Here is a 144,179-nt window from a genome sequence, read left to right as displayed (position 1 = left end):
GCTGCTGTGGAGACCAGTGTGTGACGACAGGGGCATGTGTGGCATTTAGGAGGACATGTTCATTTCACGACCTGATCCCAGGCCCATACACTGTTATTCTGTGTTTATTAAAACAAGTTATATCAGAAAAGCCTGCCCACCAAAGAGAATGGGCAGGAAAATTTCGGTGTGAAAGGGGATAAACCTAGCATGTTGAGAATAGAAAAGTTCCATTCTTGATTTGAAATATCATCTCCGCTCATTTCTACTATTCCTGAGCCACCACGTTTTTAGCGAAAACTGTCACAATTTGTTGTAGAAGAAACAAAAAGCATAGTAGAGAGTCAATTTGTAAATGTCACTTTTCCTCTCTCTCAGCATATAATTATCAAATTATATGAGTCCTCGTCTCACCTCTCTGTATCCCATATCTTTTCTCTGTATGCAGCTAAATATGTACACTTTGTTATTTCAAACTCTGTGAATTCCTTGAACATTTACCCTGTTACCATGCAAGCAAAGAACCGGCTACTCACATAATGATTAAGAAGAAAGAATTAATATATTGGGGGCGAGATGGCAGAGAAGTAGGAGACGCTGTTTCAGTCGGTCCCCTAAAGTGAGCTGGTTATCTACCAGAACACTCTGAACACCCATGAAATCAGCCTGAGGTGTAGGATTATAAACTCCTGGGTCTCAATGGGGGCAAAAGACGCCAGTGGTGAGTTAAAACAGCAGAGTTTGAATGATCGGACTGATATCTGAGGATAAACAGAAGGGGGAAGGAGCCACCGGAAGCAACCCATTGGAAAATAATACCCCCATACACGAGTGCCCCATTGGAAAGTAATACCCCAATAGGAGAGTGCCCTGTGATTGGGGACCAGCATTAACTTGGGAGTCTGGTTAAAAGCACTCCCAAAGAGAAAAGATCTTTAGGGGAAACTGGTGGAATCAGGCGCTTACGGGCACGGGCTTAAGCCCACGGACCCAGGATGGCCACTGCCAGCACTGTGCCAGGGAGCGTGCAGCGAAGCCTCCAGGCTGTGAATCCAGAGCCAGTGTGTGAGAGAATCTGGGTGCACGCCAGCCAGCACTCTCTAGAACCACAGCCTCTTGCACTCTGCACACACGCTACATGACCAGGGTCTGAGCCATGCTCCACACCCTTCCCTGAGAGAGGTCCCTGTGGGCACTAGCCAGTGCTCTCTAGGACCTGCCTAGATTCTGAACACTCGCTGCCCTGGCAGATGGGAAATCCTCAGTGCACTCTCCCTGTTTGTGATCTCTCCCAGGGTCTGGACCTGCCCAGACAGCAGCCCGGCAAAGGCAGCCACTGGACCAAAAGTGGGTTCCCTGGACCAATGTTGCTCATGGTATTAGTAGCACTGGGGTACAGAGGCAAGCAGAAGCTCCTGGGAGCCCTGAGATGGTGGCTGGGAACTTGCTCTGCCGATGAGAGGTGGCAGAGGGGGAGTCTATGTGCTCTGGACCACCCAGAGGGGAGCATACTGATGCTTCACTCTGAGATGGAGGTCTGGGTGCAGTTTTCTTTCCTCTAAACCTACCAAGAACTGCCAAAAGCCACCAGGAGAAAAACAACCACAACCACAACAACTGCAGAGCACAAAAGCCTGTAAAACCGGTTTCCTCAGAGCCCAGCCCCTTGATAGGGGGCAGGCAGACTCAACCCAAGTAAGACTGCCTAAAAAACAATGCTGCACACCCCTCCTCCAGAAAGCCAGCCAAAAACAAACAAACAAACAAACAAGCAAGCAAACAAAAAAAACCAAAAAACAAAAAACAACCTAGAGGACAACCAACACAGGGACTCCATAAAAGGGTAAAACCCCAATATCATGGGAAAAAAACAGTGAGTCCAGGTGAAGACTTTCTGCCCTGGGATGCCATAAACTGAACGTCTGCATGGTCTTCCCTGACAGGGGCCCAGAAAAGGAAAGAAGCATAGAGACACTCCCCTCCCTCCCGAAGAAGGAACAGTGCAGGTCTACACCGCAGGAGTCTAGAAAATTTGGAGTTTTGAAACTCAGTCACCCGCCTGAGATAAAAACAATAGGTCCCAGGCTGGGGGAACAGAGTTCTCATGGAAACCGGGGAGACAAGGGTGATTTTCTACTTTTCTGTGAGGGCTATCTGAAGAGTGAGGTTCCGGAACTATCAGCTCTGGGGCTATAGAGAGCAGGGCACTGCCATATTCATCCCACCCATTTGTTACTAAAAGCCTGCCAGGACCAAAGCAGCACCACATAGTAGAATCCAGAGCCACTTGCACTGACTCCTGCCTCCCTGTGCACCAGAGGTACATTTCCACTAGGGTTAGTGTACATGAGAATCAGTGCGACCAGGTCCTCCCTGAAACCAGAAGCAGGAACAACTGTCTCCTATGAAGTTTTCTGATCATACAGGGATGCAGACCTTCAGGTCTTAGGGAAAACAGTATATACCGGCATCGTTGCTTTTCTGTTTTTATTTTTATTCTTTCTGCATTATATTTCTTTTAATGTTCTTATGTTCTCAATTATTCTTTTATTCTTTTGTAACTTTTATTCTTACATATACATCACACATATTTTAAATACTGTTTCCTTTCATTATATTTTATTTCCTTTTTGTTTTTCTTTCTTCCATACACTGGGATCTAGAGTCTTCTAACAAGCAGAACAAAACATACCCAGGACCTTGTTTCACATTTCATTTTGTTTTGTTTCTTGTTTCTTGTTTCTTATTTGGTTTTGTATTTGTTTTCTTTTTTCTGCTATGCTTTGTTTTGCTTTGTCTCCTGTTGTCATTATGTTACTACTTTCTTCTCTCTTTCTTGTATTCATTTCTGGACATAATGACAAGAAGGGCCAATTCACCTGTAAAAGGACTGGATGTAGTACTCACTCCAAAAGAAAGAAGAGGTAGTAGCAGGGCCATTTTAAGCCAGACAGATATAAGGAAGATTTCCGAACTAGAACTTAACACAATGATTATATAGATACTAGCTACACTTGAAAAAAAAATCATAGAAGACACTAGAGCATCCCTTACAGAAGAAATTAAAGACCTAAAATCTGTAGGCAGGTGGAAATTAAACGTGCTGTTTTGGAGATGTAGTCCCGATGGAGGCTATCAAACCAGGATGAATGACACAGAAGAGTGAGTCAGAGACATTAAAAAAAAATTATGGGAAAGGAATAAGGAAGACGAAAAGAAGAGCAATAGAAAACTAGTGGATCATGAGCAGAGACGTAGAGAACTCACTGATTCCATAAAGAGAAACAGTATCCAGGTAATAGGGGTCCAAGAGATGAGAACCAGGAGAGAGGGGCAAATTATTTGAGCCAATTAGAGCTGAGAACTTACCTCGCCTCAGGCATTCAAGTCCAGGAAGCACAGAGAAGCCCTCTCAAAATCAAGAAAAATAGGTCAACACCTCGACATATAATAGCAAAGCTTGCAAATTTCACATACAAAGAGAAAATCCTGAAAACAGCTCAGGACAGGAGGTCTTTAAACTACAAGGGTAGAAACATAGGCTGGCAGCAGAGCGGTCCACAGAGATCTAGCAGGCCAAAAAGGACTGGTATGATATATTCAGTGTGGTAAATAGGAAAAGTATGCAACCAAGAACACTTTATCCAACAGGACTCTCATTCAGAATAGAAGGAGAGATAAAGCGTTTCCAAGAAAGAAAAAAAAACACGAAAGGAATTTGTGAACACTAAACCCATTCTGCAAGAAATATTAAAGGGGATTAGGTGAAGGGGTAGCCCAAAAGGAACAGAGGAAGAAAGGGACAGAGGAAATCAACAGAAACAGTGACTTTACATAATCTTCAATAACTAATCTGAAAGTAAATGGACTCCATATCCAATCAAAAGATACAGGGTATCGGATTGGATGAAAAAAAAAAAAAGACCCTTCGGTATGCTATGGACAAGAGAATCACTTTACACCCAAAGATACCTCCAGAAGGAAAGTGAGAGGGTGGAGAACCATTTAATATAATAATGGACATCTAAAGAAAGGTGGATTGACAATCCTTATATCCCACAAACTAGATTTTAGGCAAAGACAGTAATAAGAGATGAAGAAGGACAACTTATTAAATCAAAAGGGTCTATCTCAAAGAATATCTAATAATTATAAATGTTTGCTCCTAACGGGAACAGCCAATTATACAAACAAATTAAAAACAAACTTAAGGAAATACATAGAAAATATACAATAATAGACTTAATCGCCCCACTCCCAGCAATGAACAGATCATCCAAACAGAAGATCAACAAGGAAACAAGGACTTTGAATGACACACTGGACCAGGACTTCACAGATATATACAGAACACTCCATCCTAAAACAACAGAACGTTCATTCTTCTCGAGTGCAAAGGGAACTTTCTCCAGAATGGACCACATACTGGGAGACAAATCAGGTCTCAACTGATACCGCAAGTTTGAGATTAATCCTTGCGTATTTTCAGACCGCAGTACTTGGAAAGTAGAACTCAGTCACAAGAGGAAATGTGGAAGGAACCTGAACACTAGGAAGTTAAAGAACATCCTGATGAAGAATGATTGGGTCAATCAGGAAATTAAAGAAGAACTTACACAATTCATGGAAACTAAGGAGAATGAAAACACTTCAGCCCAAAACCTGTAGGATACTGCAAAGTCTGTCCTAAGAGGGAAATGCATAGCCTCTCATAAAATTAGAAAAATTCCAAATGCACAAGCTGAGCTTACACCTAAACGTGCTGCAGAAAAAATAACTTTTTAAAAAAGATTTTAGTTATTCATTTGCCAGAGAGAGAGAGAGAGATCACAAGTAGGCAGAGAGGCAGGCAGAGAGAGAGGTGGAAGCGAGCTCTCCCCTGAGCAGAGAGCCCGATGTGGGGCTCGATCCCAGGACCCTGAGATCATGACCTGAGCTGAAGGCAGAGGCTTAACCCACTGAACCACCCAGGTGCCCCATGTATCATTGGTTTTTGATAGAGTGGTCAACGATTCATTAGTTGCATATACCACCCAGTGCTCATCACAACATGTGCCGCTCTGAATACCCATGAAAATATACCTATTCTACTGAGGCTGTTTCAAAAAAGAGAAAAAGAGGAAAAGTCCAAACTCATTCTATGAGGCCAGCACTACCTGGATCCCTAAACCAAAGACCTCACCAAAAGGGAAAATTACACAACACTATCCCTGATGCACATGGATGCCAAAATTCTCACCAAGTTCCTAGCCAGTAGGCTCCAACAGTACATCAAAAAGCATTATTCACCACGACCAAGTGAGATTTATTCCTGGGATGCAAAGGGGTTGTTTAATATTCGCAAATCAGTCAAAACAATAGATCACATTAACAGAAGAAAGTACAAGAATCCTATGATCCTCTCACAGTGCAGAAAATAGAATTTGACAAAACACACTATCCTTGCATGATTAATACCCTACAAGGTGTATGGATAGAGAGAACATAACTCAATTATCATAAAACTCATTTACAAAAGCCCACAGCAAATCTCATTGTCAATGGGGAAAACCTGAGAACTTTTTTTTTTTACTTTCTTTAAATTTATTTCTCATTTCCTTTCAGTGTTCCAGAGGTCATTGTTTATGCACCACAGCTAGTGCTCCATGCAATACGTGCCCTCCATAATAACCCCCACCAGGTGCACTCAACCTCCCACCGCCCCACCCCTCCAAAACCCTCGGCTTGTTTCTTAGGGTCCACAGCCTCTCATGGTTCATCTACCCCTCCAATTTCCCCCAACTCCCTTCTCCTCTCCATCTCCCCATGTCCTCTGTGTTATTCCTTATGCTCCACATATAAGCAGAACCATGTGATAATTGACTCTCTCTGTTTGACTTATTTCACTCAGCTTAATCTCCTCCAGTCCCGTCCATGTAGATACAAAAGTTGGGTATTCGTCCTGAGAACTTTTCCTTAAGGTCAGGAACACGAGAGGGATGCCTATCCCCGCCACTATTGCTCAACATAATACTAGAAGTCCTAGCCTCAGCAATCAGACAACACAAAGAAATGAAACGCATTCAAATCCACAGAGAAGAAGTCAGACTCTCTTTCTTCACAGATGACATGATACTTTATGTGAAAAACCCAAAAGCCGCCACCCCAAAATTGCTAGAACTCACAGCAATCCATCATTGTGGCAGGATACAAGATCAATGCACAGAAATCAGTGGCATTTCTATACACTAACAATGTGACTGAAGAAAGAGAAATTCAGGAATCAACCCCATTTGCAGTTGCACCAAAAACCGGAAGACAGCTAGGAATAAACCTAACCAAAGAGGTCAAGGCTGTGTATTCTAGAAACTACAGAACACTTTGAAAGGAAGCAAGAAAGACACAAAGAGATGGAAAAACATCCCCTGTGTATGCACTGAAAGAACAAACACTGTGAAAATGGCTATGCTGCCCAGAACAATCTACACTTTCAGTGGAATCCCTATCAAAATACCATTGACATTTTTCACAGAGCTAGAACAAACAATCCTAAAATTTGTATGGAATGAGATAAGACCCCAAATAGCTATGGGAATGTTGCAATAGAAAACCAAAGCTGGGGACATCACGTTGCCTGCCTTCGAGCTGTATTACAAAGCTGTGATCATCAAGCAACGTGTTACTGGGACAAGAACAGACATGTATCATGGAACAGAAGAGAGAGTCCAGAAGTGAACCCTCAACCCTGTGGTCAACCAAAGTTCAACAAAGCAGGAAAGAACACCCAATGCAAAAAAAGAGAGTCTCTTTCATAAAAGGTGCTGGGAAAATTGGACAGCCACATGAAGACAGGATCAATCTCTTACACCACACGCAAAGATAAACTCAGAATAGTTGAAAGACCTCAGTGCGAGACAGGAATCCATCCAAACCCTAAGGGAGAACGCAGGCAGTAGCCTCTTCCACCTCGGCGACAGCAACTTCGTGCAAGACACGTCTAGAAAGGCAAGGGAAGCAAAACCAAAAATGAACTATTGGGAATTCATCAAGATAAAAGCTTCAGTACAGCAAGGGAAATAGTCAACAAAACTAACAGGCAATGTGTGGAAGGGGAGAAGATACTTGCAGATGACATAACAGATAAAGGTTTGGTATCCTATAAAGATCTATGAAGAACGTATCAAACTCAACACTCAAAAAACAAGTAATCCAGCCAAGAAAGGGGCAGAACACATGAGCAGACACATCTCCAAAGAAGACGTACAAATGGCTAACAGAGACATAAGAAAATGCGCAGCATCAGTAGCCGTCAGGGAAATACAAATCAAAGCCACAATGAGATACCACCTTCCTCCAGTGAGGAGGGCAAAAAGTAGCAGGACAGGAACCAAAAAGGTTAATGAGGATCTGGATAAAGGGGAACCCTCTTACACTGTTGGTGGGAATGCAGGCTGGTACAGCCACTCTGGAAAACAGGATGGAGGTTCCTCGGGAAGTTAAGCACGGACATCCCATACAACCAGGCAGTTGCACTACTGGGTATTTACCCCAAAGATGTAGGGAAGAGAAGGGGCACAGGTACCCCAGTGTTCATGCAGCAACGTCTCCAAAAACCAAACTGTGGAAGGAACTGAGATGTCCTTCAACGGATGAATGGATAAAGAAGATATGGTTCGCATATACAATGGAATAGTATTCAGCCATTGGGCTAAGTGAAGTATGTTGAGGAGAGAGAGACAATTATCGTGTGGTTTCATTCATATGTAGAATATAAAAAATAGTGCAGAGGATTCATAGGTGAAGTGACAGAAAGCTGAATGGAAAGAAACTGGAGAGGGAGACAAACCATGAGAGTCTCTTGGGTCCAGGAAACAAACTGAGGGTTGTGGAGAGGAAGGTGTGTGGCGGGATGGGGTAACCGGGTGATGGGCATAAGGAGGGCGTGTTGACGGGATGGTCCCTGACTGTAATACACAACTAATGAATTGAATGCCAAACCAAATCTAATGGGGCACTATATTTTGGTTAATGGAATTTAAATTTTTAAAAAAGAGTAAGCAGCATGTACATATACAGGGGAGCGACACCCAGCAATCAAGAGTAGTGAAATCTTGCCATTTGCAATGATGTGGTTGGAACTCGAGGGTACTATACTAAGGGAATAACTCAGTCAGACAAAGAAAAACATCATACGATTTCACTCATATGTGGAATTTAAAAAACAAGACAGATGAGCCTAGAGGAAGGGAGGGAAACTTTAAATAAGATGAACTCAAAAAGAGAGTCAAACCGCAAGAGACCCTTAACTATAGGAAACAAACTGAGGGTTGCTGGAGAGGAAGTTGGTGGGGGGACAGAGTACCTTGGTGTTGGGTATTAAGGAGGGCATTGATGGAATGGCCACTGGGTGTTCTATGCAACTGATGAATCATGAAACTCTACCTCTGAAACTAACATGCTCTATGTTCATACACTGATTTAAAAAAAATACAGTGATCTAGGAAAAGAAAAGAATGGAGTAATGGATAGAAAACAGTTTCAAATCTAACAGACATGCATCCAGCTACATGTTTAATGACTTTGTATATGAAAAGTTTTAACACAGCAACTAAAGACAGAGGCTACCAAATTGGAATTAAAAAACAGAAGGCCCAGCTGTATGTTTTCTGTAAGAAAATCACTTTAGTTTTGAAAATCCACAGACGTTAAAAGCATAGGTATGGAAAATGTGAAGTCACCTGTCTAAACAAATAAAGTGTTACCTCGAGTAGCCACATTCCTTTCAGACAAAGCCAACTTCAGAACTAGGAAAATGATCAGTGATAAATAGAGGCATTACCTAAAGCAGAGGAGATCCATTCTCTAATAAAACATAACTAATGCCGGGGTGCCTGAGTGGCTTAGTCAGTGAAGTGTAAGACTCTTGGTTTTGGGTTGGCACATGATCTCAGGGTTCGTGTGATCCAACCTCCCATGGAGTTCTGTGCTCAGCAGGGGTTCATTTTAATATGATATTCCCTCTCTCCCTCACCCTCTATCCCTTCTCTCACTCTCTCTCTCTCTCATCTCCATCGCCCCCCCATCTCAAATGAGCAAACCTTCATATAAATAATAAATCAGCAATCCTTCACCTACATGCATGTGACAACACGACATCAAAATCTGTGACACAAAAACAGTTGAAGATGGGTACGAAAAATGGACAAATCCACTCTCTTGGTGGATAGACATTCATACATACAAATCCACCATTATGGCATGAAACCCTGCTCTTTCAGTAATTGATACATTCATGATGCATAAAATCAATCCAGGCAAACTCAACACTACCTCTGATCCACTGATCTGAATGGCAGTTATGAAATATCATATCTAGTAACAGCAAAAAACACACAGTTTTTTGAAGCTCGCACAGAGCATTCACCAAAATAACCTTGTTCTGTGCACGTGTGGGGGTGGGGGGGAGATTCATGAAGTTTGAGACAGCAGGACTCTTACAAACTGTGTTCTCAGGCCCCCCAGAATATGAAAATAAAAAGCTAAAACAGAAAGATAATGGGAGGCAGGAGAAAAGGTGGCAGAGGAAAAGGGGACCCTAATTCAACTGGTCCCCTGAATTGAGCTGGATATCTACCAGACCATTCTGAACACCCACAAAATCAGCCCGAGATACATCTGGATCTCTACAAACAGAATACATGTCTGGCGGTTGGTCTCAAGGTATGAAGTGGGAGCCATGATTCTGTGGGCAGATATCAGAAGATGTATGGAAGCGGGGGGGGTGGGGGGCTCTGCGAACCTGCACTACTGGATGCACAGAAGCCTCCAGCATTGTGGACTGGGCACAGACTCACAGAGCAATAGTGTCAGGGAAGCGACTTTGGGGCAGCCCCCTGACTGAAACCTGGGGCTGCAGGGGCACACAGATGAGTTGCGGGTGGTTTGAGGTTTTGGAGCACAAAGATCACAGATGTGTCTGGGCCTGGAAGTGAGGGCTGGGAGTACTGCTGTGGGTGCACAGGCCAGGAAGCTGTGGTTCTTAGCAACACAGACAGAAACGGGGGCAGTGTGGCCTGGAGAGTTCAGTGAAGAGCAGACTGTAATCTCTCTGTTCTGAAGATGAGGAAGGGTGCTATATCATACTCAAAGGGTCTGTCCAGCAAGAAGATCTAATTTTAAATATCTATGCCCCTAACACGGGAGCAGCCAATTATATAAACCAATTAATAACAAAATCAAAGAAACACGTTGACAATAATACAACAATAGTAGGGGACTTTAACACCCCCCTCACTGAAATGGACAGATCATCCAAGCAAAAGATCCACAAGGAAATAAAGGCCTTAGGTCACACACTGGACCAGAGGGACATCACAGATACATTCAGAACATACCATTCCAAAGCAACAGAGTACACATTCTTCTCTAGAGCACATGGAACATTCTCCAGAATAAATCCCATCCTAGGTCACAAATCAGGTCTCACCCAGTACCAAAAGATTGGGATCATTCCCTGCATATTTTCAGACCACAGTGCTCTGAAGCTAGAACTCAATCACAAGAGGAAATTTGGAAAGAATCCAAATATATGGAGGCTAAAAAGCGTCCTACTGAAGAATGAATGGGTCAACCAGGAAGTTAAAGAAGAATTGAAAAAAATTCATGGAAACAAATGATAATGAAAACACAACTGTTCAAGATTGGTGGGACACAGCAAAGGCAGTCGTGAGAGGAAAATATATAGTGATACAAGCCTTTCTCAAGAAACAAGAAAGGTCTCAAATACACAATCTAACCGTACACCTAAGGAGCTGGAGAATGAACAGCAAAGAAAGCCTAAACCCAGCAGGAGAAGAGAAATAATAAAGATCAGAGCAGAAACCAATGAAATAGAAATCAAGAAAACAGTAGAACAAATCGATGAAACTCGGAGCTGGTTCTTTGAAAGAATTCATGAGATTGATAAACCCCTGGCCAGACTTATCAAAAAGAAAAGAGAAAGGACCCAAATAAATAAAATCATGAGTGAAAGAGGAGAGATCACAACCAATACCAAAGAAATACAAACAATTATAAGAACATATTATGAGCAACAATACGCCAGCAAATTTGACAGTCTGGAAGAAATGGTTGCATTCCTAGAGATAGAGACTACCAAAACTGAACCAGGAAGAAATAGACAACCTGAACAGACCCATAACCAGTAAGGAGATTGAAGCAGTCTTCAAAAATCTCCCAACAAGCAAGAGCCTGGGGCCAGACAGTTTCCCAGGGGGATTCTACCAAGCATTTAAAGAAGAATTAATTCCTATTCTCCTGAAAGTGTTCCAAAAAAAAAAGAAATGGAAGGAAAACTGCCAAACTCATTTTATGAGGTCAGCATTACCTTGATCCCAAAAGCAGATGAAGACTCCATCAAAAAAGAGAATTACAGACCAATATCCCTAATGAACACAGATGTGAAAATTCTCACCAAAATACTAGCCAATAGGATCCAACAATACCTTAAAAGGATTATTCACCACGACCAAGTGGGATTGATTCCAAGGCTGCAAGGTTGGTTTCACATTCACAAATCAAGCGATGTGATACAATGCATTAATAAAAGAAAGAGCAAGAACCATGTGATACTCTCAATAGATACTGAAAAGGCATTTGACAAAGTACAGCATCCTTTCTAGATCAAAACTCTTCAAAGTGCAGGGATAGAGGGTACATACCTCAATATCATCAAAGCCATCTTCGAAAAAGTCACAGTGAATATCATTCTCAATGGAGAAAAACTAAGAGCTTTTCCACTAAGGTCAGGAACACGGCAGGGATGTCCATTATCACCACTGCTCTTCAACATAGTACTAGAAGTCCTAGCCTCAGCAATCAGACAACAAAAAGAAATTAAAGGCACCCAAATCAGCAAAGAAGTCAAACTAGCACTCTTTGCAGATGATAAGACACTTTATGCGGAAAACCCAGAAGGCTCCACTCCAAATCTGCTAGAACTTGTACAGGAGTTCAGTAGTGTCAGGATATAAAATCGATGCACAGAAATCAGTTGCATTTCTATACACCAACAGTAAGACAGAAGAAAGAGAAATTAAGGAGTCAATCCCATTTACAACTGCACCCAAAACCATAACATACCTAGGAATAAACCTAACCAGATAGGAAAGGAACCTGTACTCAGAAAACGATAAAGTACTCATGAAGGAAATTGAGGGAGACAGAACGAAATGGAAAAATGTTCCATGCTTGTGGATTGCAAGAACAAATATGGTGAAAATGTTTATGCTACCTAAAGCAATCTACACGTCTAATGCAATCCCTATCAAAATACCATCAACTTTTTAAAAGGAAATGGAACTAATAATCCTAAAATTTATATGGAACCAGAGAAGACCTCGAATAGCCAGAGGAATGTTGAAAAAGAAAGCCAAAGTTGATGGCATCACAATTCCAGACTTCAAGCTCTATTACAAAGCTGTCATCATCAAGACAGTATGGTACTGGCACAAAAACAAACACATAGATCAATGGAACAGAACAGAGTGCCCAGAAATGGATCCTGAACTCTATGGTCAACTCATCTTTGACAAAGCAGGAAAGAATGTCCAATGGAAAAAAGACAGTCTCTTCAACAAACGGTGTTGGGCAAATTGGACAGCCACATGCAGAAAAATGAAACTGGACCATCTCCTTACACCACACACAAAAATAGACTCCAAATGGACGAAAGACCTCAATGTGAGAAAGGGATCCATTAAAACCCTTGAGGAGAACATAGACAGCAATCTCTTTGACCTCAGAGGCAGCAACTTCTTCCTAGAAACATTGCCAAAGACAAGGGAAGCAAGGGCGAAAATGAACTATTGAGACTTCATCAAGATCAAAAGCTTTTGCACAGCAAAGGAGACAGTGTAACAAAACCAAAAGACAACTGACAGAATGGGAGAAGACATTTGCAAATGACATATCAGATAAAGGACCCGTACCCAAAATCTATGAAGAACTTACCAAACTCAACACCCAAAGAATGAATAATCCAATCAAGAAATGGGCAGAGGACATGAACAGACATTTCTGCAAAGAAGACATCCAGATGGCCAACAGACACATGAAAAAGTGCTCCACATCACTCGGCATCAGGGAAATACAAATCAAAACCACAATAAGATACCACCTCACACCAGTCAGAATGGCTAAAATTAACAAGTCAGGAAACGACAGATGCTGTTGAGGATGCAGAGAAAGGGGAACCCTCCTACACTGTTGGTGGGAATGCAAGCTGAGGCAGCCACTCTGGAAAACAGCATGGAGGTTCTTCAAAAAGTTGAAAACAGAGCTATCCTACAACCTAGCTATTGCATTGCTGGGTATTTCCCCTAAAGATACAAATGTAGTGATCTGAAGGGGCACTTGCACCCAAATGTTTATAGCAGCAATGTCCACAATGGCAAAACTATGGAAAGAACCTAGATGTCCATCAACAGATGAATGGATAAAGAATATGTGGCATATAGTATTCCATTGTGTATATATACATATATATGTGTGTGTATATATACATATATACATATATGTGTATATATACATATATATACATACAATGGAATACTATGCAGCCATCAAAGGAAATAAAATCTTGCCCTTTGCAATGACATGGATGGAACTAGAGGGTATTATGCTGAGCTAAATAAGTCAATCAAAGAAAGACAATTATCATATTATCTCTCTGATATGAGGAATTTGAGTGGCAGTGTGTGGGGCTTGGGGGGTAGGGAAGGAAAAAATGAAACAAGATGAGATTGGGTGGGAGACAAACTATAAGAGACTCTTAATCTCACAAAATAAACTGAGTGTTGCCGGGGGGAGTGGGGTAGGGAGAGGATGGTGGGCTTATGGACATTGGGGAGGGTATGTGCTATGGTGAGTGCTGTGAAGTGTGCAAGCCTGACGATTCACAGAACTGTACCCTTGGGGCTAATAATACATTCTATGTTAATAAAAAATAAAAAACTAAAAAAAATTAAAATTTAGTTAACTTGAAAAAAAAAATAAAGACTATGAATAGTTTTGAGATAATTCTCAGTGTGCTTTCCCAAAGTTAGTATTAATTTATAACCTCACAAATATTGATGAGTACCTGTTTTAATATTGAGAATTGAGAATATAGATTATAAATAGTATTTTATTGTGGTTCTATTGCATATTTCTCTATCAATGAGTTTTGTAATTTTTTATATATTTTTGAAATTAATTTTTTTCAATCCATAATTATCTATTCCTGTTCTTCTTTATTAGAGTAATAATGATTTTTAGAGCCTTTTATTATGTCTTAAGGATAGTTACCTCTTGTCAAAATTATTTTTACCCAACTAAGTATTTATTTTTATGTTATATCTTGTGCTTGTTTTTTATGATGGGCAGAAATTTTAACCTTAGAATTTTACTTTATTACATCATTTCTTCCTTTGTGATCTCTTGTACTGCCTTTTTCTTAGAAAATTCCTTTTTACCTTTATACCATTTAAAAAGACACATATGTTTTCATCTAGTATTTTAGAGTTTCATTATTTACACAAAAATATTTAATAAACCCTTTAGTATGGTGTAAGTTACTTGCTTATTTGTTCTTCGATAGATACAGTTCCAAAAGTCTTTCCCGAATAAATCATCCATCTCTTTTGCATTTGTTTATGATGCTTCTTCACAATATACCTATTTCTTCTGTGTGCTAAATTTTAAAAGTAAAATACGGAGCTGATTTATACTCGAATTTAACGAAAGAAAAAGAATTTAATTGAAATAAAATCAACTAACTTTACTCATTGTTTTGTTACTGTATCAGATATTATTTCCTACAAGACCCCCTAAGATCATAAAAAACATTAAGAAACTGGAGGTCATGTATTTGTTTAAATTACATGTTTCACTCTCAGCTCTGTTTTTCCCTGCTGTGAAGGATGAGAAAAGTTAAGTCCCTCACACTCTCTTCCCTGCCCACACCCAACACTCTGCCACAGTGTTATTGTTTTTATAATGCCAAGGTCTGTGATAATCACATTTACCCTGCCACCTCCCTTCCCTTGGATGTTTAGACCTAGTTCTGGGTTTATTTGGAAGCATTGCTTACCTCTGGTCCTGTTTCTTTGCCTTTTCTCTCTTTGAGTTCCCTGTCTAAATTTATCTCTGTGCAAAACTTTTATTTCTCATAGCAGCACTGGGAAGCTTGTAAGTGTGAAATCAGGCTTGTTCAAAGACACTCTGCCCATGGCAAATCAGTGCAGGAGTTGAAGATTCTCATCTATACTCACCAGACTCCAGAGACCATGCTCAGGAGAGCAACGGGAGCCATGAGCTTTTAGATTTGGGGGTGGGGGGAAGAAGTACAGTACTCTCTCTTCTGGAACCTTCTAGGGAGGCCAGAGGAGCCTGGATAGGATTGCAGCTAACTCTGATCTGGCGGGTGAGATTTGGGGCTGGGCAGCCTTTCTGTGGTGCCTCTGAAAGGGCTGAGGAGGGAATTAATGAAACAGACTGCTGGTCGTCGTGGCACAGATTTATCTGGAGTCTGACGACTATGGACAGAAAGTAGAACAGTGAGTGTGCTCGCTCTGGGGGCACATATACAAAGATTTGAATGGTACAGAAATTAACATGCCCCCTGTGCAAGGGTGATACACAAATTTGTGAAGCACTCCATATTAAAAGGGGGAAAAAGACAGTAGAACAGTGAGGAAGCCCAAAGCGTCTGTTTCCCTTCTATTAGAAACAAAATTCCCCAACCAGGAACCTAAACAAAAAGAGATAATTTTCGTTTTGCTTGGGAAGGGGGGGGGGAATGAAATCCCAGAGGGGCAGTCTGGCCTACAATGGCAGCTCATTCATGCTGCAAACCCCAGAGCCCTTCTTGGTTTCCATTCTGCCCTTCTCAAGATGGCAGCCAGAGGACCACCAAGAAGGAGAAACTCAAGGAACTAAGAACTTGTGACTTCCACCTACATCTCTGGCCACAACAGAGTCCTGGCCACTCCTAACAGCCTCAAATGCTGGGATATATTATTTTGTGAGTCTGTCAAAAGACAAGAGCTTTGTCTCATGATAATCTCATGTTTCTTCATTGCTTTTCAAGCTATGGTAGTAACTGCTACACTTATTCATTTACAGATATTTGTAGGAAGTTCCAAATGTGGGTCAGGCACAGCACTCACTGTCGTGGGCACGGTGGTGAAGTGACAAGGGTCTGTTCACATGCGTCACTTGGGGTGCTCACTATGTGCAAAACTTTTATTTCTCATAGCAGCACTGGGAAGTTAAGTATTATTATCCCCATCTTGTGGACAAGTAAACAGAGGCTGTGAGAGGTTAATAATCAATTCAAGTGTCCATAATTATGTAACAGAGTCAGAATCTGAACCTATGTTGGTCTCCTCCAAAGATTCGGCTCTTAATAGCTTTTCTACACTAGTCCTTTCCATCCCTGGCACATCCAGTACCTGGGACCTAGCCCTCAGATTCTGATTTAATTGGTTGAGGGGGAAGCCCAGGTATCGGTGAGCTTGTATTATCTTATTTAATCCCCACAACAACTGGAGATGGAGGTATTTTTCTCTCTATTTAAAATTAGGTAAACTACGATCCAGAGAGGTAGACTCACTTGCCCAAGGTCACACAGCGAGTCCACGATGGAGCTGGGAAGTGTGTCCACAACTCTACCATCTCCAAAGGGCTGTCCTTGGCTCCAGAAAAAGGTGACTTCCATTAAGTTGTGGGGTACACTGGCCAACTCCTCTGCTCTAGCCAGCCCAGAAGATTCCCTGGGAATGTGTGTGCCTGAGGGGCAGGGCATCACGTGGAAGCTGGGTGATAATCAGGCCAGGTTATGCCAGGATGTGCGGAGGAAGCCCAGCCTGCTGAAGGCAGGGGTGTGGCTAGGCCAGGGTGGGGGCCGGACACAGGGATGCACTTTTTCCCCAGCACAACAAGCTGTGGGCTTCCTCCTCCCTCGCTGAGCCCTGCCTGATATGTCCGGCCCTGAACAGGTCACTAACCAGGGACTGGAGGGCTGGCAGGCAGGCAGGGGCCTGGGGCCAATTCCCAGAGGAAGTCACATGGCAGGGGTCACAGGACTAACCCAGGAATGGTGAAGGGAGGGAGATATTTCAAGCTTGAGAGGAAGGGCCCCGCCCACGAATGAATCACCCAGGACAGATTATCCTGAGGAAGACCTTGGGGTGGAATTGTGATAAGCACCATCCTCCCAAGGTGACCGGGAGCCCGCGGTCAGCTGGCCAGTGATCAGCCAGGCCACGTGGGATGGGAGCACTCAGATGTATCTAAGAAGCCCATGATGCATTGTCGAAGTGACTTCTCAGAGACCTTACACATAAGAATGAGCATCTCCACTTTTCAGGATGAGAAAACGAAGTTCTGGAGCTAAGTCATTCACTCAAGGTCACGTGGCTGAGGTGGGGTTTGAAATGGGAGCCTGGCTTTCTCTTGCGGCCCCCTGGCTTCCCCAAAGCAGGAAGCTGAGACCACAATAGCCCTCCTTCTCCACTTGCTCCCTGTGAGGACCCACAGGTTCACAGACAAAATGACCAGGTTCTACTTGTAATGGCAAGCCTGGCCTCAGGTCTCATGCTTGCTTCTGGATGAGGCACTAGACTCGTCCAAACTCCTCAAGGTATGAATGGGAACAATGGATCTCAGAGGAGGCAAAGGACTTACCCAGAATTCCAGGGTAAGACAGAGGCCGACTCTGATTCCTGCCTCCCAGCCCATGGGTCTGTGCACTGCACTAGTATTTGGATCCTCAACAGCCTCTGCTCCAATGAAGCCAGACATGGCTGGTACCCAGGGAGCTGCTTAGAAGCAGAAAAGCGACTCCCACCACTGCCAGGAAGTCCTGCTTGATCTGGAGGGGACGTGGGCATCTGTATTTGTAACCAAGTCATTCTGATAGACTAAGAAGTTTGAGAAACACTGGCATAGATGATCTTCAAGATTCCTTCTGGTCCTGAAGGCTGGGTTCCAGTATATGTCATTACCACTAACATCACCATCATCATCAAATACCAACATATGTGAGTGTGTGATATATACGTGACACTCTTCTAGATGCTTTACATATATGACTGTGTGTAACTCAGAGGTAGCATTATTATCATCCCCATTTTACAGAGGAGGAAACTGAGACTGAGGGAGGTTAATCATTTTCCTAAGATAGCACAGCCAATGGCTGAGCCAGGACTCAAGGCTGGGTCTGCTGCTCCAGTGGCCTCAGCAGCCTTTCATATGTGACTTTCCCCCAAGCTGGCCATGTTTGGGGGCCCTCTAGTACCTGCTTTGGGGCTCAGTCTCCCCATTTATGGGATGGACAGTCTCCTTGCACCCTTCATGCCCTGCCCAAATTTGCAAACAGCCCTTTGTGTTTGCTGCCCAGCCGGGCAGTTAACAGGACTTTGGCAGCAAGAGGAGTGAGATGTTGCTTTTCCAGCCCTGATGCCCATGTTCCAACTCCTCCCAGTCAGGATGCTTTGGCCCTAATCATCTTGGCCCTGCTGTGTTGCACACTGAATCACTGACCTGGAGTAAGCAGAAACTCATGCATAGCAATGGGAGGGCTGGGATGGAGATAAAACCAGCAGAGAGCACCCCCACCTGTTGTTGGCGGGGGTGGGGAGATGCAGGGGGAAGACAGATAGGGAACCGATAGTTAATTTTTATTAAGCACTCACTGTGGGCCAGACAGCTTGTTGCCAGACAAGAACCTGAACCTCTCAACACCTCAGCTTTGTCTTCTGGAAAATGAGGTGGTGATGAGGAGTCCGTGAGACCCATTCTATGACTCGGTTATCCAACTCTCATTCACTGAGGACTGATTGTGTGGCATCTGTCATTCTAGGAAATGCAGCAGCAAGGTGACAAGTATCCGTCCCTCACAGGGCTAACAGCACAGCCGGGAAAACAGACTTGTAAAAGTAAGTCAGCAAAGAAACACATCATGTAAAGTGGGACCAAGTAGCAATAAATGTTAGGAAGTAAAAGAAAGCCAGGGTAAGGTGTGTGCAGAGTGCCGTGAAGGGACAGGATGGATGGTCAGGGACTGCTTGAATGAAGTAAGGAAGCATTGATAAAACTAACTGGGAGGAGTGTTTCCAGGGAGAAAAGAGATAAAGAGTCCATCTGGGAGCCTGGCACACAGTAGGTGCTTAATAAATGCTGAATGCCATCATAGCTCAGAAGGAGGGACCATTTCCTTATTTTACTAGGTGGGAGGTCTCCATGTTGCTGCTGCTTCTTAGCTGTAGAAGGCTAGGGAACCTGCAGTCTCCCCCTTCTCATCCCACTTGCCTCCACCCCAGGACAGAGGGCCCAGAGGTTGACAGCACCAAGCAGGAGGGGGAGGAAGAGCTTCTGTGGAAAGGCTGCACAACGCCAACCAGCCTGACACATAGTAGGAGCTTTCCTGAGTGGAGACTGCGGTGCCAGTCACACAGGGGCTTGACACTGAACAGCCACAAGATAAAAGAGGCTCCCTCTCTTGTGAAAACCTCCACAGGACTAAGTCACTGCTCTGCTCAGACACAGGGGATATTGGCGGCTTCCCACACCTACAGAATGAAGTCTACAGGCTCTCAATTCCTCTCTCAATTCCTGATCAGCTTTAGCAGCCTTCTTTCCAGCTCCTCCCCATCTCCTCCCAACTCATGGCTCTCTACAGGCTGGATACCCTGAGTACTGTGAACATCACTTGAGCGTGACATCTGTGAACCCTCTTCTGGAAGTTCTCATGTGATGTCAGAGAGGCCAACCAACACAAGTTGTATCAAGGTGATACAGTGAGCTGGCTTCTGTGACAGGGTCCAGCATGGGGACCCATGGAGATTAATATCCTTGGTGGAGGAGTCTTCCAGGGATGGCTTCTGGAGGAGGGGAACTGCGTCTCGAAGTGTGTTTTTTGTCATTCAGTTCTCAGTGGAGAGGTCTTTTCTGGCCACACTGGCTGAGGGACCCCACCAAGCCACTCTCTTTCATGTTCCTTATTAAGACTGCCCTGTGATGGTGAGTGGACCACGGACTGGCCCCTGACCTCTTGGAGATCCCCTTTCAGCATGGGGAGGCAGACGAGGAGGAGATAGGGCACAGAAAGAAAAGCAGGGTCCCCGCAGTAGCTGGTGCTGTGAAGGGAATAGATGGGGGAAGGAGAGAAGGTGGCTGGAGGTGAGGCTACTTTAGACTGAGTGGCCTGGGAAGGTGTCTCGGAGGGGTGACATTTCTCAAAGCCACACAGGGTCGTGACAAAGTGGAGAGGAGAACCTCATTCTCTTGGCTTCCTTAGAAGAGCTTCTGCTCCATGTCCCGTGGTCCCAGAGCTCCCCTCTGCTGAAAAACTCACACTTTTCCAACAGCCTTCCCCAGACACCCATCACCAGGGACCTGGCTCATGGGAATCTCTGCTCCTCCCAGTCACTCCCAGCAGCTCTAAATACTTGAGTTATAGAAACTTTCTCTCTGGCTTGTGTTGCTACAGTTTTCTTATAAATACAAATGAAGAAACAAAAGAAGCAAATACACATGGGAAGATTCTATGACCCGAACCCCATGAATCCTACAACAAAGACTGTCTTAAGCACCGACATCCTATCCTGATCGGTGGTGGCGCCAAGTGGTGGCTGGGATCCTTCCATTAATTTAATGCTATAGTAGCGTACACAGCATTGTAAACACCTTACATGGGGCATCTCAAACCTCACAACAACCCTAGGAGGTAGAAACTGTTATAATCCCCAGTTACAGATGAGGGAACTGAAGCAAAGAGAATTTAAGTAACTTTCCCAAGGTCACAGAGATAACAGAACGGAGCCAGAATTTGAACCACCCTAGAGCCTTCATTTACAACAGGGTCTGGTAACTAGCAGTGCTCAGGGCATATCCCTAACAATGCTAACAAAGCCTCTCCTTCTGTATCCAGCAGGGGGAGCCAAAGGCCAGGGTCCTTGGCGCCCCGGCCACAGGCATGCTTGGCATGATGGCTGCACCTGCTAAAGAGACACCCTTCTCCCTTGATCCAGGCAGAAAGGGACAAATGGTAAGAAAGCCTCTTGCTTAGCATAGCTCTGTTAAAGAGCTTTCTACAGTAGATCCCACTGAGTCATGAAGCAGTTAGTTAGCTGGTTCAGGGTCTTGCAATGAATCTCATACAGCTCCTGCTGGGGGAGTTCTCAGTCAAGTGATTTTCAGCCCCAAAGCCCAACAACTCTTAAAAAAAAAAAAAAGAACTGACCTGGATTTTGCAGCTATTAAGTGGCAGAGTAGGTATTCAGACCCAAGTCTTTTTGACCCCAAGGTCTATGCTCTTTTTATCGAGCCACAGTGGTCCTCGGTCAATGCTGGCTGCTGGGGATACAGAGAGGCAGGAGAGAGGGTCCTGTCTGCAGGGTCCTGTCTCAAGTTCTAATGGAAAAGGGAGGCACGTGAGCTCAGATATCCTTCCAGGATCAGCTAAAGGGCCATGGAGCACAAAGGGGAAAAAATGCATTATGATGTTCTCTCCTCAAAGGAGGGAGTCATGTCCGCTGTGTTTACTGCTGGATCCCATATCGAGCACACTTTAATGTTCAGTGAATGTTTGATGGATGGATGGATGGATGAAAGAGGAAGAGACCCAGTGCCTTGGACAGAGGCAAGGTTAATCAGGGAAGGCTTTTCAGATGAGCTCCCATTTGGGAGGACCTTGAAGGATGAGAGGCATTGGCCAGGTGAAAATGAGGGGAAAGGCATCCCAGACATATGAAAAGGAATAGCAGAATGGAGTAACAGTCTCAAGTTTGTTTGTTTTTTATTAGCACTCACAGTACACACACACAGTTGGAGACTTATTATATACAATATCCTATTATTTTCTAGTCTATTTTCATTTTGCAAATATTAGTGGAAACCCACTAATTTTTTGTGATATGGGTGCAGGGGATTTGGGGAAAGTGGAGACTGGAAAGCCAGACCATAAAGATCTCTGGATACTTGAGTTGATGAGTTAGGATCCTTTTCAGTCCTTGCTTCCCCTGTGAGGTCTGACCCTGCAAACTCTTTTCTCCTTCTCTAGCTCTTTGAGAAATTTCCTGCCCGCTCTACCTTCTTCCTCCCCAGTTGGTCTTTTCAATCATGCTGAGCTGGGGCTCTGTGCTGGCTGTCCCCACTTGGCCTTCTCTACCTCTCCAACATCTCACCCAGGCCTTGTGGAGACCGTCACTCTCGAAAGCCCACACCCGCCTGCCTGAGAGCCTGGCACATTTATCAGTGGCCCTTTCGGTGACCACAGACACATCAGCCTCAGACCTGCTTCTCCCTGTCTCATTTCTGTGTTGCCCTCACCAGCCACAGTGCCTCCAGGATGGAATCTTGTTCTTGGGGATGTCGTGCTGTCTATTCTTCTTTCAAACCAGATCTCCCATCCGTCCACTTTTCTCCTTGCCACCCGGCACCACCCTTGTGTGTGCTGGCCTTCCTGCCCCACCTATCTAGCGACAACCCCTGCCTCCGCGTGTTGCCCTCTTCTCTCAATTCCCCATAACAGCTGCCATGAGCCTTCTGAAGCATGAATCTGATTGTGTGACACCCTGCTTCCCTTTATGATAAAGTCCAAACTCATTAATATGCCCTGTGTCCCCAGACTCCCTGTTGGGTCTTATCTCTGCAGCCCTCCCTAACCCCATTCCCTCTGATGCTCCATTCACCAGGCTCCTCAGACTTTCAGGGGCCCTGCTTCCTCGGGCTTTGAAAGCTCTGCCTGGTGAACCCCAACTCATTCCTTCTGGGTCCCAGATTAGGAACATCTTCTCCAGGAAGTCTTCCATGACCCACCCATTTGGGAGCCCTCTTTTCTGTGTTCCCACAGCCCTCTGTGCATCTCCCTCCTTGATGCCTAATACCTTCTTCACTATCCCAGTGGCCCCTGCCTCTCTTTTCCACTAGACAGGAAGCACAACTGAAGGATTAAGAGCAGATGCTGAAGTCAGAACTCCATAGGTTCAAATCCCAATTCTGCCATGCAACAGCTGTGGGAGTTTGGCATTTTATTTAATCCCTCCATGATTCGCCTTCTCCATTCTATAAGATGATGATAATTATGCTGATGATAATATTAACAAAAAGAATGGCACCTACCTCAGAGTATTGTTAAAGGATTAAATGAGTCAAGATGCTGATGACAGGGTCTGGCACATAGGAAGTTCCACCTGTGTGATGGATCATCAAATCAGTCCACAGACTAGGTGCTCCAGGAGGGCAGACACGGGATTTACTTGACCCACTGTTACATCCCAGCACTTTGCCCCGATGTCCCAGTCATGAGTGTCCCCCAACATCTGTAACACAAATGAAACTTTGGTCTAAGAGGAGGACAATGCATACAGGAAAGAGAGGACACATTTGAGTGATGCCTTGAAGAAAAACTGCTCAGAGCTCATCTGAGAGTGGAAGAGGAGGAGGAGGAATACAGGAGGAAGAGCATGGCTAGGACACACTTTGTGACTGTTCCTCCCAGTCCCTTGGCTGCTCCATTCTCCCTCCCCCACTGTCATTCATTGCTACCTCCATCGATGAGAAGGATCCCACCAGCCTAGGGGTCACTGTTCATTCCTCTCTTTCCCTCCCCCTTCTCAGTTGGGCCCTTCCAAGTCCTATCAGAGCTGCTTGTGACCCAGGCCCAGCATCCCCCTTCTCCCTGCACCTCACTTCCACTTTAGTTGTTACAATTACTAGGTAACAGTCACCACCCCTAAAAATAGTGGCATAAAGCAATCATTTCATTATATTCACAAGTTATGGGGCTTGGAAATTTACACAGGGCACACTGGGATGAACGCAGAAGTCCCTGTCCACAGTGCCTCAGCAGGGGGACTCAAAATAAGGGGATTCCAAGTGTTGGAATCATCTGGAGGTTCCTTCACCCACATATCTGATGCCTGGGCCGGGATAATCCCAGTGCTGAACTGGGACTGTGAACTGGGCTTCCTCACATCATGGCAGCCTCCAGACTCCTTCCAGGGTAGCTCAGGGCTCCAGCAGGAATGTTCCAGCCAACAAGGCGGAAGCTGCGTTGTCTCTTATGACCTAGCCGGAAAGCCTTGCAGCATCACTCCCGCCACACAAAAGCCCACCTGGATTCAAGCAGGGAGAGCACAGAAAGCCCACCTCTCAATGGGAGGCACGTGGAATAATTGTGTGGCTGTGTTTTAAAACCACCAATGTCTCATGCCTGGACCCATGGGGTAGTCTCCTTTCTGGTCTTCCTGGCTCCACTTTGCCCAGCCTTACCCTTCACCCCCCAGCAGCCTGGAGTCTCCACAGGGAGCTTTTGAACACACACATCAGATAAGTCACCTTTCCTCCTATCCCTCCAATGTCTTCCCGCTGAACTTCCCCTGTGAAATCTAAGCTCCCTGACATGCTTACGCAGCTCTGTGGGATCTGTGAGCCCCCATCTCCTCCCATCTACCCTACGAGCCTTCTTTCTCGTTCTTGAGAACAGCCCCACATCCCCTCCTGGGGTTCATGTGCACCTCCAAGCTTCTACATGGTTGTCCTCCCTCTTGAAATGCTGGGACCCTAGATCCTGTGTCCTTCAGGTCTCAACTCAAATGCCACCTATTCAGATCTCAGATAAATCCCCGGGAGTCCAATGTGTGTCTCTTTCATCCCTCTGCCTTATTATCTTCACCTCTCCCTGTGATGTCTGAAATTGTTTTTGTGGACCTCTGTCTGTCTCCCTAACTGTCTCCAAGAGAGAAGGTCCTGTGTCCTTCTTTCCTTGTATACCTGGTGCCCACCATGATGCCTGGCACAGACACTTGTGTGATGCGAATGAAGGCATGAACAGCGGTTTTCAGGGAAGATTTAGAAAAGCAATTCTAAAGGACAGGCAAGCCCTGCGAGGTGGTGGTTAAAGTGTGTTGTGGGGGGCTGTTTCCAATCTGGCTCTCCCACTTACTAGCTGGTGACTTTGGGGAAACACCTTCGCGTCTCTGAGTCTCAATTTCTTCAGCTGAAACGTGAGCCCAAGGGCTCCGCTAGCTCACTGGACTGGGGTTTACGTCATAGGACGGGGATCTGCATCTCTGGTCGGCTAGCAAGCTCAGAGCACCCGGTTTGCGGAACTAGTTGAAGCTACAACACCCGCCGCGCCCACCAGGTGTCGCCGCGAGCGCGCGCTGAGGGGCCGGCCGCGCCAGGCGCCCTCGGGCGGCTCGGGAGGCCCGGGGGGCCTACGTCTGGGTCCAGTGCGGGACATCGTGGCCTCAGCCCGACTCCGACTGTCCGCTAGGAGCGGCATTCCAAAAGAAGCTGCCCTACCAGGGCACACACCTGCCGCACCTCCTAGAATAGACAGGGGTGAGGAAGGAATATGCTGAGCCAGTTATCCCAGTCCGCGGAAGGGGGCGCCCTCCTCTGAAGCTGGACAAGGAAGCCTGGGGAAAGGGGGAACCCGGGTGCCACCTAACACCACCCAGCTCTGAGCGCCCGGCCGGGCGGGGAGGACGACGAGGCAAGCCAGGGCGCGGGGATTCTCGACTGAGCCTTGATCCTCTCAATCCCACGGGCAGTCGCAGTGCGCCAGCTCGACCGCAACTTGCGAGTTAGCGACCCGTGGGGGTCGAGAGGACTCCCACTGCCCCCTGCCCGGCTCCGCGCCCCGGAGCCGGGAGGGGGCGCCGCGGGAGCGCGTGGGGCAAGGCGTGAGCGCGCGCTTAGAGCTGGCGGCCCCGTCCCGCGGTCGCGGGGGTGCGGGGCGGGCGCTCCCGGGAGGCGGGAGGGGGAGGGGAGGGGGCGGGGGAGGGACGGGGGAAAGGAGGGAGGGAGGGGCGGGGGCGGGCGGCAGCAGCGCCCCCGCACTCCCCGCGCCTCACACACTTGCACCCGCCACTCGCGCGCAGCCCGGCGTCGCCCCGCGCCGCGCTCGCTCCTCCCTCCCTCCTCCCGCTCCGTGGCTCCCGCGCTCCCGGCCAGGCTCAGGCGCCGAGCGAGCGGACGGGCGCACGGACAGACGGCACCCGGGACGCCTCGGCCCGCGCCTCCCGGGCGGGCTATGTTGATAGCCCCGCCGGGGCCGGCCCGCGGGATCAGCACAGCCCGGCCCGCGGCCCCGGCGGCCAGCGGGGACTATGAACCGGAAAGCGCGGCGCTGCCTGGGCCACCTCTTTCTCAGCCTGGGCATGGTCTACCTCCGGATCGGGTAAGGGCCGCTCGCATCCCCTGCACGCGTGTCCCGGCAAAGTTGGCCTGGCCCCGGGAGGGGGTCGGCCGCTGGCCACCAACTTCTTAGGCCCCTCAGAGAGACTGGGTGGGCGCACAAAGACACCACCCCCCCTCCCGCAGGCGGGCGCCCTAGGGGCGCGCACAGCTCTGGAGATTGGGCAGAGGTCCGGCCCTCCTGAAGATGTCTGAGTCCGGTAACCTTCAGAAGCAGAGACAACCAGTACGACGGTGCAGCCTGGGGGACTCCGAACTAGCTGCTGCAAAGGCTAGCCTCTCCTAAGGTCACTTCTGACCCGGGCATAGGAACAGCAGGTTCCCCCAGGACCACCGGAGCCAGGAGTCAGGACGACAGCCGCTCCCAAAGACCTCAGACCCCAGAGCCCGAGAGGACCTCTGTATACAGAGGCGCGGACACAGCCTCTCCTGGAGACAGGGCAGTCCCCGGGTAGCAGGCGGGGCCGGTCCTTGCAACGGGGAACAGGTACCTAGAGGGAGGGGCCTTCTCTGGCACAAACACAAACCGCTGCTCAGATCCCTGACACCACCCGGTTTCCAAGAACCCTCAATACTCCCAGAGCCCTTTCCCAGGCCAAGGGGACAGCGCCTCCCATCCCCAACGAACACACACAAAGGTGGGACGAGAGATGGCCCTATACACCCAGAGAGGCAACCTCCAAGAGCGAGTGCCAGAGAGAGGCGGGCCACCCCGACCCCTAAAACCGGGCACCGGAGTCCTCTGGCGCGCGGAGCAGCCCTCCCTGCTGCACTCCAGCATTTCCACGGAGGTGGGGCCCCGGGCGGCGCTCTGGCTAGAAAGTGGGAGGGGGTGGCTCAGGACGCGTCTTGGAGCCGCATTTACAGGGCCAGTCACCCTTTGTACTTAGGAGATAATGCGTGTGAAGCACGGAGGGGTAGGGGTGGGGGGCTTTAGGGTTTGATAGAGGTTCTGGCGCTAAAGGGCCACCTTGGCTGGTTTCCCAAAACCTGCTTTCCCACCGCCGGGGCTTGGGGGGAACCTCCCCACTGCCCGGCTTTGGGGAGGTGGCCGGCTGCGGGGGCTGCAGCGAGAGTGTGTGTGTGTGTGTCTGTGTGTGGCAGAGCCTTTGTGTTTTGCAACTACCACTCCTCCCCTTTTCCCATCCCGCGTCTCGGTAGCGGGCGTTTCGCAAGTTGAACGGCCGCGGCTGCAAGCAGGTGCGCGCAGAGCGGACAAGGCGGCAGCCGGCCGCGACCGCGGACCGAGAGGCGACAGCAGGCGGAGAGGCAGCTGCGGGGCTCGCGCGCTGTCTGCCTGCGGGTGTGTTTTAAGTGTTCTTGATTCGTCCGCGTCTGGGTGGCTTTTTTCTCCCTGCTTTAATCTTCATCTTGGCCCGCGCCCCGCCACCCCGCGCGCGTCCAGCATCCAGGAAGCTGGTCGGGCTGATTGGCGCTGGCCGCTTGAGGCTTTATCTTCTTTTTAATTAGAATCGGGGCGGAGGGACCAGGGAAGGGGGAGAGAAAGGGATAACAACAGAAAATAACCTCCCCTGGCAGCCCCGCCCGCGGGACCTCCCACCGGCGCGCAGAGACCTCGTTGGCCCTGCGCCCCCCCCCCCGCCCCCGCTGCCCTGTAGGGAGGGAGGGAGCTACTCTTTGGGGCAGGGAGAGATCCAAGTCAGGGAAAGGAATTGCAGAGTGAATTTGGCCCTGAGCCCTGCTGCTTCCTGAGCCTCGGCTTATCCATCTGTAAAATGGGCGTGAGGGGTAAAGTCCTAAGGTCCTCAAGAAGCCTTCTGGCTCCCCAGATGTGCCTAGTTCCTCCCCGCCAAGGGCTGATGGCAGGGCATCTGTGGTATTCTTATTTAATGTGGCTCATTCCAGCGACTCAAGCACTGTCCTCCTGTAATAATCAAATCCCATAACAAAAACCACAACAGCAGCATATTAATTGAGTACATACTAGGTGCCTGGCACCTTTTGAACACTTTCCATGTTTTAACACATTTAATGTTCACAGCAACACTGTGAAATGAGGACTAAAAATCAATATCCTCCTTTTAGAGATGGAAAAGCTGAAGTACAGAGAGGGGGTGCAACTTGCCCAAGGCCGCACAGCTAGGCGGCCAAGGAAGCTTCGATGGCACTCTAGGCCTGAACTTTTAGCTGCTAGATAACTGTTCCTATGAATATTTTACTCTAATACATCATTATAGTCTGTTGGGGTGGGAATTCCCTGGCCGTCAGCTAGGGCTTGACAGGTTCTCACTGACTTGTGGCCCAAACATTTCTGCTTGACGATTTTCCATGCTACCTCTTCCTCAAACATTTCAAACATTCTAGCTCTAGCCGTGTTAGACTCTCTTTCAGTGGCTGAGATGAATGAATGAGAGCTCTAGCAAGGCTTCTGTTTCAGATCGGTGACCCACTAGACTCCAGATCTCAACCTCTGTGAGCCTCAATTTTCTGATATGTGAAAGGGTGAATCCTGCCCACCAGGCTGTTTAGAAAGGTCACATGTATCCCATGTTTGCAGCAACACTTACGCTCCTGCCTTGGCATGGTAGGGATGCTGCAAAAGTTCACTGATGCATTTGGGGCGTATTTGGGCAGGCACACCTGCTGTGTCATGGGTACTTACCTTGAGCAATATTTTGGAAACTCCATAGTTCACCCATTCATCATCCATTCATTCAGAAGCCATTTTGTGAACCGACAGACATCATCCCTGCCCCCAAAGAGCTCATAGTCTAATGAGAAGGACAAGTGATAAACAAAGTGGGCACACAGAACCAACCATGGCAGAAGACCATAAGTAATCCAGAGAATGACATAAACAAAACAGAGAGTGTGATGCCAAGTTATGAGGGGTGAGAGGGTGAGGCAGATTCCTGTAGCTGGGGTGGTCAAAGAAGGTGTCCCTTGAAGTCCCAGGATTGATGGCAAGAAGCCAAGCCTGTGAAGCTCAGGGGGAGGAGAGAGATTCCAGGGAAGGGGACCAGTAAGGACAAAGGGCAGGAGGCAGGAAGAGGACTGGTGTAAGGCAGGATTGAGGGAAATAGGGTAGGGACCGGTCAGTAATGTGCTTGGAGAGGAGTTGGGGGTCACCTCGTCTCCTGCACTCTGGGTACACAGATCCTCGATTTAAGAAATTCCAGTTCCAGAACAACTTCCTGTAGCTGAGTCCCAGGATGGAAAGTGTGAGGCACTTTGCCCAGGGCTGGCTGTGACCTTCGATAAATGGAAGCTCTCTCTTATTATTATGTCCAGAATAAGGCGTCGGGGGTGAGGTCTTCTCTTTAAAAGCTCCAGACATGTGGACCATCTTTGTGCAAAGGAAGGGCTACCTGCATCATCAGGGTCGTCACTGGAGCTTGTCTGGGGTTATCTTGATATTAGGAAATGGCCCCACCCCCCGCCAGATACCCAGGAGTCACACTGACGCCTGTCTTTCCCTCATCCCCTTCCCCATTCCTCCGCTCAGCTCCACCCTTCAATCAGCCCATCAGCAAGTTTGGTCAGCTCCACCTGCTGCCACCCCAGCTACTGCCAAGGCCAAGCCACCACCCCCTCTTCCCTGTCCCTTCTCCATGCTCCTGCTCTGGCGCCCCACATCCCCACATTCCTCTCCGCTGTGAGGCTGGAGGGATGGGATCCCGTCAGTTTCCTGCATACAGACTTTCAGTGCTCCCCGATGCACCTGAGAAAATTCTAGCCCTTTCTACCAGATTGTCTCTTCAGACTCTCTCCGTCCCTGAGCCCTGCACCAGATTCTGTGGGATCTTTCTGCTTGCTGCCCCTGCCACCCCCTACCAAGAAATTGGCATTTGCTCTTCCCTCTGCCCAGATTACTCTGCCCCAGACCTTCCTATGACTGGTTCTTGGCCATTCAGACCATGCTGCACTGCACCTCCCCAGGAAGGCCATCCTTGACCACCCCAGCTAAAGTGTCCCCTCTCTCTTCCCTCCCAAGCCCACCCTCCTCATTTACGGCCTCCTCATTTACTTTCCTCATAGTGCCTACCATGGCCTGAAATGGTCTGTTTTATTCATTTGTGAAATGGGTGTGGTCTCCCTCCAGAACTCCTAGAGGGTAGGCCCTTGCCTCTCTCCCAGCATAGTGCTTGGCACCTGCGAGATACCCAATATCTACCTGCACAGAAGATGAATAAAGAAGACAAGAACCGTATGAAGAGTCATAGGCATCCTTTAGACTGATCATGCCTGGAGTGTGGTACACATGCTCCATGGGCACACAGAAAGAAAACACCAGACCTCGCATTTACAATTACTTTTTGAAGATATAGATCATACACACTGGAGAGTATATATAACATGTACAAGCAGTTGCAGTTTTTTTTAACGTGTCCCCACAACCTTTCAGGGCCACCGCTGCAGGAAACTTTGTGATTATCGTCCCCTTGCTTGCCTTTGCAGTTTGATCACACAGACATGATTCCTAAACAATAGTGGGGTTTAGTTTGCATAATTTTAAATTTCATCTCAGTTGAACCCTACCATAAATCTGAAGGCAACTTGCTTTGTGCACAATGTCATATTTGCAGCATATGTCGTCTTTTTTGTGTGTATCGGAAAAGGAAATCAGGCCTCACTCATATTGACTATACATTCTATGCAAGTAGCGATATGGATTACAAAATGAGTAATTGTGGGTTTGGGGTGCAGTATGAAAAATTTGGGAGACCCATGCTGGGAGCAATGGGGGGGGCAGGGTAGTATGGTCAGTATGGGTGTGGGAGGAGTGGGGACAACAGCCTCAGATACCCCAGGTGGGCGTGAAGGCCGTGCCCCCACCTTGCTGGCCTAACACTCCATTTCTCTGTGTCCCCTTGCTCCAGTGGCTTCTCCTCGGTGGTAGCTCTGGGCGCGAGCATCATCTGTAACAAGATCCCGGGCCTAGCTCCCAGACAGCGGGCAATCTGCCAGAGCCGACCCGACGCCATCATCGTCATAGGAGAAGGCTCACAAATGGGTCTCGACGAGTGTCAGTTTCAGTTCCGCAATGGCCGCTGGAACTGCTCAGCACTAGGGGAGCGCACCGTCTTCGGAAAGGAGCTCAAAGTGGGTATGTGCTCACCCAGACAACTTACGCAAGGTCTTAGAGGCTGCGGGAGACCAGAATAGCCTCAGGATCCCTCTGCGAACCTCTCACCTGCACCATGCTGCAATGCTCCCAAGTATGGGATCTGCAGGTGTCATGACTTGAATCAGGTCTCCTGGGGAGGGTCAGCTCTTTAATTCGACTCCAGACCACTCCAACCACCTATGGCAAAGTTGAAAACCAGGAACCAGTGGCCTAAAGGCTAATCGGCTGATAAAGCACTGATGTTTCTTAAATTGAAGTCCAATTTTTAAAAAATAACTTTTCTACCTCAAAGTATGAATTTCTGGCTTTTTTTTAAAACGTGGCAGATCTACTGATAACTTACGTATATGTGCCTACACAGTTATCAGGGGGTCAGGCTGAGAATGAAGATTCCTTTAAATGGAACCCCTGCCACAGTCCTCACCACTCCCTATTATCATACAGTCCCCTTTCATGACTCACCAGGCTACTGTGGACATTTGAATTTGCAAACCCTGTTCTGTGGGAATTGTGTGTTGCTCAAGCATGCATACATGGACGTGCGTCTGTGTGTGTACACACACACAGATACACGCACCAAGACATGTGTCAAGTCACACTTTTGGTTTTCAAAGCAGTTATGAGGAAAACCTGGTGGAAAGGCGGTTGGTCGTTGGGAGGCCTCCATATTTGTGGAAAAGGCCATGTTTTGTGTTCTGCTTGTGTGTGTCTGTACTATGGGGCTGGGAAGTCCACAGGCTTGCTGCCAAGCTGTGAACTTCCCTGGAAATAAGTCCGCCTCAGGTCTCTTTGGGCTGGAGTGGTTCACCGGGCCTACTGGATGGCGCTAAAGGCACCTCCCCCTCCCACCCGCCACCCCCCGAGTTCTCTCTCTCCCCCTCGGCCCCAGCATCAGTAAGTTCAGTGGATATTGAAAAGATTCACCCTAAATCCAGCCGTTTCTCTGTGTCCTTACTTCCTTCCCTTCCGGTCACACAGCTGGCACCTGTGGACTCCCCAGCACCACAACCACCCCCACCCCCCCACCCCACATCCTGGCATCCCGCTGCCCCCTGGCTATTCTGGAGAACTTCCTGCAGGCAGGGTCCTCCTTTGTACATGAAAATGAGATCGTGTCATTTTCCCTGCTTAAAACTCCATGGAGTGAGTCTTCCTCTCATTTTAAAGCACTGCTGACCTCTGCCCCCTTCTGCTCCCATCTTCCCCCTCCCCCCACCCACCCAGGCACACCACACTGTGTCCAGCCCTGGGTCCCCAGCACCACACATTCCTTCTGCCTCAGATCCTTTCTCACAACCAGCACCCCAGAATGCCCCTCGTTCTCTGTGCGGATCTCTCTCTCACGGCCTCTGGGCCTCCCTTGATCACTGGGGTCTAAAGTCCCCTCACACCACGAAGCTTCAGCTCATCGGCCCTGTGACTCGACTCGCTCCTCACCCCTTGGGAATGCCAGCTCCATGAGAGCTGGGCTTCCCGTCGCACTCACCACTGGGTGTTTCGTTCCTCCTTCTTGGTCCTCTCAGTCCTGAGCAGGTCTTGTTTGGTCACCATCTTCTGTAGGCACCTGCTTATTCACTCCTGAGGGGGACAGACCCCAGCTTCATGGTGAGGTTGGCAGGGAGCACTGTGGCCTCCTCTTCTAGAACTTCTCTTCACACTGTGCCCCCTTTCCAACATCTTCATGGTTAGAATTTTGCCTTGTCCCACCTGCCCTTCCTTCTCCCTCTTCCAGCCTCAGGGCTGACTTTTCAGGTGGAGAACGGGGGCCCAGAGAGAGGGCGGGGCTGTCCTGGCTTACACCAGGAGGTGGCATCCATACTGGAAGTCCAGTTTAGGTCCCTGAAATCCCTGTCTTGGGACCCTTCTGTGGGCACCCATGGTTTTTCTGCCTTCTCTTGCTCACATTCCTCAGTTCCCTGTCCCTGGGACCCAGGCCTGGGCTCTGGCCTTATTTTAAACTTGTGTGTTGCTGACATATGAGATGTTCCAGATGAGGAAACAGGCTCAGAAGGGTCTTGCCCAAGGTCATTGAAAGTGAGTGACAGGGTGTCCCGGGACTGGAATAATGGCACCCTAGAACAGCCTGCAGTCTTGGAAGAACCAGCTCATAGCCTGGCATTATCACCATGCATTTTGGGGGTACAAGGGGGAGCTATGGTGCCAGGAGCCCTTCTGTCCAGCAGCCCTCCCAGCTGACCAGAGTTGTAGAATTGAAGATGTCCATTGCACGTTGAGTGGCCTCAGGGAACCAAGGCAAAGAGACGAGCCTAAGAAAACCCAGGGCGTAGCAGTGGTAGGGCAACAGGCCCACAGGCCTGGAAGTGACTGGGAGCCAGGCCCAAGAGGCAAGTGGCATCAGTCTGACCAGTTTGAACTCAAACTAGGTGGTGGGAGCCATTGGAGAATTGGAGCAAAGGCGTAGCTGCCAAAGTAAGGTCATACTGTATGAAATAGCCTCTACTCAATGATTTTTGACCTGCAAAAATGGCAACATCACATGATCCAGCTTAATAGTCAGTCATTCTGGAAGGCTCATTAAAGAGTCGCTATAATTCATTCATTTGTTTAACTCATACATTCACCAAATATTTACTGAGTGCCCACCATGGCTGGAGGCTGCTGTTCCAGCCTGTTTGGTCACAGAAGGCCTCTGGATTCATGAGGGAGGTGAGCCATGGGCATGTCTGGGAAAGGGCATGCTGGGCAAAGAGGATAGATGTGCAGAGGCCCCCAGGCAGGAACATATTTGGCTGTTTGAGGACCAGTGAGAGGGCAGGTATAGCTGGAGTACAGTGATCAGGGGGAAGAGGAAGTCTCAGAGGTCAGAGAAGAAGCCAGGAGCTGGACAGGGTGACATCTGTCAGGCCAAGTCAGAGATTTGGGTTTTCCTCCAGTGAATAGAGAGCAAGGGAATGACAGGATCTGACTTTGGATCTAGCAGCCTTGCTCTAGCTGCTGGGAATAGAATGAACTATGGAGGGGTCAGGGTGGGAGTTAGGAGTCTGGTCCAGTTTTCCTGGCAAGAGGTGACACTGTGCCCTGAGTGAAGTTCTGCTTTGACAGTGATGCTGAGGATGGGGGTAGGATTGATGACCTGAAGGCCAGTTAGGAAGGAGTTACCCTGGCCTGGAACCTGAAAGGTGGTGGCGGTGGAGCAGAAGACGAGGAGGTCCACATAAGACCCCCAGGGGTCTGAGAAGACACTTCTCCTCTGAGCCTTGGTTTCCTCATGTGTAAACATACCCTGCTTGAGGACACCAAGAAGCAAGCCTCAGATTTTGGCTCCTGGGCTCTTCCTCAGTGCCTTCAGGGCTCTTACCCTCACGGGATTGCCTTTTCCTGGCAATGACCAGCCAACAAGCCTGCCTTTTGGTGAGGCATCAAGAGTAAGGTCTTTGACTTTGGGAAGAGGTCTGGCCATCAAGGCCGCACTCTGGATGGCAAGAAACATGGCCTCCCCCTGCAACCCCACAGTTCTACTTACACCTCATTGGCCAGAATTCAGTCACACAACCACATCTAGCTGCAAGGGAAGCTGGGAAATGTAGTCTTTTATTCAGAGTAGCTCTTAGACCAGCTCAGGGTCTGTGACTGAGGAGGAAGAAGGGGAAAATTGACACGGGGAGGGGTCGGGGGCTGCCCCTTGGCATAGTTATTCATCTCATGCTGAGACGGAAGCCTCACCTTCTAACACTTCCTCAGCCTCCACTCTGGTCTCTGGTCTCTGGCTCTGTGTTTCATGGCTCTGTCTCCCCTCATGAATGTTCTAAATTTTACTGTACCCAGCAAAGCCCTCTTGCATTGCCAGAAATGGAAACCCAGTTCAAGCCCTCTCATCAGGCCAAGAGGGGAATTTATGTCTGCTTAAGTCATTGCAAAGTCAGGGATGGTTCTGACCCTTGGAATGGTTTCTACCAACCCCAAAGCAGCCTCTTGGGGCAGCCAGATGGCTCTGAAAATGCCAGAACCACAACTTCCAGGATCTAAATTTGGGGGGAAAAAAAAAAAAAGCATTAGCCTTTCTTTGGGGACACCTACAGAAGTCCTAAGGTCCATCCCACCTGGATCAGCTAACAGGACTTGACTTTGGGTCATGTGTCCCATCACATGCCCAAGGGCAGCAGTGCTTTTGTTGGCCAGACCTGGGAGCCCCACCTAGACCACCTCTCAGGGGAGAGGGCCTGCTCATGAGTCCATTAGCCAGCTCAGGCTTCTGTAACAAAGAACCACAGACTGGGCAGCTTAGACAAAGATGCTCCTTTTCTCACAGTTCTGGAGGCCAGAAGTCCAAGATCAAGGTGTCGGCAGGTTTGATTTCTTCTGAGGTCTCTCTCCTTGGCCTGCAGATGGCCATCTTTTCCCTGTGTCACATGGTCTTTCCCCTGTGCATGCCCTTGATGTCTCTGTGTCCTAATCTCCTCTGTGACAAGTGAGCTAGACAGTGGAGATGGCCTTTGATCTGGGTCTTAAAGGGTAGGAAGAATTTCACCAGTGAATAGGGTCCCTGGCTGAGGGAACTGTGGGGCAACGACATGGAAGTTGGATTGCTAAAAGGATCTTGAACAGGGGTCTGCAGCCTCTGGAGGTAGGGGGGTCAGTAGTCTCAGATGAGATTGTGGGCCAGCTCTTCATGGGTCTTAAATGCCAAGGATTATTAAAATTCTGTATGCGGCCCCACATCAGCTTTATCGCCTACTACCTAGTGTGGCCCTTGACAGCTTGAGAAGGCATTAACCCCCTTCAGCCTTTTCCTTTTCTTAAATAACACAATGAACCCCCCTCCTTGAATCTGCCACACAACACTACAACTAGAACAAGAATGGGTAATTTACACCCCCTCTTCTGACCATCCCCTGTGCACCCCCTGCCTCTCCCTCCTGAGCCATGCTTTCTCCATCCTGAATCTTGGGTTTCCCATTCCTTGCTTGTTTATGTCTGTTTTATCATATTGATATAGTTCCCAGAAAGAAATTATTTGGTTTTAGTTGTATTTAATCTTATAAAGAAAAGACATCACTCTATATCCAATCTTTTGGACTTACTTTTGTCCCTCAATAGCAATAAAACCCATCCACAGTGTTCCTTCGGCTGTTGTGGATCCCTTTTGGCTGTGGTAGTAGACTCTGGTCTATGCTCCCATGCTTTTGGTTGTGGGTCATCTGGGCCACCTCTAAGCATTGGCTTGTCACATTGCCACCACGGGCCCCTTTGTGCACGTTTCCTGGTGCTAGTGTATGCACGTTGCCCTTGGGTGTATACGGAGGAATGGAATGGATGGTCACAAGGTATGAACGTCAACCCGATTTCCACAGTGACTGTGCCAAGTGCCACTCCTGCCAGCCAGTGGTGTTGATCCACAGCTTCTCCAACACTTGGCATTATCCAAGACTTCATTTTTGCCTAAGGAACAGGCATAAAATGCTTTCCCACTGCTGTCTTGATTTGCATTCCCCTGAGAAGTAATTCGGGTGAACCCTCTTCCTGTATTTATTGGCTGTACACGTTTTACTCTTCTGTGAGTTGCCTGTTCATGCTTTTTGCCCATTTTTCCATCCAGTTGTGTGTTCTTTCCTTGGGTTTGGCCATCGTGATTGTAGTATTGAGTCATAACGTAGGGGAGCGAGGCTGGATTGGGCAGCACCCCAGGGGTGGTGGCTCATGTGGGGCTTCACTCTCCTTTCTTTTGTCTTTTCATTGAGGATCCATGGGGCCAGGCCCCTGACAGCCCTGCCTCATGCATAGCCTCATCTGTCCCCATGAAAGGAGGTCTGTCTACCTCCATCTTGGGCTCTGAGCAAGGCGGAGGTTGACCAAAGTCACATGGCTGTCTTGTGGCAGAGCTGAGATGGGCAGTTAATTCCCTTATTCTGGAAGATTCTTCTATTTTTGTGAGCCTGCTTGACTTCATATTCTCCAAGCTGACAAGTTTTTGAGAACCTCGTCTTGTGGCTGGGCCATGTGGCAGCCAAGTGAGCACTGGCATCAAAGTTACACAGCTGGGTTTCCATCCCAACCCCACCCCAGGACTCTGAGAGAGTACCTCACTTTCCTATCTCAGTCTGCCCATCTGCAGAATGGGGGAGTTGCATGACCCACCTTGCCAGGTGCCAGCCTTGTGCGAGATTTAAGATCCCGGCACCTGTAGATTAGGGCCATCAGAAAGCACCGCTCTGCCCCTCCCAAGAGACTCACATGATGTCTTTACAGCACTTACCACTCTCAGAAGTGACATTGCTTACCTTTGCAAGGATGTGTCCAATATCAGTCATCTCCCTGACCATGGGGGTGTCCATGGAACCCAGGCCTGTCAATCGTCTTCTCCTGGAGCACCCCCAGGGCCTGGCACACAGTAGGTGCTCAGGAAACTCATGAAGTGATGAACCACCCTGAAGCTGCTCTCTACCCTGTGTGCCAGCAGTAGCTCTGAGCCCCTGAGGATAAGGCCTGGGTTCTTCTTTCTCTTCTGCCTCCCAGGTCTAGGTTGTAGCTCCCTCATGGGAATCACTCTGTTTCCTCCATTGTGAGTGAATGCTTTTCATTCTGATCCCAATCCAAAACTGAACATGCATTCCTGGTCTGTTGGGCAGAATGGTAGGGTCTACCCCTTCCTTCCCCTCCCTCTTCCCTCCCTCCACCAGCTTCTCTGAAGAAACATAGGAGGGTTGGTTGGATGATAAATTGGGGAGCTCAGAATGCTGTGCTCCCTGCTCAAGGTCAGCTACAATGGCCATCCACATATTAAAGGCTCTGAGAAGTCTTACAGACAGAAGAGCAGCTTGATCAAGCTTCCCCTGGAGGGTCCATTCATTTCTGACCTTGGACTAATAGACCATCTGGTGGAGCTGCTCTTCAGAGGCCCCAACACACCCACTCTGGGAATTCTCACAGACTGACCAGGCTCCTAATATGGGTTTGGACCTAACCAGGAATTGACCTAGGTGTATTCACTCACCAAGTCCTCTGTCTTTCCCCAATGGCTAGCTTCTGACATTGGCATGTGCAGTGAAACCTATCCGAGTCAGCATTACCCTTGAAAGTCCCTTGAATCAGCCACAAAATTTCAGAATACCTGGTTTTCTACCATAAAACATTCATATGAATGTATAATATATGGGTAGTAATGCCCACTATAGAAGAGTATGCATCTAAAATATAAGTATATACATTAGAGTTCTTTTGTTTTTTGATTCCACATATAAGTGAGATCATATAATATTTGTCTTTCTCTGTCTGGCTTAGTTCACTGAGCATAATGTCCTCAAAGTCTGTCTGTGTCATCACAAATGGCAAGAGTTCCTTCTTTTTTTATGGTTGGATAATATCCCATTATCTATCTATCTATCTATCTATCCATCCATCTCACATTTTCTTTATCCATTAATACACTTCATGTACAACATATCCATTGATGTCCACTTAAGTTGTTTCCACTTCTTGGGTTTTTTTAAATAATGGTACAGTGAACACAAGTGTGCAGGTATCTTTCCAAGAGAGCTATTTCATTTTGGGGGGTATATATCTGGAAGTGGGATTGCTGGGTCATGTGGTCATTCTGTTTTTAACTTTTTGAGGAAACTCCATACTCTCCTCCATAGTGGCTATGCAAATTTACATTCCCATGCATATAGTATTTTCATTTATTTTCCCCTAGGTGCTTTTGGTTGAATTCATATAATTTAAATTCTCCTGGGGTCACACACCACAAATGCTCCCTGCCCCACTGTTTGTCTACCTATTCATTCACTTACCTGTCCCGCAGATATTCTCTAGAATCTTCTGCGTGGTAGACTGATGAATCGGCCACAGGCTCCTCCCTCAGGGTGCTCATGGTTTGGTGGGGACAGACAGCGAGGCCAGGGCTGGAAATGGGCTCCGGAATCTGATAAGAGAGGAGAGGGCACTGGGCAGAGGACCAGGTGGACTGTAGGTGGGCTGGTCCACAACTGAGGGAGGGAAGTCTGTGGCAGAGGAGAAGCAGTCAAGACAGGCTTGCAGGTGTGACCCAGCACGGAGCCAGTGTATCCAGAGTGACCCAGGTTCCCTGGACTCTAGGGTGTACAGTACGGAGGGCAGAAAGGGGCTTCAGAGAGAGTAGGACATGAATCAGTCCAGCAGGGCTTTGCCTGGGAGGGGAGGTGTTGGAAGAATTTCTTTCCCCTGTGTCAGGAGAGAGACAGGATGTGGGAAGATAATCACATTCTTAGCACATAGAGAAATTTGCAATGTCCCCAGCATCATTGTCAACAAAGAAATGGTGATTTCCCGATGTGTGCTCCTGGGGACGGCTGCATTCTTTTCCAGATACTCACGACCTCCTGTTTGGTACTCCCCCGCCAGAATTTTTCCAGGGATGGGCACCAGTGACCTAGGATTCAGGCCCCGGGAGGGGAGTACCACCCTCCTGTGTCTGCAAACCAGGTGACTCGGAAGCATTTCTGGGCTTCTGCTCCGGTGGCATTTGTCACCACTTCTTGAGAACAGTCACTTGAGTAGCTCTCCCTCTCTCCCTGGAGTGACCTGCTGGGCCTCGGATCCCTCCTCTGGGAATCCACCCCTCACACGAATGGCTCTGTCTTTTTTTGCCCGTTTTGGGCAGTGAAAGAGACTAGAGCACATGTCTGGTGAGCTAATGGCTGCGTGGAGGGACAGATTCGAAGGCCTTTCCAGTGAAGGAAAGAGACAGAAGCAAGGGGCGGGCCAGCTCCACTTTCTCGGAGCCATTTCTTAACAATACGCCATCTTGCCCCAGCGAAAGACCTATTCTTTCCTTATTCTTGCTTAGAAGCAGTGAACAAAGGACTTTTTGTCTCGTTTGCATTTTTTTTTTGCAAGCCTCAGTTCATCCTGGGTTTTAGCCCTCCTGACGCTATTCTTTGAGATGAGTCTTTTGTTCTAATGTTCTCTTTCCAGCTCTCATATGGTGGACAGGCAGACACACACACACACTCACATGCTTACACACTTTTACACGCACTGTCATTCATTCATCGACTGTGGACGCTTCTCAGAGAAACAGTCCTGCTCTCCACAACCTACTGGGAAGGGACAGAATTCAATTTAGCACAAAGTGAGGAAAGCGAAGGCCCTGGGCCACAATCAGAGGGAGGGACGATCAGGAAGTTCCTTCAGGGAGGGGACACTGCAGCCGCGTCCTGAAGAATTGGGTTAACCAAGCACGCATCTTGTCAAAGCTACTGTTTATTGATCCCTTACCTGGTGTGGACCGAGTCTGTCATGTGCTTTCATTTTTTTCACCATCCAAACAACCTTAGAAGGTCCCCGTATTCCTAATTTACAAAGGAGGAAACGAAGGCCTTTGAGAGGTCAATTAACTCACTCAAGGTCCTGCCACTCGAACCCAGATTTATTGACGTCTGGAGCCCTGCTTCTAAGCCCCGGCTACATTTGCCCCTCACCAGGCAGATGGGAAGAAGGGCATGTCCCGGCTGAGGGAACAGCACACACAAAGGCACAAAAGCAGGAGGGGCAGACGTTGACACTTCGTGGATGGTCGGAGGTGTGTGCCTCAGTGGGAGGAGAGACCCTTGGTTGGATCTGACGCAGTTGGATCCAACTACACACGCCCCTCTCCCAGTTTCCAGCTCTACTGACCTATTATCTTAACCAGCATCAGCCCAGACAGGTACTCCCTACACCCCCGATTCTTCAATTGTTCATCAAGAGGCTCTGTGCTTCCTCTGGCTGGAGACAGCCAGCTGTGTGGCATTCCAAGCCCAGAAGGGCTGTGAGCCGCCATGCCATGGGACTGGCAAAAGCAACCTTTTTCCATCTGTATATTTTCCAAATCATCATATATTTCAGCTCGTGTCATGGCAGATTGCTCACTCTCTGACCCACTGGCTTTAAATAGCAAAAGAAAAAAAAAATACAATGCACTTTGTGGTTTCCAGTAAGATACCGTAAATACACCCAGATAATATTCCGGTGCAAGCCATTTGCAGCGATTGCACAGGGCGGTGGAATGGAATCTTTTGGGCAGACTGGCTCATCAGTTTATTTCCTCTGTACCCGCCGGGATCATTATGGAGCTGGGCTGTGTGGAGGGCATTAGCCAGACTCCCCGTTTTCCCTCAGTGTTAACACAGTGCTTTACTGACCACCTTCTCTTTACCCAGAGGCTGCATTGACCCTTCACGGCAATTTGCCAGTGTCCTCCTGGTGGTTCCTATTTCACAGATGGGCAAGCTGAGACTCAAGGAGGCAGAGTCCTTGCTCAGGGTCACCCAGCTGAATAAAGAGTAGAGAGGAGGGACAGACAAGCCCCATCTTATCCAAGCTTTGAGCTGAAGGCAGCCACTGGGGCTTCCGGATGGAAAACTGACCTGCACCGAGAGTTAAGGAGGATGGGGTGGAGGTGGGGGGAGAGTTAAGGAGGATGGGGTGAAGGCGGGGACCCCATGCAGGAGCCAGGAGAGCCTGGGTCTAGTCCCCCTGGTCTCACTGAGTCACTGGTGACCTTGGGCGAGACTCCTGGTCTCCATGAATCTATCATTCTAGGAGGAACCCATGGGCATTCTCTCTGTGGCTCTAGGAGTCTATTCTCTGATTCTGGGGACATGGAGAGTCTCTGTGCAGGGCAGGATGGTGGACCTAGCTTCAGCTCCCCTGTGTTCCTGTTTTACCTACTTCTGCCATTGGCTAGACCACGCCAGGGTCATCACATGGGCCTGGAGCCCTCTGACCCACAGAGAGAGCTGCATGACTGGCCCCTCCGAGCCACCCCAGTTGCCCCCTGCTCCCAGCACTGCTCTGTTGTATGTTCTTCAGAGTCCTCAGCTGCCACTGAGTGATGTGATTTTGTTGTCTGTCCCCCTACGAAGGTGAGGCTGTGTCTGAATCTCTCCTCTCGGTGTCCCCAGGCCCCAGTGCTTGGCAGCTAATAGGTGCTCAAGAAATATCTGTGGAGCGAAGGAACATGGCACATGACTTGGTCAAGCAGATTTGATGGAGGTTCTTCCTTGGCTCATGGGTAGAAGGGACAGATGGATGGTCCGAGCAGAGAGGGGTAGATATGTTCTTAGAGGGCACGTGGTCAGCAATGGCCAAGCCCAGTGTGTGCTGCTCACTGGCTTTGTGCAGAAGACCCGGGAAAGAGCCGGGGCTGGGGTCAGTAGGACTGAGTGGGTATCATGGCCTTGGGGCAGGAGAGTGGGTTGGACTCTGCAGCCCAGCCAACTGGGTTTAAATCCTTGCAGGTTGCATCACCTCTCTGGGCCTTAGATTCCCCATTTGTAAAATGATGACCATAATGGTCCACATCTCATTGGACAGTTGCCAGGATCGAGTTGATCTATAATGAGTGCTTAGGGAAGAGCCTTGAAATTAGTAAGCATTTTTTTTTACTTTGCTATGGTTATTATGAACGGTGCCATTGGGCATAGTTTCTGCAGCAATAAAACAGATATCCTAGACACACTCTTGCAGATGACATCCTAGACACACTCTTGCAGATGCCACAAACAAAGTGGCATTAGGGAAATTACCCAGCTGAAGGAGCTTCCTCGGTCAGCTGAGACAGGGGCTGTGCTGGGAGTCCCGGGCATGGTCAGGGTCTAGAGCAGTCCCCTGCAATGGCTCGAGACAGCAGGTGACCTCCAAGTTTGCATCCTGGCTCTGCCTGGGTAAATCCCTTTTCTGAGCCTCAGTTTCCCCATTGATAAAATAAGGTGTTGTTACTCATTTGGGATAGGTGCAGGAGGCACGAATGGATAGGCTGTTACATAGCCTCTCACCCTGGGAGTGAGGTTTTAAGATTTGGGGATCCTTGGGGCACCTGGGTGGCTCAGTCAGTTAAGTGTCTGCCTTTGGCTCAGGTCATGATCCCGGGGTCCTGGAATCGAGCCCCACATCGGGCTCCCTGATCAGTGGGGAGTCTGCTTCTCCCTCTCCCTCTGCCCCCCGCCAACTCATTCTCGTTCTCTCTCTCTAGTGCTCTCTCTCTCAAATAAATTTTTTTTTTAAATCTTGAAAAAAAATTTAAGGGTCCTTTTCTACATTCTTCCTGCCATCAAAACCTGTTCTTAGCTTAGCAAGCCATCTGATTTCAATGGTCTTATAAATTATTTGTTGATACGTTTTAACTGATAACAAATGGCATTTTGATAAACATCCATGCCTTAAGCCAAAGTAATCTCTGTTACCCATGGGCTTTGAGATGCTTCAAGAAGCCAGGAAGGGAGGTGGGTGGGACTGAGAAAGGACACTTGGGCCTGGAGTCCCGGTTCTGGCCAGTTTGTAGGTGTGGGGCCTCAGTGAATCACATCTACCTCTCAGTCTCAGTCTCCTCCTCCGTAACACTGTGGGGAATCGTGTCTACCAATGGGGCTTTTGGGAAATACCACACAGAGAGCCAAGTGTGGGTCTGGCCCATAGTAGGTGCTCAGCGCCCTTCTCCCCCCACTGCAAAACTCCACAATCCCCCCACCCCAGTCTCTGGCTAATTCCATGCAGATATTCTGGGGAAATAGGCTGTCAGACCCTCTCTGAACTTCACCTGGGGTAGTTTTCCTAAGGACTAGGTGAACATAGTTTTCTGAAGTGCCTAGCAGGGTGCCTGGCAAATAAGCCCTAAAAAAAGGTCACGTGATTGTCGGCCACTGTTTGGAGTCTTCATCCATCCATCCATCAATCCACCCACTCATGCACCCATTCATGCAAAGAATGTACCACGTACCTACTATGTGTCATTCTTGGGACCCAATGGGGAATATGACAGAGTGCTTGTCTTTAAGGAAATTATATTCCAGTGGGACAGTGGGAGTGGGAATGGTGTATGAGGAACAAATGATCAACACATAAATCTAAGATGGCAGGAAGGGCCATGGAGAAAACTAGATTGGGGTGGAGGGAGTTTCTGTACCTCCCTCCCAACGGTGTGCCTGTAAGTTCATCAGTTATCATCACTGTAACACTCACTAGCGTTTAAATACTAGCTATGTGCCAGATGGTATATATTTCCTCCTGCAGAAATAGGTGATACTAACAGACGTGGACATGGAGGGGCAGAGAGGTTAAGTGACTTACCCAAGGTCATCCAGCTTCTGGCAGGGTTGCAGCTGGAATGCAGGCCTGCTCATTCATTCATCTCTCACATCTTGTGGTGGGGGCTAAAAAAAGGGGGGGGGTGAGCCACACATTGTCCTTGTCCCCTTGGGAACCCAGAGCACGGCTGAGCAGAGAGACAGACTAGGCCGGATCAGCCCCAAGCACTTGCCTCTGTGTGAGGCTGTCCTGACCTCCAGAGCATCACAGAGCAAAATGGGGCTCAGAAGTAATAATAACAAAAATAACCACAATGTCTGGCATTTCCTGAACACTTGCTACATGCAAGGCTCTGTGCTCAGCACCTCCCCCTTGTTCTATGATTCAGTCTACTTACATAGCCCATGATGCACAGATGCTGTCATTATGCCCATTTCACAGAGGAAGCAACAGAGGCTTCAGGAAATTAACAGACCTGATGTGAGTTATGCAGCCTGCCTGATGCCCAGGCCAGTATCTTCAGTGTTCAGGTGGGTGGTGGGAAGAAAGGGAGGTGGGACTGGGCAGTGCCAGTCTGATGTTGGCGGGTAAACCCAATGTCAAGGTCAATGGCAGGGGTTCACAGTGACCCTATAGCATCCAGAGGCATTGGACTTGAGCAGCCAATACCTGGGTTCCTGAGAACTCCGAAGCCACAGAGTTGGCTTCTCTGGGGCAGTGGATGCTGAGGTGAGGGCCGGCTTGGCAGGGAGGGGAAGGCCTTGGCCCATGATGGGACTTCACTCTGGCGTGGGGGTTCCACCTTGAACTCGGGAGTTAAATGTGTCAAGGTACAACTCCCCTTCCCCAACCTTAAGAGAGGTGCCTGGGAACAGAAGTCATGTTTAGGTAGCTGTCCGTCCGTCACCATCTGCATCGCTGTGTGCTGTTCAGGGGGCTCAGAGAGACCAGGGGACCATCAAGCACAGGGGTTAGAGCAGCCCTGCACAAAATTACCAGGAAGGGTGCTGGTCCTGCCCCTCCTCACCATACTCCTGGCCCCACCCCCAGGGAGGAGTCTGGAAGAAGGACAAGGCTCAGATGACAAGCCTGACTCCCCGCCCCCTCCTCAATTTGCATATCCATTCTTGGTCTGATAAAGCGGACCCAGTCTCCTTTCAGCTTCAGGAGCCCGCCAGCTGTGCCCGCTGCACCTCAAGTCATTTAATCCCTGCAGATCGTTCTTGATCTCTATGAGGTGTCTAGAGGCCGTGTCTGCAGCCCACCTCTGCTGCCTACTGGATGGGTGACCTGAACAAGCTGGACTTTTCTCTTGGCCCCTGTTCCTCCAACCATAAATGAAGATCAAGGTAGCCTGCACTCTTTACCTCCCCAGTCTCTCACGGAGAACAGTCACTACCATCATCAACAGAAATTGTAATACATCTAGTATTGGGGGCTCCTTCTTCATACCAGGCTGTGTTAATGCTTTACCTTTGTTAGTTTTTCTCAGCCTCTCAGCTACCCTAAGAAAGTGGGTGGTTGCCATCCCTATTTTATGGCGGAGGAGCTGGAGCACAGAGAGTTTAGGTGACTCACCTGAGGTCACACAGCTGGCAAGTGATGGAACAGGGAAGACCCCAGGCCCCTCATCCTGTTCTCTGTATATGCTCCATCTGATGATTCTTTTCTTTGATGTCACTGACGGTCTAATCGCACTGTTGGCTGTCTCCAGTATATTATTTTCTTGTGTGTCTGATAGTCTGTGCTGGGATCTGGTGCCTGGGGGCTTTGTCTTTGCTTCTCCAGTGGTCTTAGGGAATCACCAGCCTGGGGCCCGTCTTCGCCCTTAACTGGCAGCCTCTGAGCATGCAGAGGGACAATTCGGAGCCAAATCTCAAAGGCAAGGGCAAGACTCCCAGGTCCCAGGAGGTTCTGGTTTCCTCATCCCTCACCCTCACACCTCCTGTTCTGGCTATGTCAGACCTGCTTGCTTGTTGTCTAGCTTTGCTGGGTGCATGTATGTGTTGGGGAAGGGGTTGATTTTTCCAATCTACCCTCTTTCTGGGAGTCTGTCCATCAAGTACTAGCTCCTTTCCAATGTCCTGCCCTGGTGGGACTCAGGGCCCAATCACTGGTCCTTGAGGCCTTAATTTGTCAGCTCCCTTTTCTACAGAGCCCAGCAACACGAGATGGTCACCTTCTGTTCCTGCTTGCCCTACTGGTGGTCAGTTCTTTCTCCTACACATGGCCCCCACGGGTTCCCTTTCCTTCCCGGGAAGCTCTACCATGCATTGGAAGATCTTACGCAGCATTTCTTAATTTCACATAACCATTGTCAGGTATCCAGCCTGCCCAGAGGTTGAGTCTGTGCATGTGTCCGCTGTCGATGCCACTTTGTGCCCAGCCCTCTGCGGGGCACTTGTGACACACATATGGTTTCTAATACTGATATGATCGATGATGTGTTTAGAGCCAGGAATCTGGGAGGTGCTCAAATCATGTTCTTCTCCATGCCCCAGAGGTTGAGATGCAGTTAAAAAGAGAGTGCCCAGGGTAGGGGTGTCTGTTGACCCAGGCACTGGGCTAAGATTGTCACACACACTACTGGAACTTCACAACAACTCCTCTCAGGTGGACACTGGCATCGCTTGCATTTCCCAAGCAGGGAGACTGAGGCTCAGAGAGGAGGACGAACTTGCCTAAGGCACAGTCAGGAAGTGGTGGACCTGAGATTGGAAGCTCTGTGTGAACCGAGGTACCAGGGATGGGCTGGCGTGGAACATCAGAGCCAAGGGCTCTGGTGTAGTAAACCCATCCCACAGGTGGACAGGCATCTGTGTCTGTAGAGTGCGAGGGTGGTGGCTGGGGATGGGGTGCAGAGGCAGGTTGTTTGTGTCTTCGCAGCCTGGGTGAGGGAGGCCTGGAGGTGGATGAGGGTTGGATGGGGAAATCATCTACCTGAGGCCGGAAGCAGCTTGGAGGCTGCCTCACCCACTCGTCACCCATTCCCCCCACCCCACCCCTGCTGAGGTCATCTACATCACAACACCCTGGAACCCTTCTCCCTGCCCCTTCCTGAATGGTGGACCCTGCTTCATCTGTGTGGAGCCTCTTCCTCCAGGGAGCCCTCCCTAACCTCCACTCTACCCCACTGCAAGAGCTAACTTGCTGAGCACTCACCTGGGGCTTCCCATGCCTGGGTTCATCTCCGTCCTGACACTGCTCTTGAACCCATTTTGCAGATGGAGAGACTGAGGCTCAGAGAGGTTAAGAGACAGGGGGGCAGCACTGCTGCGCCCAGCTACTCAGGACCCTTCCACTACCACTTAAAACCGTGGCATCCTCCTGCAGAGCTTTTGTAAATCCCTACTGACCACTCCCAGCCTCCTGGCAGGGCCATCTCCAGACAGCCAGGAAAACCTGTGGGAAAGCACAGCCTCAGTGCTTCCCAGACCCCCTCCCCACATTGAACCTTCCTGTCCAGGTTCCTTCCTGCCCCTTTCCACCCTGACTGTGGGCAGTCCCTCTCCCCTTCCCCAGCCCTTGCCTTCTGTATCAGACTGATGCCCGAGGACACAGACGTGAATGGGGGCCAGCCTTCCCTGGAGAGGTTCACAGTCTAGTGAGTAGACCGTGGTGAAGAGGAGGGGCTGGACCTATAAATGTCAGGTGACCCACAGCAATAATAATAGGGACCATGAGCCTAAGACCTGCTGTGTCAGGCAGGTGCTGTGAGCCAGGCATGGAGCTGACAGCTTGACATGGACAAATTCTTAATGCTCTCCGTCATTGCTCTGAGAAAGTACACTCGCTCTGTCTCCATTTTACAGCTGAGGAGACTGAGGCACAGGGAAGGGTCATGGCTGGCTGAAAGACACAGAGCCAGGGATTCCCGTTCCTGGGATTTAAGCCCAGGCCTCTGTGCATACTGTAGGTGTTTAAGACATGCTGCTATGGTGTGTCGCCAGATACTATGAGTGTACGCGGGTGCACAGTTTACACAGCTACGTCAAGGGTGGTGGGGAGTGGGTGGTCATTGACAGAGGGGTCCCCTAATCCGATCTTCCAAAGGCTGGACAACTGGCCAGTGTGCCTTTCTCGTGCATTGCCCAGTTGACACCCAGGGGCATAGTGATGGGACTGGGTGGGTGTGTGCATGGGGGAGTGGGGTGTCATCAGGCAGGGCCATCAGCCCATGATGGAGATTTCTGGAAGGTCAGGAATGGTGCTCAGTGAGCCCAGCTCCCCTTCTTACCCAAGTCTGGCCTTCTCCCGGGGTGCCTTGGACTTGACCCCCGTCTTCCTACTCTTCCCCTCACAGGGAGCCGGGAGGCTGCCTTCACATACGCCATCATTGCCGCTGGCGTGGCCCATGCCATCACAGCTGCCTGTACCCAAGGCAACCTGAGTGACTGTGGCTGCGACAAGGAGAAGCAAGGCCAGTACCACCGGGACGAGGGCTGGAAGTGGGGTGGCTGCTCTGCCGACATCCGCTACGGCATCGGCTTCGCCAAGGTCTTTGTGGATGCCCGGGAGATCAAGCAGAATGCCCGGACTCTCATGAACTTACACAATAACGAGGCAGGCCGAAAGGTAGGCAGCCAGGGAGGGGAGCCGGGCAGCTCTTGCAGACGTGCGGGAAAACAGCTGACCCCTAATGGCTGGTATTGGGTCTCTGGTGGCGAACCACAGGGCTCTGCCCTCAGCCTCGTTCTGCTTGATGCTGTTGTCCATTTGCTGCTGGTCAGGACCTGTGTACGGCATAAAGCATGTCGGTTACTGGTGGGACTGAATAAGCGAATCTCTGTTAAAATCAATTGGATGTAACTCGGCAGGATGGAACGAGGGAGGGACGGATGCGAAGTCCTTGGGTCCACAAAAACCAGCTATACAAAACTCTGACGATACGGACGGGTTGAGGTGAGTTCTTCCAGGGCCGCTAAAATGTCCTTGGTCACCTTAACCAAGATCTGGAGCTTAAAATAAGGGAGGCAACTGTTCCATCTTTATTTTCTCCTCAGATCCTCCTGGATTCTGGGCTCTTTATAGAAGAGAGTCAGGGATGTTTCAGGGTATTTCTAGCAGAGGTGGCTGGAATAGAAAGGGGGCTGGACACCCTGTCCCATGAGGAGCTGGCTGTCCCAAGGCAAGAGAGTACAAGGGTCTGCAGGCCCAGAGTATGGATTGAGGGCCCCTGGGGACTGAGGTCACAGAGAGGCAGGTCCTGCCAGTGTTAGGACAAGTCAGGGCCATGGAGAAACAGATTGAAATATCAAGAAAGTGAGCTCCCCGTCCCAAGAAGTATTCAAGCACAGGTATCTTGACCAGGTGACTCGGGGCACCCAGGCTGGTGCTGCCTGGTGTGGGCAGTGTTCCAGGACAGAGGCCTGAGGTTGGGACCAGGTTCTGGGAGTGCCTGTGAAGGCCAAGGTACTCGGAGCCCACCCTGGAGCTCCCAGGCCCCAGAGGTGCTGGGAGAGGAAAGTCTCTGGGGACTGGTTGGAGCTCCATAGCGAAGTGCCTGAGAACCAGGGCAGACAGGGAGGGGGGCTCCATGCCACCCGGGTGGGGGATGGGCCACTGCAGGGACAGGACATGTGTGAGCACCACCATAGGCCACGGGGGCCAGGCAGGAGCAGGAGTGATGAGAGTGAGGGAGACCATGCATAAGACTATGGTGAACCAGGGAACCCAGGCCCCTTTTACCAGACTCCAGCTTGGTTCCCACCTGCTGGGGCCCTGCAGGAATGCCGGTCCTCCGTGGCCGGACTCAGACTTGACGTGTAATTGCTTCGTTTTTAAGTGTTGGCATTAAGAACTGGTAGTCACCAGCAGACTCTTAAAAGCTACAGAAAAGATGAAAAGAAAAATCGCCAGAGGCTCAGACACCTCCTTCTCCCAGCCGAGTGTAGGCCTCGAGCTGCTCATTTCTGGGGACAGGTGATGACGTGGCCCAAGTCTTGTTCTGCAAGAGCACGTCCTTGGAATGGGCTGCCTTCTGGCTCCAGATGTGTATCAGCTCACTTAGTCCTTAAGGTGTCCCTGTGAACGGCCTTGTCCTTGTCCCTGTTTCACAGGTGAAGACCTGGAGGCACAGAGTCTTGAAGTAACACGCAGAGGTTCCCATGGCTAAGGGGCCAAGCCAGAATCCGAACCCAGCACGTCTGGCTCTCCAACTGGCCTTCTAGGCTCGCCACGTGCTGCCGCAGCCCCCTGGGTTCCCACTCTGGCTCTGTCACTCCTTCCTTCACGGCAAGGAAGCAGAGCTGGCCAGAGTGTCCTTGGGGCTGAGGTGGAGAGCTCTTACTCCAGGGCCTGGCACATATTTAGTCCTCTGCCAGGTTGGGTGGGATTACAGATTGTGCAAACGTGTGCCACGTTCGAGGGAGTGTGTCTGACAAGTGGTGTTGGGGGTAGCCCGCACACCTGCAGGGAAGCAGCCCCCCTCGCATGCAGAGGAAGGAGACAGGCCTGCTGGCCCTTCCTGCCGTCTTCAAGTCCCCCACCCTCCTCCACCTCTCCGGCCTCCCGCCACATCCTGTGTGTCAGAGCCGCCCAGGCTGCGGTGGTTAGTCACCCATGCAGAGCTGCTCACCTGGCCCGCCCCAGGATGGTGTCCTGGAGTAAAGTGTGAGGTCCTGCCTATTCAGTCCCATGGCCGGGAGCGCCTGCCTGGGGCCAGCACACCCCTCCAGGGTTCTCAGTTATTCATTCTTTCCTGTTTCTGTGGTCACATCACTCCTTAGGGCTGAGGTCACAGCTCCCAGGCTCCCTCCTGCCCTAGCAGCTCTTACTCCCCGAAGGCAGATGGAAGGAAGGCAAGTGGCTTCCCTCTCCCTGTGCCTACCTGGTTGGGCCCCTGGGAGAACTAAAGGAGAGAGTTCTTAGCCTGGGTTAAGAAAGGCTCTGTGACGTCACAGGGGAGAGGGGTCTAGAAGCCACACCACTACAACAGGGGTGATGGCCATGATTGCTGTTCCAGGCAGCTCTGGGGTGATGCCGATGCTGGGAGCTGTCAGAGTTCATGAAACCAACCTCAGTGGGCTTCCTGGAGGTGGGGGCCCCCAAAATGAGTGGGGTTGGGTGAGGCAGAAAAGAGAGGTGAAGATAACCCAAGTCTGGTGTGGGGATCTAGGGGCCAAAGGCCCAGAGGTGGGGACTTAGGGCCAGTTCAGGGCCCCAGGGAGGCTAGTCTGTGGGTCCCTGAAGGGGTCACAGCAGCCGAGGAGCCTCAAGGTCACTTGCCAAGCTAAGGAGTGAGGGCCTTGCATTCTGCCCTCAGATTTTTCCTGTGGCTGCTTTCTTCTTGCTGTTCAAGTTTCAGCTCAGATGTCCTCTCCCCAGAGAAACTTCCCTTTCGATTCCTTCCTAGCCTTTTCTCAGAGGTTGCCTTGTTCTGGGGCTTTCTCCTCTCCCTAGACCATAAGCCTGATGTGGACAGAGACCCTGTGTGTCTTGTGCATGGCTACACACCAGAGCCTGGCATACAAAGGCATTCCACATATATACGCAGTGAATAGTTGCGTACCTGATGGTCACTGGTGAGCCATGGAAGGTTCTGGAGCAGAGGAGGAGCAGAAGTCCTAGGCACTGACTCCGGGGGAGGCAGAGTGAGGCCTTGGACAGGATGAGGAACAGGGTCTGGGAAGAGAGCGAGCTGGGTCCAATTTGATGTTTTTGAGCAGGTGTAACTGTCCCAGCTCAGGGAAACAGAGCTGAAGGGATGCTCACCATACCTACTAACTCTGGTTTGGGAGAACACTTGAGCTGCCTTTCTGGAACAGCCGTTCACCCAGGCACTAAGTATTTTCCAGAGCACGGAGGTGGAATTCGGAACTTCCCAGCATACATAGGGAAAGGCCTGAACTACTACCAGTCCGGCCCATTTGTGGGGTACAAACGGAGGCCACCCAGGGCAGTGGCCATACCACTTAGGCAGAGCACAATGGGAAGGCAAATTCCCAGCCTAGCCCTGCAGGTGCCAGACCCACACCCTGCTCCAGGGCACCCTGGAGGCCCAGGCACATATCCAAGGGGTCAGAAGCAAGGACAGCCACTTAGCTGGGGGTTAGGAAGGCTCAGTGTGTCTACCAGCTCTCGGTCCCCTCCCTATCTGAGGCCTCCACTGAGCCATCCAATCCCCAGGTGCTGGGCAGGGCCAGGTAAGGGCACCAGGGGGAGATGGCCACAGGGTCCCGGCGGTGTGCAATCTATTAATTCAAAGGCACGGGGTCTCACCACGGGGCCTTCCCTGGAATAGGCTTCCACGGGCCCCACACACAGCAGAGGTAGGGAGCCGACAGGAGAAAGGGGCCAGCCCACAGCCGCTCCTGGCTGAGCATCTTGGAAAGGATCGCAGATATGTTTATCACTGGCTCCCTTGCTCCTACTGTGAGAAGACAAGACTCAACCCGACTGCGGGCTCTGGGCTTGTTGGCAGCAGTGAGAGAGAAAAGGAGGAGGAAGTCGGGGAAAGGGTACATGTCCTAAGGGGCAGAGGCGGTGGCAGGCCCCATGAGGGGGGACCCGGGGCAGTCCACTGCCTCACCTGACAGATGAGGGAGGGTAAAGGCTATGGGGCTATGGGAAATCTAAGGGGAGGCCCTTACAGATTTCCAGCTTGGGTGTGAGCCCGGGAGGAGCCAGGCGCTCCCCCCTGCAGATGTGGGCCCTGAGCCTAGGGAGGTGGCAGCAGTGCTGCAGGCCAGCAGGGCTTTTCCTCCCCGCATCATCTCCTGCAGCTGTGTGGTCCGCAAGGTCAAGTGAGAGTGGCCAGGTGAGAAGATCAGGGGGGTGGGGGGTGGTTCCTGACAGCTCTTTCGGGAAGGTGATATTAGAATTGCAGTCTCTGTCTACTGGCATTTTAGGGCCATAATATTTCTGGGTTGAAATCCCAGACTGTTCAGGTTGGGGTTGTAGAATATTAGGTCCACATCCTCACAGGTGGAGTTGGGAATCATAGGATCTTTGGCCGGGAGGGAGAGAGGTGTTGGGAGAATGGGGCTGAAATGTTTGGGTGGTGGAATTTGTGGCTTTGCGTGAATTCTTTCCAGCCTTTTGGGGAGATGAGCTAGTCTGGAGACCTCTAGGAAGAAGAAGGGGCTCCTGACCAGGGCTTTGAAGGCTAAGTAGGAGTCCTATTCACAAGGCAGGTGGGAAGGAGGAGGATAGTTTAGGCAGTGCGGGCAGTTGGTGGAGTGCTCGGTGTGTCTGGGAGAGAGGGGTAATAGGTGATGAGACTGTACAGGGAGATAGGACCAAATGCAGGGCCTTGAATGCCAGTTCAAGGAGTGAGACCTTCTCCTTCCCCCTGCAGGAGGTTCCCGAAGGGGCTTTGGTCGGGGAGTGTCTGGGCAGATTTCTGACCCTCTCCCGGACACAGTGGAGAACAGAGTGAAGGGGGCAGGGCACCAAGATCTGCCCAAACCCAGCGGGGGGCCTCAGGGGAGTGGGGAGGGACAGCCATTTAGGAAGCAGAATAGACAAGACGCATTTTGAGTTGTGTTTGGGACATATGGGTGGGTGCCACTTCTCACTGGGGTCAGGACCTGGAGCAGGGGGAGGCCAGTCTCAGGGGAAATTGATTAGGGTTCCTTTGGGACTAGGAGACCCTGTGGGCTGCAAACGGGGGCAGCCAGGGGCATCCTGGATGCCTGTACCTTAATTCTGGAGAGAGGTCTTGGCTGGAACCACTTCCAGGCAGCCACCAGCAGGAGGCAGTAACAGAAGCCCTGGAGTTTGGTAGGCTTGCCCAGAGGGAGCATTCAAGTGGGAAAGCAGGAGAGCTGGGCACAGCCCTGGGGAAATGAGCACTGGGCAAGTGGACTATGGGGAGCAAAAGAGCAGTCATGGAGGTGGAAGCAGAGCCAGGGGTGGGCCTTTCTAGATGCATTCCCCTGCATGAGTAGAATGCCCCCCGTGGGGGTACAGAGAAGCCCAGCCTCTGCCGGATTCCAACTCTGGAACCCCAGCCAGGGGGCTAGAGGCCCCGCCTCTCAGAGCCTCCACAACAATATTGCACCTGGCAGGGCAGGCTGTCGGAGGTCTTGCTGTGCAAAGGGAAGCTTGCCGCAGTTCTGGGGGCCTTGAGGGAGGGAGGGGCCCCCGGCAATCCCTTCCTGGGAGCCTGGTGACTGAGCCCCAGAGAGGCAGCCCTGGGGACTGGGCCGAGCTGGGACGGGGCTGGCCCTGCTGGAATGTGCTGCTTGCTCCAAGGGAGGTGAGCTCAGGGGGATGGAATTCCACTGGAGTGAGAAGTCACCTTCCAGTCCCTGCCCAGCCTCTTGCTCATGGGAGGGAGGGAGGGGGTCGGTCTTGTCCCTTCCTGCCCTGCCCCGTCTGGTCTGGGTGCTCCTGGGAGCTGGATTCCCACCCTGCCCTGACTGCAGGCGGGCCTATGAGTCAGGGGACACTGGGGACTTGGCCCCTGGAAGCTGGGGCGGGTCCCAGATAAGGTTTACTCAGCTATGCTCCTCTCCACCATCCAGAGGGCCACTTGCATATTTGACCAGATAGAGTGGTCCGCGGTGGCACGCTGAGAGCCAGAGGAGCCAAGTCCTGCCTGGTCTGAAGCCAGCTGACCAGGTGAGGCTGTGAGGAGACCTCCTTGGGCCTCCCTGGCCTCCATTTCTGCCCCAGATCCAAGTGCAGATGTGGGTTTTCACCTTCCCAGATGGAAAGGTTTCAAGCCAAAATTGAGGGCCATTGGCCAATGGTGGCCTTAGACAAATCTTGACCTCCTGGAATTTGGTTTCTAGCTCTGACATGTGGGGAAGGGGAAGACACAGGGTTCTTAGGACCAGTGGACACCAACTCTGTCTGAAACTACACACTCCTGGAGTTTGCCAGTCTTATTCCTGCCCCAGGGCCTTTGCACATGCTCTTTCTGTTGTCTGGAATGCTCTTCCCTCAATCTTTGCATAACTAGCTCCTTCTTTTCCTTTCAGGTCTCTGCTCAGATGTCCCCTTCTCAGGGACCCCCTCTCCCTGACTTTCCTCCCCTACATCTGCCTCAGCTCTCTTTGTACACTCCCCTGCTTTATTTTCTATGTCACACCACCATATGAGATGATCTTATTTACACAGCTCATTATGTGTTTATTGCCTGTCTTCTTCCACTGCAGTGTCAGTCCCTGGGTAGGGATGATGTAGGTTCACAGGTGCATTCCCTGTGCCTAAAACAGTGCCTGGCATATAGTAAGAGCTCAGAAATATTTGTTGAGGAAATGAGTAAAATGACAAGTATCTGCTCTTACCTTGGGGAATTTCCCAGGAGTAAGATTGCCAGATACAGGACTCCCAGTTAAATTTGAATTCAAGATGACAAATTATTTTTTAGCATGAGTATGTCCCAAATATTATGTGGGACATACTTACACTAAAAAGCTCTTTGTTGTTTACCTCAAATTCAAATCTTTCTGGGTTTCTTGTATTTTTAAATTAAATTTCAGATGTTGACATATTATAAATACACATGTAGGGGTCAGAACTCAGAAAGATCCAGTGTCCCTTTGCCTGGCTTTCCCAACAGCTTGCAAAACTACAGTACAATATCACAGCCAGAATACTGATGTTGGTACAGTCATGACACACAACATTTTTGCCGCGGAAATTCCTGTGCTACCCTTTTTGAGCTATATCTACTTCCCTCCCTCCATAATGCTGTCCTCATCCCTAGCAATCTCTCTTCTGTTCTCTGTTCCTGCAATTTTATCATTTCAAGAATGTCGTATAAGTGGAATCCTCCGGTATCTAACCTGTCGGGATCGGCTTTTTTCACTCAGCATTATTCCCTCCACATCTATGCAAGGTGTTGTGTTTACCCACGGTACATTCCTTTCTATTACTGATTCCATGGTGTGCCTGTGCCCCAGTCTCTTTATAACCATTCACCTATCAAAAGACGTCTGGGTGGCTTCCAGTTCAGGTCTATTACAAACAAAACCACATTGAACATCTGGGCATCAGTTTTGGGGGAACACGAGGTTCCCTTTCTCTGAGATAAACGCACCAGAGTGCAACTGAGGGGATGTACGGTAGTCGTATGTTGAGCTTTGTAAGAAAGTGCATTCCCACCAGCAATGCACGAGGGATCCAGTTTCCCCGCATCTTCACCAGCACTGAGTGTTGTCACTGGTTTTTGCTTTTGCCGTTCTGGTAGATGTGTGCAATATCACACTGCGGTCTTCATGAACATTTCCCTAATGGCCGATGATGCGGAATGGCCTTCCATGGGCTTATTTGCTGTCTGTAGATCCTCTTCGGTGGGATGGCTGTCCATGTCTTCTGCCCATTTTCTAATGGCAGTGTTTATGTCTCTATTGTGGGATTTGATTTGGAGATTTCTTTATATATTCTAGATGCTAGGCTTTTGTCAGACACATAGTTTGCAATTTTTTTTTTTTTCTTCAGCGTATAGCTTATCTATCCGTCCTCATCCCAGGGTCTTTTCCAGGCAAGTTTGTCTTAAGGTTTGATCAGGCCCAGCTGATCAGTTTTCCCTTTTCTGGGTGCTGCTTTTGGTAGTGGCCAAGAACTTGCTGACTCCTGGCCCCCAAAGGTTTTCCACTATGTTTTTTTCTAAAAGCTTTTATAGATTTCCATCTTCCATCAAAGTCTGTGATTAGTTTTTTAATAACTAGTTATTTTTAAATCAACAAAGGTTTATTTCTTTTTTTTAACTTGTGTTTTAAGATTTTATTTATTTATTTATTTGCAAGAACATAAGCAGGGGGAGGTGCAGAGGGAGAGGGAGGGAAGCAGGCTCTGTGCCAAACACAGGGCTCAATCCCAGGACCCTGAGATCATGACCTGAACCGAAATCAGGAGTCGGCTGCTCAACTGACTGAGCCACCCAGGTGCCACATCAAATTTATTTATTTTTAATTGCAGTAAAATATATCTAACACTTAACATCATAATTATTCTGAGATGTACATTTTGTGGTATAAATATGTTGTCTTGTTGCTCCGCCATCCCCACTCCGCCCATCTCCAGAACTTTCTCATCTTCATAAAAACTGAAACTCTGTCCCCATGAAACACTAACTCCCTGTTCCTCCTCCCCTGCACCCACCATCCTGCTTTCTGTCTCTATGCATTTGACTGCGTGCGTGGAATCATGCAGTATTTGTCCTTTTGTGCCTGACTTATTTCACTGAGCAAAGCGTCCTCAAGGTTCTCTGGTCCCTTTTGAGTTAACTTCGGTTTAAGGTGTGGGTTTGAGGTCAAGGCTCACTTTTTTGGCTGTATCGATGCACTCAGCCTCGCCACCTGGCAACCCTACCTACTGCTCTCTGGAGGACGGTGGCTTCAGGACAGTGGAAGAGAATTCTAGAACCATTTTAGAACTGAAACTCTTCCTTGGGCCCATTTAATAGAAGACAGACAGATGTAGAGAGCCCTTGCCAAGACCATACACATGCCAGGAGAGTGGAGGGTGTAAGAGGTGTCCCTGGGGTCTGGCTTCCAGCTCTGTCTCACTCCTGGTCCCGGCTACCAGCCCAGCAGGGAGCTGGGCTGGCTGAGGTCTGATGTGGGAGCTGGGTGGTCCATTGGGGACAACTCCCTGGGATGACCAGTCTAGGGTATACAGGCCCAGAGGAAGGAACCAGAATAGGTCTGGAGTAGAAGCTGCTAAGGATGAGTGAGAGGAACACCAGCCCAGGCCCTGGGTGGAGGATACCCCTGAAGCCTGAGTTTTTTCCAGTTTTCTCTGATGACACAGTAAGGGCAGGTCCCAGCTGGACCTAGTCACTGATGCCTTGGTGATAGCTGTGGTGGTGCCGGGGAAGGGAGGGAAGGAGATCAGGAGGCTACAGGGTGGGAAGCAGGGCCAGAGCCCATACAGGGTGAACATCTCTGGGTCCCCAGCTCCACAGAGCCTGGTGCTCAGTAGCCCCCTTTGTTCCAGGTGAGCTGCAGAGACCACCTCCGAACCCTGACCTGGGAATAGACACAGGGAGCCCAGGCTATGTCCAGAGGAAGTGGCTGGACACTCTGGCCTGGGTGATTTCCCACCCCCACCCCCCACAATCATGAAAGATGGGCTAGGGGTGATGGTGATAGGGTAGCAGGCAAGACCAGGACTCATGAAAATGGTGGAGGAATAAGGGAAGATGTCAGTTTCAGCTCTGATGAGAAAGAACTAGCTACCAAAAAAAAAGAGAGGTTAGAAGGGCAGGTGTGTGTTTGCGGGGAGAATAAAGGCATAATGCTAATATCAGCTCTTGAAATGCATGTACTCATTTACTCCCGCAACAGTTTTATGAGGTTGGCATTCTCTGTTGTTGTCTCCATTTGACAAAGGGAGAAACGGAGAAACAGAGAGGTTAAGAAACTTGCCCAGGGCCACACAGCTGGCAGGAGCTCCCCCTCAGATTTGAACCAAGCCGTGTGGCTCCAGACTCCATTCCTGACCACTGAACTGTCTCACCAGCCTCTGGGGTTCTTGGGCTTGGGTGCATTTATCCTCACACCCAGTTCTGACACCCCGTGATTCTAAGATTCTCAGATCCCCTGTTTTGGGGAAACTTGCAGTCCTCGCTTAGCCCCTAAAGGACCCCAGTGTCTGGTAGTTTGGGAGCTGTGGATGACTCAGGCACTGTGTATCCTCTCCCACTCTGGGCACCGGGTCCTGGGCCAGTCCTGGGCCACCATCCTCTGCCCGGGAGAGGATACTTCCGACCGGGAGGGAAGTTGGCTGTGTGAAGAGAATTCTTCACATTGTTCCTCCGCAGTGGGAAGGAGATCTGGGCTGTCATAGTGGGGGGCTCAGGGTGCCACTGGACGAGACGTCCAGACCTGGCCTTGCCCAGGAATGCCCACACCTGCTCAGAGACCTGGGGTTCCTTCTGTTTTAACAGGGTTTCTGGGCTTGCTCAGCCTGTGAAGGCAGCCTGGATTGGTACATCGTCTCCCTCTGCCAAATCCCCCTCACCCCCCACAGACAGTTGTGGGGGTCACTTTGGCATCTCCCAGAGCCCAGCATGGCGCCTGGCATACAGTAAGTGCTCTCAGTGACACGGGGTACTTAAAACTGTGCTGTCCGCTACAGTTGCCAAAGGCCAGGTGAGGCTATTTCTATTGAAACTAATTACAAACAAATAAAAAGAGACACTCAGTCCTGCAGTCTGCACTTTGAGGGCTGGGACCCGTGTGGGGCTCGTGGCTTCCATGTAGACGGTTCGTCATTGTAGGGAGGTGCGTTGGACGGCACCTGCCAGCTTAGGGTGGCAGTGGGCACAGACGCTGGCGTTGTTATTAAGGGGACTCAGGAAGGTCTTGGCAGCAGTGGCAGCGAATCCTTTCACCTCCTGGCCCCTAGCCAGCCCAAGGGGTTCTCAAATAGTGGCCATCTGATTTCTCTTGGAAGGAATTCCCGGTGTGGCTGCTGGCCCTTCAGCCAGGGGGCTCATTTGAAACCGACCTGAGGTGAGAAGGGGGCCCTGACAGGCCTCCCAAGTGAGGTGAAGTCACGGGGGCTCGATTTCACCATGGTGAGACCTAGTCAAAAGGCGCCCACCAGGGACAATTGCTGCCTTTGTCCTCAGGAGGGGGAACTGGGACTCCTGGGTGTTATCAAATCTGCTGGGATGAGAGGTGGGGGAGCCAAGTGGTGGTGGGGGGAAGACGGGGAGGGGAAGGGCAGGAATGGTCCTAGAGGGAGAGAAGAGGAGGGGGGCTAGGGATGTGGGGGAGCATGCAGGTCACTTTCCCTAGTCCTGAACACTTGCATGTCCTTTGAGGAGAAATCCAGGTGCTAGTGTGTCCTGCAAAGGGGCTCCTTGCCTGACAGAGGGACTTCTTTAAATCTTGGCCTTGCGGGGTGTCTTTGAGATGCAGGTAGTAAACACTGCTCACAGAACTCTACCCTTTTCACTGGCCTAACAACCCTGGGGAATGGGGTTGGGGAAAGAATCCTTGTGAACTCCATTCCACAGATGGACAGCTGAGCTCCAGGCAGCAACCTGAACAGCTAAGGCTCCTGGGTCATCCCAGGGGTCGGAATGAGTGACCTCATCTCAGGCCCTCCCCGGGAAGTGGGGGGTGGGGCCAGGCTCTGGGCCAGGAGGGTGCAGGCTGTTGGAGAACAGCACTCAGCTGCTCTGTGCACCTCTCTCAAGGCCTAACATGTGCTGGCTCATTCATACAAGTGACCTTGTAGGGTAGGACCTATGTGATCACTCCCATTTTACAGATGAGGAAAATTGAAGCACAGAATGGTTATGTGGTACACTGAGTTTGCTCAGGTGGGAAGCATTAGAGTCAGGATTCCCTCCCAGCCCTCTGCTTTTGTAGCTTGCATTCCATGAAGCCTCTGCTCAGCCCACAATAGTGCATATTGTGTGTGTGTGTATAGTATGTATATATATGTATGTATGTGTGGTGATATATATATGTATGAAATATGTGTGCTGAGCAGGGAGCCCGACTCAGGGCTCAATCACAGGACCCTGAGATCAAGACCTGAGTGGAAGGCAGATGCTTAACTGATTGAGCCACCCAGGTGTCCTTAACAATAACATTTGTAACATACTTTGTAATTCACAAAACCTTTCTTTAACACATTGATGGCCAAGGCTCAGAACGCGCCTCCAAGGGAGGGGTGAAATTGTGCCCATTTTGCAGATGAGGCAACTGAGAGTCTGGCTGGGTACCACTCAGTCTGCTGTGAGGGTGGGGCGTTGTTCTTTACTGGGCTTTGAGGGTCCTGGGCGGGGGGGGGGGGCTCCTAGCCACACTGTGCTCTTGACTCATGAAGGGATTTTGGCCTTTTGTTCTGAGCTGAGAGATGGGAGTGACATGCTGTGGAAAGAGCTGCAGGAAACCCCCAGCTCTGTAACTTGTTTGTGGCATGACCTTGGGCAGTCCTCCTCCTCTGAGCCTTGGTTTCTTTGTCAGGAGAAAGGCAATGATTGGTACTTTCCAGACCCATTGTGCAGACTGAAGGTTCTCATGCCTACAGAGTGCTGGGTCCCGTGCTCTCCTGCATGATGAGGACTGGGAAAACAGTAGCTACTATTATGAACATTGTTATTATTAGTAGCCATAGTGGTCATTTTAAAGCTACAGTAAGGTTTTAATCCCTATATTCTATTCCTAAGGATCTTTCTAACTGTCAAGCTCTGTTTTTCCCACATGCCAGACAAGTAGCATGCTAAAAGGACTGGGGAGAAGGAGATGTCTGGGAGATCATCAGGATTTGTCACTTTACCAAACAGAAAAGGTCGCAAGGGGACCAAGCCATTGCCATGCCACACTGGTCCTGGGCTCTCCAAGAGAGGGGCGGTCCGTCTGGGTCTGTCAGTCATGTCTAAGCAGCCACCTCCAGAGAGGGCCCTGCTCCTGTCCTTTCTGGACCCATGACACAGGTACCCAAGGTCTTGCCACATTCTGGGACCTGCAGAGTTGCCCAATCCTGTCTCCTGCCCAGACTTCCCGTCCCAGCTGCAGCCTCACACATCCAGCTGCCTCCCACTCCCCACTCCAGGATGTCTGCGGGAAGCCCCACCTGTCCCAAACCTCCCTGCTCATCTGGCTCCCATAAATAGGCTCCTGCTTTCTTACCCCCCAGCTCAGGAAACAGCCGCTCCATCCTTCCAATTGCCCAGGCCAAAACGCTTGGCTTTGTCCTTGACTCTTTCTTTCACACCCCACATCCAGAAGGTTGGCTCTGCCTACAACAACTATCCAGAATCTTCCCCCTTCTAACAAACTATATCCCTGATCCTCTGGTCTAAGCCATCATCACCTCTTCCCTGAAATAGTACCACAGCCTCCTAGCTTGTCTCCCTGCTCCTCACCTTGGTCCCCTGCAGTCTTTTCAAGCATAAGTGAAATCATCCTTCCTCTGCTCATAACTTCACAGTGGCTCCCAACACATTCTCAGGTCTTCACAATGTCTGACAAGGCCCTTCATGACCTGGGCCCCTGTGACCCTCTGACCTCATTTCCCTCTACTTCCTCTTCACTCACTGTGTTCCATCTACACTGTTCCTTAAATATACTGGATATATTTATCCCTACCTCAGGGCCTTTGCATTTGCTGTTTCTTCTGCCTGGAATGCTCCCCATCCAGACATTCACTTCTTTATCTTCTCAAGTGTTTGCTCAGATATTACTTTCCTAAGGAGCCCTCTCCTGACCACCCTATTTGAAACCGCTGTCCCATCGGCCTCACCATTTCCTGTCCCCTTCCTTGTGTTATTTTTCTATATAGCCCTGATGACCACCTGGCATAATATTGGTAGTTTGCAAAATGATCTGAGTGTGGCTGGAAAAAAAGTGTTTGCTGTAACAGGCCTCCTGTGGGAACAGGGCAAGCTCAGACAGACACTTCCTTCCCACCTTTTAAACTCAAGACTCTGTGCCATTGATATTTGTTCCTATGGGCCAGCTTTAAATGGTGATTTCATTTTTAAACACCTAGGTAGCCTTTGCCTTACTCTGGGCACTATTCTAAGTACCCCATATCTATTAACTCATAAAAATCTCGTAAGAACCCAGTGAGGTGAGGAGTATTATTATCTGCCTCATTCATAGAATGAGGACACTGAAGCACAGAGAAGTTCATTGACTCACCCAAGGTCACACAGCTAATACAAACAGAGTCAGGATCTGGATCCAGACAGTCTGGCTCCAGAGTCTATACTCTTGCTTTATTCCTCTCTTCTGCACATTCACTCATTCACTCATTTGTTAAATATTTACAGCATCTTTTTTGTGTCAAGTGCAAGATTTTAGAGACCCTCAAATGGCTAAGAAAGTGGTGCTTGCCATCAGGGAGCTCACAGGCTGTTAGGGAATGCAGAACAAGTAAATAAGGGGAAAGGGAAAAAAAATACTCATTTGGGAAACCTTCACTAACACTAAGTGTTAGGCATTGAAAATCAGAAATAAATGAGACACACAATTTCTGCTTTTAAGGTTCTTACACTGTAATAACAGAGGGAAATGATGAACCTAGTGCATGTGTTCGTGATGGCGTGAGCTGGATTTGGTAAAGGGGAATGTAGGGGATTGTGGGACACCAGGACAAGACGTCTAATCATCTGGGAGTTGGTTGGGATGGGTGGGTACATGGTCATGTGGATGAACGGATAGATGATTAGGTGGATAGATACTACAGGATGGATGGATGGATGGATGGGTATTTAGAAGGGTAGATGGATGGATGGATAGTATTTGGAAGGGTCGTTGGATGAATGGTTATATGGTTGGACAGGTCAATGAATGGATGGATGAATGGATAGTTATTGGGAAGGAAGGCTGGTTGAATGGATGGGTGAAAAGCTGAGCTCACTGCTGGCAAGTTGGACATTTTCCCAGTGAGATCACCAGACCAGCTAAAAGAAAGGGATGGAAATCCATGCATTCATTAATTCAACAAATGTTTATTAAGCACCTATTTGTGTCTCTGGTACTGTTTTAGGATCTGGGATTAGATGGTGCTTGCCTTTATGAAGCTGACATTCCAGAGGGAAAATAGAGGACAAACAAATAATCAAATATAGAGAGAATCTACTGGCAGAGAATAATAAATGCTATAATGAGGCAATAGAGCATGGTGAGAAGACAGGGAGGACAGGGGAGGACGCATTTTATCTTGGGTAGTCTGAGAAGGTGAGTTCTGAGCAGGAAGTGAGAAGTGAGCCATGTGGGGAACAGCATTTGAGACCCAGGGAACAGCGGGCACAAGAGCCTGAGGTCAAGCCCTCTCCCTGAGCAAGAGGGGTTGGGGGAGGAGATGAAGTCATGTGGTGTGTCTGGGAGTGGGGCTGGGAAGAGAGAGGGCACATCACCTCCAGCCCGGGGTGAGGTGAGGAATGTGGGTTTGGTTGTGTCCTGGGAAGCCAAAGGTGGACTTTGAACCTGGGCTGATGTGCCTTTGGAGAGGCATCGTACTCCCTGCTCCCCTCCCTGGGTTCCCAGCCTGCTCCCTCCCGGCCTGCTGGCAGTTGGGAGGCTGTCAGCATTTTAATTACAGCTCTCAGCTCTCAATGGTTTACAACTCAACCGTAAAACAGGCCCTGGGCAAACCTGTGGCACCTCTGACTGATTTACTTGCTTACCATTTCTATATTTAGTGCCATTTAATGCCTGTGGGCCAAGTTTTCAAAGAGAAAAAGAGGGAGGAATTTAGAGGGAGCTGGTTACTTGCGGGGGGGGGGGGCGGGTTTTGGTTGTTTTTTTTTTTGTTTGTTTGTTTTTGACACATAACATTTCAGTTATTTTCTGAGATTATTGTCCCAACCTTTAAAAAGTTAGGATGCCAACCAATGGTGTAGTCCCGGATCCTATTCATTTCTAAGAGAGACTAGTCCCTCATGAAGCTGCCCTTCTCTCTTAAAAGGATGTTTGCTTCCTGGCGTGAGAAAGCTGGGTTTAAAGGACACGATGGACCAAGTATATGACTCAGGGACAAAGGCATCAATTAATATTTCACATAGTACAGGCTGAACTTCAGGTCACTGACTCCAACTCCCTACCTGAAGGGGGGATCCCCCAGGCCCCCAAGGGAGGCATCTCAAATTTAAACATGCAGATCGCCTGGGGGCATGTGGAAAGGCATACTCCTAGTCTGTAGGTTCTGGGATGGGGCCTGAGAATCTGTCTTTCCAACAAGCTCCCATGAGGCCATGCTCTTGGTCCTGGGGCCACTCTTCCCCCCACCCCAGGGCCACATTTTGAGCAGCAAGGATCCTGACTTGCTGTCCCAAAGAAATTCATATGAGCCATGCATTTAATTCAAATTTTCTAGTAGCTCCCTCAGAAAGGTTCAAAAGGGGACACGAAGCTTAACATATTCACTTAATCTAATATACCTTAAATATTGTCATTTCAGTATGTAATTGACCTGAACATACTGAGATATTTTACGTTATTTTTCCCCCCCATAGTAAGTCTTGGAAATCTTGGCATTTGCTTTATACTTAGAGCACATCTCAGTTCAGACTAGTCACAGTTTGAGCGTTCCTGTGGCGGGGGGCTCCCTTTTCGGTTGGTGCAGATTTAAATCTGGCTTGCATACCTCTGGTGAGAGGGAGCCCTCTCCCACCAAGTCCATTCCCATTGTGCAGGCTCTCAGTTGGGAGCTGCCCCTCCCAAACAACTTGGAAGAGCCACCTTTGCTCCCCAGGTCATCAGGCTCATTGGCCTCCTCTGCAGAAATTTGGCGGCCCCAACCAGGTCCCCTTGAAGCCCTGTCCTCCAGCTCCCTCCTGTGAGGCAGGCACCACACCTACTCTGCGTCAGTTAGCAGCCTTGAGATGGCATCTCTTGTTGCTCTTAACCCCCAGTTTCCTTGTTGAAGAACCTGGCTCAGAGAGGTCAAGTCATATTCCCATGGTCGCCCAGCCAGGTGGCAGCTGAGTTAGGGCTCCCAGTCAGGACTTTGAAGACTCCTCTCTCTGCAGTATGATGCTTCAGTTCCTTTGGTGTGACACAGTTTCCGAGGATCGCTCACACTCCTCCAAACACACAGGGCTGGCCCACAGGGTACTGACGGAGCCTCAGAGATGGCCAGGAGAACGGGGCCCAGAAGCGACACAGCTCTTGGTGGCAGGACTGGCACCAAACCCCAGGTCCCTCTGAGCCATTGGGTCTCGGCTCCAGGGGGCAGCTCCTTGTAGCTTCAGAACAGTTTACTCCTGGACCATGGCCCCCTTCCCCCCAGGGGGGAGGCCCCACCCCACCTCTATGGAAACCGCCCGAGCACAGAGATAACCCAGGGTGTTTTTCCTAGTTGCCCGGCTGGAAAAAAACCTGACTCCATCAGGGGCAGGAAAAAGCCTATCTCAGGGGGAGGTGTCCCTGTGCCCCTGTCCTCTGGGACGTGTGGGGCAACATGGACCCTCAGGCCAGGCTAGTCCAGCCTCGCAGATACCAGCTCCTGTGCCCGGACACCAGCACAAAGGGAACTTCTGTTCTGGGATGAGGGTTCAAAGGGCTTCATTGGTATCTGGTCACCTAAGCAGGGCCTTGCTGGAGTCAGGGCGGGTCATCTGGGGGGTGTCCGGGGGCAGAGAGGGTGTGTAGCTGGCATAACCTCATTCCTGGGTCTTTCCTCTGTGTCCCAGAGCACCCATCCCTTACATCCCCTGTCACAAAGCCCCTCCCTGGGGTGTCAGCCTGAGTCAGGACCTCTTCTATGAGATCCCACCATGAAGGAAATGGCTGGCAGGGCCCCTGATCCAGGATGAACTCGTTCTTATGCTCACTCTGTCCCTCCTGAATTGCATTCAAATGCTGCTGAGCATCTCTGGTGAGACAAGCCTCTTCTAGATGCTTACTGAACAAGACAGATGAAAGCCATGCTTTTCTGGAGCTTAGGCAGGGAGGGGAAAGGCAAAACAGTCATTTTCAAGTGCCCCAAGGGCTTGGGAGGATGTCAACGGGATTCTCTGACCGGGGGTTACCCCGGGGAGAATGCATGGGGCACCATGGAGAGGCTACCGAGCGAGGGTTGCTTTGAGGAGCAGAGCTGGAGCTGAGGAACCAGAGGAAGTGTGTCACAGGCAGAGGGAAGAGCAGCCTCCAAGGCCCTGAGGTGGCCCGGCTACTGTGGGGTTCAGAAAGATCTGGCATTAAGTGCGCACAGAAGGGATTCACAGAGTCGCACAACCCTTACCGTAGCGATTTTAGGGTATTTTCCTCACCCCCCCCCACAAAGAAGCCACATACCTGTTAACAATGAACAGTTAGTCCCCACTCCTGGTTCCCCCAGACCAAGGCAACCGTTAATCTGTTTTTTTCTTTCTCTGTGGTTTTGCCAACTCATATAATGGAATCATACACGAGGTGATCCTTTGCCTCTGGCTTCTTTAACTTAGGACCGTGTTTTCAGGGACCATCCGTGTTGAGCCTCTCTCAGTACTCCATTCCTTTTTATGGCCGAATAATATTCCTTTGTACAAATATGCCCCTTTCTACGTATCCAGTCAGCGGAGGGACACGTGGCTTGTTTCACATGGGGGCTCCTGTGAATAGTGCTGGTTTTGTGTGGATGCCCATTTCTGGTGTGGCTGTTGCACCGTCCTTGTGGTTCGATAACACGGGTCTTTGAAGTTCGCCATCTCCAGGGTTGTCCCTGCAGGAGCCTGCATCCCAGGGTGAAGAGAGGAGGGTCTGGACAGGCAGAGGCACCAGGCTGCTGGGCTGTGTGAACCAGCCGTGCCCTGGGAGCACGGGTTCTTCGTCCTCCTAGAGCTGGCCAGGGCCAGGAAGGGCTACAGGTGCTGTGGCTGAGTCACCACCAAAGCGAGTTCACAGGAGCCCTTTTCTGGAAAATGGCCAAGCAGTCCTCTAGCTTCCGTGGGCTTCCTTGCCTTTCATCTGTGGTTCTGCCTGGCTGACCCTCCGTCTTACTTCTTTCTGCACCTGCTCAGGCCTCCAGGCTCTCATCCACAGGACGACCTGAAGGGGCTTCTCAAACCAAGCTTCCCCACCACCTCTGCCCCAGTCCCATCAGGAGGCCAGGCTGGCTCTCTCCCTGTGTCTTGACTGCTCTCTGCTCCCTTCTGTTCCAGGGCCTTTGCCTGTGCTGTTCTCTCTGTCCAGCCTCATCCTCCTCAATGTCAGTTCTCAGCAGAGGAGGATTTCCTCACCTCACTCTAGTCAGCCTCCACCATGATGGCTCTCGCTGGAGTCAGGGCGGGTCATCTGGGGGGGTGTCCGGGCGCAGAAAAGGTGTGCAGCTGGCATTACCTCATTCCTGGGTCTTTCCTCAGTCATTCATTCGGCAAGTATTTTCTGAGCACCGGCTATGGTCGTGGCACCAATCTAGACCAAGTCCCTGTCCTTGAGCAGTTTACGTTCCAGTGGGAGACAAGAGAAACCAAACAAAGCAAATGTGTGCCATGTCAGTTACTAACCCAAGGGAACAGGGTGAATCAGGGGCAGGGGTCAGGGAAAGTATTCTTGGAAAGGAGAGACTTGAGCAAAAGTCAGGGGAGGGAGGGAGCCATATGGAGAGAGGGTGGGGAAGAGTGTTCCAGGCAGAGGGACAGCAAGTGCAAGGGGCCTGAGGCAGGCGCATCCCTGGTGTACTAGAGAAACAGCAAAGAAGGCATTATAACTGGAGTTCAGCGGACAGAGGCATAGAAGGCGAGGTAGGAGTTAGCAGGGGAGGATGGGGATAGATGGACGGAGAACAGTATAATGAACCCCACATACCCATCCCCTAGCCACAACAACCCAATTTGGCCAACAGCCATCAACATTACTGTAGTGTCCACCACACCTCCCCTCCGTAGGACAAACCCCAGACATCATGTTATTTCACTAATAAATAAGGATTTTTAAAAAACATAACAGCGGTACTCTTATTACCCAGAGCGACACAAACAGTTCCTCAAGGCTATATGCAGCCCCAGTTGATTCAGATTCCTCTGTTGCCTCAAAAACATTCTCCCATCGATTCACGGGAGGAGTACGGCTGGGGTCTGGGGCCACAGGAGGGGCAGGTGTGGGCTTTCCTTCAGCGCCACCTTTGGTGGGAGCTGGCCTCGGCCTGTGGGACCATTGGAAGTCTGGTTCCCTTCCCCCCAGAGTGGAAGCTTCCAGAGAGCAGGGGGCTTGCCTTTTTCTGCCCAGCTGGCCTTCCACTGCAGGTCCTGGCCCAGAGCAGGGATTAAATGAACACATATGTAGTGGAAGGATGAATTAGTAAGAGAACGAATGCATGAATGAATGAATGAATGAACGAATGAACGAATGCCAAGGCCAATTCACTGATGCTCCAGAAGTTGGGAGGAACTTATGGCTCAGGGGCTCCAGCGCTTTCCTGCTGGCTTCCTGCCCCTCAGGCTATAGTTGGGGTCACTTGACTAAGCTCACTCCTGGCCACAGTCCACATCACCCACCTGTGGGAGGTGGCCCCTGCCTCCGGGTCTATCCTGCTCCCTCTGGGGGAGTCAGCTCATGAGAAAGAAGCAGACAAGAGTGTGCCTGGGAGAGGTGGGCTGGGGTTAGGAGGCGGCACTGTGAGCAGCCTTTGCCCCGGTTGGGGCTTGTCTGTTTTGCTTCTGAAATGGAGTTTCTACCTTAAATGCCTACAATAGCCCTTCGAAGGGGTTGAGGGAGTCTCAGTGTACGGGGAAGCAAAGCTGAGGCCTGGCCCAGGGCCCCTGGCTAGGAAGCACAGTGAAGCCCATTTGCTGGCTTCCCCCATGGGGTTCCCTCACGTCTGTGTAAGCTGCGTGTGAGCGTGTGTGAGAAGAAGTGTGTGTGTATATGTACAAGCATGTGTGTGAGGGTATTTTGTATGTTGCATGTGTGTAAGAACGTCTAGATGTGTACGAAAGGTGCGAGAGTGTGGGGGGAGGTTGTATGTGTGCGAGCATGTGGGGGGCTCTGCATGTGTACGTGTGTGTTTGAGCACGGGAGGGTGTGTGGTGTGTCCAGGTAGGCGAGAGACTATATAAGCGTGTGCTGTGCAGGGGTGAGTGACGTGAGGTGATGTATGTAAGCATGCGTGTGCGTGTGACTGGGAGTGAGGATGTGCGTGTGAACACGTGTGTGATAGTGTGTGTGGTGATGACTGAGGGTGTGAACAGCGTGGGGGTCGTTGGGGGCCGTGCATATGGGGAGGACACATGTGCATGTAAGGCATGGAGTGTGTTTGAGAGAGTGTGACTGTGTGCAGGGGCATACAGGTGTACTGGGAGGGGGTGTGGGAGCCTAGAAGGAGACACGTCTAGGGGGGAGGGGATGTTTGTCCCTGAGACACGGCTTCCTTCAAGTCCCCAGAGTTGGGCAGAGGCCAAGTTTGTGGGAGCCCGGAAAGCCAGGCAAAAGACTGGGCTTTAACCCCAACAATAAGGAGCCATAGGTGGTTGTTGGAACGGTTGTAACCTGGCCAGCTCTGCCTTTCAGAAGGTCCCAATCTAGACTGGGAAACTTCTCTCTCCAGTTTAGGTTGATAGTCCTTGTCCCGAGGCCCTGGCCGGATGCTGTGCCCCCCGGCAGTCAGGGGCTAACCTGCTTGCATTCCAGGGGCTCTGTTCTATGGAACGCTTGGCTTTCCCCCTGCCGTCCCCACCTGAGGCAGACGGGAATATTTGCTTGAAGTCGGTGCATCCAATATGACTTAAAGAATGTGGCTGAGAAGAAAATACTCCAAATGTTTACCCAAAAAAAGCTGCCTTTTCCTCTTTCATCTGAGTTGCCCAGAGGAATACAGCTGCAGCTCAATGACATGGAGCTTTCTGCTCATGATGGATTGACACGCAAGAGGAGGGGAGCTAGGGGTGGTGGCGGAGGAGCAGAGAGATAAGAGGGGGAGGAAGAAAAGCAAGAGAGGGAGGAGCAGGGGGAGGGATGAGGAGCAGGAGAAGGAGAAGGAACAGGGAGGAGGAGCAGCAGCAGGAAGGGGGGAGGCAGTGATGACTCTGGGCTGGCAGCCTGCAGGCTTTCCTCCTGGGGCAGTGCTCCTACCTGTGCTCTCCGGGTGGCATGGTCCACAGCCAGCTGCCCACTGAGTAACACACGACCTCAGATCAGGGCCACCAGAAAGGGCTCCCGACGTGAAAATTCACATGCAGGGCATTTCCAGGAAGGGCTCTGGGGAGATACATCTGTTGGGAAGCAAGGGAGAGAAGGTGGGCTGTGTTGTAGCCCCAAGAGAGACTTCAGCGAGTCCCGCAAGATGCTCTGGGGCTGGAATAGCCCTTTGGAGTCATCCCCAGCTGAGGCACAGAGACAGATCTTTAGGTCGAGCATCAGTCACTGGCTAGAGTGGCCCTGAGGAGGGGCATGACCCTGGGTGAGGTGGCTTCCATGCTGGGAGAGCAGCTCCTAGGAGGAACTTGCCCTCTGGGATCAGCAGCCACACCCTGGGGTGGTGGGGCGGTGAGTGTGCATCCTGGAAGAGGACCCCCGGTGTGGACACCCCAGTGTCTGTAGCCTAAGGGAACAAGGCCATCCTGGCTCTCAGCCTTCCTTCTGTTCCACTGCCCCGCAGAGCTCCGGAGGCAGACTGCTTGCGGGAGAAGATGCGGGAGAAGACCAGTTCTCCCACTTCCTAACTCCCTGGTGCCTTGGCTTTCTCACCTGTAGAATAGGGATGAGGATGAGAAATCTGCCTCGGGGGTTTGCTGTATGGGTTCCGTGAGCTGCTTTATGTGAAGCGTTTAGAACAGCAGCTGAAGGAAGTGAGTGGCTGTTCTTGGGGTTGAACGTGGTTTCCTGACCTTGTGGGGCTCACAGTCTTGGGGGGGAGGAACAGGTGAAGCTTGGGTGGGAAGCCAGCCTGGAGCTCTTCCTGAGAAATTGTCCCTACTCTTATCCAAGACCAACACAAAAATGTCACATGGCACTGTGAATAATTTAATGGTCAGAATAAGAGCAGCCGCATGTCCGGAGAGCCTCCTTTGGCCTGGCACCTATACCTTTGGTCATTCGGTCCTGGCCTCACCCACCAGGGGTGAGTTCCACTGAACAAGGAAACGAAAACCAAGGCTCATAGAGGTGATGTATCTTACCTGCCTGTGTTCCAGCCAGGGTCTGGTAGATGACACAGTTGTGGGAACAGAAGAGAGTGTAATGAAGGGATTACTTCAAAGGGTGTGGGCAGCATTCGGGGACTCCTGTGAGGGCTGTTGCAGCACCTGGTACTGGTGACAGTGGGGAGCTCTTATTACCTGGAGGCCTGAAGGGACAGGTAAGGGAACACTGAGCAGAAGAGCCAGGCTGGCCAACAGTGGAGGGATGAAAGGAAAGGTAGCAGCAGATACTCAGCTAACCTCAATCTCCAGCCCTCAAGGTCTTGGCCTCCCCAAGGCCCTTTCAAGCAAACCAGTCTTCTCCCACCTCCCCCAGATCTTTGCATACTGTGACTTAAAACCCATGGGCTGGCTATCACCTTTACAAAAAGCATCTCTCCTACACAGATAAAGGGAGCTGTGTATCAGTTAGGATATTTTAAGATATAGGAGACAGAAACTCAACTCAAGCCCGCTTTAAAACAAAGGAAATTCATCAGTTCATGGAACTGAATGGTCCTGGGACAATGCATTCAGGTCCAGCTTGATTCAGGATACAGATGATATTCCTTGGCGCCAGCTGCACATACCCATCACCCTCTCTTTTTTTCTCAGCTCTGCTTTCCTAGTTAACTTCATCTCACACCCATACGATCGCAGGACGCCCGTCCATAACTCTTGTCCCTGCGTCCCTTCTTCACATCTGGTGGGAAATGACCAGAAAAGTTCTTATCTTTTCTTCACATTGAATCCGCAGGACTTGTTCTTATTGGCCCTGACTGGCCTGGGTCAAGATCCTATCCTTGGCCATGACCAGTGGGACCTGGGAGCATTTAGCAATGTGAACCACGAGCTATGAGCTGTGGGATCCGAGAACAATGAGCAGTGGGACCTAGGAGTAATGACTGGTGGGAACTGGGAGGTGAGCAGTGGGACCTGGGAGTAATGACTGGTAGGAACTGGGAGGGATGGAGCAGTGGGATCTGGGAGGGATGACTGGCAGGTGCTGGGAGCCATCGCTGACAGGATGACCATAGTCGGGGTGGCTGGGAAAGCTTCACTGAGGAGGCAGTGTTTGCAGAGCTCCGAAGGCCACAGCAGCCTTGTGAAACCAGGCACAAAGAGAAGGGCTGGAAGCAGGAGAGATCCATGCTTGCTGAGTCCTGCTGGCACTGGTGGGCAGGGCAGGATGCTCTGAGGAAGAAGACCATTTTCTGCGGCTCCTGAAGGTTTGGGGGGCGGGTCAGACAATGGGGGGAGGAATGGAGCTGCATACCCAGAGGAGGGTGTGGCAGGAGTCACAGACCACCCTGAGGTGGGATATCCTCCTGGACTGTGTGGGGGCGTCACGATCATCCCGGTGGCCTCAGTGTGGGAGGGTCTGTGAGAGGAAGCAGTGGAATTCAATGCTGAGAAACAGCTTTGGGTTTTTTCCAATTTAGATCCCTTCAGAATGCTTCGGAGGGTGACGGAGGCTCCCAGTCACAGGAGTGCCACGCAGCATGGACTGGGTGGGAGTCCGAGGTCACTGTCTGACCTCCCTCCCCTCAGAACCCCTTCTGCCTCCCAGAAGTTCACCCCCAGATCCTCTGGGTAGCCCCAAGAGTCTGCCATGGCCCAGGAGGCCAGCTTCAATAGTATCTATTTGGTGTTATGAATCAAGGAATTTTCTGGAACCAAGTTTCTCCCAAGGCCCCCCCCCCCCAGGCCTAACAATCCTGTCCTGGGTAATTCTGGGCTCTGGGCAGCACCTGGTACATTGTTGGCACTTCCTGGGGGACCTGTCAGAAAGAGATTGATTTTTCTCCCTCCAGCGGTGCAGAAAATCCTTCCTGCTCTCCAGATAGGTTTGGGGCTGAGTTGGGGGATAGAGAAGCAGATTGAGAGTAGCCCCACCCTACCCTCTGCAGGTATCCCCACTGCAGACCCCAACTGCTGCTACCACACTCTCTAGGACGGGGAGCTCATCACCTCCCCAGCAACCCCCATCCAGGTCTGGTCAGCTTGGTTCTGGGGAAGGCTGGCATCTCACTGACCAGGGATCTATCCTGTGACTCCTCTCCACCTGGAGTCCCCGTTCTGCCCTCTGGATGAACACACTGTCCCTCCCACTCACCCTGCCCCAGGACAGATCTGCAGAGCAGGTGGGGCAGTGACCAGAACATCCAGAAACTGCCTTCTCTAGGCTGAGCAGCTCCATCTACTTCAGTATGGGGTCTCCAGCCCTTTTTCCTATACATACTCTGTCTCTGTCCATCTGCCGGGGCATAGCTCAGTTCTGAAAATCACATAGCAAACTCCTCCCTTACTGTGGGCACCAGACCTCAGTTAATACGACCTCAGGCTTTTTAGCAGCTTATTAGCTCATATTGAACTTGTGGTCATGTAAAGCTTTCAGTTTTTCTCAGAATATCTTACCCTGTGCTTTTCTAATTTTTTTTTAATACCAAAGATTATAGGTGTTTACCCCACTTCTGGCTGGTTTCAACCACATGTTTTAGTCTGTGAGAGAGGCTGAATACTGACTGGGACTCCAGTCACATTCTCGCCTGTGGGCACCCATGCTGACTAGGGACAGATTTCAGTGGCACCAAAAGCCTCCCCAGAAACCCCTCTTATGGGTTACTCACTATGCCAGAAATTTCCCCATCATATCTTCGAGACATGCTCTTCCTCTAGCTTGGTCCTTCCTTGGGTTCCTTGTTTGAGTGCATAGTGTCCATATCCATGAGAGGCCTGTGGGTTGCCCTGGGCCCCCAACAATCTCCCCATGGATCATTCACCAAGTATTGCTGATGTTTCCCTCCCATCCCCTCCATCTATGTCAGAGCCACTGTCGTCTCTGGCTTGTGTGATGGGGATGGTTTCTTTCCATATCACTATCCTGCCACTCTGACCTTCTCTAACTTGATGTCTGCTCTGTCTGGAATGATCTCTAAAGGTGTCATTCGGACCTCGCTACTCCCCTGCCTGAAAGGCCCCTAGTGGCACCCCTTGGCTGGCGGGTGATCCAGGCTCCTCCCTGCCCTGAGTGGCCAGCCCCCTGCCCCTTCCCATTTCTCTCATGGACAGGCCACATCCCTCCTACCTCAGGGCCTTGGCATGTGTTATTTCCTGGTCTGAAATGCCCTTTCCCCATCCTGCTAAATTTGGCTAAGTTTGAGCCTTCCTGTTTTCTGGCTGCCAGCTCGGCCTTTGCCTCCTTGGGGGAGGCTTCCTGGAGCTGCACCCAAGAGCAGCTACTCTTGGGTCAAAACTTTTCTTTGCATTCTGTTCCACTCCTTCATGGAACACACCAATTTATAATTAGATTCAGGAGGGCTATTATGGCTGCTCCCAGCTGGGATCTGCAGGCTCAGAGAAGGCAGGGATGGTATCTTCCTGCCTCAGGGTCCTCCCAGGTCCCCGGTAGTGGCAGTGATACCAAATGGACCAAATGGCACACAGTTAGTGCTCAATGCAAAATGAGTCAGTGAATGAACATGGGTAGATACACACTAGGTCCTTCTTTCTGCTTCCTACTGGTCGGTACCGTCTCCACGCCAGGCTTTCTCTGCCAGAGGCCAGGGAGGTGGAGGTGAATGTCCTGGCCCCCGCCTCCGAGGAATGTCACAGGTGGGGTTCTTGAGAAGCAGAGGCTGAGATGGTGTTGTAGGTCCCAGGTACTCAGTAGGGCTCAGCCGAGGGAAAGGGGAGGAGCAGGACTGGGCCAAGGTGCTGGTGCTGCAATGTTGGCCAGATAAAGCCGTGGGAAGAACTCTGGAGCAGGTACTGCCCATCAGAGTGGCCAAACCTGTTACCCTTCCCTCTCTCGACCTCTGGCTGCAGGCCACCCAATAAGGCTGCAGTTCTGCAACTGGGGCAGGCCCTGGAGTATCTGACCACTGGGGGCTGCATGCTGATTGCACTCCTGGCCCCATAATGCGCTGGGGCTCGCTCGTGTGGGCTCACAGGCACCGTGTAAAAAATGCAGGGATTTGTGAGCCAATTGCTAAATCATTTGTAGCTTAAAAATCAGCCATGATAGGAACATTGCTCCCGAAGCAATTAGCGAATACTACACAAGGTACAAAAGGGCTTTTTTTCCTGCCCCCGCCACCCCAAGCCAATTTACTAGCACCTTACTAGCTGTAGCTTTGATGCAAGACTTCCCTTGAAGGGGCATCTGAATGGTATAGTTCCATGTCCACCACAGAGACCCACTGGCCTGATGGGAGATGCTGACAGGTAGACAGTCTCACAGGGCCGAGTTGACAGGTATCAGTAGCCCAGGACAGCCATGAAAAACCTGAGGGAGTCACTGACAATCAAGGCAGGCTTCGTGGAGGAGGTGACTTTTTTCTGACATGACAGCACATTCAAAAGGCACAAAAGACAACCCCATGAGAAGGAGGGCTCCTGTCTCCCCAAATCCCCGGCACTGGGTGCCCTCTCCGTAAGTCGCCGCTCTTACCAGTTTCTCATGCATTCTTCCAGAGAGATTATTCTGTGTTCTTACTAACACCCGTGCATGCATTTTTTTCTTTCTCACACCAGTGAGCTCGTGGTCTGCATACTTCTCTGCACCTTGCTTTGTTCTCTTCCTCGTGTCTCTTGCCAATCAGCCTTCATTAGTAAGTACAGAACTGCCTTGTTCTCTTTAACAGCTGCAGGACATTCCAGTTTAGAGAATCGTCAGAATTTATGTAACCAGTCCCCATTGGTGGAACTTTTGATTCTCTCGAGCTTTCGATATTTCAGATAACCCCTCTGTGAGGTACTCTGTCATTTGGTACATGCGTGAGTCTCCCCAGAGGGCACAGACCGGGTGGTGGACTTGTTGAGTTGAGCCTCTGAGATGGCAGTAAAGATTAGCTGGGTAAGGAACAGGAGGCCAGAACCAAGAGGTAAACAAGGACAGGCCTGGCAGTCAAGAGGAAGGGGCTCGTTCTCAGCTCACCTCAGAGGAGACGCGTCTCGCCGCTGGCGTCACAGTCATGGCCAGTCCACTGGGTGCACTCAGACTAGGAAATTACAGAGCATTTGGGAAGGGGCTGCTGTCCAACAACTGAGGGACAGGGGACAGCATGTAGCATAGCCATACAACGGGATATTATTCAGTCATGACAAGGAAAGACGTATTGGTACAAGCTACACCATGCTACATGGAGGGACCTTAAAAACACTGTGCTGAATTAAGGAAACTAGACCCACAAAAGGCCATTTTATTATAGGGTGCCATTTATGTGAAATGTCTCAAATGGGCAAATCATAAAGACCGAATACTATTTAGTGGCTCCCTGAGACGGAGGGGAAGGAAGAAATAGGGAGCGACCTCTGGCAGGTATGGAGTGTCTTTCTAGGGAAATGAAAATGAGAGGCCCAGTGGGGAGCAAGCAGGAGGAGTTCCCTCCTGCCCTCTAATCTCCCACCAGGGCTTCCGTAGGTCAGGCCTAACTGGAGGTGGCAGCTGCATTCATATTGTCCCGTGACCGATATCCACCAGGCCCAACCAGCCAGTCACCAGTAGCAATGGTCAGGTGCCCTATAATATCTCCTGTGGCGTGAAGCAAGGGGCAGGAGCACGGGGAGAGGTCTGGAAAGACATACAGATGCACACTCTGATCTTGCTTAAGTCCCTCCCTTTCTCTGAGCCTCACTTGCTTCACCTGTGAAATGGGATGATAATGTCCACCTCCAAGGGAATGTCAGGAAAATCAGGGGTTTTACCTGATGAGGGGAACATGTTTCCTTCTCTTTCCACCTGTGGCTGCATGTTGGCTACGAGGTGGGATTTTATTGTGAGTGGACAGAGAAGCCAGTGGAGGCCAGGAACAGGAGTGAGGATTTATAAGGTAAAATGTGAACCCTGTTGCAGCTGCTTCTTGTCTCCCCCAAAGAGTCACCCCCCCCACCACCAGCCCACTAATCTGAGGCCCCCTGCTGTGTTCAGATCCCAGGCCATCGGCGGGGTGAGAAGTGGGAGACTTCCATGTTCTCCAGAGACACTCTGAGACACCAGACCCTGAACTTCACAGATTTATTTTCTCCTTTACTTTCCTGCTGCATCGAGGCTCCATCCCAGGATGGTCAAACGGCAGACCCCAAGCAGGCTTCTGTGGCTTCCCTGTAAGCTGGGACCTACCAGTGCAATCAGGGACATAAAATATTGACATGAGTCCATTGCAGCTGCTCCAAGGCCTCTGATCGCCCCTCCCTGCGTCTTAGTTGCTCCCAGGATCCTCCGGACTTCCCCTCTGTCCAGCTCGGCAGGGCCTCCCAGACCCTGAACATTTGGGGGAGTTTGCTCTGTCTCACTGTCTGCTGGTCATGGAATAGTTTGAATGCATCCTGTTGGTGTATTTCCCTTTGGGCATTTCCTGGGCACCTGCTGTGTGCCAAGCACTAGGAAGGTGCAAGAGGTTGTATCATCTTAGAGCCTGCAGACCCTCCAAACCCTTAGAGCCTACATGTCCCTGGATCACAATCCAGACTGTCCCAATGGAAAAGGAGCCCTGAAGTCCCTCTAGACAGCCAAGAAGCTGGTAGCCAGCCTGGTCTCCGGGGGTGTGGGGTGGGGTCAGGGGGTGCAAAGAATGTGGCTTTGTCCCACACTTGTTTCCTCTGCTCTTGTCCCCTGCCTCGGGCAGAGGGCTGGGTGCCCATCCGGATGCCCGTCTGGGTGGCCAGTTCTGGCCAGGGCGGCTGTAATTATGCCCAGCTTAGCACGGATATAATGCAATCACCGGGGCTCTGAAAATGCAAAGTTTGCTGGGTTCACAAGCTGGACATCATCTGATGAGGGCCCCACACAAATACTGCCATGGCCTCAGGCCAGCTGTGGCCTCACAGGAAGAGGGAGGCAGTGTACGGGAGGCTCCGTGAAGTGGGAGTGGCAGCCCTATCCAGCCTGACCCCAGAGACTGACCTTCGGCACTGGGGGTCCTGGCCCAGCATCCGCCGAACAAAAACAGTCGGTGTCACAGCCTCAAAAATACAACCTATTGCTTTTTCACTAAAACCTTCAGGGATTTTTTAGAGAACCCACTCTATTAAGGTATAATTCACATATCATCCAAGGCACTCATATAAAGTGTACAGTTCCATGCTTTTTTTTAAAACATATTCTCAGATGTGTTCCACCATCATAATTTTCGAGTATTTTCATTATCTCAGAAAGAAACCTGTAACCCCCAGCAGACACTCATTTCCCCCAGGCTCTTCCCAAACCTAATCTACCTTCTGTCTCTATAGATGTGCCTCTTCTGGACATTGCATGTAAATGCAGCCATGCAACTTGTGTCTGGCTTCTGTCACTGAGGGTGATGCTTCCAAGGTCCATCCATGTTGTAGCGTGTGTCCGTGCTTCATTCCTTTTTGTGGCCGAATAATGTTCCATTGTGTGTGCCTGTGCCATGTTTTCTGTATCCGTTCATCAGGTGATGGACAGTTGGGTTGTTTCCGCTCTTTGGTGATCATGAAGAATGCTGCTGTTCACATTGGTTTACAAGTTTTTGTATGGGCGTATGTTTTCATTTCTCCTGAGTATATACCTAGGAGCAGAATTGCTGGCTGGGTGTCTTAGTCTTTTTAGGAGGCTATGACAAAGTCCCACAGACTGGGTGACGTATAAACAACAGACATTTATGTCTTACAGTTCTGGAGGCTGGAAGTCCAAGATGAAGGCACCAGCGTCTCGCCTTCTGGTGAGCGCCCTCTTTCCGGTTCAAAGCCAGTGCCATCTTGCTGTGACCTCACATGGTGGAAGGGGCTAGGGGTCTCTCTGGAGCCTCTTTTATAAGGCATTCATCCCATTCATGACAGCTCCAGCCTCATGACTTAAGAACCTCCCAGAGGTTCCACTTACTAGGATTTCAACACATGAATTTGAGGGTGGACTCAAACATTCAGGTTATAGCACTAGGCCATATGATAACCCTATGTCTCACATTTTGGGGAACCACAGGGATGCTCCATTTCACATTCCCACTGATGGTGTGTCAAGGTTTCCATTTCTCCACACCCTTGCTAACACTTGCTATATCTGTATTTCTTCTGTCAGCCATGCTAGAGGGTGGGAAGTGGCTATTCTGATTTGCATTTGCCTGATGCAAATGATGTTGAGCTTAGTGCTTAGTGGCTTTTGGACCCACTGCATTTTTATAAATTGTGACATATAGCTTCTATGCAAAAAAGCTCATGGGACATTTGTGCTGATTTAAAAGAAAGATTATAAAGCATCAGTGCCCCAGGTGACCTTTGTCAACCACAGCCCCTCACACCCCACCCCAGAAACAGCCCCTGTCTTGGCATTTGTGACCCTCATTTCTTGACTTCTTATTATACGTTCCCCCTCTGTAGGTGACCTTGAACCATACAATCCACTTTTGCCTACCTTTGAACTTGATAAACATGAATTCACCCCGGGGACATCTTTTCCGACTGCTTTTTGCCCTCCCCACTGTATTTCTGAGCTTGACCTCTGTTGGAGTGCTTTGCTGTAGCTGTTCATTGTCACTGTCCTGTAGGGTCCCGATGAGTGCACCTCTTAGCTTATCCATCCCACCACGCTGGACATACAGAGAGCGCCCAGTGTGAAGACGCCATGAATCCACACTAGGCAGTCTCCATATGTCCATCAATGCTGCTGCTACTGCTGCTATGAACATCCTTTTACCTATTTCCTGTGCACATGAGCATTTCTTCTCTCAAGCATATGCCTTGGAAGTGAGATTTCTAAGCCGTAGGTCAGCGCGTGTTATAAGACGCCACGCCGCGTGTGCACACTCCCCTGGCCCTGCATCCTCAGGAGCGTCAGAATCCATTCTGATCGTCCCCCAGCATGTCCATGTTGAAATGTCTGGCTACACTGCAATCTCAGTCATCCGGAACCTGCTGCCTAACCCTGCCCTCCAAGCGCTTCGCCCCACCCCTGAGCTGTGCTCTTTTCCCACGCTTCTCAAGCCGAGGCAGGAAGGAAGGCTGGACTCTTAGGAGCTATATCCTCACTGACACCCAAAAGGGACATCTGTGTTATTTGATGGGGCTGCTCACCCGGGAGGTGCTCTGTCCCACTAGGTGTCCTGGAATCAGAGCATTCAGCCAGCTGGAAGCTCTGTCCCTGAACATTCTGGATGCTTGTGGCATTGCTGGCTCATCGGATTACAGATACTGTGGCTTCAACAGGGTGGTGCTCCCTTCCTGGTGAGACCACTGACCCAAGCACTGGTCCTCTCCTCCTGGAAGCAGAGCTCTTAGGATGGGGAGGACCCCGAACACAAGCCCATGCTTGGAGACAGGAACCAGATCTTGCCACCTCTGTATCCCCAACACCGGCATTGGCCCAGGCCCAGAGGCAGAGCTAATGACTATTTTTTGAATGTCTGATTCTGTTCCAGCACACTGACTTTTGCTAGAAAAGATGGAATTGCCTTCATTCCATGTTTCAGTGAAGGCAGCTGAGGCCCAGAGAGGGGGTATGACAATTCCAAGGTCACAAAGCAAGTAAGCAGCAGTTGGTTCAAGCAGTTGGTTCACAGCCTTCAGCAGTAAAATCCTTGCCTCTGAATGCCCCACAGACCAGCTCCAGGACTTAGCTGAGCCTCAGTTTTTACCCCGGTAAAATGGAATCATACTAACCTCATGGAGTTAAATGATGCCACTTACAGAAGCATGGGCCCAGTGCATGTACAGGTGATTAATAAATGTTTAGGTATTGACTCATTAATCCACTTTTTTTTTCACTATATAACAAGCAAAGTAAATTTGACAGTCCAGATGGAGACCATGAAAATGCTCATACACTGTGACACAGAAACTGCTCACTAGTACCTTCCCACCCTAGTGTCTGGTACACAGTAGGACCTTCATAAATGTCTACTGGGATAAAATCAGACTGAAGATGATGAGAAGGGAAGAGAAGCTTTAGTTCCAAAGATACTTCCTTCTATAATATACTTTTTAAAAAGAAAGAAGAAAGAAGGGAAGGAGTGAAAAGATTTTAAAAAGAACAAATCCCAAAGCCTAATAACAACCTAAATACCAAGTACCACAGGGGTTTGGTAAATGTTGCCTCCTTTGCTTGCATGGATATTCCAAGGCAGGGGTCAGCAAAATATGGCTCATGGGCCATCTGTGGCCCACTGTCCGAGTATGTATAGAAGAATGAAACCCAGGCATTAGCTTTGCCTGTCCTTCAACTTCGTATCTGTTTAATCACATAGTATGTTCTTTTTGGCAGCCAACTTCTTTCTCTCAGCATTACGTCTTAGAGATCTGTTCTTCCTGTGTGTATTAGTTCATTCTTTTCTGTTGCTATCAAGTGTTTTATTGCATGATTACAATTAATATCAATTGTCACCCCCATTTTGCACAAGGGGAAACTGCAGCACAGAGGACTCAAGGAAGTTGCCCGAGGGCACACAGCAGGTTCGTGTTAGATCTGGGATTTTAAACCCAGGGTCCAGCATCTGTGCTTTTCATTCCTCGTACAACACTGTGTCTCAGTGCTAGGGCAATGGGAGCCTGAGGGGAATTGGGAACTCTGAAGAAGAGGCACCCCACGTAGCCTGGGGGTCAGGGAAAGCTGCCAGGGTCATCCAGGGGAATGGGACATAGCCCGGGAAGGCTAAATCAGAGCCAGAGTTCCCATCTTTAGGTGTTCACCGTGCCTGGCAGATGTCTTAAGTGGTCAAGCAGATGACCTCTGAAAATACATGCTCAAGGTCAGGGAGGCAATATGGAGAGGTGGGGACTATGGCAAATTGAGGGATGCCAGCCAGTGAAGGAGGCAGCTGTTGGGACAGCTCCAGGTGTCGCTGCCATGTGACAGTGCTGACAAAGGCTGTGGTGAGCCGGGCTGCCACGCTGCCATGTGTGGTCAGCTTTCCACCCAGCAGGTCCGCCCTCGGCCGTACCAGTTAGTAAATGATTTGAATCTCATCCTAGAGTTGCCAGATGCCCTTTCTACTTGTCAAAACACAGAAACCAACCAACCAACCAACTGACCGACCCTGGAAGTCTATCTGCTGGTTTTTAAATTTTGGTTCAAAAATGATTTTAAACCTGTGCAGGCCAAGGGCACCTGGTGCGGGGCTCAGTTGGTTAAACATCTGCCTTCAGCTCAGGTCATGATCCTGGGGTCCTGGGATCTGGTCCTTCCTGGTGCTCCCTGCTCAGCCGGGAGTCTGCTTCCCCCACTTCCTCCGCCCCTCCCCTGCTTGTACTTGCTCACTCTTTCTCTCCCTCTCTTACATAAATAAATAAACAAAATAAAATAAATCTGCCCAGGTCAAAAAGAACCCTCTGTGTGCCCTGGACTGGCCTGAACTCATTTGAGCACCAATCTAATCAGCAGATAGGAGTTGGGAGGGGCCAGGAGAGCAAGTGGGCTCCAGGTAGAAGCACCGGTGAGAGGGATTTGAATCTAGGTCTGGGTTCCCCTACCACAAAGAACCACAAAAGCAGGAGCCAGCTAGGCTGGGCATGGCAGGGCAGGGGTGGGCTGGGCTGGGGGCCAGCCCAGGCCAATGCGTGCAGTGACAGGTGCTGTACTCTTCCCCACCCGCCCCTGCAGATCCTGGAGGAAAACATGAAGCTGGAGTGTAAGTGCCACGGTGTGTCTGGCTCATGCACCACCAAGACGTGCTGGACGACACTGCCGCAGTTCCGGGAGCTGGGCTACGTGCTCAAGGACAAGTACAACGAGGCGGTCCACGTGGAGCCCGTGCGTGCCAGCCGCAACAAGCGGCCCACCTTCCTGAAGATCAAGAAGCCGCTGTCGTACCGCAAGCCCATGGACACAGACCTGGTGTACATCGAGAAGTCACCCAACTACTGCGAGGAGGACCCGGTGACGGGCAGCGTGGGCACGCAGGGCCGCGCCTGCAACAAGACAGCCCCGCAGGCCAGCGGCTGCGACCTCATGTGCTGTGGCCGCGGCTACAACACCCACCAGTACGCCCGCGTGTGGCAGTGCAACTGCAAGTTCCACTGGTGCTGTTACGTCAAGTGCAACACCTGCAGCGAGCGCACCGAGGTGTACACGTGCAAGTGAGCCCTGGACTCAGCGGTGCCGCCCTTGGGGCCGGCTGGGCACCTCCAGCCGCAAGTCAGACCGCAGCGGGGACCGGACAGCTTCCCAGCTGCAGTCACCCCGGCAGGTCTCTTCCGGGATCTCCGCGGGGAGGGGGGAATGCTGAGCTTGTCTTTTCTGCTGTGGGGACACCTCTCCCAGGTTTCCCGCAGGCACCCGATGGAAAGATCTCCCCAGAGCCCTGGACTGTTCTCTTCCACACCCACTGCTGCTCCGCCCCACCCCACACACCGCCAGGGGAGGGGGCCCTCCTCGGCTGGAGCAGAGCCTTTTGCACCAGGAGCTCTGGACCCAGGGGCCTCAACATAGCAATATTTAACAATTTATTCTGATTAAAAAAAATAATATTAATTTATTTAATTAAAAAGAATCCTTCCACCTCGTCGGGATCCGTTTTCTGCAATCAAAGTGGACCGCTTGCTTTCTTTGCGGGATAATTTTGTCGCTAGGACAAGGAGCCAAGTAGAACTGTAAATAACTATCCTTTATGCAGATATTTCTACTAGTTGATTTCGCAAGTACCCCCCACCCCCCAGCACTAGATGTTTAAAAGCAGACGTCCTTTATACATATATAGATATATATACACACACGTTTATATTTTTTTGCTGTTTGCTGCTACTTATCCAGAAATTTAAGCTGGTCCAGATTTGGAGACATCTCCCAGATTATGATTTCCATCCTTTAGTCCTCCCCAGCTCAAACTTAAACCAGTAGAAGAATCCAGTTTGGAATACAGAGAGAGAGGAAAGATAATAATAAAACTCCCAACAGTTTCCATCTTTTGGAAAGTGAGCCACTGGATAAGAGAGAATATTTTGTAAGAGACTATTTTTATATGAATATTTTATTTATATCGAGTCTGCCTGTATCATTCCATGGCCTGTGCTTCTTCTTAATTCTGGTACTTGCTTTGGGGTAAGGAGGAGCGAGGCCTGGTTTCCATGGGGGCCCTCACATAGCTGGGTTCTCGAGTTCTGTTGGCCAACGAGGCAGAAGTGACCCCTGGATGCCTGGGTTGGGGTGTCATTGTTATTACCTGGGACAGGAATCAGATCCCCAGCCTAGGTCTTTTGAGCAAGGTCACTGAGCAGTGAGCTCGTAGTGAGCCATGTGGCGGGCAGGCCTGTGCCGCTTGGTATTGGGTGACCATCAGAGGGATTGATGAGTCACCACACGGCATAAACCAGTTCAGGGAGCCCGCTCCCCAGCCGGATGCCCCTGCCATTGCCGTGTGTCCTGAGAGGTGAGGCACAGTCCTCAGTTATGGGGCAGAAAAGCTGGGGTGAGGGGTCCCATGAGCGGCAGGGCTCAGCAGGGCTTCCTGGATGTCAGGGTCCTAGGGCAGACCAGCCAAGAGGTGTGGACAAGGCCTCTCTGCTCCTACATCCAGTGCCTGCCAACCTGCAGAGCTCTCCTCCGAGAGGCTGTGGGTATTCTAATATGTGTCTGGTTGCATTTCTGCGCACGCGCAGACGCGTGCATGCGTGAGTGTGTGTGTGTGTGTGTCCCTCGGGAGTCTTGGGGTAGTCATGTAACTTTGCACCTTCAAGCACCTCTGGGGTCCTGGGGTGCCTACATTGTGTGGGCTCCTGCAGCTACCCAACTCTGTGTGTGTCTCTCTCCATGTGCCTGAGAGATTCAGGGGGGTGTGTGCACGTGGGTGTGTTTCTGTGCATCTGCTGGTCCCCAGGTGTCTCTGCTTGCGGGTGAGGTGTGGTGTGAGGCCGACCACAGGGACCTTTGGCGATTGTGTTGAGCCACCAAGAGATGGCACCTCTGAACTCTGTGCCCACAGACACTGGTGAAACTCAGATACCTCTGAGACCACAGCCTGATGGCCCCACACCCTGGGAGCCCCTTGGTGTCTAGGCTGTGTTGGAACTCCCCAATGTTAGCACTGGGCCTGGATCACAGCATGGACAAATAAAATGGCTGGATGGTTGGTTGATTTCTTCCGTTGGACCATTTATTTCTTCTTTACGTAGGTGTCAGGATGGGTAGGGATGTGAAGCAATGAGTGGATGGATGGGTGAGTGGATGGATGGATGGATGGGGGAGTGGGTAGGTGGGTGGTTAAGTGGATGGGTGGACATCTGATGGGGGAGTGGGTGGGTGGTTGGGTGGCTAGGTAAGAGAGGAGAAAATATACAGAAGCTTCTCACATGTCCCATGTCACAGTTGATCTCTACCTTGGAAAACCAGAGTCTACCATGAGCAAAGAGAGTTTCCAAGCTGTAGTCCCTCTCTTCCTGGCCTCATGGTGTCTGAGAATTGGGAGTGTTCTGAGCTGCCTCCCCAAATACCAGAAATTACCCCCATGTCCTTCCTTAGTATCCAGATGAAAAGTGTGTCTGGCATGAGGGCAGCAAGGCCTACTAGAAGAATTGCCAGGTTAGCTGGCGGCCTGTCACCTGGCCCCTCAGCCCACTTTTAGTTCCCGACCCTGGGCCTGCTCCCTCTCAGAGGTCCCCAGCTCGGCTGAGCTCTGAGCCTCAGCTTCTCCGTCTGTAAAATAGGACAATAATATTTACACCAAAGGATCCTCCTAGTGATGATTGTATCATACATTGAATTGCAGAGCAATGGATGAATGATAAGTATTACTATTATTAATTATTACTATCCTTTCCATAGCGATAAGATGTTTTCAAATACAGCTTACGGTAAGAAATATTGGGCTCTGTGTCGGGCAAAGGTATTTTTTGCTCTTTGGTTTATTCCTAAAGTGGCTTTTCAATAAAACAGACATTAAAAAGGCCCAAATCTCAAGAGACTGAATCAAAATTTTAAGTAAATCTCCCACCTTTTAATGGTATTTTGACAAACACTGTGAGGACGGAGCAAGCTGCAAGCTGAACTCGGCCTTTGGACCACCAGCTTGCAGCCTCTGGTTTGGACCAACCCTCTCATTTTAAAGATGGAGAAACTGAGGCCCAGAAAGGGTCAGGGCTTTATAGAAGGGCTCACAGCAAGTCTAGCAGAAACAAGTCAAAGGCCAGGACTCGTGCCTCCTGGGAAGGTCTTTCATCAACACCGCGCACCCCAGCAGCAGCAAAATCATTTGGAGGGGTTTGGGGAGGATAAAGTTCCTATTTGTTGTTCAGACATATATATGCTTGCATACATGTGTGCGCACACACACTCACACATCCTCTGGACTTGAGTTTAAACCTCGTTCAAGGCTCCACAGGGCAGGATCTGGGCCTTCCCAAAAGCCCTAAAGGAATAGGTCTACAGGGGGTGCCCTGGCAGCTGGGTAAGGGAACCCCCAGTTCTCCCGCTCTCCCCTACCCCAGAGCCTCACTTTCTCTATCTCTGTCAGCTGTCCGGTCCTGGAGTCAGTCTTGGATCCTGTCTTCTTCCACCTCTCCACCCCATCCATCAGCAAATCCCATTACTCTATGTAAATATACCCAACTCTAACCACCCAGTGGGCCCACCCCAGCAGCCACTGGTGGCAGAGTCTGACTACGTTTGCACCACGCCTGGGTCCTCCTCTTCCAGGTCACATGGCTGGAGCACGTTTCAGTCTCCCTTGCCCTTGAGCGTGGCCAGGGGACTAGGCTCTGGACCAAGAAGTGGGTGTAAAGTGCTCCACTCCCAGCCCATCACCCTTCTGCCGTGACTAGAGCCCCAGACAGACCTCACTGGCAGGCTCCGAGGGACACACACAGGCCACCCCAAGAGGTACCAGGTCATATCACAAGACGTACACCCAGAGATTTAGAGGCTGCTCACAGATTGAGCAACCTGGTTACTTGGAAGCTCGCTTGACCTTCACCATTCACCTATAATCTCAGGCACTGGCCTGGCCTCAGGCCTGCCGTGTGCGTGTGTGTGTGTGTGTGTGTGTGTGTGTGTGTGTGTGTTGGGTGCAGAGGCAGGGCGTGAATCAGGGCGTGCAGGCTGGGGCACCCAGGACGCTGGGCTCCACTCACAGCTCTGGCCTCTCTGACCGGGGAGGGACTGGGCCAGGGAGGCCCTTCCAGCAGCTGAACCTCAGAGACCTGGCTGGGAAGCGCACTCAAGCTGCAGGCCTGCTCCTTGTGGCTCTGGGAGTGGACCAGACCTTGGGCAGTCTGACTTGAGAGTTCTACCTCCCCCAAACCCAGCCATCTCCTGCCCTTCCCTGTGCCTAGGGCTGTCAGGTGACACACGAGAGGCCCAGTTAGCTATGGATTTCAGGTAAGCAACAACAAAAAATTTAGCACAAGTCGGTACCAGATATTAACACAGGGCCTACTTATGCTAAGAACAATTCATTTGTTTATTTGAAATTCAAAATTTAGCAGCCTTTATTTTTATTTGCTGAATCTGAGTGACCCAAACAGTGCCCAGGGCCTCTGGGGGCTGAGGGCACCCACATCCTGATGTCTGCCCCAGGGAGGCATGGCCCCACCACTTTCTGGTTACATAACTTGAGATCATGGCTTCCCTCTTTGGTCTGCATTATGATCCCTCTCCCCAGGGCAGACATGAGGGGTGAAGAGGGGAGCTGAGTTGTGATGATCTTGGGTACTCTTCAACCTGGTGACATTTGCTCTCTAATTCAGAGCCTGGGGAAGTCTCAATATCTACCTAACTGCTCCCTTCACACACACACACCCCCCACCACTCCCCTGCCCTGCACCCCTTCCCCATCATGGGTGATCAGAGAGGACTCTGTTCTCTGCAGCCTCAACCTAACCCTCTCTGGCCTCTAAGAAGACATGGCTGGAAGTTGCTACTGGGCAACAGGCTCTTGAACACCACCCTCATCCCAGTGGCACCCATCCTACAGACAAGGAAACTGAGGCTCGGCTCCCAGCGCCCGTCATTTAGCACCTAGTCAAGGAGCCAGGCAGCTCCATCCTGGAGCGCCAGGCCCTCCTCTTCACAGGAGTGTCTTCTCCCTGCACAGCCTCCAGCCCACCAGGCAGCCCCCACCTGCTGGCCAGCACACCTGGACGGTGGCAGAGACGTGACTTGCAGGAGACACTCTGACACAGTTCTTGCCACCGGAAGGCAGCCAGAGCCGCATATCCATCAGGGACACAGCGGGGCTAAATCCGTGAGCATGCCGGTGGACTTTTCCACTTAATATATAATTACTTCCTTGAGTTAGATTCTTTCTCTGCCAGCCTGGCCCTCTTTTCCGCTGTTTCATTTTCTTCTCCTTTGGCCTCTGAAAGGATGATGGATGAATGTGGTTAAGCATCAACTCTGGGCAAAAGAGGCACAGGGTGGTGGGAACTCTGGCCGAGGGCACTGAGCAAAGAGCTTAGACGGCAGTTCAGGCAGGCCGGGCAAGTTGTTGGGAGCGTAGGGTTTGGTTTCAGACACTGTGAGTTGTGTGATCCTGGGAAAGCTGCTTCACCTCTCTGGGCCTCAGCTTCCTCACCAATTTCTGAGTATTAGGGTGTGCCAGACCCTTTCCCAAGCACCTTACACGTGCTCTCATGTAATCCTCACAAGACAAGATGGACACTGAAATCAGCCTTGGTAGAGGAGTTGGCTAGGGCTGCCGAAACACAGTCCCACAGACCTGGGGGCCTTAGACAACAGAAGCTGACTTCCTGGCCATTCTGGAGGCTCCAAGTGCACCATCAAGGCGTGGGCAGGGTTGGTTCCTACTCAGGGCTGCAGGGGAGAGTCTGTTCCTAGCCTCTCTCGTTGGCTTCTAGAGTGCTGCTTTCTCCCTGAGCCTCTCCACATTGTCTTCCCTCCATATTCTCTAGGCTCGAATGTCCCCTTTTTATAAGAACACCAGTCATACCAGATTAGAGCCATCCAGATGGCCTCCTTTCCACTCGATCACCTCTTTAAAGACACTATCTCCAAAAAAGGTCGTGTTCTGAGGTCCTAGATATTAGGACTCCAATATATGAATTTGGGTGGGTGGGAGACACAATTTGACCTATAACATCTGGTTATAGGTAAGGACACTGAGGCGAAGAGTTTAAGTAATGGGTTCAAGATCACATATGCTTCAAAAGCTAGAAGTGGGATTCGAACCTCCGTTCCAGAGCCCACTACTCTGAAACCCTCAGCAGCATTGCCTATTGGAAACTGAGCCAGGCGTTCAAGCCTGATAGGGCTGTGCCAGGGATAGCATAGCAGAGGGTGGAAAGTGTTTAGAACAGTGCCCGGCACAGAAAAAGTACCCAACAAATGTTACCTATTAATATCAAAGTCTGCCAGGCCTGGGTTCAAGTCCTGCTCTGACCTCTTGTGCCGTGTGATTTTGGAAGGGGCTTCGCCTCTCTGGGCCTCAGTTTTGTCAGCCGTGGGGAGGATGACAGTCCTTCCCTGGACAGCACAGCAAGCTTCCTCTGGCTCCCGGATGCCTTCTGAGTACATGCTGCCAGGTGTGTGGACAGCACTACAGGGAAAACCTCTCTACCTTCTTTCTCCCCAGGTTCTGGGCCCCTCCAGGTCCAAGGCCCTCGACCTGCCAATGGCCTTCAGGGCATGGTGGACAATCTGACCCAGGTCATATATCAGTCTGAGTTAGCAGAAGGAGAGGAGATGGAGGACAGAATTTAATTCAAATGAGGAGGGGACAGAATTGTTGGGGGTGTCTTCTTCTGGCCAAGATGCAACCACAGCCACCAAGTTACCCATCTGCCTAAAACCAACAAAACAGACAGGACCCATGAAGCAGTGATTGTCAAAGCACAGGATTTCAGGCCACACAGGACAATGATCCCTGTGAAACGGGGAACAAATGAAGTCAGCTCAATCGTTGCTCAGCTTCCTGCCTTGAGGGTTTCCAGGCTAGGGCACAGGGACAGGGAGCTGCAGCACCCAGAGTTCCCTGGGGTCCATGGAGACCGAGGAGCCATGGTTCACAGGGCAGGGAATCGGAGAAGAGTAGCCTAGATCTGCAGAGGGGTCCAAGGAGCCAGCAATCAGTTCAGGCACAGGAGGACACACCTTGAGGCCAGGGGAAGAACTTTATGAAAGGGTTAAAGACAAGGTCACCCAGTGTCACGAAACACTGGGAAGAGTATTTGTTCCACTGACCAGAATGAATGTCTCACAATTCACAAAGTGGCAGATGGAGCATTCTGGAAGGTTTTGCCTCAGTCATGGAGAATGATTAGCTCTACACTGAGCACTGCACCAGAGAAGATCTGAAGGAAACAAACTTTCCAAGTGACATGACCGCATCTCCGAATAAAGATAGAGAAGATTCACAGAAACACAAAAATACCCAGCACCCAACAAGGTAACACTGATGATGTCTGGCCTCTGATCAAAGATCACCCCCACTGTCCCTCCCTACTCAGGCATCAGGACTGTGGCCGTGGCCTCCCAGTTCTTCCTGGGCTCCTCTGACCGCTGTGCCTCTCTCTTCACACTGGAGAGTAGCTGCCTGTTTGTGCCTGCCGCTCCCACCACACAGGGAACAACTCAAGGACAGAGACTGTGTCTCATCCTGCACTGAGGCCTCAGCAGGGCAGGGCGCTCTGTGGGCACTGAATAAATGCTTAGTGGATGGATGGATGGATGGATGGTATTAATGACCAGGACTTTTCTTTCTTCCTTGTTGGATTCTGAAGTCTTCACAGTTAAGGATTATTTCATTCTACTCTGTGTGCCAAGGTTTCAGCACCTACTCAGACTGTGTGGGCCCTAATAAATAAATGTTTGTTGATTGAATAACAAAACGAGCCTTGGTGCCTGTTGCTTCTGTCCGGAATGTTCTTTTCCAGACATCCCCATGGCTCACCCCTCCACCTCCCTCTTGTTCTCACTCATATGTCACCTTCTTGATGTAGCCTGACCACCATATTTAAGACTGAGAGGGCCTTCTTCCTACCAGGACTCCAACCTTGCTCTTGTCTCCACCTTTTTTTTTTTTTTAAAGATTTTATTTATTTATTTGACAGACAGAGATCACAAGTAGGCAGAGAGGCAGGCAGAGAGAGGAAGGAAAGCAGGTTCCCTGCTGAGCAGAAAGCCCAATGTGGGGCTCAATCCCAGGACCCTGGGATCGTGACCTGAGCTGAAGGCAGCAGCTTAACCCACTGAGCCACCCAGGTGCCCCATTGTCTCCACCTTTTCACTTACACTCTCATTCACTGATGTATTATGTTGACTCGTTCTCGTCTATGCTTCTGCTACCACCAGAAAAAAAAAAAAAAAAAGTTTTAAACACAGAGCCTTCTGACTCTCTTATTTTGCATAATTTCCCCAACGCCCAAGACAGTGTCTGGTATGTAGTAGCTGTTCAGTAAACGCTTGTTGAATAAGGGGACGGCTTTTGCTCTGCCTAGGACTGCTCTGTGGTCTGGGCTGACTCCTTGATCATTCTGGGCCCCATATTAAAAATAATAACAGCAACAGGGGCGCCCGGGTGGCTCAGTGGGTTAAAGCCTCTGCCTTCAGCTCAGGTCATGATCCCAGGGTCCTGGGATCGAGCCCCACATCGGGCTCTCTGCTCAGCAGGGCTCGTGCTTCCTCCCCCTCTCTCTGCCTGCCTCTCTGCCTACTTGTGATCTCTGTCTGTCAAATAAATTTTTAAAAATCTTTAAAAATAAAATAAAATAATAATAACAGCAATAATAATAGTCACGAAGATTGTGTCTCTCCATCCTCTGGGCGCCTAGCAGGGTCGAGGTCCTCGCCCTCTCAGAGTGAGCCTATGACTGGCGTTGGCCAATTCGAAAGGAATGGGCGGTGATGTGTCTCTCCCAGGCGCACACTGCATCTCCCAGCTCCCTCATCCCTTCTGCCAGAGGGATGGGCAGTGTTCCCCACAGTGGTTGCTGCTCTTTTAGGCCACAGAACAAAGCCACAGCTGACCCGTTTGGGACATTTTGCATGAGTGAGAAATAAACTTTTGTTGCATTAAGCCAGTGGGATTTGGGGCTTTTGTTATGGCAGCATAACTTACCCTCTCCTGACTGAGGGTCCTGACAAATGGGATTTTGCCACCCCGAGGCTTATCCTGAGGGCTCAGCCCCCTCTGTGCTGGGAGGGGTGGGACTTGTCAGGATAACAAAGGCTGAGGCTTATCAGGGTGGTGTGCTTAATGCCACTTGATTGCCCCATTGTATGAGCACAACAACCCATCCAGTAGGCACTGCTGTTGTCCCCAGGGAGGGACTGGGGGCACAGAGGTGAGACAGAAGCTCAGCCCAGGTTGCTGAGGGGGGCAGGGATGGGACTTGAACCCCGAGGGGGCTCTTGCTCTGGCTCCAGCCACCATGGTCCCCAATGCCAGCTGGCCCCACAAAGAGGGCATACAGCTCCATGCCTGCCCTCTCTGGCATATGCGAGTCCAGGCTAATGGTAGGGGAGGCCGGACTGTTAGTGAGGGCTGTTTCATGGAAGAGGGGCTGCTGGTCAGAGAAGGGGGGGGGTCTAGCCAGTAGCAGCACACAGCCTCTGGCTGCTGGGAAGCCCCCTTCCATGTGACCCCAAGTCAGTGTGACTCATCCACACTGCCTCTCCCCTATGCCAGGCCCTTTCACAAAGAGCCCCCAGAGCTCCCAGCCCCCCACCAAGTAGCAGTATCTGGGTCAGAGTGTCTGCTCACCTGGACCAGCTGGTTTAGCAATGGGAGAGGGACAGGCACTGAGCGAGGCCCACACAGCTGGAAGGAGAGTGTGGTTGACCTGGACTTAACTTTGGCAAAGCCAGTTTCCATGATTAGATATGCCCCCTCTGAGAAGCCTTCCTATTTTAAACTTGGCATGGTGATGAGAGATCTCCCCTATGCATCTGGGCAACGGGGAGAAGGGAAGCAAACACTGACATGAGAAGCTTCACTAAGGTCTCTGGTATGAGTCTCCCTACACCCATTTCACAAGCATGAAGCCTGAGGATGACGAACAAAGGACGACTTGTCTGAAGTCGTGGGGCTGTGAAGCAACAGAGCCACCCCCACCCCCAGGCTCCTGAATGTAGCCTGGGTATGTCCAGAAGGACCAGGTCCTGCCCAGCCTCCAGGCCACTGTCTCTGCAGGGGCTGCCCCTTTAACAGGGAGCTGAGCAAAATCATCCAGGACAGCTGACTTTGGGGAAGGCAAAGTCACGCAGACCTTAGCTCCTAACCCTGTGACTTGGGCCAGGCTTCCACTAACTGAGCCTCAGCCTCCTCAGCAGTAAACAGGGATAGAAGGGACTCTTTCTGCAATGAAATATTTAGGTCAAGTGCATCGCACTGTGTTTAGCAAATAGTAGGAGCTTGGGACATGGCCATCTACTCATGAGTGATGGGCATTGTGCCGGCAATGCCCACTGCCCCAAATACCACTGCAGGGTGACTCCTTACACATCAAATGTCCCCTAAGGCAAAAATGAACTATTGGGACTTCATCAAGATCAAAAGCTTTTGCACAGCAAAGGAGACAGTAACAAAACCAAAAGACAGCTGACAGAATGGGAGAAGATATTTGCAAATGACATATCCAGTATCCAAAATCTATAAAGAACTTATTAAACTCAACATCCAAAGAACAAATAATCCAATCAAGAAATGAGCAGAGGACATGAACAGACATTTCTAAAAAGAAAACATCCAGATGGCCAACAGACGCATGAAAAAATGCTCCACATCACTCGGCATCAGGGAAATACAAATCAAAACCACAGTGAGATACCACCCCACACCAGTCAGAATGGCTAAAATTAACAAGTCAGGAAATGACAGATGCTGGCGAGGATACGGAGAAAGGGGAACCCTCCTACAACTGTTGGTGGGAATGCAAGCTGGTGCAGCCACTCTGGAAAACAGTATGTAGGTTCCTCAAAAAGTTGAAAATAGAGCTACCCTACAACCCAGCAATCGCACTACTGGGTATTTCCCCTAAACATACAAATGTAGTGATCCGAAGGGGCACATGCACCCAAATGTTTATAGCAGCAATGTCCACAATAGCCAAACTATGGAAAGAACCTAGATGTCCATCAACAGATGAATGGATAAAGAAAATGTGGTGTATATATATACAGTGGAATACTATGCAGCCACCAAAAGAAATGAAATCTTGCCATTTGCAGCGACATGGATGGAACTAGAGGGTATTATGCTTAGCGAAATAAGTCAATCAGAGAAAGACAACTATCATATGATCTCTCTGATATGAGGAAGTCAAGAAGCAACATGGGGGGTTTGGGGGGTGGGAAAAGAATAAATGAAACAAGATGGGATCGGGAGGGAGACAAACCATAAGAGACTCTTAATCTCACAAAACAAACTGAGGGTTGCCGGGGGGAGGGCGGTAGGGAGAGGGTGGTTGGGTTATGGACATTGGGGAGGGTATGTGCTATGGTGAGTGCTGTGAAGTGTGTAAACCTGGCAATTCACAGACCTGTACCCCTGGGGCTAATAATACATTATATGTTAATTTTTTAAAAATGTCCCCTAAGGGACCTGGGTGATACTTACCATCTTGGGTAAGTATCCAGGAGTGGAATTGTCCTGTCCCAGAGGCTGGGGTAGGTGTGAGGAGGTGACTCTCTTGAGAGCTGCCATCCCCACACAGGGTACCGGGGATCCTCTCTGCCCATGGCCACACCAGCACTGGGCAGTACCCGGCTTTTCAATTCTTGCCAGTCTAATTGTCGCAAAGTGATACCTTTGGCTTCTCTGGTTACTACTAATGAGTTTGCTCATCTCTTCGTAGGCTTCCTGGCCTGTTCTGTCTTCTTGTCTGTGAATGGCCTGTTTATGTCTTCGGCCCACTACCTGGAAAAATATTTCTGAGTGTGCTACCTGGCCAGCAATCGCTGCTCCACAGGCATCTTGTCCTGAAGAAGCCTGCGCTGGACACACGTCCACAGGGCTCCAGGGACGCCTTCTGTTCCCTGTACTTGGCTCGTAAAATGCATGGGCTGCATTCTTCCCCCTGGGACTTTCCTGCTTCCTTCATTCATCCATCAGTTTCCCAGCACAACTGCAATAAGATTCAAACACATGGCCAGCCCAAGCGTGCATCTGTCCCCTGCTAGAACCTTCTTCTGCTAATGTCCTGGCTGGCTCAAGCCAAGACTTCCTGGCTAGTCTGAACTTCCAGGCTCATCCCCAACCTCAGGGATGCCGCAGGGCTCCCTCCCTACAGGCAGGTCCTTGTTGAGAAGTCACTGCCACATGGAGGCCACCCCTGATGAACCGCCTGGTCTAAGATACCAGCACATCACTATCTACTGCCCCGTAACCCCGGACCCAGCTTTATATTTCTTCTCAGCACTTACCCATGCTGGTCACTATGCTGCACAAGATTTTGGTTTCTTTTTTTGTTTTAAGATTTTATGTATTTATTTGACACAGAGAGAGAGAGAGAGAGCCCGAGCGGGGGGGGGGGGGGGTGACAGGCAGAGGGAGAGGGAGAAGCAGGCTCCCCGATGAGCAGAGAGTTCAACCCCTGGTATCATGACCCAAGCCAAAGGCAGAAGCTTAACCGACTGAGCCACCCAGGCGCCTGCCCCCTTTATATCTTTTGATAACAAAAGAATTATACCTTCCTGGTTTTAAAAATATACAGAAGTGTCTATAGTAAAAGGTGAAAATGGGTTCCAAAATCTTGCTCCCCAGAGAGAGCCACTAGGATCACACTTGGTATGTGTGAATACAAGCATATACATAAATGTCCCCAAGACATGCCTGTTCCCCAAGGTATTTTCTCGACCACACATTATACATAAGTGGACCTGCATCATCCTTTTTTTTTTTAAGATTTTATTTATTTATATGACAGAGAGAGATCACAAGTAGGTAGAGAGGCAGGCAGAGAGAGAGAAAGGGGGAAGCAGGCTCCCTGCTGAGCAGAGAGCCTGATGTGGGGCTCAATCCCAGGACCCTGAGATCATGACCTGAGCCGAAGGCAGAGGCTCAACCTACTGAGCCACCCAGGTGCCCTTCCTTATACTTTTTAACAGTCATAGAGGATTTCACAGTACGGAGGTACCCAAATTTATTTCCTCGACCTTGTGTAGGCAGATCTGGACAAAGATCCCATTGCTTTCCCACCGTCGCCAACTACATGGTAACAAAGGTCCTTGAGCATTTATCTTTCAGCAGTGGTGTTGAGTCTTGCTGCAAAGTCTTCTTGTCTACTAGAAATTGGGGTTCTAGGTCAAAGAGAACATATTGAGGGATTCCCCGAGAAGGAGGTTGGTCAGCCCACAGGATGGCCCTGGATAAACCGTGGAAAGCCTGGGAGGTAGGGAGCTTTCCTTTGCTGGAGGAATCCCAGGGGCTTTAGACAAGCACCCACCAGGATGCTGCAGAGGGGGTCCTCCATCAGCTTCTGGGTTACCCTGGACAACCCTTGTTTGTTCCCACTAGAGTGTTTGATTTCTGTGCAAATGTTCTGGGGCTGATCCTGGCCGAGAATCACATGAGGTTCCTTCATGGCCACTGTCTGAAATTCCCTCTCCCTGGGGCCTGCTGGGGGAGGTAGAGGCAGCTTCCCGCCAACCCCCAGCTTGAGGGTGCAACTGCCCCGTTGTCCCCTGGGATGGCCCTGTTAAATCTGCACAAGAAATGCACACAGCCTTGTAATCAGTGCCGCTGTTTGTCACCAGATGTTCAGAGGCAAGGGTGCTAATTGATGCAGGCAAAGAGGAGGGAGGGGAGGGGGGATGGAAGCTGCTGGGAGGATGGGTGGGCTAGGGGAGGCAGGAGAGCCCCACACTGGGAGTGTGCAAGAAACTGTGTCTTAGGAGGGACTGAGCGGCAGGAGGGACATAGGACATCTACGGTCTCCAGCAATGAGATGTAATGAGCCTGAGAATAAGGGTCTCTGATTTTATTACAAGATCCTGTAATACGAATGAGAATTTCTGTCATCTGGTGTCTGCGTTCTATGACTCTGTTTTGAAATGCTCTGATGTCGTGATTCTGAGCCTCTGATTCTGTGTTAAAGCTTCAAACGGTGCACAGGGCAGGTGGTTTTGGAGCGGGGCTCCTGGAAACCCAACTCAACCCTTAGGAGTGTTGAGAACTTGGGCGCACTGCCTGCCGGCTCCATGCCTCAGTTTGCTGGCTGATAGATGGAGGTAGCAAGGTATTGGCTCACAGCATCTCAGCGAGGGCTCAAGTAGCTGATGCACGCGGATACTCAGGCTGAGAAGGGAGCCCAGCACACAGCAGGTGCTCAGCAAGTCCAGGCTTGGGTTGTTCTTCCGTTAGTTTCGAGCGCAGGCAGTCCAAGAGTTGATTCTGGGAGCTGGGGACAGGGACTGGGCTATTGTTCTAAGCTGCTTCTCCGAGTCTGGAAGTGTCTGGGCCTCCAGGACCTGGGTCCACTGGGCAGCCAGCCCTCCACAGCAGGCAGCTGCTGGAAAGCAAAGCAAACACGCAGAGGGAAGGAAGCTCCTGGGGCTGCAGGAAAGCAAACAAGGGCCACTTCCTCCAGCCGCATGCTGCGGATGGCCAACCTTTCCCAGAGCTGTTCCTTGGGAGTCCTCCTCGGGCGCCCGGCCCGTGTTTGGACAGCTTGAGGGGCGTGGGGGGCAGAGAAAGTGGAGCAACAGAGAGCCAGGCCTGGCCTGGCCGGTCGCAGTCCCCCTCTGCCTCTCCCCCCACCGTGGGGCATTGCCATGCAGCCTACCTGACCGCATCCTAGGTTCTGACCTATGGGCCTGGCTGTTGGGGGGCCAGGCCTGGGGGACGGTCCTCAGGATGGGGCCCTTGGGCTGGGAATACAATAACATCAATAATTAGTGTTGATTAAATGTTTGCCCGGAGCCAGCTCTCTTCTCAGCGCTGTATGTAGAGTATTTTCTGTCATCTTCTGAACACCCCCATTATTATGGTAATTGTACAGGTGAAAAAATGGAGGCAGGGCTGAGTAATTTTAGAGCCCAGATGGCCTGCCTTTGGTCGCTACCCTTTCAGTAAACCACACATTGCCTTTCACAAGGTCATGATAATGATACCAGCAGGGAGCACTTTCTGAGTAATCTGCTTTCCTGATTTCTCTCAAGGCCCTTAGTAACCCCTATTGGGTGGGTCTCATTATGAGTCTCATTTATCAGTGAAGGTAAACTGGGGCGTGGAGAAATGGAGCCACTTCCCCAAGATTATCCAGTCAGAAAAGGTAGCAGCTGGGATTAAAACCTGTTTCAGTCCTGTGCCAAAACCCCTGATGTTAAGCATGATGCTAGTATGTTCGTTTCCTCTGGCTGCTGTAACAGATCCCACCACAAACTTGGTGGCTTAAAACAACCCAGATTTATTCCTTTACAGCTCTGGGAGTCAGAAGTCTGAGATCAGTCTCACTGGGCTAACATCAAGGTGTTGACGGGGCTGGATCTTTCTGGAACCTCTGAGAAGCGAGCCCCTTTCCTTGACTTTTCAGTTTCTAGAGCCACCTGTATTTCTTGGCTCATGGCCCCTTCCTCTGTCTTCACAGCACATCACTCCACATCACTCCAATTTCTGCTTCTGTCATCACATCCATGCCTCCTTCCTCATATAACACCTTTACGATTACAGTAGGTCTTTCTCCATAATCCAGGATAATCTCCCCATTTCAAATCCTTCAGTTATTCACACACTCAACATCTTTTTTGTCATAAAGGTTATGTATCGGCAGGTTCTAAGGATTAGGATATGACCATATTTGGGGGGCATTATCCTGTCTACTACCACTAGCTTAGACTAAATTTTGCTAAAGTGGAGATAATGAGCTCCCCATCCTTGGATATATGGAAGCACATCTTAGGCCCACTCAAAACCTTGGCAGTGGGAGGCAGGGGTGCTTAACTCAGAATCTGAAGACCTAGAAGCTTATCCTCAGACCATCTGGCATGCTTCCAGATGGAGACATGGAAGCTCCTTTGCTCTAGTGGGGGGTGACTTCACCACTAGGGTCCCCAGCACAGCTCCCAGGGGACTTCCCACACCCCAGGTTTGTGTTACTGGGATGCACATCCAACCTTTCACTCCCCTGCCCGCTGGGAGCTTGCATAGGGCAGAGCTTGGATGCCCCTCCCTCTGGTGCCAGCCCAAGGTCAGAGCCCAATTAATGCGTGTGGAAAGAGCAAGCAATGGAAATGCAGAGGGCGCCTGTGGCTGGCAGGCTGTGGGCGGCCCAGGTGGGGCCTGGCACACTGTAGGGGCTCAGAAATGGGTGCTGAATTGAGTCACCCACCAGGCTCTACAGTAGCGCCATCCAAGAGAACATTCAATCAGAACATTCAATCCTTCAAATATGGCTTAGCATGACTTCCCTTAGGCTGAATTCTCTCTCCAGATCCCCGAGACCTGGCCTGAAACCAGGCCTCCTTGGCCTCCCCTCCCCACCCTCTGTGCGGGTTCTGTTGCAACAGCCTCTAGCCCTGTGTCTGCCACCAAGCTGGGTCCTTCTCCCTGTCCCCCTGCCTTGTCGCAGCTCTCACAGGCCTGCCACCACCATTCCAGCCAGTATTCCCAAAGGCCCATGGCACACTGTGGACATTTGGTCCTCGCGACAACACAGGGAGGTGGGCCTCATTATTTCCACCTTGGAGATAAGGAAGAGAGGGCTCAGTGAGCGCTAGAGGCTTCTCAGGTCTTCCAGGAAGCCGGGCAGAAATAGACCACTTGACCAGGCCCCTGTGTGCTGCTGCAGAGAAATGGGGTGAGCAAAGGAACCCAGCGTCTTGAGGCTGGTGCCCCGCCCACCAAGTCTGCTTCCTGAGCCTGGAGCGCCCACCAAGAGAGCAAGCCAGCCGGTCCGGGGCCCGACGGGCTGCCCACAGGCAGATGGCAACCTTGGCAGAGAGGCTGGGCGGCCAGCCCCTTGCTGTGCCAGACCCAGTTTCGACCAGGGTGGAGGAACAAAGGGCTTTCACGGGGTGTAATCCAGGCCGAGGGGAGAAGAATGGTCAGGTGTATCGAGAGGCAGGTTCACATGGAGGGAAAGGGCGAGCGGTGCGGGCTCGGCTGGCACAGGGGCCTGAGTTCCGGCCCACACTCCCAGGGCGGCAGACGGTCGCTGGCAGCGAGTGAAGGCCCCATTTGTGTGATATGTCAGCAGGGAGGGCAGGCCTTTTAGGGGGTGAGATCGTGTGGCCCGATAGCACACCGGGGCCTCTCCCTGGGGGGGCCCAGGCCCCCTGTGAGGACTGTCGGCCATTGTTACCTGTGCCTCGAGCAAAGGAAAACGGGACACGGGCGGTCAGCCGATACCTGTGCGATCCGGCCGCCGGGGGCAGCTCTGTAGGCTGCGGCTCGAGTTACAGAGCCAGGACGGGTGAGGGGGGCGTGCAGGCTCCGGGAAGGGCCCACGGAGCTGCTGGCCTGGCAGACAGGGTGGAGTGATCCACCCAGAGTAAGGACCGGGAGCCGCAGGGGTGGGTGCTGGGTATCACTGAGCGCTCCACCCATCCCTGCCCCAACCATGAGATCACTCACTCCATCAGGAGAGGCCATGAACACGCTGTCCAGGACTGCCTGACCACATGGGTCCGACGGTCAACACGGAAAAAGAAGTCCAGGAAAATGTGGGAAAACTAAACTGCATTGGGGGAGCAGAGGAGACTCCCATGTCTACTGTTTGCCAATGACCGTGGTGTAAATGCAGGTCCCAGACCCACCACAAACATTTAACTCCTAGCCAGCACACATGGGGATTCTGTGACCACTAGCTAGTGGCAGTCATAGCCCTTGCTGCTAGAGTATTTCGTGCTATTAATGTGTTTAGCCCTCGTGTGATAGATATTAGCGTTCTACAGAGGAGGCACAGAGAGGCTGAGTGATTTGCCCAAGGTCACACAGCTGTGATAGGGTAGAGCTGGGATTTGAGCCCAGACCATCTGACTGCAGAGTCTGTGCAACTACGAACCACTCTATCTTGCCCCAGTCCCTGTCCCCGCCCCCCATCATAGCACAGTGAAATTACAGTCATTTCCTGTGCATTAGCAATGAGCTGAGCATGCTCCCAGGTGAGTTCTCTCATTTGACCTGTTCAGCCACCCTATCTGGTGACTGCCCCCCACATCACAGAAACCAAGACTCCAGTCTGGGAAATGACATGCCTGGAAAACGGGGAACAGGTGGCAATCAAGTGGGTAATTAACAAAGGGGCTGGTTACAGAGACGTGGGCAGTCAAGGAAACCAATCAAAGAAACCAGTCAAAGAAACGGTGAGGCACACAGGGGCTGCCAGCAGTGGGGTCCTGCTCCCTCCTGGGGCAGAACGGCCCTTCCTGACACCTGCTGCAGGCAGCTGCCCCTGGAGAGTGGCTGCCGGACAGGAGCTGTAGGCACTGGGGGACAGAGCCACCACCCCCTGCCACCCAGCAGGAGGGGCCAGGGAGCCTCACTCACCCTCTGAACCCCTTTCAGGCCAGGGAAAGCCAGTGGGCTGGGAGACCATAGACGCAGACCCACGGTCAGCCCCCAGCGCACAGAGCAGCACTGAGAGTGGATCCGGAGGGGCTTATGGAGAATAGCCAGGCTGCTATCTCCCCAAAGCTGGGGGATGACAGAGCCCGGGCTCCCACAGGGCGCACACACCTACCCATGTCTCCCATCGGTCCACTAGCTTACCGTACCGCCAGGGGCCCAGGCCCAGCACTCAGACCCAGCACTGGCCACAGAAATGGCACAAAGTCCCAAGATATCCTGCCTCCCTCTAGCAAGGGCCTGTTCATCCACCTACCGACCATCTCTTCATGCTGAGTGTGCAGGAGGCCCTGTGCTAGGTGGTCTGCTGGACAGACTAAACCACAGAAGCTGTGGGGGCTGCAGAAAGCGTTCTCACCTCCCGGCACCCAGCTGGCATCTGTGGGACCAGAGCTGCCAGAGTCTGACACTTACATGGCATTTTTTTTTTTTAAAGATTTTATTTATTTATTTGTCAGAGAGAGAGAGAGGGAGAGAGAGCAAACGAGCACAGGCAGGCAGAGTGGCAGGCAGAGGCAGAGGGAGAAGCAGGCTTCCCGCTGAGCAAGGAGCCCGATGCGGGACTCGATCCCAGGACGCTGGGATCATGACCTGAGCCGAAGGCAGCTGCTTAACCAACTGAGCCACCCAGGCGTCCCTTACATGGCATTTTTAAATGGTCTTATAAATTGAACATGTCCTTGATGACATTTTATATATGCACGTACATATGCATATATATGCATGTGTATGTGAGTGTGTATATGTATATGTGTTTGAGTGTGAATATGCATGTATGTGCAGGTGTGTATATGCACTATATATGTGTCTCTACATATATGTATCGCACACACAACATACAAATACATACGTGTATCTGTCTTGGCTTGCAGACTTTGTGGATATTCTGTATTACATCATTTACTCAGCCATTGAACAAAATGTCCTGGGGTCACCTGCAGGCCAGGCCCGGGATAAAGGAGATGGGGAAAGAACTGGATGCAGAGCCATGTCTCCAGAAGCCCCTGGGCTGGGTCAAGGACCCTGTCACTGAGCAATAAGGAGATACAGGCCTTGAGTGAGACCCAGCGAGGAGGCCAAGACTCACAGGAACGGACAACGCTGCAGAATGTGCAGCAAAGCAGATGCAGAGGGGCGGCTGCAGGGCCAGGGAGAGTGAGATGGGGCTGCCAGAGCTGGACTGCACCAGGAGCCCGAGCCCGGGGGTCGGCAGGTCCACGCTGGACACAGGTGTCCCCTCAGCAGGGTGCCCGAAGAGCCCCAGACTAGTTACAGGGCTTGGACAGGACTCAGGGAGCCCCTGGGGTCAGAGCAGCGCCCAGGGCTGGGCCCAGGGGAGTGTCATCCCCACTCTGGACCTGGGTACGGGGCAGGGAGTGGTCCCTGGGAAAAGGATGGAGCCACAGGAGGGGCCTCATGCTGCAGCTGCATCTAGAGACGAAGGCAGCCGCGGTGACCCAGGACAGAGAAAGATGGGGACTGAGTACACCCACACCCCTCCTCTGCCTTTCCATGGGCTAAGCCCAGCCGGGAGCAGGAGGGCAGCAAAGCCTGGATGACGGTGTCCTCAGAGGGCAGCCTCTGGGTGCCGAGCAGGGTAGGGGAGGGCAGGGAGTGTATGGGGTAGGGTAAGAAGAACAGCCAGCCTGGTGGGTAGCAGTAAGGGTGTTGAAGAGCAAGATCTTTGGAGCCATTTAGACTGAGTCTGGGTGGCCGCCTCCCCTCCCCCGGGGTGGGCTGTGGCCCTCCTGCTCCCTCCATATCCTACAGACCCGTGGCTTTAGAAATGCTGGACCAAGCATACTCGTAGACCAGGCTGTTGTACAAGCTGCAATGGGGCTGTGCGGGGTGGGGCAGGGTCAGCTCTGTGTAACCTGTGGACAGAATGGCAGGGAGCATGTGAAGTTCAGGTCCACCCGGATGAAGCTGGAGTTCTGGGGTGATGTGCTAAGAAGGGGGCGTAAAGGCTTGGGGATGAACCCCTCAGGGCCTACCATGACCCGACACATTGGATGCCTAGACGGCATCTGGCCATTGCCAGCAACCTGAATGCCCGCCACAAGGTGCTGTGTTCCCCACCCCAGCTGCGAAATCTCCCCGCCTCTGCCTCAGTTGCCACGCCTGTCAGCTTGATTTCCTCGAGACTCTGATGGAGACCGGGGGTGGAGGGGGCCGTGCTCCACCACGACCACCCGAGCAAGCCGAGCACCCTCAGACAAGGGGCTCCTTCTCCAAGCGCTTGTTTCCCGCCCCCTGCCCCCACCAAATAGGAATACTAAATAGGAAAACAAACAGAATGTCACAGGGTTCTGTCAGGATGAGATGAGTCACCGAGCTCCATCCACAGGAGCTGCTCTTGTCACCACGACTCCGCATTCACAAACGTCCACTTAACATTTCCGATGGAAATAGAACGCAAGCCATGTAGGTCATTAAAGCTTTTCTAAAAAATAAAAATAAATTGGTGCCATTAATTTTACTGTCATTTAGCCCAATACATCTCAAACATTTGAGTGCATGGAACAGAAGTGGCCACATTTTGAGGGCTCAGCAGTCCCTCGTGGCCAGTGGCGAAGGCACTGGCCAGTGCAGGCTAATGAATTCATACAAACATGCTTCTGGGTTGGGCAGGGGACAGAAATCAAGAGTCTTCCTGCCAGAGGTAGTATTAGCCCTGGACGTCCACATGTGAGCTGAATTATACGTGGGCATAGGTAAGCGTCATCCAGGCTCATGTCCCTCCTGTCCCGAAGACGGGGAAACCAAGGCCCAGAGAAGTGAGCAAGAAGTCTGGGCACGAGTTACAAGAAGGCACAGTACTTAGAAAGTGAGCAGGGAACAGGTATGATCCCCAACGCCAAATACAGGGCAGATGGGGGGAGAGTGAAGAAGACAGGAGGGCAAGGGGAAGGGGAAGATGAGGAAGTAGAGAAAGTGAACCCAAAGGAAAATCATCTATGGCTTTAAAAGAGCCGGCTGCCTCTTGCTGCTGCTTAAGAGGCTCACCCCGCTGTTGCCCTGGTAACGAGAGAAAAATCACAGAGCAATTTGTAATCAGTAGCGGTTCCTGCTGCTCCCTGGGAACGTTGTTCCCCTTTGGAGGTCGCATCGCCGAATGGGAGGGGCCCTATGGATCCCATAGTCCAACCCCCACCCGAGGTGACAGACCTTCTGCATCACCCTCCATGCGAGGCTGTCCATCCCCAGCTCATGTAGCTCCCTGAATGCAGAGCTCCCTCCTGTTGGTCAGCCTGCCCCAGACCTAAGGAGCCTCTCTGGGAGGAGACTCCCTCACACCACACTGGAGCCTGCTTCTCTGTACTCTGGCCCCTGGAGCCATAAGCCCCACCTTCTCCCCCTGCCTGGGGCAGCCTGCAGAGACTCAGGTTGGAGGACCGCATCTCCCCAGTCCCACTGCAGACTCTTCCCAGTCCTGGTTGGTTCCTCTCAACCAGTCCCAGGCACAGGGTCCAGGAAGAGTCTGAGCAGCGTAAAGCACAAACGTCACTTGCATCATTCTAGGTGTAGACCTTGATTAATAGGACCTATGCTCAAGCTGGCCTGGCCGTGGGCCCGACCTCCCTGCTGTCTCTGTCTCCAGGTGACCATGCATTGGTATGAAACACCCACCCCAGCGAAATCAGGCCTCCCACTACCTGTGTCCTAAACATTCTAAGGTCTCACAGGCAATTCCATGAGGCCAATATAGAACTCCTGATTATCCCCTGCCCCTGATCGCCCTGCTCACACCATAAGCTTCGGCATCATTCCTGCTTTTCCATTCCACTTTCCTTGTCTGATCCTTGAGCTTACTGTTCCCTACTCCTAAATAGCTCTGGCATCCATCAACGGCCCCCCTCCTCCTCCACTCACCCCCCTGGACCTGCCACCATCAGCTTTTATCCAGGTGGCTAGAGGAGCCTGCAGGCGAGTTTCTAGGCTTCTCTTCCCACCAAGCAATCAGAGGTGTCATTACCTTGCTTAGAACAGCCCAGAGCTCCCCATCCCAGCGGGAAGAAAGCCTGACTCCCCACCTGGGCCTCACTAGAGTCACTCCTGCCCTTCCTCTCCTGCCTTCATGGGCCCTTCCTGTTCCCAGGCTCCCCACCTCCCCCGCCCCAATCTCACTGATTTTTCTACCCCTGCATGTTTTTTTTGGTGTTGTTTTTTGTTTTTTTTTTTTTAAAGATTTTTATTTTTTTATTTGACGGAGAGAGAGAGATTATAAGTGGGCAGAGAGGCAGGCAGAGAGAGAGGGAGGCAGGCTCCCTGCTGAGCAGAGAGCCCGATGCGGGGCTCGATCCCAGGAGCCTGAGATCATGACCTGAGCTGAAGGCAGAGGCTTAACCCACTGAGCCACCCAGGCGCCCCCCCTGCATGGTTTTTAATTCCTCTCTCACTAATACAGGTTTTCCCTGGCCTTTGTTCCTTTGTCCCTACCTGCTCGATGAGGTCCCCAGGGGGTGGGGTATTCCTGGGAGCAGGCCTGGGACTGCTTTGCTGGGTCTACCCTAACAACGGGTGCTTGATACACGGCAAGGGCTCAGTACCTTGCGTGGCACCCACATTCTCCCTCTGGGCTGCAGGCCTGTGTGAGACCACTGGCATCGGGGCCGGGGGTTACACTCACACTCTGCCTGGGCTGCTCAACTGCCCTGTGACCCCAGGCAGACCACTCCAGGCAGACCACTCTGCCCCTCTTGGGATCAGTTCCCCCGTCCCGTCTGAGGCTCCCTTCACAACCCAGTGATGGAGAGGAACAAAGTGGTTCCTGGAGCCTTGCCTAGTGGCTGCTCAGACAGAGGCACCCCAGCAGGGCCTTTCTTGGGACCAATGGCTCACTGTGCGGCCCCCACCAGGGGCCTCTCCCCTGTGCTGTAGTTGGGGAGCTTTTCCTCCTTCCAGGCACAGAGAGCCCACAAAGTTTCTGTGGTCAGAGACAACTCCATGATCTGGGCCCCAGAAGCACTGAAGGTCAGGGGAGGATGTGGGTTCATCCTCCTTGGGGCTAGCCCAAGATTTATCAGGACCCCTAGTCTGAATCTGGGCTCTGGGATACAGGAGGCCCCAGTGTCAAGGCTCAGATAAGCATGTTCTGAAGGGCCAAGGCCCTTATAATTATTCTCACATTGATCCCAACTGCTCTGGGAACAGGTGCAAAAGTCCTGCTTCCCCTTTTGTGGATGAGGAAATGGAGACTCAGTAAGGAATGGCTTAGCCAAAGTCACATGGCATGTAGCAGACCCAATCCAAACCAGAGAATGAGTGGACTTGGGAACCTCAGGGCTGGACCCTGAGGCACCAGAGCAGATAGGGAGGACTCATGGCCCAGGCTGCTCAGAGGGTCCCCAGGCACCTCTGGACCAGGAGAAGAAGGTTCTGGGACTCCAGGGTTCACTTATTATGTCACCGAGGGCAAGCCCCTTCTCTTCTCCAGGCCTCAGTCTCCAGTTCTGGAAAATGGAGCTGCCATGCCAAGCAGGGAGGGCTGGAGGGAGGCTCAGAGGAGGATGGGATGTGGGGGAGGAGCCAGTGGGGGAAGGGCAGGACAGGAGGCACCAGGGTCCCAGCGGCATAGAGACCCAGCGGCCCTGTCCTCCACCACCCCAGCCCCCGTTTCCTCCCAGTCTGCTCCCGGAGCTCCATCACTCACTCTGTGGTCCATTACTGCCTGTCCCAACCCCGGCCCTGGAAGTTGTCCAGTCGCAAATGGAACGGAGCCGGGGGTTGGCAGAGCTGGTGGGCCTGCGGTTCTGAGGACAGGAGCCTCCTCGAATCAATGGGGTCTGGGGAGTATGGTGCAGAGGGAAAGAAGCTATGTCTATATCCACTCCCTTCGCCCTTCCACCCCTGACCTGGAACCACTTGCATGGGCCCACTTTCCTATCCTTGATGCAGAGAGAGACCCTGGACTCGCCCGGGAGCAAAGCCAGTGGAGGGTAAGTGATTTACCACAAGTTACTCATCACACAGAGCCAGCCGGGACTAAGTTTGGGCAGACCCAGTTCCCGACCACAGGCTCTTCCCAGTTGCCTCTCCCTGGGTTTCACTCTGGGAAGCGGCATTTTCATTTGTAAGTGAAGGGGGTCTCATAGATCTTGAAAGAATTTGGAGTGGAGAGGATTCTCCTAGCTACACTTCTATACGAGGCCCGTGAACATGCAGCTCAGCCACTGCTTCCCTGTGTCTTTGGGTAAGTGGGCCTTTGTCTCCACTTCTGCAAAATGGGTTCAGCTTGGCGAGCTTTAGTAAAGGAAGCCAGTCTTGGGACTTCCCCCGACTTAGTGCACCACCCACCTGCCACTTCCCACAGCCCCCATCCCAGTATTCCGGGGGGGTGATGTACAGAAAATGCGTGGGCTCTGCTGGGCCTGAAAGGAGGAGGGGTTGCTCTAGCCAGGGTTTGGGAGAAGGGCCCTGCTGGGGGTGGGGGAGGGAGCCACCCAGTGATCCAGGGTCCCTAAGAGGCCTTGCCAGAGTGTCGACACCCAAGTAGCCATGAGCCAGGGAGGGCATTGGGCATCACTTCTCTCTTCTCCATCGCCCAGGTTGTGAAGGGAGCTTCAGAGGAGGAAACTGAGCCTCAGGGAAGAGGGGCGCTGGGAGTGTCCACTGTTCACCCAATTCTAGAGGCTCAGCTCAAAGAAAAGTAATATGAAATGTCTTTTGAATAGCATTTTAAATATAGATTACATGCTGAAATGATAATATCTTGGGTAGAGGCACATAAATTCTATTATTAAAATTGATGTCACTTGTTTTCTTTTCCATTGTTTAACACAGCTACTGGAAAGCTTGAGGTTTTAACACACGTGGCTGGGTTTCTGCTAGGCAGCGCCATGTCATGCTTGTGTTCCCCAGTCCTGAGCTCCCCTGCGTCCGCCAAATGGTGCTTTGTTCCTTCCCTCTCCGGGCCTGGTTACCTCTCTCGGGGTGCCTCCGCTGTCAGCTTGGGGTGGTATAAGCTCCGCCCCAAGGTTACTGTGAGAATTAGTAGAGAGAACGCCCATCAAGGGCTTACAGCAAACATGCAATGTCCACCGTCGTGTGGTGACTGTCACTGCTGTCATCGCTATTGTTACCCACTGAGGCCCAGAGAGGGAAGCACCTGTCCTGGGGTCATGCAACAGGGCAGTGGGACCAGCAGCCTCCCCAAGTCGGGGTCTGGGAGCCCCTCCTCCCACACCCCAGACATCCAGGCTTCAGTGGCAGAAGGTGGAGGGAGGAAGGCAGCCGGGGGGATGCTTTGAATCGCTCAGGTCCAAGCGCTTGACACAATGGAATTACTGACCAGGCCAAGGCCGGGTGGCCCAAGGCGGGCCTGGCCTCTGCCTGCTTAGCATACTAGGCGGGGGCCCCTGTCCCTTCCCGGAGAGGGTTCCAGGAGCAACCATAATGTCCTGATTGTTGGACAATACCCATGATGGAGGGCCCTGTCACATTTTTGTCCCCGTTACTGGGGTCCCCATTCATGGCCACTGTCACACACTCAGAACAAGCCAGGCCTGGCAGCCTCCTTTGCATTAAAATGGGATGAGAAATAAGCCTCCTGCACTGTTCAGCTGGGCAGAAAACGGGATTAGGCCAAGGGACAGGGCTGAAGGCCCCCGATGGGGGTCGCCCAAGGAAGGTGGGCGTCGGCTGCTGCCTGCCCCAGCCAGAGCAGGGCCTCACACTCACACAAAGCACCTCTCCCCGGGCCTCAGTTTCCCTGGATCTCAAACTTAGAGGGGGAAGGGGGCTCCTGATTAAACAAATGTCTTCGGATGTGGTTTTGTAGCTAAGAAACTCCACATTCACAATAAGAAATCCATAGAAAGTTGGGCAAAGCGGAGCTGTCACAGTTTGTCAGTGGTGATGAGGGACAGGGAACAGCCAGAGAGAGGTGCCTGTCGGTTCATCTTCTCACTCTCGATGCTGTTTCCCAGAAAAACCTCGGAGCTCCTGAACTGGGGCCAGACACCATCAGGATAAGGCTATTTCTAAAACCGTCCAGAATTAGCACTCAGCACCCAAAAGACAAGTCAAATACCAAAGGACTGAAAGCAACCAAAAGGCCCCATATTGGGCGGGTGGGAGGGTCTGGCTTAGTCAGTTCAGGGGAGCTCGTCACCACTGAACACGTCACCACTCGCAGATACATATGACAAGGTGTGAGCACAAAGATGTCTGTGCAGCCTGGCTTGTACTAGCAAAAAAATCCAAAACTGCCCGAGTGCCTCTAAATGGGGGACAGCTACATAAGTCATAAGGAACTCACCCCTTGGCACACCATGCACCACTAAAACGAATGGGGGAAGTGTGAGAATTCTGAAACAGAAGGATGTTCAAGAAATAGTAGCACATGAAAAAGAGATGCAGACAAAGGGGTCCATTTGGAGAGAAATATAGACCACAGGGCAGTATGAGAAATGATTCACACTGGCTACCTCTAGAAAGTTCAAGAGGTTGAAAAGGAAAATTGTACTTTTACCCTAGGTGCTTTTTTATTTGGGTATATTTATTTTCCCCATGAACACATATTTCCTTTTCAAAAAAGTTAATTAAAAGGCGTCAACCCCGGTACAGAAGTCCTCCAAGGGTCCTCCTGGTTTGCTGATTCAATCGGATCAGTTCAACCAACCTTTAGCAAGTTCTTCCGAGTGCCGTGCCCAGGGTGATTATGATGACAGACACCCCTAACACTCCCACCCAGAGGCAGAGACAAGCCAATGGCCTCTTAAGCTGGCTGCCCCAAGGGCAGCTAGCATCCACCAGACGTTTCCCTTGAGAAGGGGAAGCCAGCTGGGTTTTGAAGGATGAATAAAAGTTCTCCAGATAGATCAGCCAGGGGGAGATTTCAAGGCAAGGGAAAGGAGAGAGGATGGCATGTATCATGTGCGCGTATGTGCATGGATGTGCGCTCGTGGGGGTACACGTGCAGGAATTTGGGCTATATTGTCCTCCACTCTATCCACAGTTCCTCAGCATGTGGTATATAATTATGGCTGCCATTTCCTGAGTGCTCACTATGTGCTAGACACTATTCTCAGGACTTCATATTCATGCACTCATGGGATAAACTCTAGGAGGTAGGTGACACTCTTTACAATTACCCCCACTATACCCATGAAGAAGCAAGGACTTTAAGTGGTAAAGTAGCATAGGGAAGTTCAGGCAGCTCACGGGTCCTAGGGCTGGGCTGGGAACCTGAGCAGTGGGCACCAGTGTCTTCATCAGTGCCCTGTCTCTTGCAGCTAGAAAATGTGTGGGTCAGACCCTGCAAGTCAGGCATTTAATATTTGTGCCTAGTCTCTCTGGCCCACGGAGAGGCTCAGAGAGATCCTTTCCCTGGCCCATGGCCGTGCAGATAGCAGCCTTTGGGTGTCCGGCTCCAAAGCCCACATTGCTCTTTCCACGGGCACCTGCTTCTGAAAAGAGGGAGGCAACTCAAGGTCAAGAGCACCCAGGCGGTAAAGGTACAAGGGAAAGTGAAAGCAAGTGGGCTTCAGGGGAGGTGATAAGGGGGAGTGGGGAAAGTGGGTAGAGGAGGGCATGGGCCCCGTCTGAGGCTCTCAGAGGCATTCTTCCAGAGCCCTGTGCAGCCCAGAGAAGACACAGCAAGGGCCACTGGTACCTGACCTCTAATTTGGTCCAAAAGTTGCCTGCAGACAGGAAGCCAAACCAGCCATTCCCCTCTCTGGGCTCCCCACCTGCCCCCAGCCAACCAGGAGGCTGACCTTCCCCTTCCAGACTCACTAACCTCAATTCCTCTTGTTAGGGTTCAAACTGGGACTTAGGAGGCAGCCGCTGTTCATGGGTGGGATGCAGGTGGGTAGAAACTCATGGCAGCCGGCATTTGCCGCCCAGCTTCATGCGATTCACCTTGTTGTGGCATTTCAAGTCAAAGGGAGGACGTCCCCAGAACCCTGCCCTTGTCTGAGCCCCAGAGACACTGGCTGGGGAGCTCCACGTTAGATTAAATGGCATTTACAGCAGCTGTAAGCAGGTTTGAGTTGATTACCCTATAATTTGTACGCAGTTGCAGGTCATTACCTAAATGACAATTAAACACGTGCACCCTGTAATTAGATGTTTTTATGAATTAGGTCCTGAGGTATTAATGTCAAATGTCTAAGTTCGGCCCTTCCCCCAAATCTGATGTCCTTCTCCTGCCAGCTTCGGGCCCAAGGCCCACTTGGGCCTTACAGGGTCCCCGGGCTGGCTTCGGCCAGAGGCTCTGCCCCTTCACAAACGGTAGTCACCAGTGTGGGCATCTGCCATCACCCACAAAAAAGTCAGATCCCTGAGAACAGAGATGGCTTCCTAAAGATGTACTCCGATCACACAGTGTGTCTCCATTCCAAACATGTTTATGGAGAAACTTCTATGTGCAAGGCACTCCCTAGGTACTGAGCTTACAGTAGTGAATGTATCAGACAAAAATCCCCATTCTGGCAGAGCTGATAGTCAAAAGACAGTAAGCACAAAAATGAGTAATATACCTTTGTACCAAAAAGGTTAGAGAGACATGGAGCTGGGATGGGAGACACGACACGTTGCGTGGAAGAGGGTGTTGAAATTTTAGAGACTGTAGTCAGAGGTCTCCATGAGAAATGAAAGGTCTTTGGAAATGAGGCAGTGAGCAAGGGGCATCTGGGGAAAGAGCTTTCCAGGAGCGAGAGCAGCCAGTGTAAATACCCTGGGGCACAAGTATGTGAGGAAAGGCCAAGGAGTAGCCAGGCAGACGATGTGGCCTTTAGTGTAGGGGATGAGGCTAGAGAAGTCACAGTTTCCAGATCACAGGGGCTTGGAGGCCCCAGGGAGACTTTGGCAGGCATTTGAAAAATATTGGTTGAAGGTATGAATGGAACTGGAAGGAACCCGGGAGGCAGTCTAACTCCAAAAAGGCCTTTAAACATTTTTTCTTTTTCTTTCATTGGAAACTCTCTCCTGGAGGGCTCAGCTCTGCACTGAGAGGTCAGCCGGCACCATGTGGATATTGTCCCATGCCCCATGGGGAATATACTGTTGTCCCCAAATCACAGTGCAGAAGGCATGCCTTGGAGGGCACCAGCCTGGCCCAGTGTCATTTTTGGAGTGAAACCTGGCACCTTACAACCTTAGGAGGCAGAGCCGTTGTGGAGTGGAGAACATGCACCCAAACCAGCCTGCTCAGGTTCAAATCCCAGCTTAGCCACATGCTGGCTGCAAAGCTCAGGCAGATTGCTAAGGCACTCTTTGCCTCAGTTTTCTCACCTGCGAAAAGGGGGCAAACTAGCACTTACCTTAGAAGATGGCTATTAAAGAGAGACTCAGCCCTGGGGTGACTGGGTGGCTCAGTGGGTTAAGCATCTGACTATGGCTCATGTCATGATCCCAGGGTCCTGGGATCGAGCCCTGCATGGGGCTCCCTGCTCAGCAGGGAGCCTGCTTCTCCCCTCCCTCTGCCTGCCCCTCCCAGAGGCACTGTGCTCTTTCACTTGCTCTCTCTCTTTCTCTCAAATAAATAAATGAAATCTTTAAAAAAAAAAAAAAGTGTAAGTTTTACCATTTGCTCTGCCCCTCTCTGGCCATGGGACCAACCTTGGGGAGTCCCTCCATGTCTCTGAGCCTTAGATTCCCAATGTAATGGTGTGGGGTGTTTGTGAGATATGGGTAAGAAAAGCAGGTGGGAAAAGCAGGTGTTGGTGCTGGTTATCATGGTGGTGAGGTCATTAGAGCCAGCCCCAACTCCCAGGTGCCCTCCTGATGCCCTTGAGTGTGATGGGGCTGAAAAGAGGCAAAAGTAAAATTCTCAACACTTGGAAGTCATAGTTATGTCAAGTGAAAAGTATTTTAAGGCCTTCTTGAGAACTAATTGAAATCACCGGTGGGACTGTGCCGTAAAGAAGGAAGTGCCTAGGGGCACCTGGGTGGCTCAGTGGGTTAAAGCCTCTGCCTTCGGCTCAGGTCATGATCATAGGGTCCTGGGATTGAGCCCAGCATCGGGCTCTCTACTCAGCAGGGAGCCTGCTTCCTCCTCTCTCTCTCTCTGCCTGCCTCTCTGCCTACTTGTGATCTCGGTCCCAAATAAATAAATAAAAATCTTTAAAAAAATAATTAAAAAATTTAAAAAAGAAGGAGGTGCCCAGTTGAGGTCATATTAACCAAGATCTATACCCAGCATAAGGGAGGTGATTATTCAATTCTGTTTAATACTATGCAGAGTCTTCCTGGAAGGAACTGAGTCCTACCATGAAGGTTAAGCAAGAATATCCTAAAGTATGGTCAGAAAAGGGGAGGATATGGGCTTGAGGCCCCAGCTTGAGAAGAGCCAGAACTATAAGGAAAGTCATGGGGAGTCAGACTCTAGCTCCTTGCAAGAAAGCACATCCTCAGTGTTAGAGCTATGTAGGGATTAAATGGGCTGCCTAAGGTATGTGGGTCAGTGGTGGAGTGGAATGCAAGCAGGAGTAGAGGAAAGCCTGTAAGCATGCTAGGGAGCAAATCCCAGCCCAGGACTGGAGTTCTGGCCCTTGATCCATGATATCCAGGGTTATGGAGGCAGCACAGCAAGTGGGTTTGAATCCTGGCTTCTCTGGGCCTCAGTTTCCCCATATAGCAGTTCCCAGGTCACAGGGTGTTGGGAAGATTCAATGGCTAAGCACAGGTGAGGTGTTGAGAGCAGTGCCTGGCATTGCCGTTCAGGGCAGGGGCTTGGGCTGCGGGCTCTGTGTGTGACTGTCTTGGAGAGGAGGTCCGATGAGACTCATCCCACCCCAGATGTCATGCCACATGGGCACAGAGCTGTCTCCTGGGAGCTGGCTTCCCCACACCCCTAGGCTGCTGAGGGATTCCCCTGCAAGTCGCCACTGCCCCGGGAGACGGTGAATGGGTGCTTTGTGTCTCCACCACGGCCTGTTGCCACATGCCCGGACCCTGCACTGCTTGCAGGCTGTGCTCGTGCCTGGCTCCTTCCCGGCTCCTTTCCGACCTCATGCGCATGCCTTCTTCATCCCCAAGACAGGGCACCTCCCCACACACCGGGCCAGAACTGGCCCAGCTTCCTGAGTGGCACTCAGGCAGGGTAGGGTGGGATAAAAGAGGCCCAAGTAAGTCCCCAGAGACGCCCCCCCATCCACTTGCTCCAGCCCCTGGAGCAGTGGGGCTCAACATGGCACTGATGGGGTCTGCTGGGCTACTGTTCAGCACCCACCAGAAAATTCCCCATCTTCGGCTCCCCATATGATCCTTTCCCCGTCAAGCTGGTCCCTCCCTATGGGCCAACGGGGACAGCCCCCTTGGAATCCCTAAAGCAGAGGTTTCTGAGGGCCTCCTGGTGTGTTGACAGCAGAATCACGGTGCGGGACCCTGGAGATCAGGGGTTCTCTGGGCCGCCCCCCTTGCCTCCCTGGGGTACACCTTGTCCTGTGGCGAACAGAAAACTTTAGCAGTCCATATAGGTAGAACCGCTAACGGCATAGCCCCTTCAACCACCAGGTCAACAACCAAGCTCAGGCAGGCACCAAGGGGAAAGGGGCTCGGGAGGGGAAGAACGCATCATAAATGCAGCTGAGGCCACGTGACTAATCGAAGGCTGTAGAACTTGTGTATTTCCCTCTGCTTTCATATAAATACACTTGTACATGGTAAGTCATTATTTTTCTCCTCCTCCTCTCCCATCTCCATCCTGTCAAGACAGAAGGTACATGGACAGTGATAACCCTGTATCTCAGCATGTAAGTCACAGACATCAAAGAGGCACATGGCTCAGCTGGAAGGGACCAGGGATGTTGCTTCCCCCTTCAGGAACAGGCACAGTGTGCCTTCGGTGGGCAGAAGAGCAGTTGCACTGAGGTAAGTACAAATGCGGTGTTGTCGCAGTCTTATTCAGAAGGTAATATGGTCCAGCTGTGTCTTTAGAATGTGGAGTGGACACAACATGGCTGGGCTGGGTTGTCCGCAACTCGCCTGGGCACACCACAAAGTCTGGGACCAGTGCTTCCCAGGATCCCTTCCCTGCTGGGCACCATGAAGAGCTTCAGGCCAGTGGAATTCCTGCAGGACGGGGAGCAGAAGAGACGTGGCTGGGGCGTGGCAGGGGCCTGGGCTGACATGGGGGCTCCCATGCTGTGCCCTTTTGAGAGCCTGACCCCATAACTTCCCAGACTTCTGTGTTTTCCCCATATGAAGGATCCCGCATCAGCCGACACGTGATCAATACCTCTGCAGGATGCTGACGGGACAGGGCTATTGCTTTTCTTTTTTCTTTTTCATTTTTTTCATTTTTTTTTAAAGATTTTGTTTATTTATTTGACAGAGAGAGAGGGAACACAAGCAGGGGGAGTGGGAACAGGAGAAGCAGGCTTCCCGCTGAGCAGAGAGCCCCATACGGGCCTCCATCCCAGGACCCTGGGACCATGACCTGAGCCAAAGGCAGACACATAACAATAGAGCCAGCCAGGCACCCTAAGAAATCTGCAATTTTAACAAGCCACAGCCCCCCAGGCAATCGGGGAGCTGAGGAAGCCAAGTTGGAAAGCGGAGATGGAGGGATGGAACTTGGACCTTATCTGCCAAAAATCTCAATGGACTGGATCAACAGGCAAAGAGTTCTGATGGTTCTGATGACTCTTTGCAGACAACAATAAACCATATCAGCATTGCATGGTTCTGAGGATCCTACATAATCTGAAGGCAACATTTGTCAAAAATGGTACACAAAGCCCTGGAGGTCATCAAGATGATTTTAGGTTATTTTCCATTTTTATAGCTATAGTGTCAAACCTATCACAACTGGGGGATATTGTTTCTTACAGTTGGATAAAATTAGGTAGTACTTAAAAAAAATGGGGGCATCGGCTTAAATAAAAACACAGACGACAGGAGCAGGGGAGAGTAAGAAGACACCTGTGTTCCCCTGATATGATGGCCCAAGGAGCACTCGTGTGACATTCTCACCCCAAAGGTATAATCTCTTTCCAATCATAAGAAAAAACAAATGCCAGACAGACTGAAACTAAAGGGCATTTGGCAAAATAACTGCTCAGCATTGTTTCAAAGCCTGAAATAAACCAGAAATGAGACAAGACCGAAGACTCCCAAATTGCTAGAGAGGAAGGAGACAGGACCACTAGAGGCGATAGGGGATTCTTGATTAGATTCCAGACCAGACAAGGGACACATGCAGAGGGGCAGGTGGCGGTGGTGAAAATAGCAAAGATTCACTTAAGGTCCTCAGAATGGTAAGTGGCATTTTTATCCACGTTCATTTCCTGGTTTTAACAATTGCACTCATGCTCAAGACTGTCAACATCAGAAGAAGCTGGGTGAAGGCTCTGTAGGAACTCTACATACTCTTTCTGAAGGTCTAAAGTTACTCCAAAACAAATTTAAAAAAAAAAAGATAAATGGTACCTGACTGAACAAGAAAGAAAAAGTACATATAACAGGCATGGATATGGGGAAGATAGAAGTGTTGAAGAGACAGAGAAGCATTTGACATCTGTGAAACCCTGCTCTAAGGCATCTGAACATTCTAGACTTTGAATGGTTCTTCAAAAAGGAAAACACCTGGAAGTTGTAATAATTCTAAACACTCTCCCTTCCCCCTGAGATCCGAATATTCCAGACTTCTAAAGATTTTCACAGCCCAAAGAATCTGACCATTGTAAAGTTCCCAAACCACCAAAGGTTCTACAATGCTAGAATCAGGCACTCATTTTTAAAATTCAGGATGAATACGAGTCTTTGGGTCCCTTCTCTAAGGAAGTTAAAAAATTAGGACTGCCAAAAATGAAGCCTCATGAACTTTGTCCCCTGGGGATTTGGATCGGGTCTGTTGGGGAGGGATAGGGCCCAGGAATCTGCATTGTGATTTTGCTATCAGCACTCCAAGAAACGCTATACCTCCTCCAAGACACACTCAGACCCACGCACACACACACGTGCACACACACTCTCCCAACAGCTGTTTGGGGTCTCGTTTGCCTTTGGCCAGGTTCCCACCTTCCCCAGGGGGGCTGCAGGCCCCAGAGCAGAGGACATCCTCTTGCAGTTGCCAGGCAAGCCTCAGTGCTGGGCACCCTGACTGGGGGACTGTGAGGGGCGGTAACCTCCTGGTAACCCAAGAGCTCCCCACTGCCCCTTCCCTCAGCTTTGCCAGTCCCTCTCTCGTTTTATTTGGAACCAAATAAAAGATTAAGATAAAAATAATTCCCAGAAGGCGGATCATTTGGTAATTATGTGCAGGTGTTAAATCACTCCTGGCTCCTGGGCTGCCCCCCTTATACCTCCCTGCCACACACCCCCCCCACTGCAGGGGTGTGATCATTCCAGAGCCAGCCAACCCTAACCACCCCCCCACCACCCCTGTCGTGGGCCCAGCCTGCCTGCCTGTCTGGCCTGCCCACCTGCCAGCTCATCCTCAGAAGCCAGCCCCTGGGAAAGAGGGGAGCCCAGAGAGTCTCCCCTGGGGCCAGGCCTCACCATCACCCTGCAAGTTGAGCTCTGTGATCCATACCCACTTTCCACAGACGGAAAGGCTGGAGAGAGGAGAGAGGAGACAGAGGCTGAGAGAAGGGTTGTCACACGCTCAAGGTCACAGACAAGTCCGGGGGAGATGCACCCTCTGGCTCTGTAGGGCAGGCTGGAGACGGGGCCGTGAAGAGTTGCACAGAATTCAGGTGGTCCAGCCTGGAGAGGAGCAGCCTTCCCCCGGGGCCCTGTCACCACCCCCAGGCTCTGCAGGGCCCTCCAGGACACTCAGAGCAGGAGCATTTGTGTCCCTGAACCCAGATTTGGGGGAGGGGGCAGTGGTCACGGCAGGGGGGGGGGCAAACGCAGCTTTGTCCCAGGAGAACATCGATGGGTCCTCAGCTTTCTGGAAGGAGCGGGGGCCGCGTGCAGGGCGGTGTGCCCGCGGTGGCTGCCCTGTCATACAGAGTACCAGACATGAACTCACGGCTGCCGACTTCTCAGCATCCTTTCAGCAGGGATGCCCCAGGTGCTCTGGTCCCATTCCGAGCAGACTCAAGCAACAGCCCCCACTCCACCGTGAGCACAGAGCCCCCAGGGAGGGCCGGGGCCTGACAGCCTCCCCCCCAACCCCCAACCCCACCCACCTCTCACTACCACCAGGGTCTCCATGGCTCCAGCCTCACTGCCTCTTGGCCCAACCCAAGACCCTCCAGGCCCTAGTTAGCCTTCCCCTCCCAACCCGGCTGCTGGATGCCGCTCCCTCTGGGAAGCCTTCCCACCCCCCCCTTACCTCTGCTTCTGGAATCCCACACCCCTCTTTGACCAACTCTGCCCTTTTACCTCACTTCCTTGGAATTCTCCAAGATCCCTATCACCAAGGACCAAGGACCATGGCCAAGGACCATCCCATGCCTACCTGGGCAGCCCAGATCCCTCGGACTCCTGCCCCCTCCCCAAAAGGCACGGAGACCGCCTGCCCAAGCCAGCCACAGCTCCCCCATTTCCACCCCTTCCCACGGGGCCACAGTGACGGTGGAGTCCCCTTCGAGGGCACAGTTCTTTCGCTGTCTGGCTCTGGTGTGGGTCAGCCCGAGCAGCAGCTTCCGTGGCTTCTCCCACCTGCTGGGGCCCATGGAACCACCTCCAGAAGCCCCTCAGAGCCTCTGGGCGGAGACTGAGATCCTCATAGGTTGGGCAGTAAAATGTATGGGGCAAAGTGGGCTGGAGGGTGTTTGGACCCGAATCCAAACCTCACTTGTTCTATAGTGCTCTGTCCCCCACCACTGTGGATCCCAAAACTCTTCCCCTCACTCCCACCCCCATTCCAAGTTCCAATGCTCAGGAACAAAGCCCAGCGCAAAGGTGGACACAAAGGAGCACTTGGCTCCTCCTACTTGGCTACCTCGAGGGCTACCACTGTATGTGCTGGGTACAGTGGTGGGAACGGGGATCCCTGTCCTGCTGGGGAGGCCCAGATGACAGATGCACAGATAAGCAAACCTGTAACACGCCAGAGAGGGTAAGTGCAACCCATGTAATTCTAAATTTTCTCCTTGTCACTTTGAAAAAAGGAAAAAGATAAAATCAAGAATTATGTTGTGTCCAATAGATCCAAAATATTATCTTGGCAACATGTAATCAATACAAAAAATTATTGAGATGTTTTACATTTTTTTTTTAATACTAGGTCTTGGAAATCCGGTGTGTATTTGACACCCAGAGTGTGTCTCAGTTCTGACTTGCCGCATTTCAAGTACCCAGGAGTCACACATGACTGGTGGCTGCTGTACGAGCCAGAGCCTGTCTAGAGGATACAGGTCATACAAGGGTGGTCAGGGAAGATTCCTTGGAGGAGAGGGTTTCTGAGCAGGGACCTGGAGGCCAGGGAGTGAGCCAAGTGTCTAAATCAGGGAAAAGCCTCCCAGGCAGTGGGATCAGTGAGTGCAAAGGCCCTGAGGCAAACATGAGTCTGCAGCTGGAGTAGAGTGAACAAGGCAAGAGAGGCACTTCTCAGTTGACACTGTGGCCACCCTGAGGACTTTGGCTTCTCCTCTGCATAGATAGGAGCTGCCCAGGGCACTGGGCAGAACACAGGGCCCCACCTGGCTTGGGTGCTCACAGGAGCCCTCTACATCACTGTGCAACCTCTAGCCCCAGACTGCTGTGTGTGAATCCTGGCTCTGCCTGTCCCCAGCAGTGTGACCTGGCAGGCTGTAACGGCACCTGCTGTTGTGAGGGTCACGACAGTACTCGGCATGCAGTGGGCACTCCCTAAAAGCCAACATTATCCAATGCTCTGGGAGTGTGGGTCTTCAGGAGATGCTCAATGCCTTCCCAGATGCCAGCGGTCTGGGTTCTCTGCGTCCTGGAGAAAGGAGGGACAGCCCCCCCACCCCGCCTCCTCCAAGGTACCTCCCTCCAACTTTGGCCCCTCTATCTCCGCATTCCTGGAATTGCTACAGGTGATAAATGGCTCCAAAGCAAGGCTGCCCTCAGGGTTCGGACGTGGCAGCCTCAACTTCCTGCGCCCCAGCCGTGGGCCGGTGGCTGGGTGGGGCCTCCTGACCCTGCCAGGAAGCCCCTCCACCCTATCCTTGCCCCAGGGCCCTCCCCTCCCCCTGACCCGAGGGGACAGTCCAGCCTCTGAAGGTCAAGCCTTGGACGATGTGCAAGGCCTTCTTCTCTCTGGTCTGTGCCACCTGCCCAGCTCCGCACCCAGCACTTACTCCCGCAGTCGTTCCACAAGCATGCGCACATGCTCTGGACCAGGCTCTGTGTAGGTAATGGAAATAAAGGAGTGGAGGTAGAGGAGACAGAGATAGATGGAGATGGAGGAGATAGAAGAGAGGAGATAGATGGAGATAGAGGACAGAAGACAGACACAGGCACCTGCCCCGTGGAGCTGGACTTTCGGGTGGCTGGGGTTACTTAACAACCCCTTAGCCTCTGTTTAATGGGGTGCCCAGAACCCCAGACCAGATTCCAGTGAAGACCCTCTTTCTCACCCACCTCTGCAACCCAGGATGGCAGCCTCTTAGGGTTCCATGGCTTCAGGGGGACCTGACTTGCAGTGAACCCCATGAGAGGCATTTAGGCTACATGCAGGACTTACGACCCCCTGGAGAACAGAGCCTGAAATATGAAAGCAAAAGGTGGCTCTTTCTGGTTTAAATAAATGCTTTGAAATCGTGCATAAAGAGAAAAGCCTGCTGGCAGGACCCACAGGCATTCTTAACAGCTATCTCCTGGAGAGATAACAGCTATCTCCTGGGGGGAGGGGGGCGGGGTGCAGAATTCTAAGAGCCCTTGTTTGCTCTCTGCTTTTCTATCTTCCAGTCATTCTGCAGTACATACATCTCGACTATACACTCCAGGGTTTAAAAAAAAAAAAAAAAAAAACGAAAATGTGACAACAATCATGGTATTAAAGCTTCGCACTTCTTAGAAACTCCTGGAGCAATGGTGTGTCTGGTTGGCAGGCCCAGGAACTCTCCAGCCTGGGGCAGGGCAGGGGTACTGTTCCCTCCAGCCCAGGGAGCCAAGGCAGCATGGGAGCTGGAGGCCAGGAACCAGATTTGTGGAAAAGGAGAAAAGGGCAGGGCAGAGAGCAGGGTGGGTAGTTGGGGGAGAAAGATGTTCAGAAAGATGAGGCTGGCCAGGGAATGACCAGCAGGTGATATGGGCGGTGAAGGGTGAGAAGGACACAGGGATTAGGGGACCAGGGCCCTGCATCAGTCCTGCAGGCACTGGGGAGCCACAGATGGTGTGTGAGCCGAAGACGGCTGTAGCTTCGGAAGACCAAGGGGGCATCTTCCAGATTCCTCTTTCCTTCTCCTTTCTGACACGGATCCTGTACTTGTTTGTAGTATAAAGATACTCAGCATTCTTGGAAAAGCAGCACGATTCCACGGTCAAAAGTGGTAGCTTTACAACCTGCTAGCCTGGGTTCACATTGTTGGGCCGCCACTTCTTAGCTGTGTGTTGTGTCCTCAGGCCATGTCCTGGCCCCTCTGGGCTTCTGGTCCTCCTCCCAAAATTGAGAATGGCCACAAAACACCAGCTTCCTGGGATGGCGTGGTGGAGGGCATGCGATGAGATAAAACAAGTAGAGAGCATTTAAACAGGGGCTGGCACACAGTAGGTGCTCAATAGATGCTGGTCCTCACTATCATCCTTGTCATCTCTGTCTTATCTCCCATCCTACTTTGCAAGTTCCTTGAGGGCAGACTGACTAGGAGTCTGCCAGCAGGTAGACCCCAACAGCAGGGTCCTGTCGCCCTTGGGAAATGGCATCCCTAACCTCACTGCCCCCCCATCCCCTGTGGCTTGCAAAAGGTGGGGTCTCATGGCTGCTGTGAACCAACACCTGTGAGCCCCCTGCTTCAGCTATTTCTCTAGCTCATTTATTCCCCTCTGCAACCCTGTGAGGGAAGACATTCTTCTCCCCATCTTACAGAAGAGGAAACAGGCTCAGAGGGGATGTACCCCCTCTGGAGCAAGCCTTCCAGCACCTCCATTCTCTCTGCAGGCCTGGCACCTTCTAGCCCAGCAAGGCAGAGGGGACAGTTGGGGAGGGCAGGGGCCTGCATGGGGAGTGGAATAAAGGAGAGAAGCACTTTGGTTTCCCAGGATGCCCTCTGGTGTCTGAGCTCCAGGTGATAGAGCTGGTTGGGAGCGGGGACCCCAGGTGGGAAGGTATAGAGATGTGGCGGGGTGGGGGGCACTTCTGGCCTTTCATCTGGAGCCTGAGGACCCCTCCCCCAACTCCTCAGTGGGGGGCCCCATGATCACTCACCTGGAGCCATAAATGAGCTGGTTCTGAGGCCCACCTGTTGCCTGGCAGGTATGCCAGGACCCAAGAGGGGGAGGGGTCCTCAAGAAGGAAGCACCGCCCACCTCCAACTGAACCATGCCAAACTTTTGAAGCCCCACAAAAGCTCAAAGACCTTCCTTCTGCCAAACCTCACCTGCCTGCCTGTCAGCCACCCCCTCCCCCAGCCCAGCTGGGCTGTGAAGCCAGGAAGCCCAGCCCGGTATCCATTCGCCAGAGATGGACCTCTCTGAGCCTCAGTTTCCTCTTCAGGAAAGAGCATCGGGAACAGTCCAGGCCATCTCAAGGAGCTGCCGCCAGGCTGGGGGGGCATGGCGCCGAGGGCCCACTATGTGGCCACCCCTGGCCCGGCATGGTCCTGGGAGGACTTTCCGACAGTGGGGAGGAAGCTGGGATCCTGGCAGCTGTCAGCTGTTTCTGCGGTTCCGAGCTGGAGTCTGCCCCGTAGCGGGCAGGCTGGCTGGGTGGTCCCTGGGGAGGTACCTGGGAAACCAAGCCCAGACAACAGCCCCAGCCTCTACCTGGGGGCTGTGTGGACTCTGTCTGCTCTGTCCCAGGACAGGCAGGAGCTCTGTTTACTGAGCACCTGTTGTATGCTCGTTCCCGAGAGAAGCATTACCTGGCCTCATTTTGCTGAAATAGAGAGGCTCAGAGAGGGTAGGCCCCAGCCCAGGATCACCAGGCTCAGGATCCGAACCCACATTTTGAAGCCCCAGATCCCAGCAGCAACTGGGAACTGGTTTTCAGCAGAGAGGGGCCTGCCCAGAAAGAGCCAAATTTCTCCTTTCCTTGCACTGTGCACCAAATCGCCTGAGTTTCAGAAGTTGGATTTTCTAGAAAAACAGGTATGGAGTGGAATGGGGACATACCCTGCCCTAGCAAAAGGGAGAGGTAAGCCTGAAGGTACTAATCGTTTCGATAAGGGACAAGTGCATGTATTTTCTTTTGCTTTCACTTTTTTAAAAATCTTCAAAGTGATTTGTGAACCCAGGCTAATTAATTTTCCCCAGAGCGGCTAGGACTGTCACCTGTCTCGTTCTCCAGAGTCCCACCCCAGCCCCCAAGCACACCTGAAGGAACGGGGGTGGGGGCCGCTGATCCAGGAGTCCTGGAGATGGCAGAGAGGATAACTCAGCTGGCAGAAGCCTGGGGGAGAAAGAGGGTGGGACTGGCCCCTGGGAGGCTGCCTGCCCGAGATGGAGGGAAAGAAGGAGAGATTAGAGGAAGCTGGAGGGCTGGGAGCAGGCAGGCCTCCACCTGCCCTGTGAGCAGCAGGGCCCCCTGGTCTACCTTCGAGGAGAGTCACCTCCAAATCATTGCAACAACCACTGGGCCAGCAAGACCCCTGCACTCTGCCCTGCACCTCTGCTCTCAGTCTGGAGGCTGGGAAAATTCAGTCATTCACTCACTCCCTTGCCCTACTCATTTAGCTAACCAATGAAAATCATTAGCCCCTGCTCTGAGCCCTCCAGTCTTTGCATTAGGAAAGGGGACCACAAATATAAATGAAAACCCGGTTCCTAGACTCTCCAGTCTCTAGCAGGAGACCATTAGCCAACAGGTGTGAGTGGCAGAGCAGAAGGAAACATGCAAGAGATAGTGGAGCAGAGGCTTGGGGGCTTAGAGAATTTTCATAGAAGATGCAACATTTGATCTCTAACTGGGCTTTGAGGGGTGAGTAGGAGTTTCCTAGATAGGGCATTTGGGCAGAGAGAAGAGCAAGTACAAAAGCATGAAGCTAGACAGGGTCTGGGGAGTCTGGGGAACAGTGAAGAACACCCAACCTCTACCCCAGCCCTCCATGGTATACAGAGAGAGGATGGCATGGGTTGGCTACTGTGGGGAATAGAAGGCACTACTTGAGGCCAGAGGCTGGAAGTCTGGAGGCTCCAGCCACTCAGCTGGCTCTAGCTGCCTGAGGCTGGGCAAAGTCATAGCTCAGCACACAGAGAACCACTAATACCTGCCAATAGGAAGTTTTATCTTAAATGTTAGTGTTGACTGAACAAGAAGTTCTAAAGTGAGGACCCTGTGCTTGTTCAGTGGCTTACTGATGTCACCGAGGATACAAGGCCCCCACTCTGCCACTCGTGGCATGCCATCTCTAACTCCCCTCATGGTCAAAGGAGAGCTGCCACAGCTCCCAACATCATATCTCCTCATGAAAGCAGCTCAAGCAAAAAGGAAGAGGAGATATGGCAAAAAAGGGCTTTCTCTCCATATGTCCCTTTCTAGAAAAATCATTCCTAGATGTCTCTGGAAGTCTTTCCCTTCAATATGACTGGCCAAAATGGAGTCACATGCCCATCCCTGGCATGTGACCAGTTCTTGGCAACAGGGAGTGGGACTGCCAAAATCAGCCAAGTCCAATCAAAATTCATCCTCAGAATTAGGCACAAAACTGTCATAGGATCAAAATCTGGATTTTTTTTAAGCCAGGAAAGACAAAATGGTATCTGACTGATGCTCCAATTTTAAAAATTCGTATTTAAGAAGACTCCTTCCTTACTCTCTGTACCCTGACCCTGCTGTGTTTTTCTTATCTGTTCTTAACTCCGACTGTCAGTTCATGATTTTGAGTTTTCTTGCCTCTCTCCCCACCAAAATGTCAGTTCCATGAGATCAAGAATGTCTCTGCTTGGGTTTTACTAACTGCATGGCCTCTAGAGCAGGATCTGGCATAGAGCAGGTGTTTAATAAACATGTGTTGAATGAAAACATGAATAAACCAGAGTATGGACAGGAAGTCCCAAAGTGGAGGCTGGAACAACCAGTGGTCCAAGTCACCAAGGATCTAAAAGTTTGGCAAAAGATAGGAGCCATGCAGGGTATAAGCAGAGATGAACAAGGTTACAAGTAAATTGGGGGAAGATGTCCTCTTGGCAGAAGGTGTCAGGGATGGATTGGAGGGGCACAGCTAAAGGCCAGAAGACTGGGGAGGCATGAGTCTAGTGGTGCAGGCTGGAACAGACAGGGCCTAATTTAGGCTAGTAATAGGAAGAACAATTTTCTAATTACCTTCTGTGTCCCAGCCTCTCAGAAATTGACCCTAACACTTCTTCTACCCAGGATGCTCTTCTCCTCAGAGCTCATGTCCAAGCTTTCCCTATCCTCAGGGACCTGATCAGGTACCTCCTCCTCCAGGAAGCCCACCCTGCTGCCTCTAGATAGCACAGGGCTGGTGCTGAGCCTTGGATATGAGCCCCAGTCTACAACTCCTCTCACACCCTCACAAGGCTTTTGGTGCACACAGCGGATGCTTAAGCAGTGTTTGAGTGAAGGGTTGCAGGTTTCCAGATGGCACAGGCTATAGGAAGGCAAGGGAGCTCAGAAGCAATGCAAGGCCAATGCACAGAAGCTTCTGGAAGCAAACAGGGCTAGACTTATCTGAACCCTCGTTTCTGGAGTGAGAGGAAATGTGGGGGCTTTGAGACCTGACCAAGGACTGCAGGGGATGGAAGGAAAGAGCTCCTGTCCATTGAGTACCTGCCATGTGTCATTGCACCATCTTACCTAATATCAAAAGCTCCCATTTAACAGAGGAGAAAACTGAGCCTCCGGGAGCAATTTACCCATGGCTATAGTCAACCCTGGTCTCTGAAGCTGCCAGACTCTTTTGTAAACTAGGGTTTCTCAAAGGGGGTTTTATCACTCCAAGGGTATTTGGACATTTATGAGGCGTTTATGTCCATCTCAGTAGTTGCGAGTGGAGCTGCTTTCATTTACCAGGCAGGATTCCAGGAAACTGGATATCTCAGTGTGCAGAACTGCCCCCCCCAACTCCCAGCAAGAACTGTTGGCATCCTTCTTTGTGACTAGCAGAGTCTAGGCTCTCACTGGATTTTTGCATTTGAACACGTGGTTTGATTATTTTTTGAAAGGTGTTTGTGTACTGGTGAACTTGCCAGGGATGGAACCACTGTATAGATCAAGGAAAGGATATGCTTTCTATTTTCCAGGACTTTCCCCAGAGTTAAGAGTGGCCCACCCTCTCCTAACAGCACCTGCAGCCCCCACCTGTGTCAGTCTGCAGGTGCATAAATGGTGCATTCTACGCATGTGTGTGAATTCAGGTTTTAGCCCTCATTTCAGGGTATTAACATTAAAGCCTGTCTTGTTTCTCTTAAGTCTAAACATATTCATGGTAAATAGGCACAATCATTCGACAACTTTATCCTCTCTTCTGGCGTCATTCCCATCCAAGCATCCGTGTAATGAGATATGTATTATTTGTTACAAATTATTTTCCTTTTAATCCTCTGTGATATGGTAACTGGGACATCATATTGATTTGTTTAAATCACAGGTTGCAAGTAGACAATGTCAGCTATGAATCTGACTTCGGGAGAGGAAAGGAACCATCGCAATGTATTTATTGAAAAAAGGGACATTGAGTCTGAGCTCCAAAGCATGAGGTTTCAGCCCAGAAGGCTCACAGAATGTGGATCAGACAGGCCCACAAGCCAAGACCTTAGAGTGTGTTACCTTGACAAATACTTTTAGGGTCCCCTCTCCAACAGACCTTCTGTCAGTGAGGTGGGGGAGAAACAGGGGTGATTACTCAGTCCTCAGAGTGTCACTATCTATGGAACAGGTAGGGGCAGGGGTAGGGTTCAGGAAAGGTGGAGTGAGCACCCCTGAAAATCACAACTCTACCAAAATCACTAGCACTTTTAAGCCTTCGCAATCAGAATGAGGAGAGTAGGGCTTCTCTGGGGGCAAGAGATTATAAACAGGTAGAGAAACGGAAGGGACAGAGCCAGAGTTTGGAGGGGGTGATTTCCAGAAGGCACTGGACAAGAAGGGCAACATGTGTAGGTCTAAGGAAATTGCCTGAACTGAGCTGAGCTTCTTATAACTAAAAACACATACAAGGGGAGGGATGACCCTAATTCTCCCCTGGGACACTGCACGAAGGGGTGGGAAAACACTGAGTCAGGCGTGCTTAGCCGCGGGGTGGACCTGCTGGAGCCACGAAGCTTGGTTGTGGGCTCAGACCATGTGGAAGACGTGGAGGGAAGCCAGTAAGTAACCTAATGGGTTTTCAAAAGGCTGTGTGAAGCCAGGCATGTGTATGGCCAAGCCAGTCAAAGGCCAAATATCATGATTTCAGCGCTGACTGCACTTGTGGAATAAGTTCTTTTTAAAAATGCGATTAGAAATATATGTAAATTTGGAGGTCACACAGTCTTGGAGGAGCTATTGTTTCAGACCCTTTCAGATGCGTAACCCAAGCTTGGCTCAAGCACACAGAATTTTTTTCTCCCTGATTAAAAAAAAAAAAAAAAAAAGCAAAGAGTAAATCTGCTTTCAGGCATAGCTTAAAGCTGAGGTTCAGCTGTGTCACCGGCACGGATTTCTCTCTTTCTCTATGGGGCCCACCTACCTGCTTCTGCGCTGGCTCTTTTCTCCGTCAGGCTCCCCTGTTAGGGTGAAGGGAGGGATGCAGAGGGGAATCAACACTCTGCTTCTCCAGCTTTAGGTTCCGGGGGCCAAAGAGCTCGAAGACCCAGGGTTGACTCTTCCTATTTCTGATTGGCCAGGACCAAGTCATGTGATAGCCCTGGAGCCAATCACTGTGGCTGGGGAAGTAATGCACAGACCCCACAGATTGGCCTGGACCAGGGTCAGGGAGCTAGGGGGGAAGCCCTGCAGGACCATGGGGCATTTACCAGAGGAGGGGGAACGGGGCGTAGAGATGTTAGACAGATGGAGATTCCTTTAACTCACAGGCATCTGTTTAGCACCATGGAGAAGGCTTAGAGGAGATAATGATGACGACAGCTCAAACCTAACGTTTCCTGGGGGCTTAGCACATGTCTGTTACTGTTCTGTGTTCCGTATCTCATGTAAACCTCTCAACCACAGATAGGGGTAGGTACTGTCATCATCATCCCCATTTTACAGATGGGGAAACCGAGGCACAGTTTAAGTAACTTCCCTGATATCCCACAGTTATATGAGTGCTTCGAAGTCAACCCTCCCTCCACCAGATTATGGGGCCACCCTAAGGAGAAGACATCTTTACTAAGCTTATTTTGTGTTCAGACAGACAAAACCAGACACAAATAACTGACACATGAGGGCAGAAAAACAGGCACACCACTAACAGAGTGGCAAGTGGCTTGGGGCCCTGAGAGAGGTGTCTGGAGAAAGGACAGGAGTCCTAAAGGAAATCCATGAGCCTCGGTTTCCTCATCCATAAATTATTCAGATTGGACTAAGGTAATCTGGCAAAGCTCCCAAATGCTGGTCATCTCATAACCTGTTTCCTACTGTCATACCTCAAGTGCCAGGGAACTCCGTGCTGCCCAAGGCAACCCATCCTGGCAGAAGGGAGTGGAGCGGCGGGGCAGTGTCCCGGTTGGCGTCACCCCCTCAGGTTTGAATCTCAGCTCCCCCATAAATGAGCTGTTGGGGGTTGAACAAGATCTCTTAGGACCCTGTTACATCTGATATTCTATCACCCAGGGCTAATTGCCCCCTGTGCCAGGAAGCTGTGATACTTTCACAGGTCTGACTCTGCAAAGTGGGCACTTGGCCCCCTCAAACTACCTGGCCCAGCCTTCTGTGATTTGAGTTCCTACCTCTGTATTTTAATGTTTTCCTGAATCCTTCTACACCGGTATTCTCCCCAGCTGCCTTGTGTCTTGTTCAATTCATCTCTTTGTGCCAAAAAAAAAAAAAAAAAACATCTCCTGGGGCCAGGCCCTGGGGTTATAGAGAGGAGACATCCTGCGCTCAGGAGCTCACGCACTTGTTCTTCCCATCATGATGTCTCCGAAAAGGCAAAGCTTGGTCAATAACTGTTCATTTGTCATCACTCTGTTGAGGTCTGTGTGTTGTTGGAATGACATGTGTTACATTTAATTCCCACTTAAAATGTCTTCAACAAGATCACACCATGACTTGGCAGTGAAGTGAGAAGTTCTTGTGTGTGCAAAAAGACTTGGGAACAGAGTACAAAGGTGACATTAGTAAAGTATATGTTTGCACTTGTAGGAATAACCCTATTTTCTTGCAAAGTAACCACCGAATGTTCTAGGGTCCCCGAAAGAGAAGATCCACACAAAAAGATGAAGCTGTCACTCTCTGTGAGTGATACACGCGAGAGGGTTGACCACGGCACACCAAGCAAGAAAACGCCGGCTCAAAACTCATGGAATGGATGTCAGAGGTTTGGAAGAGAGCCTCAGGGATAACAGAAGAGCACTCTTTCCAGAAATACTGCCATGACATTGATGGCACAGACAACAATATTACATGGAAAACCACAGGCATCGGTGACCAAGTCGGAAATTATTCAAAACAGTCAGACTCTGAACGTGAACACGTTCTAGGACTAACTTACTCAGTTTATTTCTCTTCTGTTTTTTTAGACACATGAGTAATAAAGGATAAACTTTCTAACGAGCTTCTTTCAATAACAATAAAAATGCCAAGTGATAAGAAAGCATTAGGTCAAAGGTCAGCTGGCAGAATTTTTCTTTCTCAAGTGAACATAAACTAAAGGTGCATCTTACAATCAGTGATATTTCAGACTCAGGAGAACACACCAGATTTTGAAAGGGCCTTTTCCAGCCAGACAACGTGGCTGGACATTTCTGACCGAGAAAGCAGCCCCATGAGGAGGGGTGGATGGGGAAGGGCTCAGAGAAGTTCTATCACAAAGGACTTCACACAGATCAGTGTGACAGAGTGGCTGGGAGTGGCACAATCAGGGTGGAAAGGAGAGGCTGGGCTGGCAGTGTACTAAGCGCCCCATCACTGGGGACATCAAGCAGTGGCTGGAAGACCCTCCTGAAGATGAAGAGGAAGATTCAGGCAATACAGAGTCATACAATATGAGGCCAGGTTTTAGATTTGACTACGTAAGTTCAGTTCTGCCTCAGCCCCCATTTCCTGTGGCTAATAATCTCAAGCATGGACATAACCCCTCTGGGTCTCAATCTCCTCATCTATAAAGTAGAAATCATAATGTACCCATAATGGGTCATAGGGTTGTTGTGAGGATTAAGTGGTTTGTTGCATTTTAAATACTAGTGATCCCTGAGAGGGAGTCATCTTTCAAAAAACTGTGAGCTGGTTTTATCTCCGTAGTCTCCTTATGAGAATTAGTCATTCATTCTTCCAATAAATACGCCCAGCCTCAACCAGATGCCAAGCCCTCTGTAGGGCTACAAAGATACAAAGGAATTCCATCCCTGACCTTAAGCTTCCATATAAAATAACATCTTGACCAAGGTCATAGAATTCCCTTGGAGAGAGCCTAGGCAAAATCATGATAAATAAATAGTAAATAAATAAATAGTAGAATTTAGAGTGATTTATTGGAAGGACTGATCAGTAAAAGCAGCCAAAACCTGGAAGTGCTGAGGGAATCAGAGCAGGTTCTCTCTCTTTCTTTTAACTGGAGCACATAGAGTTCATGCTCTCTGTTCCAGACTGGAAAGGACCAGATGATGTAACAGTTGAGAGCGAAGATCCTGGAATCTATATCTCTCTACCACCTATGAACTGGGTGACTTTGACCCTGTTCTTCCATCTCTCCATACCTCAGTTTCTTTACCATCCAAAGAGAGATAAGAAGAACATGGTGGGTTGTGGGGAGGATTAAGTAAGAACAGAGCTGGGCAGAGAGCAAGTGTCCAACAAATTCTAATTCTGGAATACAAAGATGATAGACTGTTCTGGAGTTATGCAAGGCAGTGGCCCCATCCACTTCCTCCATACAGGCCCTGATGCTAGATTCAGACATTCTGGGGCTTAGCTTGAGGAGCAGAGAATGATGTCCTCATTCATACTCACCCATGGCTGTGGTCAATGGCCCCTGAAATCTCTGCACCTAAAGACAGGTGTCTTCAAGAGCTATGAAGAGGAGTCTTTTACCACTTATTGCTAACTGAAAATGAATCCCCTAGTGCTTGGTGTCATGACACTTCCTGTTTCACACCATTAACTGTCCCCTGAAACTTTAACTGGGAGAAACCCAGGGCCACTAATGTTTCACCCCTTCTTGTTCAGCTTCCTGTGGGTGGGGTCCATCTCCAACCATGGTGAAGACAGCCTTTGTACCTTTTGAATTGTATCTAAGCCCATGATCAATATGAGAACCAATAGAGATGAAGGTTTCATAGCACAGACCATATCATTGCATGGCTGACTATGTCTAAGGTTCAGAGTGATACCATCAGAAAACAAACAATATTTTACTTAAATTGATATCAAATTTGGCTCCTTTCAGGCCCCAAATGCCTAGAATTATACTAATATTAATCCTTGACTAATAGGAATGCAAAGAGCTTAGAAAAAAATTAGTAAGCACAATGGAAAAGTTTAGCAAGGTCACTGACTATAAGATAAACATATGAAAGGCAATTGTAGTTTATGTGCCAACAAAAAAAACACTTCAAAGCATTATTTTTTAAATGATTTTATTTATTTATTTGTCAGAGACCAAGAGTGCACATAAGTAGGGGGAGCAGCAAGGAGAGGGAGAAACAGCCTACCCACTGAGCAAGGAACAAGGACCCTGGGATCATGACATGAGCTGAAGGCAGACCTTTTTTTAGAGAGAGAGTTTATTTATTTATTTGACATACAGAGTTACAATGAACAGAGTTATAGGGAACACAAGCAGGGGGAGTGGGGGGGGGGGAGAAGCAGGCTCCCCACTGAACAGGGAGCTTGATGTGGGGCTTGATCCCAGGACCTGAGCCGAAGGCAGATGCTTAACAACTGAGCCACCCAGGCACCCTTCAGACTGATTTTAGAAACTTGGTATTGTCCCCTGAGGGGGTGAATCATTCCTGGAAGTACTACAAAACCAGGTAGATGCATAAAGTAGATGGAGTGAGCTCCTATTCTGTCTCCCTGCTCCAAAAATCCATTTACTATATTGTCCTTGGAAATAGGACATATCAGGTATTAAACTAATAAGAACAGATGCTACACTTGATCTTAGCCAAAAGGCCAGGAATTAGTTGAAGGCAGAAGTTTAACTGACTGAGCCACCCAGGTGCCCCCAAAGCATTATTTTTTTAAAGATACATTTGTAATATCAAGAAAAAAAAGATACACAGACTACCTAGGAGTAAATCTAAGAACAGATGTGTAGAACTTGTACACAGAAATTTTAAATTGAACAAAAAGTATTAAAGATGACCTAAATAAATGGAAAGATGTGATGATTTAAATATTGCAAAGAAATATTGCAAAGAAAGCTGAATGGAAAGATTTCAGGGAACAAAAGCTTCTGAGAGCAAACCCAAGAAGATTACTTAGCCTGGCCCCTGGCAAAGGCAGTGCAATTCCACGTTGGGCAAAGACACTTGAGAATCATAGCAATAGGCCCCTTCCCAAGAAGATCAGCAAGAAAATCCAGCCAAGAGCAAGTTCACCAACCAATGAGAATTGCAAAACTCCAGTGCTAGGGAAATACAGCACACAGAATTCATGACTTTTCCCTCATGATTCTATAGTCTTTCAAAGTTAATTTTTTTAATTTTCTTCATTTCTTTTTTTTAATGTTTCTTCTTTCCTTTTTCAACCAACATCTTATCAATTCCTTTTTAAAAATCATTTTTAGTTTTCATCTTTACAGTCATATTCCATCCCTTCATCATATTTACCCTTATTTTTGTGTATATATATAAGTTTTTCTTTCTTTAAAATTTTGGGAGGCAGTTTCTTTTAACAGACCAAAACACATCCAAAATCTAGTGTGGCTCTGTTCTATTCACCAGCCTGATTTTTTTTTCCTTTAGTTTCCCTCTGGTTTCAGGTCTCTTGGATTTGTTTAGTGTATATTTTTCTGGGGTCATTGTTAGCCTTTTAGCATTTTGTTCTCTCAGTCATCTATTCTTCTCCAGACAAAATGACAAAGTGGAAAGCTTTCCTAAAAAAAAAAAAAAAAAAAAAGAACAAGAGGCAGTCCTTGACTGCCAAGGACTGCCAAGGACCTAATCAATACAGATAGTAAGATGTCAGAACTAGAGTTCAGAATGGTGATTATAAAGATACTAGCTGGGCTTGAAAAAAGCATAGAAGATACAGGAGAATCCCTTTCTGGACAAATAAAAGAACAAAAATCTAACAAAGTTGAAATAAAAAATGCTATTAATCAAAAATGGAGGCCCTAACTGCCAGGATAAATGAGGCAGAAGATAGAATTAGTGATATAGAAGACCAAATGATGGAGAATAAAGAAGCTGAGAAAAAGAGAGATAAACAACTACTGGATTACGAGGGGAGAATTTGAGAGGTAACTGATACAATAAGATGAAACAATATTAGAATAATTGGGATCCCAGAAGAAGAAGAGAGAGGGGGACAGAAGGTATATTGGAGCAAATTAAAGCAGAGAACTTCCCGAATTTGGGGAAGGAAAGAGGCATAAAAATCCAGGAGGCACAGAGAACCCCTCTCAAAATCAATAAAAATAGGTCAACACTCTGTCATCTAATAGTAAAACTTATAGGTCTCCAAGACAAAGAGAAAATCCTAAAAGCAGCTCAAGATGAGAGGTCTGTAACCTACAATGGTAGAAACATTAGATTGGCAGCAGACCTATCCACAGAGACCTGGCAGGCCAGAAAGGACTGGCAATTAAATGAGAAAAATATGCATCCAAGAATATTATATCCAGCTAGGCTGTCATTGAAAATAGAAAGAGAGATAAAAATCTTCCAGGACAAACAAAAACTTAAAGAATTTGCAAACACCAAGCAAGCCCTACAGGAAATATTGAAAGCGGTCCTCTAAGCAAAGAGAGAGCCTGAAAGTAACATAGAACAGAAAGGAACAGAGACAACATACAGTAACAGTCACCTTACAGGCAATACAATGGCATGAAATCCAGATCTTTCAATAGTTACTCTGAATGTAAATGGGCTAAGTGCCCCAAACAAAAGACACAGAGTATCAGACTGGCTAAAAACAAACAAACAAACAAAAACAAAAACAAGACCCATCGAAATGCTGTCCACAAGAGACTAGACTCAAAGACACCTCCAGATTTAAAGTGAGTGGGTGGAAAGCCATTTACCATGCTAATGAACATTAAAAGAAAGCTGGAGTGGCAATCCTTATATCAGACAAATTAGATTTTAAATCAAAGACTATAATAAGAGATGAGGAAGGACAGTATATCATACTTAAAGGGCCTTATCCGACAAGAATATCTAACAAATTAAAAGTATCTCTGCCCCTAACATGGGAGAAGCCAATTATAAAGCCAATTAATAACAAAATCAAAGAAACACATAGACAATAAAACAATAATTGTAGGGGACTTTAACACGCCCCTCACTGAAATGGACAGATCATCCAAGCAAAAGATCAACAAGGAAATAAAGGCTTTATGGCACACTGGACCAGATGGACATCACAGATAAATTCAGAACATTCCATCCCAAAGCAACAGAATACACATTCTTCTCTACTGCATGTGGAACATTCTTCAGAATAGATCACATCCTGGGTCACAAATCAGGTCTCAACCAGTACCAAAAGACTGGGATCATTCCCTGCATGTTTCAGACAACAATGCTTGGAAAGTTGAACTCCATCACAAGAGGAAATTTGAGAAGAACTCAAAAACATGGAGGCTAAAGAGTATCCTACTAAATAATGAATGGGTCAAATGGGAAATTAAAGAAGAATTTTTAAAAATTTGTGGAAACAAACAAAAATGAAAATACAACTATTCAAAATCTTTGGAATGCAACAAAGGCAGTCCTGAGAGGAAAGTATATAGCAAAATAAGCCTTTCTCAAGAAAAAAGAAAGGTCTCAAATACACAACCTAACACTACACCTAAGGAGCTGGAGAAAGAACAGCAAAGAAAGCCTCAACCAAGCAGGAGAAGAGAAATCATAAACATCAGAGCAGAAGTCAATGAAATAGAAACCAAAAGAACAGTAAAAACAAATCAACAAAACTAAGAGCTGGTTCTTTGAAAGAATTAATAAGATTGATTCCTGGCCAGACTTATCAAAAAGAAAAGAGAAAGGACCCAAATTAATAAAATCATGAACGAAAGAGGAGAGATTACAACCAACACCAAAGAAATACAATTATAAGAACATATTATGAGCAACTATATGCCAGCAAATTAGACAATCTGGAAGAAATGAATGCATTCCTGGAGACACATAAACTACCAAACTGAACCAGTAAGAAATAGAAAACCTGAACAGAACCATAACCTGTGAGGAAATTGAAGCAGTCACCAAAAATCTCCCAACAAACAAGAGCCCAGGGCCAGATGGTTTCACAGAGGAATTCTACCAAACATTTAAAGAATTAATACCTATTTTCCTGAAACTGTTCCAAAATTAGAAATGGAAGGAAAACTTCCAAACTCATTTTATGAGGCCAGCATTACCTTGATCCTAAACCAGACAAAAACTCCACCAAAAAAGAAGAATTACAGACCAATATCCCTGATGAACACGGATGCAAAAATTCTCACCAAAATACTAATCAATAGGATCCCACAGTACATTCAAAGAATTATTCACCATGACCAAGTGGGAATTATTCCTGGGCTGCAATTTGGTTCAACATCTGCAAACCAATTAATGTGATATAATACATTAATAAAAGAAAGGACAAGAACCAATAGATGAAGAAAAAGCATTTGACAAAGTACATTATTCTTTCTTGAACAAAACTCTTCACGGTGTAGGGATAGAAAGTCTACACCTCAATATCATAAAAGCCATCTATGAAAAACCCACAGCAAATATCATTCTCAATGGGGAAAAACTGAGAGTTTTTCCTCTAAGGTCAGGAACATGGCAGAGCTGTTCACTATCACCACTGCTATTCAACATAGTACTGGAAGTCCTAGCCTCAGCAATCAGACAACAAAAAGAAATTAAAGGCATCTGAATCAGCAAAGAAGTCAAACTCTCACTGTTTGCTGATGATACGATACTTTATGTGGAAAACCTAAAAGATTCCACCCCAAAACTGCTAGAACTCATACCGGAATTCAGTAAAGTGTCAGGACATGAAGTCGATGCACAGAAATCAGTTGCACTTCTGTACACCAACAATAAGACAGAAGAAAGAGAAATTAAGGAGTCAATCCCATTTATAACTGCCCTCAAAACCATAGGATACCTAGGAATAAATCTAACCAAAGAGGCAAAGAATCTGTAATCAGAAAACTATAGAATAGTCATGAAAGAAATTGAGGAAGACACAAAGAAATGGGAAAACATTTCATGCTCATGGATTGGAAGAACAAATATTGTGAAAATGTCTATCCTACCTAGAGCGATCTACACATTTAATTCAATCCCTATCAAAATACCATCAACTTTTTTCAAAGAAATGGAAAAAAATAATGCTAAAATTTGTATGGAACCAAAAAAGACCCTGAATAGCTGGAGGTATGTTGAAAAAGAAAACCAAAGCTGGTGGCAACACAATTCTGGACTTCAAGCTCTCTTACAAAGCTGTCATCATCAAGACGGTATGGTACTGGCACAAAAACAAACACATAAATCAGTGGAACAGAACAGAGAGCCCAGAAATGGATGCTCAACTTTAAGGTCAACTAATCTCCAACAAAGCAGGAAAGAATGTCCAATGGAACAAAGACAGTCTCTTCAACAATTGGTGTTGGAAAAATCAGACAACCACATGCATAAAAATGAAACTGGACCATTTCCTTACACCACACACAAAAATAGACTCAAAAATGGGTGAAAGATCTCAGTGTGAGACAGGAATCCATCAGAATCCTTGGGGAGAACACAGGCAACAAGATCTTTGACCTCAGCTGCAGCAACTTTTTCCTAGACACATCGCCAAAGGCAAGGGAAGCAAGAACAAAAATGAACTATTGGGACTTCATCAAGATAAAAGGCTTCTGCACAGCAAAGGAAACAGACAACAAAACCAAAAGACAACTGACAGAATGGGAGAAGATATTTGCAAACGACATATCAGATAAAGGGCTAGTATCTAAAATCTATAAAGAACTTATCAAACTCAACACCCCAAGAATAAATAACCCAATTAAGAAATTGACAGAAGACATGAACAGACATTTCTGCAAAGAAAACATCAAAGTGGCCAACAGACACATGAAAAAGTGCTCCACATCACTCGACATCAGGGAAATACAAATCAAAACCACAATAAGATACCACCTCACACCAGTCAGAATGGCTAAAATTAACAAGTCAGGAAATGACAGATGCTGTTGAGGATGCAGAGAAAGGGGAACCCTCCTACACTGTTGGTGGGAATGCAAGCTGGTGCAGCCACTCTGGAAAACAGCATGGAGGTTCCTCAAAAAGTTGAAAATAGAGCTACCCCTACAACCTGGTAATTGCACTGCTGGGTATTTCCCATAAACATACATATGTAGTGATCTGAAGGGGTGCGTGCACCCAAATGTTTATAGCAGCAATGTCCACAATAGCCAAACTATGGAAAGAACCTAGATGTCCATCAACAGATGAATGGATAAAGATGATGTGGTATCTTTAAAAAAAAAAGAAGAAGAAGAATATGTGATATATATGTATATGTACATATATACATATATATCATATATATATGTGTGTGTGTGTATATATAAAATATTATATTATTCCATTGCACTACTGGGTATTTACCCTAAAGATACAAATGCAGTGATCCGAAGGGGCACATGTACCCAATGTTTATAGTAGCAATGTCCATAATAACCAAAGTATGGAAAGATGTTCATAAGGATAATGGATGTTCATAATGGATAAGGAAGATGTGACATGTACACACACACACACACACACACACACACACACACAATGGAATATTATGCACCCATCAAAAAATGAAATTTTACCGTTTGCAATGACATGGATGGAACTAGAAGGTATTATGTTAAGGGAAATAAGTTGATCAGAGAAATACAATTAAGACAGAGGGTCATAGGGGAATGGAGGGAAAAATTAAACAAGATGAAAACAGAGAGGGAGACAAACCATAAGAGACTCTTAATCTCAGGAAACATACTGAGGGTTGCTGGAGTGGATATGGGTGGGAGGGCTGGGGTGGCTGGGTGATAGACACTGGGGAGGGTATATGCTATGGTGAGTGCTGTGAATTGTGTAAGACTGATGAATCACTGACCTGTACCCCTGTACCCCTGAAAAAAATAATACATTATATGTTAATTAAAAAATTTTAAAAATAGGTTGTTTCCATACACCAGCAACAAACAATCCAAAGACTAAATAAAGAAAACAATTCTATCTATAATAGCATCAAAAGAATAAAATACTTAAGAATAAATTTAACAAAAGAAGTGCAAGCTTATTACCAAAAACTACAAAACATCATTGAAGAAAGATGTTTTTTTAAAGATTTTTTTTATTTATTTGACAGAGAGAAATCACAAGTAGGCAGAGAGGCAGGCAGAGAGAGAGAGTGAGGGAAGCAGGCTCCCTGCTGAGCAAAGAGCCAGATGCGGGATTCGATCCCAGGACCCTGAGATCATGACCTGAGCCGAAGGCAGTGGCTTAATCCACTGAGCCACCCAGGTGCCCAAGAAAGAAGATCTAAATAAATGGAAAATGATCTCATGTTCATAGATAGGAAGACTTAAAAATGATAAGATGACAATACTCTCCCAAATGATTTAGAGATTCAGTGCAATCCAAATCAAAATTTCAACTGCTGTTTTTACAGAAATTGATAAGTTGGTCCTAAAATCTATATAGAAATGGAAGGGACAGAGAAGAGCCAAAATATTCTTTTTTAAAAAAAAAAGGTTGGAGGACTCACATTTCTCAATCTCAAGACTTATTACTAAGGCACCGTAATCAAGACAGTGTAATGCTGGCATAAGGATGGACATACAGATCAATTAAGAGTCCAGAAATAAACCCATTTACCTATGACCAGTTGATTTTTTTCTATTTTTAAAATTTTTATTTTTTTAATTTCTTTTCAGTGTTCCAGAATTCATTGTTTATGCACCACACCCAGTGCTCCCTGCAATATGTGCCCTCCATAATACCCACCACCAGGCTCACCCAACCTCCCACCCCCCGCCTCTCCAAAACCCTCAGATTGTTTCTCAGAGTCCACAGTCTCGCATGGTTCATTTCCCCCTCCAATTTCTCCCAACTCCCTTCTCCTCTCCATCTCCCCATGTCCTCCAAGTTATTCCTTATGCTCCACATATAAGTGAAACTATATGATAATTGACTCTCTCTACTTGACTTATTTCACTCAGCATAAACTCTTCTGGTCCCGTCCATGTTGATACAAAAGTTGGGTATTTATTCTTTCTGATGGAGGCATAATACTCCATGTATATATGGACCACATCTTCCTTGTCCATTCATCCACTGAAGGGCATCTTGGTTCTTTCCACTGTTTGGCGACTGTGGCCATTGCTGCTATGAACATTGGAGTACAGATGGCCCTTCTTTTCACTACATCTGTATCTTTGGGGTAAGTACCCAGTAGTGCAATTGCAGGGTCATAGGGAAGCTTTATTTTTAATTTCTTAAGGAATCTCCACACTGTTTTCCAAAGTGGCTAGACCAACTTGCATTCCCTCCAACAGTGTAAGAGGGTTCCCGTTTCTCCACATCCTCTCCAACACACGTTGTTTACTGTCTTGTTAATTTTGGCCATTCTACCTGGTATCTCAATGTGGTTTTGATTTGAATCTCCCTGATAGCTAGTGACGATGAACATTTTTTCATGTGTCTGTTAGCCATTTGTATGTCTTCATTGGAGAAGTGTCTGTTCATGTCTTCTGCCCATTTTTTGACATGATTATCTGTTTTGTGTGTGTTGAGTTTGAGTTCTTTATAGATCTTGGATATCAGCTCTTTGTACTGTCATTTGTGAATATCTTTTCCCATTCCGTGGGTTGCCTCTTTGTTTTGATGACTGTTTCTTTTGCTGTGCAGAAGCTTTTTATCTTGATGAAGTCCCAGAAGTTCATCTTTGCCTTTGTTTCCTTCGCCTTTGGAGACATATCTTGAAAGAAGTTGCTGTGGCCAATGTTAAAGAGTTCACTGCCTGTGTTCTCCTCTAGGTTTCTGATGGATTCCTGCCTCATTTTGAGGTTTTTTATCCATTTCGCATTTATCTTTGTGTATGGTGTAAGAGAATGGTCAAGTTTCATTCTTCTACACATAGGTATGACCAGTTGATTTTGACCAGGATGTTGAGACAATTCAGTGGAGTAATAATAGTCTTTTCAACAAATGGTATGAGGCAACTGGATAACCTCAACAAATAAATGAATTCAGAGCCCTACCTCATACCATATACAAAAATTAACTCAAAATGAATCCGAGACCTCAGTATGAGACTTGAAACTTAAGACCCTTAGAAGAAAACATAGGTGTAAATCTTCATTACTTTAGATTAGGCAACAGTTCCTTAACGACATGTAAAACATAAACAGCCAAAGAAAAAAATAGATAAATTGGACTTCATCAAAATAAACACATTTGTGCTTCAAAGGATACCTTTGCAAATCATATATCTGGTAAGGGTCTAATATTCAGAATAAATAAAGGACTCTTATTTTTTAAGATTTTATTTATTTATTTATTTGACAGACAGAGACCACAAGTAGGCAGAGAGGAAGGCAGAAAAACAGAGGAGGAAGCAGGCTCCTGCTGAGCAGAGAACCCAATGTGGGGCTTGATCGGAGGACCCTGAGATCATGATCTGAGCCAAAGGCAGAGGCTTAACCCACTGAGCCACCCAGGTGCCCCTAAATAAAGGACTCTTAAAATTAAAAGACAAGTAACCCAATGAAAAATGTTCAAAGAATTTGACTAGACATTTCTCCAAAGAAGATGTTAAAATGCCCCATGAAAAAATGCTCAACATCATTAGTCATAAGGTAAAGTAAATCAAAACCACAATAAGATTTTACTTCACACCCACTGGGACAACAAGAAGCGTGGGCAAGGATGTGGACCAATTTTACTAGTAGGGATATAAACCAGTGCCCCTGCTGTGGTAAACTCCATAGAGGGTCCTCAAAAAGTAAACATAAATCATTATATCATCCAGCAATTCTACTCCTAATTATATATGCAGAAGGATTAGAAATACATGTTCACAGAAAAGGTTGTACGTGAATGTGAGTAATGGTACCATCTGTGGAGCCAACAGGTGGAAATGATTTTTCATCACTGGATGAATGGATAAACAGAATATGATGTAGCCATATAATAGAATATTATTCAGCCATGAAAAGGGATGGAGTACTAATGCACCCCACAACACAGATGAACCTTGAAAACATTACGCTACATTAAAGAAGCCAAATACAGAAGCCACATATGGCATGATTCCATTTCTATGGAATTTCCAGAATAGGTAAACATAGAGACTGAAAGTAGGACTGAGGGAACGGAAAATGGGAAGTCGCTGCTAAAAGGTACAGGGTTTATTTGGAGGATGGCAACATTCTGGGAGTAGATTGTGGTGGTGGTGGTTTCAGAAGCCTGTGAATATACTTAAAACCCCTACATTATATACTTTAAAATGAATTTTACTGAATGTGAATTATATAGCCATTTTTTAAAATTATTTATTGTCAGAGAGAGAGCACAGGCAGACAGAGTGGCAGGCAGAGAGAGAAGCAGGTTCCCTGCTGGACAAGGAACCCGATGCGGGACTCGATCCCAGGACCCCAGGATCATGACCTGAGCTGAAGGCAGCGGCTCAACCAACTAAGCCACCCAGGCATCCCATATAGCCATTTTTTAAAAACATAAATAACTCACAAAAAATTACACAGAACTCACGAAGAGCCAGGACATGCCTGAAGAAGAGGGTCCAAGGACTTGCCTTATCAGAGGCCAGGATGGGTTATAAAATTCCAATAATCAAGACAGGGCTGTCTGAGGTTTCATCAAAATCCAGTGCTAGCATTACCATGCATATTTTCATTTCGTGATGGGCCTCCATGAAAATGCCATCAATGACATTCCAGAAATGTCTGTGTGCATCTCATTCTATTGACCCACAAAGTAATAAATCATCCTGTCACTGGTGCACCTAGCACTGAAGGAAAAACAAGCAGGAGCTGCAAGTAACTGCTTCTCAAAGTATGGTCCATGGGCCTCTGGCGCTGGAACCACCAGAATGCAGGGCACGGTGGCAGATTCCCGGGACCCACTCCACACTTGCTGCATCAGAAGCATAAGGGCTGCATTGCATGACTCTCCTGCTGGGTGAGGTGTAAGTACCATGGTGTGAAGGTTTATGATCATGGATATTGCACTGGTTTAAGTTCACCCTGCTTAGTTTGAACTTCTCTGGATCATTCTAGATCATTCTAGAAGACAGTAGCTTACTTGGATTTCCTTAAGATGCAAAGAGTTGGGATATATATTTCTCTAGCATGTTGAAGGCCTAAAGGATTTAGAACCTTTCTTAAATATTGGGGAAGACAAACTGATTCATAGACATTGACAGCCATTAGCAAGGACATTTGGCTAGAAGGATGGACAGGACTTTTTGAATTCATGAGCTGATAGCTAGAGAACAGTATCATTGCCTTTCTAAGAAATACATGAAAAATAAATTTTAAATTCATATTTCCCACATCCCAAGTTCCCTCAGCCAAAATGTTGATGGGCTCTGATGATGTCACGGAAATTTCTTGCATCATCGAATTCTGCCCATAAACCCCCAGGGAAAATCAGGAAGCCAAATCCCTGGTCTTAAATGCTGATTTTTCAAAAATGC

At 49.8% G+C, this 144,179-nt stretch overlaps 1 protein-coding gene across 2 annotated transcripts; it reads left to right on the top strand.

Annotated features, from left to right (window-relative positions):
* Positions 1 to 26,120: 26,120 nt before the first annotated feature.
* WNT7A (Wnt family member 7A) lies at positions 26,121 to 83,796 on the top strand (the record flags this gene model as incomplete). 2 transcript variants are annotated; one of them, XM_080803656.1, is made up of 4 exons in its annotated part: positions 26,121 to 26,191; positions 31,050 to 31,276; positions 48,603 to 48,874; positions 83,317 to 83,796. In XM_080803656.1, 4 exons carry the CDS (start codon positions 26,121 to 26,123, stop codon positions 83,794 to 83,796), a joined length of 1,050 nt encoding a protein of 349 aa, XP_080659782.1. The 2 variants fall into 2 exon arrangements, with proteins under 2 accessions (XP_080659782.1, XP_080659781.1); XM_080803655.1 differs by having other exon boundaries at positions 83,269 to 83,796.
* Between the last annotated feature and the right edge of the window lie 60,383 nt (positions 83,797 to 144,179).

The sequence above is a fragment of the Martes martes genome (genome assembly GCF_963455335.1).
Source record: "Martes martes genome assembly, chromosome: 1".
Lineage (NCBI taxonomy): Eukaryota > Metazoa > Chordata > Mammalia > Carnivora > Mustelidae > Martes > Martes martes.
This window is presented reverse-complemented; position numbering and strand designations above follow the sequence as displayed.